The sequence below is a fragment of the Peromyscus maniculatus genome, chromosome 5 (assembly GCF_049852395.1).
Source record: "Peromyscus maniculatus bairdii isolate BWxNUB_F1_BW_parent chromosome 5, HU_Pman_BW_mat_3.1, whole genome shotgun sequence".
In the NCBI taxonomy this organism is placed as follows: domain Eukaryota; kingdom Metazoa; phylum Chordata; class Mammalia; order Rodentia; family Cricetidae; genus Peromyscus; species Peromyscus maniculatus.
This window is the reverse complement of record NC_134856.1, coordinates 22,971,931-23,115,796: the sequence shown is the minus strand read 5'-3', so window position 1 is coordinate 23,115,796 and position 143,866 is coordinate 22,971,931. Positions and strand designations below refer to the sequence as shown.

Below are 143,866 nucleotides of genomic sequence, written 5' to 3'. Positions count from 1 at the left end.
CACCTTTAACACATGCAGATATGGGCAGTATGGATAACACAGCACATATGGGCAGTATGGATAACACATGCAGATATGGACAGTATGGATAACACAGCACATATGGACAGTATGGATAGCACAGCACATATGGACAGTTTGGATAACACATGCAGATATGGACAGTATGGATAACACAGCACATGTGGGCAGTATGGATAACACAGCACATATGGACAGTATGGATAACACATGCAGATATGGGCAGTGTGGATAACACATGCAGATATGGGCAGTATGGATAACACATGCAGATATGGACAGTATGGATAACACACACATGTGGGCAGTATGGATAACACAGCACACATGGGCAGTATGAAAACAAAATCAGCACTTATGCATCCCGCTTCTTACACACGAAGTTTTGTGAACTGCTTTTTAAGCTCAGTGCAGAGACTCAGCATACACCCCCTGCATCTGGTGGACCTCGTGAAGATGGGGTTTAGGGGGGTGACAGCAAGGAGTGCTATTCCCCAAGTGTGAAAAAGGGCAGCAGTGCTCTAGCTATCCAATGCCACCTCGATGATCACTTCATAACATCTCATTTTGTGTTGTTTTGTTTTGTCTGAGACAGAGTTTCTCTGTGTAGCCCGAGCTGTGTTTAAACTCAAGATCCTCCTGCCTCCACTTCCAAAGGACTAGGATTGCAGGTGTGTAGCGTACCCAGCCACATCCCACATGTTGGAGTCAGTAATTCAGGACAAGTTGGGTGGTTACTCTTACTGCAGAGATGGCTTGATGTATTGAACTGAATATCTGAAGGCCCGAGGTGGCTGCACTTGAGTGGTTGGGGCCTTGGTGAGGGACAATGGAAGTCCCCACGTGGGGCCTCTTGAGCATGACATCCACGGGGACATTTGATTTTTTTATATGGATACCCGGGGCTCCAAGTTTCCTAGACCATAACTCTGGGTTTCCTTATGGTTTGTTCCTTGTCACCCCTCTCAACCCCGGGGTACCCATTCCCACGTGAGGCGCTTCTCATCCCTTCACTTCCGCACTGACGACCTCCAAGTACCTCTCAGCTTTGATTCTCTGCAAGTAGCACGAAGTTTCCTATGGGAGCTTTTTATGAAAACAGACACCATTTTCTCCAAATCATTCTAAGATGGAAAGCCGCCATCCTACGAAGGTTATAAAGTCACCTGCCAACTGCCTTGTGACAATCAGGTGGCCTCATCACCAAGACTGCTGCCACTTTCTTCGATGTGGAGTCATATTTGAATGGTGTTTGACTCCACTGTGACCCTTCCTTATGCTGTATTATCTGACTAGATGTGCCACTCATCCGAGTACCTTACGATCTGTCAAGCCCTGGACAAGTGAACACACAGATCCTCAGTCTTTTTTCGTCTTCATACAGACCCCTGACTTGCCTCTGTAGCTCATCACTGCTTTTCTGGGTAAAGCCCAGAAGTCTGTGATGTTGTGACAGCTCCTTAGTTCATACACACTTTTTCCTTTAAGTGTGGTGTCTTACACGCCCGGCCCCACTGCTGGAGACGAGTCTGAGTCTATTCACTCTCCGGGAACCATGCTGCGTAGCATGGATGCTGCGTGAGAATGCAGATAGCACCCCGTGGCTCTTTGGTGTCTCTGCGTGGTCCTGGAAGCTCCAGCCTGCCCTCTTTCTCACATTTCCTTAAACAGTGTTTTAGAAGTTTTTTCAAATAAGTGCATGCTCAAATCAAATCTTTGCTCACAGACAGAAGTAAGGAAACTCCTTTCACGGCCACGAGCCCACATTACAGTGTCTGAACTGTTACTAGAGGTGGCAGGATCTCACATCTGCGACTACATTTGACACAATCACCAGCCAAAGCTGGAGGACTTTCTCAGGGTCACGAAGCTGGTCAGATGGCGGAGTTGCATCTGCAGCCAGGCCAGATGGCCCGGTCCCTCCCAGTACTCCCGCTATCCAAAGGAGCAGGGGCTGTCATTTCCCAGACTGCTGAGATCCACTATAGGCTTCCTAGCATGGCTGTGAGCTCCTTTGACGTCTGCCTGCTAAAGGCGACCACACAAAAACACGTTCTTGTAAACGTTTAGAGTCTTACTAGATTTTGCTTGGATCTCCCACACACACACACACCAGTCTGAAGTTGGCATTTGGAAAGCAATGTGGAGAAAGGAGACTCCGAACTGAAGGAGAAGAAAGGGAAGCCAGGTGCCTGGGACGGCCCAGGACTGCGCTCTAAGCTTTAGCCTCGGGACTTTGCAGGGACACGAGATTCATCAATTAGATCGCTCTTGATCAAGGAAGCCAGCCCTGGTCGAAGCTACAGAGCTGAAGAATGGCAGAGGTACGACGACGTGTGCGGGACGAGGGATGAGGCTCCTCTGTGTGTCCTCAGGGTATCGCCAGGAATTGGTGCCAAACCAGAGGTGCGGGCCAGGGCTGACGCGCGCGACTTGGAGGCTTCCGCACCCCCAGGGCCCGCCCTTGTCGCTTCTCCTAGCCGATCTAGGGAGACCTGGCCCTGCTCAGCCGCTTGCCCTAGCCCCTCCTCCAGCGATCGGGCTATATAGATCACCGCCCCCAGGCCGGGAGGCAGAGGTGCCCGGGAACCTGGGCTTAGCCGGTCCTCCTGGCTCACTTTGAGCTCCGCAGCAGCGCGGGCTCTGCAGTGGCACCACCCGGCCCCGGGTGCCCGTCCCAGAAGTCAGAAGTGCCGGGTTCGGTGCCCGCACCAGGCAGCAGTGCCACTGTTACCTTCAGGGCTGAGTCTTTTTGGTCGTGCCCTCGCACCTCTCCGCCCTCCTAGGCAAGATGGTGAGCCCGACAACTTCCGAAGTGCCTCCTACCATGGGGGTCAAGATCTTCTCAGCCGGCTTGGCCGCCTGTCTGGCAGATATCATCACCTTCCCGCTGGATACAGCCAAAGTCCGGCTTCAGGTAGAGTCCAGGGAAGTTGGCGCGGGTTTTCTGGGCAGAGGGACTACTGTGGGCATCACTGTGATGTCCGCTGTGGTTTAACCACTCCTTCTCAGTGTGGCTCTACCTTGGGACTGGGTGTTGTAGGAGAGGAAATGGGACCCCTTTCCCGGAAGCTGAAAAGCTGCAGGTGATGGGGTGACAGTGACCTCTGCCAAACCCTTCACACGGCTATGGTGTCCCAAGCAGGTAGGGTCCTTAGAGTATACCCTCAGAGTTTACAAGCTTGGCACTTATACCTTTCTTAGATTCTTCAGGGCACTGTCCCATCCTGCGCTTAGGGGCTGTGGAGAGTTCCTGGGTACCTTGTCAGGTATTCAGAGCCTGCACTGTAGTCAATACCACCTCTGAGATAGATAGATGATAAAGAGGTAGATGGATGATAGCTAGATAGATAGACAGACAGACAGATAGATAGATAGGTGATTGACAGGCAGATAGATGGATAGACAGATGATTGATAGATAAGTAGATAGATAGATAGATAAATAGATGATAGACAGAAAAAGGATAGATACATAGGCAGACAGATAGACAGATGACAGATGGGTAAGTATATAGATAGATGATAGGTAAGTAAATAGATAGATAGATAGATAGATAGATAGATAGATAGATAGGTGATTGACAGACAGGCAGATAGATGGATACACAGATGATTGATAGATAAGTAGATAGATAGATAGATAGATAGATAGATAGATAGATAGATAGATGATAGACAGAAAAAGGATAGATAGATAGGCAGACAGACAGATGACAGACAGGTAAGTATATAGATAGATAGATGATAGATAGATAGATAGATAGATAGATAGATAGATAGATAGATAATAGATGATAGGGAGGGCAGTATAGAGAGAGATACAAATATGGAGTTGTATGCAGGAAAGTTTGCTGAGAAAGGCAATTTATAAAAAGCACCTATTGGACAAGCCTTGCCTAGGGCATCTCCATAGTGTTCATGTGCCCGTCTTTAGTCCTCGCCAGGCATGACCCCTTCCTTAATGGACAGCCACTTCTCTCTGACCTGCACCTTTCTCATTTCCAGATCCAAGGTGAAGGCCAGAACTCTAGTACCATTAGGTATAAAGGTGTCCTGGGGACCATCACCACCCTGGCAAAAACAGAAGGGTTGCCGAAACTGTACAGTGGTCTGCCTGCTGGCATTCAGAGGCAAATCAGCTTTGCCTCACTCAGGATCGGCCTCTACGATACTGTCCAAGAGTACTTCTCTTCAGGGAGAGAAAGTAAGGATGGCTGGGGGGTGGGGGGGGGGCTATGCCCAGACTGTGCTCTATTCAAAAACTGAAAAACAAGAGATAGCATATTTGTCCAGCATTGGCTAGGCTCTGGGTTCCATCCCAGCAGCCCCAACTCACCCAAAATAACACAATGTGTGGTGGAATTCATAGTAAATTGGCAAAAAAAAGTCAGTATATTTGCACTGTCTCTCTGCCCATAGAAAGAAAAAGAGATACGCAAATCAATTCTTCACATGCAGGTTTACACTTGTAAAAATCAACCGGCCAGTGAGGGGAGTTTTGTGTCTCTTCTGTGTAGGTAGGCTATGAAACAATGTTCAGTGCAGACTTCCCCAAACGGCAGTCCCAGAAACCTAGAGAGCTCGTGAGAAGTCTAAGAGAGGTCACCATGCTCCCTGAGTCTGCACTAGTGTCTCAGTAACTCACCCACACAGAACTTCCAACGTCCAGGTCTGGACGTTTCTAGATCAACATAGCATTGCCATATTGGTAGACATAGAAAGAGGAGACACACTCAGAGTGGCCCATTTGGCTGGTGTTCTGCAAATGTTTTAATCAATCACTGGGTATGTCGGGCCCTAAACTAACCAGATATGTTCTGGGAGTGTTCTGCATTATGCTTCTTCAGTTGGCCTAGTAAGCTTTGTTGAACTGTCATGGGCGGGAAATTGGCCAGTGATAGTTGCCACTCTAGACAGGAACCCCCAGTTCAGCTGACTACCCAACCATGGCATATGCTGTGTGGTAAGTCACTGCAGAGTGGGCACAGTGAAGAGGCATGATCATGAAGACTCTGGAAGAGTCATGAGAGAGAAGCAGGAGACTTCAGGGGCCGGCTGGAAAGTGGTGAGAAAAGACCTTTCCAGCCAAGTGAAGACTGCACAAAATCCCAGGAAGGAGTTGAGAGGGTGTGCAGGGGAGGGAGGGAAGGTATACTGGTGAGAAGGGGCAGGTGAGGCCAGAGAAGCAGGAACCAGTCACAAAGGGCCTTGGCGTTCACTCTACAGTTTGTATTCTACACATACAGTGATGAAGTCATCGAAAACAAGCTAAGCAGGACATCAGGTGTGGTGGCTCACATCTGGAATCTCAAAACTTGGGAGGCAGAGACCTGGCAATCAAGAGTTCAAGGTCAGCCTGAGTTACCTAGAAAGATTCTGTATCAAAAAAATAAGAAATGAAGATCTAGGGATAGAGTTCAGTGGTAGAACAATTGGCCTTGGGTTCGATTTCCATCACCACAAAAAACAAGTTAAGCAAGTGTCATAAGCACATTTATACTTCAGAAGATTACTTTAGCAGCAGTAGAGAATATGTATATAAAAATTCTAAGTCAGAAATGATTGTGGTGTGCCCTATGGCATACAGGGAAAACCGGGGTACCGATCAGAATGCTTTAAAAATATAATTGATTGCATTTGGTGAAAAACTAGAAGCAAGGCTCAATAGAAAAGTAGGAATGCAAGATAGCCGTCAGGATTCTGAAGGAAGACACCAATTCTTGTGGGAGATAGGGAGACTGTCTTAGGGAGGAGAGGAAGTCCGAGTTGGAAGCACTCTCAGATGAAATCCAGCCCCAGTGAAGGCAATTGCGATCAGATAATAATACCTATTTAAAAATGGTCTGTGACATGCTCAGCTCCTGGCTGAGAACAATGAGGAAAAAGTACAACCATATCACAGCTAAAAGGGCAGCTGCCGAGAGAGCGTTATCAACATGAACTCACACACCCTTTGAGCGTGCTGTTAGCATTATCCCTGTCTTACAGATTGGGGGTAGAAGCAGAAAGACTACTTAATGAGTGGGTGTTCCTGGACTTGGACTGCATATTTCACTGTAGGAGTGAACGTTGGGTTTCAGGATTCATTGAAGTTTTATTAAATGACGTCTGTCTTCAGCAACAGACTTTTTTTTTTCCCAAAAATTTAAGACAAACGCTTCTTTGTCTTATTTTTTAATCCCTTTGAACATTAGCTGATGTCTTATATTAAGGCAGATGCCCCCTGGGTTTTCCCTAGGACCACTAAGTACAATAGTCAACATTGTCATTGATGGGGAAACGTAGCGTCTCTGTTCAGGTGTCTCCAGTTGGGAAATGTTGAATGACAGCTAAACACAGCGAGGAGCAAGGCTTAATTCCAGAAAGGACCAAGCTTCGGTTTAGACAGGCATCGTTTCCCCTGGAAGTCTTCATTTGGTGGGGCCCCAGGCTGCTGAGGTTTTCTAGGCCTGCTGTCTGCTGTGAGGTGGTACAGCTTCCAAACGTGAGCAGCAGCTGACCGAGTACTAGGGAGGAAGGGAAGACACAGGGTGAATACACTGGAGCTCAGAGACGCTCAGGCAGTAATGCGCTTGTCTGGTAAGCACCGAGACCCGAGTTCAATCCCTGGAACTCTCACCACTGCCCCAAATCCAGATGAGATGGCACACACCTGTGACCCCAGCACTCAGGAGGTGAAGGCGGGGCACTAGGGGCATGGTGGCCAGCTAGGCCAGTCTGCTAGGCAAGCTGTCCATTAGTAAGAGTTCCTGTCTTAAAAAACCAAAACAATGGCTTCCTGAAGAAGTATGGGCAGAGGTTGTCCTCTGGCACAGGCACATACACACACACACACACACACACACACACACACACACACTCACAAAGACTGACCACAACATTTAAAAGATATGTGAATGCATGGTGGTGGTGGGGTCTTGATTTCCTTTCCTTAATCCATCTTTTATTCTTTCTGGATAGCGCCCCCCACTTTGATAAACAGGATCTCAGCTGGCTTGATGACTGGAGGTGTGGCAGTATTCATCGGGCAACCTACAGAGGTCGTGAAAGTCAGACTCCAAGCACAGAGCCACCTGCATGGGATCAAACCCCGCTACACTGGGACCTACAATGCTTACAGAATTATAGCTACAACAGAAAGCTTCTCAACACTCTGGAAAGGTAGCTAAGTATCAGGTGGACTTTCATAATAATTAAGGCACATATACCCAACGAGCACATTATCATAAACTTCATTTATTAAATATTGTCTTGTTTTTCTCCAGGGACAACCCCTAATCTGATCAGGAATATCATCATCAATTGTACAGAGCTGGTAACATATGACCTCATGAAGGGGGCCCTTGTGAACAACCAAATTTTGGCAGGTACTTCCCGTACACAATGAACATGTCTGCACCTTCCAATCTCAGTTTGGAGATTCGAAAGCCACAGTGTATTGAATTCCTTAATTCTAGTTGGCTTCTCTTTTTAGAGTTGTGTGTGTGTGTGTGTGAGAGAGAGAGAGAGAGAGAGAGAGAGAGAGAGAGAGAGAGAGAGAGAGAGAGAGAGAGAGAGAGAGAGAGAGAGAGAGAGAGAGAGAGAGACTCAATGTCTGGAAGACCAGGCTGGTCACCAACTTGAAATCCTCCTGCCTCTGCATCTCAAGTGCTGGGTTAAAAGTGTGTCCCACCACACCTGGAAAATGTAATCTAATCTTTTAGGAAGCAAAAAATACCTAAAGTTTAAAACTAGTGTTGGAAACAGTAAAAGTGCAGAGGAATGTTGTGGTGATAGTCTCCACTAACACTAGGAAGGAACTTCCCCTGGGATTCTTCTCTGTGGAGGGCAGAATCAGCAGGCAGTCAAGAGCAGCTTACATTCAGAGTGAATCACTGATTTCATCTAAATCATATCCTAACTGTTTCTATAGACAAGACATTCTCCTTGGATGACTTGAATTCAGCTGGACAGTATTAGATGCTCATGTGTCAGGCATGGCACCAGGTCCAAGGCACAAAGAAAACAGTGTCACCCTAAAATAGCACACCTGAAAGTGGGTATGCAGTCACTATGCCATTTACCACCAGCCACATTTTCCTAGCACAACTATATGTTTGCTTTTTATATGCTAATCTATTTATAAGATACCATATTAACTCCCGTTACTAACAGGTTTCCAAGTGTCTCACAGGTGACTGCCAGGCGACTCCGTCTGGTGCTGACGCGTCTCCCTGGTCCCTTTCAGATGACGTTCCCTGCCACTTACTGTCAGCTCTTGTCGCCGGGTTTTGCACCACACTCCTGGCCTCTCCGGCGGATGTGGTAAAAACAAGATTCATCAACTCTCTGCCGGGACAGTACCCAAGTGTGCCCAGCTGTGCAATGACCATGTTCACCAACGAAGGACCAACAGCTTTCTTCAAAGGGTAGGCTGACCTTCTGTGTCTATGGAGTTGTGTTTCAGGTGCCTGTGTGCATGGGGACACTGTCTCAGCAAAGCAATTGGCATTTAGCCTACCGGGCCTGGTCCATGCAATGGCCTCCATCTCTATCTTGGCCTTGTCACGGATGTCTTCAACCCACCAATCCCGACATGCCAGAAAATAAAAGCTAATTAATTTTTTGTAGTGGTGCTTGAAGAGAATCAAACCCAGAACCTTGCACATCCCAGGCAAGCAATCTATCACTGAGCTATGCCCCCAGCCTACTTTTTAAAATTTCTTTTAAAGCAAAAAACACAGAAAATGTTGCTTGACTATTAAGACATAGATCACATTTTCCAACAAAGTGATTTATATTATATTATATTTATTATATTATATTATATCATATCATATCATTATAATATCATATCATATCATATTATATTATTATATTATATCATATTGGAAGCCACTTTCCTAATAAAATATAGGCATAAAATAATAAAGTATGGCATAGTTTTTAAATATATTCAACAAGTATTACAATAATATAAAATAGTAATATTTTGTAATCTTTTGAATTGTAAAGCCATGCCCTAAGATTTATAAAATAAAATATGTATGTATCATACGTATTATATAAAGTCCTAAGTCCATCTGTTTTTATGATACATTAATACAAATAATCTAAATTATAAAATTAACTTAAAATGGATATATCACTAATAAATTATTAACCATTTAATAATTTAATGTTTTGCAAATTTATTTTTTAAATGTTGTTTTCCAAAATTTTTTAACTTTTTAAAAATGAGATAGTCTTGACAAATGGCGCTAAATCAAGCAAGCTGAGCTGGGTGTAGTGGCTCATGCTTGTAATCCCAGAACATGGAAGGCTAAGGCATGAGGACTGCCATGAGTTCAAGACCAGCCTGGAGTACAGAGTGAGTTGCAGGCTGGCCAGGGCCACATAGCAAGACCCTGTCTCTAAAATGAAAACAAAGGCTAAGGAGATGGCCCCGTTTGTGACACACTCGCCACATGCACATGGGGACGGGAGTTCAGTTCTAGAACCCGTGTCAAAAGCAGAGCATGGTGCCACACACCAGTAATCCCAGTGCTACAGAGGCAGAAATAAGAGGTTCCCTTGTCTTGAAAAAAGGGTGTGGGTAGACGGCCATGCTGAGGAACCCCAAGGTGAACCTTTGACAGGGGAGGTGGTGAGCTAGTGCTTAAGGAGTGAAGAGTCTGAGAAAACGAAAGGCCATGGAGTCTGACACTGGTGTTTACTGCACATTGTACGTGCACTTAATGGCACAGAGGTATACACTGAAAAATGGTTGAAATGTCAAATTTTATGTTACTTATATCTTCACAAGAAAAAAAACAAAAACATGCATCTGGGAGTGAAGCGAACTCTATTAAGAGACCTGGAAGAGGAAATACTCACTGGGGAGGCTGAGTGTGTTGGCATGTGCATGTGGTCCGGCACTGGGGAGACAGGAGAGGAGTGTTGGTCATTAGAAGTCTGAAGCTAGCCTGGGCTGCACAGGCTACCCTGGGCTATACAGCAAGACCCATTCTCAAAACTAAAACAAAACAAATAATAAAAACAAAGCTCATTGAGAGGAAATTGCAGAAAAGGCTTCTTTTAAAAATAATTAATTTTTAAAAAGTCTATTTGGGGCGGAGAGAGCTCAATAATTAAGATGACAGGCTGTTCTTCCAGAAGACCTGGGTTGGATTCCCAGCACCCATATGGTGACTTACAACCATCTACAACTCCAGTTCCAGAGGATCAGATTCCCCTCTGGTCTCCCTGAGCACCAGGCATGCACATGGTACACAGACACACATGCAGGCCAAAACACTGGCACACAAATTTGTTTTTAAAATATCTAATCAAAGCAGATTTAATTGTCAACACATTTGTCTTCTGGAGTAATTCATTGATATAAAAGCCATTCTGTGTAGTTTAGTAAAATTCCCTAAGCCTGGAACTGACTGAGTCACATTCAGGCTCTAAGAATCTCTCAAGAGCTGTGGAGGGGTAGACATCGTGAGGCTCCCCACTTGGACCACTCAGGGCTCCCCACCTGGACCACTCAGGGCTCCCCACCTGGACCACTCAGGGCTCCCCACCTGGACCACTCGGGGCTCCCAACATGGATGTGGTCAGCATGCTGGCTGGCTGCTTTGTCTCTTCCCTCTGCTTCTTCCCTTACTGCTTTCCTACTTCCTGTCTAGGAAGTAAAGTGAAATGAAAATGCCCTCTCCCCACAAAGGGAGGGGAGTGTTGCTGGACACTGCCTTCTCAGGAGATTTGCTCCAGCTCTGTGGGAGGGAGGCGGGTAGGACTGGTCCAAGTGTGACCTTGCTGTGAAGGGTAGATATAGAAGATGCCTAGAGGCAACCTGGTTGTCGATGGAGGGAAGATGAGTGAGTGCTGAGTCCTGTTACCTTATTTTACCTTATCCCATGCGTTGGATGACTCATGGCGCCCAGACTTTATGACTTTCCAACAGCTAACGGACTGTGTCGTGTGCTTTCTCAGGTTTGTGCCCTCTTTCCTGCGACTCGCATCCTGGAATGTCATCATGTTCGTGTGCTTTGAACAGCTGAAGAAAGAACTGATGAAGTCAAGGCAGACAGTGGACTGCTCCACATAACCAGCTTGGAGAAGATGATGAAGTTCAGCAGTGGATCCTTGTGCCTGGAGACCGTGAATAAAAGCAACCAACCAAACCAACCCAACACCTCTGGTCACTCATTTACCTTAAAAGATCATTTCTTGTGGAGATTTTTTTTTTCCATCACAGGCAATTTACTTTGTTCTATTCATTCACAGTTAATACAGAAATTACTTGGAAACATTTCCATATAATGTTTGACACAGAAATCATCAAATAGAAGTATACAATGTTGACAGGAGGCAGTGCATTTATAATTTATAACCCCAAATGTATTTATAAATTAGAAATGGAAAGATCTACAAATGAAATTATGAAGGTTCACCAAAGTCATTTAATCTGTCAGTTTCTCATTCATTTTTATGTCTTAATAATATTCTATTGTATGAATAAGCCACATTTTATTTCTCTCCAGTATTTGATAGCTATTTGAGTTGTTTTAACTTTTTTACTATTAGCAACACACTGCTGTAAACTTTCATGTACATGTTTCATAGGTGCACATTTTCAGTAATTTGAGGATATATTCCTAAGGGTAGAATTGTTGAGTAACAGAGTAACAATGTTTTGCATTTTGACCAACCACCAAACTGTTTTGCCAAAGTGGCACACCATTTTACAATCTCACCAAATCCTTGTTTTTAAGGTTCTGATTTTTGTGTAAAAGCATTCAATCATTCTGTCAGACCAAACCAGGAAAAGTAAGCTATAGTTCAGAGCTGTTCTATTCCATTTACTATGCAAAGCCATTCTCGGCGTTTGCAACTCTCAGCCCTTTTGAATATTCTTGCAGTGTTCACCTTTTCCTCCACCACTTTTTCTTCTTCTTTTTTTCTGGTTTATTTCTATCTATTACAAATGTATAAAAAATCCTCCATCAATGCTGCTGTTAGCAGCAGAACCTTGAGAAATGTACCTTTGGTTTGCCTCAGAAAAGGAACACATATTGCACTGTAAAGTTTATAAAATTGGCGCAAAACATTGTGATAATGTTACAATACCAGTTTTAAGAGTTCAGTGACTAATGGGGAGCCGATGGGATACATGCAGAACTGTGAAAGCGATCTCACTTAGCCAGCTGTCCACATAGACTGTAAATCTACATTCAGATCATTTCTGAACTAAGACTATCATCTCAGTTTATCTGTTGAGGTCAACCAGGAAACCCTAGAATATACCTTGATTTTTGCAAAAAAACTAAATAGGGGGAGGGGTTTCTTCAGAATTTCAGTCCACGAGTAACAGTATCCTAACAGGCAAAGTGTTCTCTCACTGTCAACATAGAATGAACTGCTGCTGGAGGTCAACTTGGGTTTTAATTTGCATTAGCACTTACATGCATAGTAGTCCAAGTTGTTGACCTCATGACTTTAAAAAGTAACTCTAAAAAAGTAAAATGGCCCTTCTTGGAAGACTAAAGAAAGACATCCAGCCACAGTTGTAAAAAGTCTCATCAAAACAATATACCCTTTTATGAATTACGCCTCAATTAAAAAAAAAAAAGTAGCCCCAAATAAGAAGCAGCTCTAAAAAAGAAAATATAACTTAAGATATTTGAAAAAAAACAAGGTGAATACAGGTTCAAAAATAATTAAGATACATTTTCTTAAAGCTACCTAGAATTAGGCTTTAAAGAATTCTACCATTTCAAGTTTACCCCTAGTTACTAGATACCTATTTACAAACAAGATGTTCACTTTTTTTGTTCCTTTATCAAGAGAAAAATCTACCTTCAGACTATGAGGGTGGTGATGGGGAGGGACTAGAAAACAAGATTCAAATAATCCCATGCAAATATCACATTTTTCAAATGGGAGAACTCCAAACTGCACTAGAAGTTCCAATCACTAAGACACTTTCCATTGAAATGATTTAAGTACAACTACATGGCACCAAGGTTTAGGCCTAATATAGGCCTGACAACCAAGTCCTTGTTTTCTGGAAGAAAGGCCTCAAAAGTCCCACTCAATTCCACATAACAATACTTCAAAGATCAACTAGGTTTTCATTTCCTTAATATTTTTGTTTTTGACTTCTAATCTTAAAGACTAGATTCAAACTTAGCTCATTTTCCAGAAGGCATTGCTTCCCTTTGCTCTATGAAAGAGTCCGCCAAGACCTCTTCCTCAAAACCATCTTGCCCCCAGCCTCCAGTCTGTGCTTGTGATGCATCTTTCTCAACATCCTGAAAAGGTAATGTAGGTAAAATATGCTCATAAACATTAAAACTAGTTGTTAGAAAGACATAACTAGCTTTATAATTTAAGTTTTAAAACATAAATACTTGCAGCTTGATCTGCACTGACAATGATTGTCAAAGCCTAGAATTCAACATTTACAAATTCTCATTCACACACACAAAACACACTATTATCACACAACTTGTGTCTTGAGAGAATCTTCTGCTTTTTAAATCTTTGGCCTCCCAGTCAATCCCAAGTTCAACCAACTTTAACTAAAACTTCACTCAGAATTTCACCAAGCTTTTCACCCACACATTAATGCTTGTTGTATCTTTCATCAACTGTCAAAATCTGAAGCCTGCTCAGAGGTCGCCAGGTAAAAGAAAATAAATGAAATACACAGAGGTTATTTCAAAACAGAACATGATCATCATCCAAAAAAAAAAGTCACGATTCCCGATTGGGATCATCTTTTGTTTCCCACGTTGGACTATTTCACACTCTGGCATTGGCCAAAGGACACGAGAGCTGGTTCTGGAGCATACAGTTTCTCACACAGGTGTCCCCTGAGGAACACCAGAGACAAAGTCACGTGAGGCCTCTCCCGTACAGAGACAGTCTCACAGGGGCAGCGAGGGAGGACACCCACTAGTTTGTGGAGATCCCTGAGAGAGTATGATTCTTGAAATCTGGACTGTACATAATTCACATCAGCCCTGTTCAGGTACTTACTGGAAGAAAGATGCAGCTGTTTGCCAGAACTCAGCACTCCACTCTAGATCTCTGCTGCCTTAGTCTCCATCGCGGATTTCCGAGTTCTGGTAGTTACCTGGACCACTGAGGCATTGCCACAGACTTCTCTTTTGAAACATCCTTTTTCTCTAGATATTAGGATAGCTACACCAGCTTGTTTCTTAGGTCCATTTGCATGGAAAGCCTTTTCCCAGCCCTTTACTTGGAGGTAGTGTCTATCTTTGAAGTTAAGGTATGTTTCTTGTATGCAGCAGATGGATGGGTTCTGTTTTCTTATCCATTCTGTTAGCCTATGTCTTTTTATAGGTGAGTTGAGACTATTGATATTGATGGATATTAATGACCAGTGATCGTTAATTCCTGTTATTTTTTGTGGTTGTGTTGTGTTGTCCTTCTGTGGTGTATGTTGGTGTGGGATTATCTATTGCTTGATTTTTCATGGATGTGTTTAGCTTCTTTGGGTTGAATTTTCCCTTCTAGTGCTTTCTGTAGGGCTGGGTTTGTAGACAGGCATTGATTAAATCTGGTTTTATCCTGGAATATTTTGTTTACTCCGCCTATGGTGATTAAGAGTTTTGCTGGGTATAATAGTCTGGGTTGGCATCCGTGGTCTCTTAGTGTCTGCATGAGATTTGTCCATGATCTTCTAGCTTTCATAGTCTCTATTGAGTAGTCTGGTGTTATTCTGATGGGTTTACCTTTATATGTTACTTGGTCTTTTTCCTTTGCGGCTCTTAATATTTTTTCTTTGTTCTGTGTGTTTAGTGTTTTGATTATTATGTGGCAAGGGGACTTTTTTTTTTGGATCCAGCCTATTTGGTGTTCTGTAAGCTTCTTGTATCTTCATAGGTATTTCTTTCTTTAGGTTAGGAAAGTTTTCTTCTATGGTTTTGTTGAATATATTTTCTGTGCCTTTGAGTTGGTATTCTTCTCCTTCTTCTATCCCTATTATTCTTAGGTTTGGTCTTTTCATGGTGTCCCAAATTTCCTGGACGTTTTGTGTTACGACTTTTTTGTCTTTAGTGTTTTCTTTGACTGACAAATCTATTTTTTCTATCGTGTCTTCAGTGTCAGAGATTCTCTGTTCCATCTCTTGCAGTCGGTTGGTTATGCTTGTTTCTGTAGTTCCTGTTTGTTTAGTCAGGATTTCTATTTCCAGCATTCCCTCAGCATGTGTTTTCTTTATTGTCTCAAATTCATTTTTCAGATCTTGGAATGTTTCTTTCATCTGTTTAATTGCTTTTTCTTGGCTTGATTTGATTTCTTCCCATTTTTTGTTCATTTTTTCTTCCATTTCTTTAAGGGAGTTTTTTTAATTTCCTCTTTAATGGACTTTTTCATTTCCTCTTTAAGGGAAGTTTTTATTTCCTCTTTACGAGAGTTTTTCATTTCCTCTTTAAGGAAAGTTTTTATTTCCTCTTTAAGGTAGTTTTTCATTTCCTCTTTAAGGAAAGTTTTTTATTTCCTCATTGAGGGAATGTTTTATTTCTTCTTTAAGGGGCTCTATCATCTTCTTAAAGTCATTTTTAGGGTTGATTTCTTCTGTTTCTTCTGTCATGGTATGTTTAGGTCTTGCAGGTGTAGAATCACTAGGTTCTGATGTTGCCATATAGGTCTTTATGTTGTTGCCTGTATTTTTGCGCTGGCGTCTACTCATCTTTTCCTCTGTGCGGTGCAGGTGGTGTCTGTGTCTGAGAGTGTCTCTCTTGTTCTAATTTTTAGTCTTGGTTTAGTTGGGGTTCTTGGTTAAATTGGTGCTATTGGGCTGTTTCTTCAGGGACAGCTGATTTCAGTCGGTGAATTATATACTTATGATTCTGGTGATCTGGTTTAGTGGCTGGGTAACGCCTTCTTCTGTGTTCCCAGGTCACGTTTTGTTCATTTGTCAACTCCTCAGCTGATCTTGTTTCTTCAGACTTTAAACTGTAGGCATCTGAATCCTCTCCCAGATGGGTTTCAGCTGAGCAGGGTAGTCTCTCCAACACCTCCAAGTTGTTGGGTTTCAGAGGATCAGCAGTTGGGCCCTGGGTTGTCCCTAGACAGAGTGCCCAGACTCGCCCTGGTTCTGACCCATGGAGATAGCCTCTTCCCCAGGTGTTGGGGCTAGGGGTGTCCCCGTTCCAAGCTGCGTCCGCCCCTCTCCTTCCCCTGGCCTGTCCACCCCTGTGGCCCGCCGCCACAGACCCACCTGCGTCCGCTTGTCTCCGCCGCCGGGCCTGTATGTCCCTGTCATCTGCCGCTGGGTCTGTCTGCCTCTGCGGGCCGCCACCGGGCCTGTATGTCTCTGCCGGTTGCCTCTGGGCCTGTATGTCCCTGTCGGCTGCTGCCATCGGGCCTGTCCACCTCCGACCTGCGTCAGTCTGTCTCTGCCACGTGGCCTGTCTACTTCTGTAGGCCGCCGCCGGGTCGGCCGTCACCGCCGGGCCTGAACGTCCCTGTCGGCCGCCGCCGCCTGGCCCATCCACCTCCGTCTGCTTATCTTCGCCACCGGGCCTGTCCACCTCTGTGGGCCGCCGCTGGGCCTGAATGTCTCCGCCAGCTGCCGCTGGGCCTAAATGTCCCTGTCGGCCGCTGCTGCTGGTCCCATCTACCTCCGCCGGCCGTTGCCACAGGCCTACCTGCGTCTGCTTGTCTCCGCCATCTTGAATCTGCTCGCTAAACGACTTTTTTTCTTGTGGAGATTTTTGAAACTCCTTCTAATTTTTTTTTTTTTTTTTTTTTTGGTTTTTCGAGACAGGGTTTCTCTGTGTAGCTTTGCGCCTTTCCTGGAACTCACTTGGTAGCCCAGGCTGGCCTGGAACTCACAGAGATCTGCCTGCCTCTGCTTCCCGAGTGCTGGGATTAAAGGCATGTGCCACCACCGCCCGGCTTCCTTCTAATTTTTTAAAAGGGAAAACTAACACACACAATTTTTATTCTCACTGTCTTAAGGAGAGAAAAGCACACCGTCCAGTACACATGCTGACAAAAACTGCCCACATAAGGTACTATGTTTAACTGGTCTTTTGCGGGTGGGATTGTATGGCTGGGTATAAATAATTTAAATTACATCTCAGACTGGTGGAAAGGAAAACTTTACATCCATAAACACTTAAAAAATGAAGTTATCAAAGAAAACATTGCTGTTTCATTATATTTGTTAACCACAGTTCACAGCTAATATAATCAATAAAGTATTGCTAATTCCATTCAAAATTTGTCATTTAGAGTCTACACCTGGATTTAAGAGTTTAGGCTCGGTTAGAATACAGAATTGTCCCCATAGCAAGGGAAGTTCTTCGGAATCAAGGCACAGACTAACTTGGTTTGTACAGCTGTCTGGAGTCCACACTTGGTGGCATCAGTAACAACTTATAACTGGAGACATGATATTCATTTGGTCACTAATTTTACTGTTGGTGAGTCGTGATTGTGTCTTCCGCACAGCGCCAAGATGGTGAGAAGCAGTGGAGTGAGCTTTTTAGTTTGTTTTTATTTCACTCTTACAAACTGAGTGGAAGAGCAGAAAGCAGACGCCAGATTAAAGTTGAAAGGAAGGACCAGGAAGCCCTCAGCAGTCAGGTGTCCTGCTGCTGTTTTAGGGTTCCAGTGAATTGGCTCTGGTGGCTTTGCTCCTGGGCCTCATGTTGGTTGTGACGGTCTGTTTTGTGCTGTCCTGGGGTCTTTTTGCTCCGCCCACGGAGAAATCATAGGTAAACAGGAGAGATTCTTCAAATGCTGGTCGTTGGTGCCCTCTGTGTCCACCAGTGATGGCAACAGCTGATAGCAGAGGCGCAGGCAGCCGTGGGTGCTCCTTGTGCAGGATGCTTCCTTCTTTGTGTTTCCATTCTTCTGTAGGCCCAGGACGCCGGGCTTCTGCAGCCCTGGGCTGGAAACTGGTGCTGTAGCTTAGGTCACCAAGACAGCAGAGCTCCTCAGCCCTTGACAGCAGATGGTACTGCAACTCCCATGGGTCTAGGAAGACATTGGCCAGTGTCACAGCTAGGGGCCAGGCTCCTGCCATTAGTGTGGTCTGCCAGCTACTGAGCTGGATTGGAGGAAGACAAGACCACTTGAGAGAAACCTCTGACTGAACGTACTGTGGCAAGCCAGAGGAGGCAGGTCAGGTGTTGCTCCCCAGCTGACTCCCTCAGTTATCCCAAGCAGCCAGGGAAGGGATGTTTGCAGCACACACACGCAAATGAAGGAGCATGTCTGCACTCATCCCAGCCTCACTCACCTCTTTGTGCTCATCACAGCAGCTCCTTTGCTAGATCCCTCGGGGACGTGCTCCTTCTCTGGCCTGTGTGCTCATGGCTGGGAAGTTGTCTAGAATTCACCAAAGCTTGTGACAGCCGAAAGTCTGTGCCTCCGGGAACTGGGGCAATCAGTGCCTTTCTTTGGGAAGTTTTGACAAGGCCTTCATGGCATTTGCAAAGCATCTGATATTGTCAGAAGGGTAATCCAGCTGTGTCTGACTGACAGTCCTCTCACTCAAAACAGCTGGGGAAGCAAGGGAGTCCAAAAGGTGCTTACCGGCCAGTTAGCATCGTTGCTTACTTACGGGAAAATCAACACCAGATGGCATGCTCAGGGCAAAGATTTAAAGACCTTAATATTGACACTAATAGTGATTTTAACATTTCACATCTGTCCAGGGCCCCAGGGAGAGCTGAGTTTCCTCTATCTGTCTCAGGGAAAGGACACATTTGTTCTTTTTTATAGTAACCCACCTTCAGGGAAGTCACTCCAGACCAGCATTGATGTGTTCGTAAGTGGGGAGTACCCCAGGACCTGTTATCTCCCTGGGCCTCACACCTTTCATGTTCTGCCGTCTCAACAGTGCGTGCCGGGGCCGGCTCCACTAGCACACGGAACTAGAGGAATACCACACCCAAAGCTGTCACCTCCATTCCTCGTTTGTCACCTGCAGAATTTTGTGGTGGATGTTTTCAGTGTCTTTTCCAGACATACCGTCCAGCAGTTCTTTCTATGACTTCCTACAGTTCTGGGAGCACCTCTCTTCGTCAGGGTCTTCTCATCTGGAGTCATCATTGCCCACCTGTGAGCGGCACCTGAGCTCTGGGTGCAGAACTTTGAGCAGTGAGGGACTGAGATGGTACATCAGTTTCCCATTTCTGTAAACCCTCCGGTAAAATGCCACTGACAGATCAAACTCAAGCTGCATACAGTGGCAACCTGATTAAAACGAAGACCCTTTCTGCCTGATCGGCTTCCTCTCAGTCTCCAGGGCCTGGCCAGTGTCACCTGGGATCACCTTGCATGGGATGCAAAGCCTTTGCTAAGCCTGGTTTCTGAAGGAATCCAAAACCTTAGTGTATCATGTTTCAAGCATAAGGGAGAAAGCATGGAGTTTCATTTCTTTGCCTGTGTCCTGCTTCCCCTGAAGGCAGTAATAAATGAAGGGAACTAAGGTTCTAAACGCTGGGACACAGAACAGTCATTAGAAAATGTGTCTGACATTGTGTACAGAGAGGTAAAATAGGCACAGGTCCTGCATTCACATCCAAAGATAGAAGTAAATTGGTGACAGTGGCCCCTGGCAGCTCACTGAGTGTCATGGTTTAGCAGCCTCATCTGGGAAGAGCCCCTTCAGGGAGGGGGAGGATCTTTTTTTTCACATAGATGGCAATGGTTGTCATCTGAGCCTTCACTGTGTAACAAGGTAAAGGCGGCAACTCCCCTGCTTAGGAATCGCATTAGCTTGGTTTTCTCTTCAAGTTTTAGTAGGGAGTTTTTGATTGGGGAATATAACATGTATATATATATATAAGCACATAAAACAAGCGAATGACTTCAATTATCACAAAGTGAGCAAACAGCCACGGGAGGCTCAAGAGACAGAGTTTCAAGTACCCAGATCCACCTTCATCCTGGCTGGGACTTTACCTCTGTGGCTAATGGTCAGTCTTTTTTAAAATGTGGATTCACAGTGCAGGCATTTACCCTCCAGTTGTCTTATTTGGGAGGCTTTATGTCGATTGAGCCATTTGTTGGGTGTGTAGGATCTTTTGGTTGATATTGTAGATTTAGGGCTACTCATGTAGTTTCTCATAGCTGCAGTTCATAGATGATCAGCAGTACCCAGCAGTTTATTGTAGAAATTATCAGATCTGATCTCCTCCATCTGATAGGCATCTGAGCCTTCTTTTCAGGCTATATGAATTCTTATGACAGAGGTACTCATTTCCTGCTTCAGCTATGACAGATTATCACAAACTAAGTGGCTTCGAACAATACAAAATCTGGTGGTTCTAAAGAGAGATCTCAAATGCATTCATTGAGGTGTGTCCCTCTGCAGGTCCCAGAGGAGAATGCAGTCTCATTGTCAAATCCCCGACTTCTCCACTTCTTTCAATTCGCTTCTCTCATTTAATGTAACAAACTCATTTGCTCATGCTTGGAGGCTGTTTCCATCTGATACACATGCTCTGGTACACATGTGCACGCATTTGTGTAGGACAGCTACGTGAGTCAGGCCTTTCCCAGTGACAGATCAGGCTGTTGTTTCATAAAACACCTCTCTGCTGCACCCAAGTGTGGATTATATTTTCCCACCACTTGTCCTCGGGTTACCTCTACAGCTCTCTGTGTCAAGGGTTAAACAGAAGTGTCATGAGCACAAGCAGAAACCTGTCTGCATGGCTGGCTTGCCCATAAGCACCCCAACAGTCCACTAGGAGTGGGCAATGCCCTGCGGAGTTATTGACATAAAGACTACGGCATTGGAGGCAAGGGTGTCCCTCTCAATACGGACCACGAAGGAGAAAAAAAATGCTTGAATTTATGGATTGCATTCAATCTGTAAGATCAATACGAAGAGAAAGTATTTTCCAATCCATGAATATGGTATGTATCTCCAGTTTTGTTTTTAATGTAGCATGGCATGGTCTCCTCATCAGGGTGTAATACATACAGGATGTAATAATAAATACACCACACTTGGTGTATTTATTCTTAGATGCTTGTCTTAGGATATCTATTGCTTTAATAAACACTATGAACAAAAGAAACTTGAGGAACAAGGGGTTTTGCTGTGGGACGGTCTATATGTCAAATTGCTCTGATTGGTCAATAAATAAAACACTGGTTGGCCAGTGGCCAGGCAGGAAGTAGGTGGGACAAGGAGAGAGGAGAATTGTGGGAAGCAGAAGGCTGAGGGGGAGAGACACTGCAGCCGCCGCCATGACCAGCAGCATGTGAAGATGCCGGTAAGCCACCAGCCACGTGGCAAGGTATAGATTTATGGAAATGGATTAATTTAAGCTATAAGCACAGTTAGCAAGAAGCCTGCCACGGCCATACAGTTTGTATGCAATATAAGTCTCTGTGTTTACTTGGTTGGGTCTGAGCGGCTGTGGGACTGGCAGGTGACAAAGATTTGTGCTGACTGTGGGCAAGGCAGAAAAACTCAAGCAACAAATGGCGCCCAACGAGAGGGCAAGAGTTTCCACCTAAAACCTGAGAAAAGATTCTAAAACGGAGCTAAAAACAGCTTCCTAATTGTCTCTCTCAAATCAGCAGCAGCTGCCGGTTTGAGTTACTGGCGGGTTCCTGGCGTGTGCGCTCGATCTGCAGTATGGCGGGAATGAGGCCTCTGCAAGTGGCACATTAAGCTGCATGGTGGATTTAGCCTTTGCTAGTACAAAGCAAAAAGAGGTTTCTGGGCTACACGCTGCTTTGATAAGAAGCATAGACCCACTATTTCTGAGAGTTGATGGCTCCCAGAGCTGGCGGAAAACGTACCACCGCCATGTTGGGAAGCTGAAGTGGGTGGAGCCAGCAGCCACAGTGCTAAGAAGGCTGCAGTTTAAAGCAATAGGCTCAAGGTAATATAAAACATAAGCCACATAAAGATGGCTACCACACAGAGAATCTGGATTATGTTCTCTTTGATATTCGTAACTGAAGAAAAACATTTGATTACAAAAGCTGTTGAGTTATGCCAAAATATATATTTTAAAGGTACTTTGACTTCAAAATTTGGATATAAGGATATGTTGCTTTGGAAAAGAGGCTCTGCTTTTGTTTCCACAGAAAGCCAGAGGCTATGGATTTGTTCCAGATTAAGATACATCAGGTTTGACCAGCCAAGACCCCCTGAAAGGTCTCCGATGACACCATGGCCCAGATGATCCAACATCCAGAATCGTTTCAAGGCAACTGGCTCAGACGTTACGGTCTCACAGACTATTCCATGATCCTAAAATTTTCTTTGTGTCCCCATAAGATACAGCGCCCCCCTCCAGCAGGAAGTAGTAAGAGAAGCTACGCCCAAATTCCCAAATATACCAAGCTGACTTTGGAGATGTGTAAAAGTTAAAACCTTCCTTTTAAAAAAAAAGAAAGGGGAAGTGCTGTGGGACGGTCTATATGTCAAATTGCTCTGATTGGTCAATAAATAAAACACTGGTTGGCCAGTGGCCAGGCAGGAAGTAGGTGGGACAAGGAGAGAGGAGAATTGTGGGAAGCAGAAGGCTGAGGGGGAGAGACACTGCAGCCGCCGCCATGACCAGCAGCATGTGAAGATGCCGGTAAGCCACCAGCCACGTGGCAAGGTATAGATTTATGGAAATGAATTAATTTAAGCTATAAGCACAGTTAGCAAGAAGCCTGCCACGGCCATACAGTTTGTATGCAATATAAGTCTCTGTGTTTACTTGGTTGGGTCTGAGCGGCTGTGGGACTGGCAGGTGACAAAGATTTGTGCTGACTGTGGGCAAGGCAGAAAAACTCAAGCAACAGGGTTTACTTCATCTTACACTTACTGGTAACTACATCACTGGGGAAAGTCAAGGCGGGAACCTGGACGCTGGAAGTGGAAGAGACAGCACAGAGGAGTGATCTTTACTGGCTTGATCATCCTGACTTTCTCATTTTGTTCTTATACCCACCTGCCCAGGGGTGACATCACCCACAATGCGCTGGGCCCTCCCCATCAATCATCAATCAAGAAAATGACCTGCAGGCCCATCTACAGGCCAATCCTATGGCAGCATTTTCTCAGTTAGGATTCTTTCTTCCCAGCTGACCTACCTTGTGTCCAGTTGACCCAAGGCTAGTCTGCACAGCGCTGGGTATTTTTAGATACTGTAGACATTTTTAAAGATTTTCTAGCTGCGTTTGGATGGCATATTAAAATGTAATTTTTGGGGGCTGGAGAGATGGCTCAGAGGTTAAGAGCACCGACTGCTCTTCCAGAGGTCCTGAGTTCAATTCCCAGCAACCACATGGTGGCTCACAACCATCTGTAATGAGATCTGGTGCCCTCCTCTGTATACATAATAAATAAATAAATCTAAAAAAAAAATGTAATTTTTGAAATCTATTTAAGAGTCATTTCTGCATTTTTATTTGTATGCTTGACAGTCTAATAGATTTAACTATGTTAGATACACAATTTTTTAAATTGGCACAAAAATTGTATAGACATATGGGGTACTGTGTAATTTTTAATACACATTTCACTGTGTAATGTTCACAGTGTATAAAGTGTGTATAAACACCTATAGCTCCTTCCTTATTCTTTGTGGTAAGAATATTCAAATTTCCCTTGTATCCTCTTTGAAATGTGCAGTACATTGTCCTCTAAGGCTATGGAATGTGCTGTTGATTGCACTTTCTGACTTTGATCAGTTTGTTTTGGCATTTTTGCTTGCTTGTTTTTTGAGGTAGAGCCTTATTCTGTAGTCCCAGTAGGCCTCAAACTCTCAGAGCTTTCCAAGTACTCTGGAGTACAAGGGTGAGCCACCAAGCCTGGTTTTCATACTGATTTTATTAGTAACTTTGCCAACTCTTTATAGTTTATATAGCAATTCTTTAAATTTTTTTTTTCTTTGTGGCTGTTGAGATGGCTCAGCTGTTCTTCCAGAGGTCCTTAGTTCAATTCCCAGCAACTACACGGTGGCTCACAACCATCTCTAGTGGGATCTGATGCCCTCTTTTGGCATAAAAGTATACATGCGGAGGTAGACGGGCCCAGCGGCGACAGCCTACAGGGACATTCAGGCCCGGCAGCAGCCGGCAGAGACATTCAGTCCCAGCGGCGGTCCACAGAGGTAGACAGGCCCGGCGGCAGAGACAAGCAGACGCAGGTAGGCCTGCGGCGGGGGCCGGTGGAGGTAGACGGGCCCAGCGGCGGCAGCCGACAGGGATATTCAGACCCAGCGGCAGCCGGCAGAGACATTCAGGCCCAGCGGCGGCCCACAGAGGTAGACAGGCCCGGCGGCAGAGACAAGCAGACGCAGGTAGGCCTGCGGCGGCGGCCCGCGGAGGTAGATGGGCCCAGCAGCAGCCCGCTGAGGTAGACGGGCCCAGCGGCGACAGCCTACAGGGACATTCAGGCCCGGCAGCAGCCGGCAGAGACATTCAGTCCCAGCGGCGGTCCACAGAGGTAGACAGGCCCGGCGGCAGAGACAAGCAGACGCAGGTAGGCCTGCGGCGGGGGCCGGTGGAGGTAGACGGGCCCAGCGGCGGCAGCCGACAGGGATTTTCAGACCCAGCGGCAGCCGGCAGAGACATTCAGGCCCAGCGGCGGCCCACAGAAGTAGACGGGCCCAGCGGTGGCCCGCTGAGGTAAACGGGCCCGGCAGCAGCGGCCGACAGGGACATTCAGGCCCGGTGGCGGCCCCCAGAGGCAGACAGACCCAGCGGCAGCTGACAGGGACATACAGGCCCTGCGGCGGACCGCAGAGGTAAACAGGCCCAGGGACGGAGACAAGCAGACACAGCTTGGAACAGGGACGCCCCTAACCCCAACATCTGGGGAAGAAGCTATCTCCGTGGGTCAGAACCAGAACGAATCTGAACACTCCGTCTGAGGACAACCCAGGGCCCAGCTGCTGATCCTGTGAAACCCAACAACTTGGAGGTGTTGGTGAGACTACCCTGCTCAGCTGAAACCCATCTGGGAGAGGATTCAGATGCCTACAGTTTAAAGTCTGAAGAAACAAGATCAGCTGAGGAGTTGACAAATGAACAAAAAGTGACCTGAGAACACAGAAGAAGGCGCTACCCAGACACCAAACCAGATCACCAGAATCATAAGTATATAATTCACCGATCGAAATCAGCTGCCCCTGAAGAAATAGCCCAAAAGCACCAATTTAACCAAGAACCCCTACTAAACCAAGACTAAAAATTAGAACAAGAGAGGCACTCTCAGACACAGACACCACCTGCACCTCACAGAGGAAGAGATGAGTAGGCGCCAGTGCAAAAATACAGGCAACAACATAAAGACCTATATGGCAACATCAGAACCTAGTGATTCTACACCTGCAAGACCTAAACATACCATGACAGAAGAAACAGAAGAAATCAACCCTAAAAATGACATTAAGAAGATGATAGAGGCCCTTAAAGAAGAAATAAAACATTCCCTCAATGAGGAAATAAAAACTTTCCTTAAAGAGGAATTGAAAAACTACCTTAAAGAGGAAATAAAAACTTTCCTTAAAGAGGAAATAAAAAACTCCCTTAAAGAGGAAATAAAAACTTCCCTTAAAGAGGAAATGAAAAACTCCATTAAAGAGGAAATAAAAAACTCCCTTAAAGAAATGGAAGAAAAAATGAACAAAAAATGGGAAGAAATCAAAGAAAGCCAAGAAAAAGCAATTAAACAGATGAAAGAAACATTCCAAGATCTGAAAAATGAATTTGAGACAATAAAGAAAACACATGCTGAGGGAATGCTGGAAATAGAAATCCTGACAAAACGAACAGGAACTACAGAAACAAGCATAACCAACCGATTGCAAGAGATGGAACAGAGAATCTCTGACACTGAAGACATGATAGAGAAAATAGATTCGTCAGTCAAAGAAAACAATAAAGACAAAAAAGTCCTAACACAAAACGTCCAGGAAATATGGGACACCATGAAAAGACCAAACCTAAGAATAATAGGGATAGAAGAAGGAGAAGAATACCAACTCAAAGGCACAGAAAATATATTCAACAAAATCATAGAAGAAAACTTTCCTAACCTAAAGAAAGAAATACCTATGAAGATACAAGAAGCTTACAGAACACCGAATAGGCTGGATCCAAAAAAAAAGTCCCCTCGCCACATAATAATCAAAACACTAAACACACAGAATAAAGAAAAAATATTAAGAGCTGCAAAGGAAAAGGACCAAGTAACATATAAAGGCAAACCCATCAGAATAACACCAGACTACTCAATAGAGACTATGAAAGATAGAAGATCATGGACAAACCTCATGCAGACACTAAGAGACCATGGATGCCAACCCAGACTATTATACCCAGCAAAACTCTTAATCACCATAGGCGGAGTAAACAAAATATTCCAGGATAAAACCAGATTTAATCAATACCTGTCCACAAACCCAGCCCTACAGAAAGCACTAGAAGGGAAAATTCAACCCAAAGAAGCTAAACACATCCATGAAAAATCAAGCAATAGATAATCCTACACCAACATACACCACAGAAGGACAACACAACACAACCAAAAAAATAACAGGAATTAACAATCACTGGTCATTAATATCCATCAATATCAATGGTCTCAACTCACCTATAAAAAGACACAGACTAACAGAATGGATTAGAAAACAGGACCCATCCATATGCTGCATACAAGAAACACACCTTAACTCCAAAGACAGACACTACCTCCGAGTAAAGGGCTGGGAAAAGGTTTTCCAAGCAAATGGACCTAAGAAACAAGCTGGTGTAGCTATCCTAATATCTAATAAAATAGACTTCAAACTAAAATCAATCAAAAGAGACCAGGATGGACATTACATATTCATCACAGGAAAAATCCACCAAGATGAAGTCTCGATTCTAAACATTTATGCTCCAAATACAAAAGCACCCACATTCATAAAAGAAACACTACTAAAGTTTAAAACGCACATCAAACCCCACACATTAGTAGTGGGAGATTTTAACACACCACTCTCACCAAAAGATAGATCTACCAGACTGAAACTTAACAAAGAAATAAAGGACCTAACAGATGTTATGACTCAAATGGACCTAATAGATATATACAGAATATTCCATCCTAACACAAAAGAATATACCTTCTTCTCAGCACCCCATGGAACCTTCTCAAAAATTGACCACATGCTTGGACACAAAACAAATCTCAACAGATACAAAAAAATTGGAATAACCTCCTGTATTTTATCAGACCACCAAGCCTTAAAGTTAGAACTCAATAACAACAAAAATTATAGAAAACCCACAAACTCATGGAAACTGAATAATACCCACCTGAAACATCAATGGGTCAAGGAAGAAATAAAGACAGAAATTAAAGAGTTCCTAGAATTCAATGAAAATGAAAGTACAACATACCCAAACTTATGGGACACTATGAAAGCAGTGCTAAGAGGAAAATTCATAGCTCTAAATGCACACATAAAGAAGATGGAGCAATCCCATACCAATGAATTAACAGCACAACTGAAAGCTCTAGAACAAAAAGAAACAAACTCACCCAGGAGAAATAGACGCCAGGAAATAATCAAATTGAGGGCTGAAATCAACGAAATAGAAAACAAGAGAACAATACAAAAAATCAATGAAACAAAGAGTTGGTTCTTTGAAAAAATCAACAAGATAGACAAACCACTAGCCAAATTAACCAAAAGGCAAAGAGAGAACACCCAAATTCACAAAATCAGAAATGAAAAGGGAGACATAACAACAGACAATGAGGAAATCCAGAGAATCATCAGATCATACTTCAAAAACCTGTACTCCACAAAAATGGAAAACCAGGAAGAAATGGACAATTTTCTGGATAAATACCAAATACCAAAATTAAATCAAGACCAGATAAACCATTTAAATAGACCAATAACCCCTAAAGAAATAGAAACAGTCATCAAAAGTCTCCCAACTAAAAAAAGCCCAGGACCAGATGGTTTCAGTGCAGAATTCTACCTGACTTTCAAAGAAGAACTAATACCAATCCTCTTCAAAGTGTTCCACACAATAGAAACAGAAGGAACACTACCAAACTCTTTTTATGAGGCTACAATTACCCTGATACCCAAACCACACAAAGATGCAACAAAGAAAGAGAACTACAGACCAATCTCCCTCATGAACATTGATGCAAAAATACTCAACAAAATATTGGCAAACCGAATCCAAGAATACATCAAAACAATCATCCATCACGACCAAGTAGGATTCATCCCAGGGATGCAAGGATGGTTCAACATACGGAAATCAGTCAATGTAATACACCATATAAACAAACTGAAAGAAAAAAACCACATGATCATCTCCCTAGATGCTGAAAAAGCCTTTGACAAAATCCAACACCCCTTCATGATAAAGGTCTTAGAAAGAATAGGAATACAAGGAACATTTCTAAACATAATAAAAGCAATTTATAGCAAGCCAACAGCAAACATCAAATTAAATGGAGAGAAACTCAAAGCAATACCACTAAATTCAGGAACAAGACAAGGCTGTCCACTCTCCCCATATTTATTCAATATAGTACTAGAAGTTCTAGCTAGAGCAATAAGACAACAAAAGGAGATCAAAGGGATACAAATTGGCAAGGAAGAAGTCAAACTTTCACTATTTGCAGATGATATGATAGTATACATAAGTGACCCCAAAAACTCTACCAGGGAACTTCTACAGCTGATAAACTCCTTCAGTAAAGTGGCAGGATACAAGATCAACTCAAAAAAATCAGTAGCCCTCCTATACACAAATGATAAAAGGGCTGAGAAAGAAGTCAGAGAAACATCACCCTTTACAATAGCCACAAATAATATAAAATACCTTGGGATAACACTAACTAAACAAGTGAAAGACCTTTTTGATAAGAACTTTAAATCTCTAAAGAAAGAAATTGAAGAAGATATCAGAAAATGGAAGGATCTCCCATGCTCATGGATAGGTAGGATTAACATAGTAAAAATGGCAATCTTACCAAAAGCAATCTACAGATTCAATGCAATCCCCATCAAAATCCCAACACAATTCTTCACAGACTTGGAAAGAAAAATACTCAACTTTATATGGAAAAACAAAAGACCCAGGATAGCTAAAAGAATCCTATATGATAAAGCAACCCTTGGAGGCATCACCATCCCGGACCTCAAACTCTACTATAGAGCTATAGTAATAAAAACAGCTTGGTACTGGTATAAAAACCGACATACGGACCAATGGAATCGAATTGAAGACCCTGACATTAATCCATGCACATATGAACACCTGGTTTTTGACAAAGGAGCCAAAACTATACAATGGAACAAAGAAAGTATCTTCAACAAATGGTGCTGGCATAACTGGATGTCAATATGTAAAAGATTACAAATAGATCCATATCTGTCACCATGCACAAAACTCAAGTCCAAGTGGATCAAAGACCTAAACATAAATCCAGTTACACTAAACTTTATAGAAAATAAGATAGGAAGCACTCTTGAACGCATTGGCACTGGGGACCATTTCCTAAATAAAACACCGACAGCACAGACCCTGAGCACAACCATTAATAAATGGGACCTCTCAAAACTGAGAAGCTTTTGCAGGGCAAAAGACACAGTCAATAAGACAAAAAGACAACCAACAGATTGGGAAAAGATCTTCACCAACCCCACATCTGACAGAGGATTGATCTCCACAATATATAAAGAACTCAAGAAACTAGACATCAAAGCACTGAACAGTCCAATTAAAAAATGGGCTAAAGAGCTAAACAGAGAATTCACAAAACAAGAACTACAAATGGCTGAAAGACATTTAAAGAAATGCTCAACATCCTTAATCATCAGAGAAATGCAAATCAAAACGACTCTGAGATACCACCTTACACCTGTTAGAATGGCTAAGATCAAAAACACCAATGACAACCAATGTTGGAGAGGATGTGGAGCAAAGGGAACACTCCTCCACTGTTGGTGGGAATGTAAACTTGTACAACCACTATGGAAATCAGTATGGCGGTTTCTCAGAAAATTAGGAATCAAACTACCTCAAGACCCAGCCATCCCACTCTTGGGCATATACCCAAAGAATGCTGATACATACCATAAAGATACATGCTCAGCTATGTTCATAGCAGCACTATTTGTAATAGCCAGAACCTGGAAACAACCTAGATGCCCATCAACGGAAGAATGGATGAAAAAAATGTGGTACATATACACAATGGAGTACTACTCAGCAGAGAAAAACAATGAAAGCATGAAATTTGCAGGCAAATGGATGGAACTAGAAAATATCATCGTGAGTGAGGTAACCCAAACCCAGAAAGACAGTTATGGTATGTACTCACTCATTGGTGGATTCTAGATATAAAATGAACAATCAGACCACAACCCATAGAACCATAGAGGCTATATATATATATATATATATATATAGCATGGAGGTCCGTAGGACGACTGTGGCATATAATAAATTTCAGTTTTACTCAATTATTAAAAAAAAATAGCCAAATGAATGGAAACACATGAACTATGAACCAAAGACTGAGGGGCTCCCAGCTGGATCAGGCCCTCTGAATAGGTGAGACAGTTGATTGGCTTGATCAGTTTGGGAGGCATTTAGGCAGTGGGACCAAGTCCTGTGCTCATTCCATGAGTTGGCTGTTTGAAACCAGGAACTTATGCAGGGACACTTGGCTCAGTCTGGGAGGAAGGGACTGGACCTCCCTGGACTGAGTCTACCAAGTCGATCACAGTCCTCGGGGGAGGACTTGTCCTGGAGGAGATGGGAATGGAGGGTGGGCTGGGGGTAAGGGGAGGGCGTGGGAGGGGGGAGAATAGGGGAACCCATGGCTGATATGTAGAACTGAATGGTATTGTAAAATAAAAAATATATATCAAAAAAAAAAAAAAAAAAAAAAAAAAGAAAGTAAAAAAAAAAAAAAAAAAAAAAGGAAAAAAAAAATAAAAAAAAAAAAAATAAAAAAAAAAAAAAAAAAAAAAAAAAGTATACATGCAGATAGAGCTCTCATATACATAAAGAAATCAATCTTAAAATTTTCTTTGCACATTTGTATCCTTCTGAGCAGTACCTTGTTACTTTCTATCATCGGTTCCTCTGCACTGTCTCCGGCAGCACACAGCACATTCCCACGGGTCCCCATTGACTGCAGGGGACACTTCCTGCTGCATCCACACTAGGCTTGGTCATGTGGTTTGCTGTGCCCAGGGGCACACACTGTGAGAGGCTGGAATGTTTGAGCAATTGAGCTTGCTATTGTGCACCTGAAATCACAGTAAGGATACGCCTGAGATTAGTTCCAGAAGTGGAACCAAAACTGTTCAAAAACTGGCAGCCCTGGACTTAAGTGAAGAATCCTAAAACCATCCTTGCTGATGAGTTAGTCTACTGGCATATGAGTAAATGTGTCTGATGTACCACCACGTAGCTTTGTTTTGTAGTTGATGGCTAGACAACACTGCTGTGACATTAGCTGACTTACACAAATTGTGATAGAAGCAATGCTTTTCATTTATCATACTTGTATGTTTTATAAAATGAAGATGATCACTATTGACGCATTTGCTTAATGACTTAAAAAAACTTCATTACATTTTGTGTTGTGTGTGCTTGTGGATACACCTGAACCAGACCCAGCTTCTGACGTCAATTCTATAACATGCCAATAATCTACCTACTGTTCACATTGGAACTCAGCTACTGATGTCAATTCTATAACATGCCGATAATCTATCCACTGTTCACATTGCCATTTTTAACAGTTTTTTTCCCCTCTATTTTCACTTATTTTGTTCTTTTCTATGAAAGCCTTGAGGTGGATGCACTGTCTTCAATTTTCACCCTTTCCATCTTGCTAGAAGCATTTACAGGCAGAGGAACTTCTGAGGGCTGCTGCAGCTTTATCCAGACTAGTCTATAGAGTTGGTTATTTCAAAATAAAATACAAAACTACATCCTGGAGTGCCATGCAGTTATAAAAATTGAGTCTTGATAGATAAACAGAACCAAGAAACACTGTACAGAAAATGTGCAGGATGGCTCACTTCTGCCCGTGGCGAGAACTAGGTGGGGGAGGAGAATGGTGGCATCTTGTAAAACAAAGCAGATTTTTAGTCTCATAACCACTTACTCTCCTCAGCAACATCTTATAGACTTACAAAGTGAGTTAAAAGTCACAGATCTATGAGTTACCTGTAATTTAAATAAGGAAGAGTTGTTTCATGAACTCAAACGACTTAAACAGGGGAGGGACACAAAGGCGGTCCAAACATCCACAGAAAGGCTTGCAACAGTTTCAGCTGTTTTTATTTTCTCACTTAACATCACAAACAAAAGGACAACACATCTCACACTATTGCTTTTACTTGAAACTCAAATGCTTGATGCAAAATAGACAAATTTTAAGTTGCCAGCCAGTACTTTCCCTCCAGGGAACACTACTGCTTAAATATTTGTCAGTACTTTAACAAAAACATAGACCTACCCTACCAAAGGTAATGTGGTTGTTGGGTACCACCTACACTACATTTGAAACTTTTTTTCTCAACAAAAACTGGAGGCAGAAAAAAACAAAACCACAAGGCATGATATTTCTCACGCATGAACAAGCCCACTCATCTCCATTTAAAAGCTGCTTGTGTGGAGACTCCACACATGAACGTGACACAAAGCCTCACCAGCCACAATATTCTTCATGGGTTAGAAGAGGGCATCTATCCCGAGGACCCAGCTGCTGGTGCTCAGTCACGATCACGAGAATCAAGATTATCACCCTCCAGGCACCGCTCTTCGGTGCCATGACACCTCCCACAGAAACGAGCAGGTGCTTTTCACACCCAAGTAGTGTGGTTTTTCCCTTGAGCAAAGCTTTTAATCAAAGTCTCTTTCACAATGGACAGAACGGCATGAATGGTGGCCAACACTGAAGGAAGAATCATGAGTGCATACATTTTCGTAGAAAAATACATACAAATCCAAGTAGCTACTAAAATAGAAAGAAAAAAAAACAGGGTAGGGATTATTAAGAAAAAGATTCTGATTTCCAAACTGTAAATGGTGCCAGTTGAAATTCATTTTTATACCTAGCTGTACTGTTACATTTATTTACAAGGAGGCGGGTCTGGATTCAGTGACCCCGGTGTCTCCCATTTTTAAAAAGATTGTCTTTGAAAGCATCTGAACTGGAAATGTTGCAGTTATATTTTTATGCTGCTCTTGTCACTGGTAAAATCTCTTCAACCTCGCACATACGAAAATTCATTTCCACATTGATTTGTTTCTACTAAAACGAACATAACTTCCCTGCTACTTTGATGCTGTGACCATCAATTGCTGCGCTGTCATTTCCTAGTTCTAGACACAGATGAAGACCTACCCATGGGTTTTCAAACTACATAATTCTGGCACCTTTGAAACTGTGTCTTCCTCCCTGCATTTGCCTAAACTGTCAGCCAGAGGGTTCGTGCCACAGTCTCATGTACAACCAGTGACGGTCAAATTCTAGAACTCTGAAGCCGTCATTGGCTTATAGATCAGTTCACTGTGTATCTGAAATGGTTAATGATAATTTCAGTAAAAAACAAACAATATCTGTAATGTACAAACAAAGGAGAATTAAGACTGTGACATTAACTAAACTATGACATGTCCTTAATATCACTAGAGGTTTTCTGCTGGGAAATGCTTTATTACTTAAAAATGTCCTCCGTCACCTTTCAAGTACTCTTTTTATTAAATAGGCTGATAAAGAGTTCAATCAGTTCAAGATCTAAGCTGTTGAAAAATTAAAATAAATGGTAACTATTTTTAGTGCAAAAGTTAAAGACTTACACAACTGCTTTCCATGGAAAAGTTAACACTATAATACAATGAATGGTAATGGCGGACATATGCTCCTCGTTAGGGTTTTGTTACAATATATCATAAAACATGGACAACAAAAGATTTTTCAAAAGTGAAATGAATATATTACCAGGGTTGAGAAAGTCCCCTATAAGAAATCAATTATTGGCCGGGCGGTGGTGGCGCACGCCTTTAATCCCAGCACTCGGGAGGCAGAGCCAGGCGGATCTCTGTGAGTTCGAGGCCAGCCTGGACTACCAAGTGAGCTCCAGGAAAGGCGCAAAGCTACACAGAGAAACCCTGTCTCGAAAAACCAAAAAAAAAAAAAAAAAAAGAAATCAATTATTAAGTTCCTATAATACTGAAAAGCTAAATCCTTTCTCGTATTATAAAACAAACCTACTTTTAGAAAAAGTTTCATCTTCCATAAGGAAAAACAATTTTAACCCATGTATTGTAATGCACGTGCTATGCAACACTACAGCTGTGGCTTTCCCGTGGGACATCTGTACCATTCTCTCTTCGACCAGCGTGAAGACAGGAACTTATCAAAAGACACGAACAAACTGTTGGAAAATACCAAATCTTCCTCTATCACATGAGCTAGTCTTTAGATACCTGATATTAAAAGATGTGCAAAATATCACCATGTTTGAGATTAAATTATTATATTGTCAACCGGTTTCCACAGGACATAAAACTGCCTCACAAGCCAATAATCTTTCCTAACTTTAGACTCTTTTAACTTTGCTCTGAGAACAAATCTCCAAAACTTGCCAAGAGGAAACCTCATCATGTATGATCCCCAAAAGTACTTGCTGCCCTCCTGAGATTGGGGGGAGTAAAGCTATACAAACGCACAGTCATGGTCCAGGCTACGGCACCCACAGCCTGTTAATCGGGTCCCCACAACATTACCCAGAAACACCAGAGTCAAGGCAAGGGCAAGCAAAAGTGAAGAGCAAGCCAAACACGCCAGTGATGGAAAACAGACATTCTGAGAAAGCTCTAAGTTTTCTTCCTGTGTAAGCTTCAAAGACAGTTTGATCTTAAAAGAAACCATGTTTCCAAAGTCCGGATTTTCTGAGTAGATGCACCTCCTTACTAATGCAGAGACAGAGGACCTCACAGCTGTGAGGAAGGTTCTCTATACAGCTGATAAAAAGCAAATACTGAGCAAGAGTAAATGCTTAGAAACCTTGAAATAAGACCTCTAAAGTGTGTTATTCATAAATGAAAAGCTAGTCTCCCACACTACCATTCTCTCATTTTCTGTTATGGTCAGCCATCAGAGAAGGAAGCCATGGTTCTTCACCCTCTGACAGAGCCATGCTCCCCCCACTCTACAGAAAGGACATCCTGACAAGTGCTGAGACTCAAAGAAAGCCTTAGGGCTCACCTGGTGCCTGTCTGTCTAGAAATAAAAAAGAGAAGCACACTCAAAACCCACTTCCAGACTGAACAATAATCTTGGAGAGTTCTGAAATTTTGAGAGTGATACCAGCTTGAGAGCTACAACACCTAAAAATGAGGTTCGTGTACATTTTAATCAACTGGCTAAATATAAATATACCTGATTCATACTTTTAAACTAACAGGTTAAGTCCCAAGTTCCAAACTGTAGTTTATGTGACTCCAGAAGGGCTCTTTGGAAGGGTGCGGAACCTGTGGAGAACAGTGTATAAACAACTGTAAACATACACTGATTGTCCACTAGCTTTCTTAAATAGAGTTCTCAAGTATTCTGTAGGAAATTATATATAAGAGTGTAGTTGATCAGATAATTTCTATAACATATAAATTCTGCTGTATGTGCAAAACGTGGTAGAAAGAGAAGACACTATGTATGATGTTTCATGTTTTCAAAGTGAGTACAGCATTGTAATCCATTAAGAGTCCTTTAATCTTCTCATGAAACTTCTCTCTGTACAGGTTGAAGTACATAATGCTTTCTGGTTCTTCTTCAAGCCAAAACTTGTCAAATTCACAGACAAGGTAACCTGCAATTAAAAACCACACAAACACATTTTCCACAGGAATAAAATTGTATTTAGAGCATCTCATCTTCAGAAAGTACACATCCACCTTGCCAGGGATTTGGCTCAGTGGGTAAGGCTGCTTGGCTGGCAAGCCTGGCAATCTTCGCTCAAATATGGAAAGTAAAGTACAAAACGCACTAAGAGATCCATCTCCCATTACTTTCCTGGATTCCATAGATCTTTAACAATAGAAGGATAAGCATACACTCTGTACTTCAGAGGCATTAGGCTAAAAACTAAACATCCTGCCTTGTTGGGAAGTAACGATGCTCTGGTACTGACTCCTTCTAATACTCACAGTAAAACTGGTGGAAGTGCTCCATTGTTGGTATCCCAGGAACGAAGTTGTAGAGATGAAGCTTCAAGGCTTCGCTCTTGAGTAAGCTATAAGCCATCTCTGTGAGGTTGATCCCAACTATTGCATAAGAGTACCTACGTCAGAAACATCACCAGTTACACAGCTAGCTGCCGGCCCGCAACAAGTGTACAGTGCATAAATCACTTACTAATTCACTCCAACGGTTTTGCTGCTGGCCTAACGCAGGACGCACTTTGCCATAACCTCTCTATATTTAGACAGTCAGAAAGATCCAACGCGTTTGTTTTTTGAAGGCTGTTAATTTTCTGAATAGAAGCTAAGAAGTAAAAATAAGAGTTCCTACCATATAACACCTAAAAACAACCCAGAGAGGGAAGTCTCATTTACCAAGCTTCACTGTTCTGATTATTACATATAAAGCAATATAAAGCTAATAACAAGGTCTCAATTTACATTTCCTTTACCATTTTCAAAGCTGACTCTGATTTTCCTATTTCAATTAGTTTCTACTCCTACTCTGAAATAGTTTTTGAAAAAAATATGAGCCCCTCCATCTTTGTTTTATAAACTATATCATATGATAAAATTTACTGGAATACATAGAACATTTATGATCATATTTCTTTAAAATAGTTAATATCATTTCTATAGTTATCACTTATTAACATAACATCATTTTAAGATTTATATAGTCATTTTCATTGCAACAGTCTAGCTTTTTTTAACGTTTGTCCAGCTTACCCTAATTTGGGATGATTAGAACGGGAAAGAATCTGGTGCGCCTCACTGGTGTACTTTTCACTGAAATACCTAAGCAAGTTCAAGGAAAATGAGGAAATGAAAATGTTCCAATCACAAGTAGCATAAAAACTTCAGTGCAAGCAACTCCCACACTCACAACAACAGCCCTCATCCCACACTCACAACAACAGCCCTCATCCCACACTCACAACAACAGCCCTCATCCCACACTCACAACAGCCCTCATCCCACAGCCACTCTGTTCCCCTCTCATGTCACCTCAATGGCTCAATCCTAAGGAGTCAGGCCTGTCAGGGAACACAGGTAGCCTGGCTCTGGGCAAGAGTATTTTACAGAGAACTCACCTACAAAGGGATTTCCAATTCACTGATAAGAGAAAGTCCTAAGTTCCTGTTTGCAAATCTGCTAGTTCTCATCCTACACACTACTCAGAGGGCACCTGCTGGGCCGCCCTTCACTGTCTACTCTCTGCACAAGTGGATGTGTATTTCTACCCCTGCTGACGAGCAGACATTACAGATGGAAGTGAGTCCTGGCCATCTTCACATCAGCCGAGGCCTTAAACACAGTGAAGACAGACCACTGCACTTTGTCAGAGGCAGGAGCAGCCTCTGTGAAATTACTCAGGCCCCGGGCTTCAGTCTACTCGTCTGACGGACACGGGGAAGTGGCTCACATTCCTTGAAGACTATCGTGTGATGTCTCCTTAGGAAGCAGAATTATATAGGACTTTTAAGATTTTAGACATCACCAAAGCATACATGCTTTTATAATGTAAAATAACATATATCTTGAAATCTCATTATGCACATCTTTCCCAACAGTTTTATCCATATTGAACTAAATATTTTTTTCTCAATATTTTCTTAGTTCAATTTCAGATTTTTTTCACAGTAAGAATTATCCAAAGAGTCGGGCAGTGGTGGTGCATGCCTTTAATCACATCACTCAGGAGGCAGAGGCAGGCGGAACTCTGTGAGCTCAAGGCCAGCCTGCTCTACAGAGTGAGTTCCAGGACAGCCGGGACTACACAGAGAGACCCTCTCTAAAAAAAAAAACAAAAAACAAACAAAAAAAAAAAACAAAAAAACAAAAACAAAAAACAGAAAAAAAATATCCAAAGAAATTATTGGCTTCCCATTCTCTACATTATTTGTAGTCTGTAAATCACAGTTCACAGATAAACTGAAACATTGTAGTCTGCACACCTTCATAACTATAGAAGACCTGTATCTCAACCTTCCTAGTGCTGTGATCCACTGATGGTGGTGACCCCAACCATAAAATTATTTTGTTGCTACTTCATAACTGTAATTTTGCTACTGTTATGAATCATAATGTAAATATCTGATATGTGCCCCACACAAATAGGGGTCGTGACCCACAGGTTGAGAACCACTGGTATAAGATCTCACTCTTCTAGTTACTTACTAGAACTGCTGGCTATCAGCTGTGACTCCTAGTGCATATTCTGGGATGTCATGCACACGGCCTGAGTACTAGGGAAAAGGCAAGTGTCACAGCCATGATAGGAGAGGTTCAGGTCACCTGCCAGGGGCAGTGAGGAGCATGTCACCAACCCTGGCTGTCTTCCCAAACGGAATCAGAGCCACCCAGTGGAAACGAGAGGCAGAAACAGAAAGGAGTGTTCATAACATTCTCCAGAGGCAAATGCGTAAGCAGGTGTCAGAAGTGAGGCTGGAAAGAGCAGGGAGGAGGGATGCACTGCACACACTGGTGAGTAGTCACGCAAGTGCACACACACGCGTACACACACGCGTACACACACACACACACACACACACACACACACACACACACACACACACACACACACACACACACATCTAATTGTTACCAGCATCCTAGCAAACATGAGCACTACAGTTATAAAAACTTAGAGTCAATAAGAAACAGCAGGTCAATTTTTACTAGAATTAATAGAAACTGGAAATTACACAGAATTTCTTCAGCCAAGGAAAGGAAACTTGTTTCACTTACACAAGATTGATTAGGCCGAGTATGCCCATGCCTCTGAAGTCTGTTTTGGGATCATCACCTTGGAAACCAATGTCCGCCCACTGCTTAGAGATTCGGGCCTTCAGCTTTTCCGTAGGCATCAGAAGATTCCAGAGCTGTACAAACATGCTTTTGTGTTACAAATAATAGTGGTGTTCTTGGTTTATTGAGACATTTTCCTTTTCTTAGCTTAGATAACTCATAATTGAATACTTTCAGTTCAATAACTTTTAGACAAATTCTAAGACCACAAGGACTGTATTTAAAACATGGTATATCTAGTCCAACCAGAAAGACTGTCATAAAGAATCATTTTTTTTTTAAGTAAAAAACAGGGAAATCTAGAGCAATGTGTTTACTAATCAATGTGTGTGTGTGTGTGTGTGTGTGTGTGTGTGTGTGTGTGTGTGTGTACTAGAATTAAATGGCTTAAGAGCAGTCTTGGGTAAATGGACCCATAATTTGCCTTGACTAGGTTCTACTATAATATTGGGTGGTTAATCTTTAATCCAATAAAATAAAATAAATAGGTCTGAGGGAGGGGACTATGAAGAAGTAATATTAATAAAACTCAAGAGATAAGTGTGTGTGTGTGTGTGTGTATGTGTGGGGGGGGGAGGGAGGGAGAGAGAGAATGAGAGAGAGAGAGACTATTTCATAAAATTTAATTTTTAAAAGAAAAAATGGCTTGGTTGTAACTAAGTAGAATCTTTAACACTAAGTTGTTATCAAGAGTTACTGACTAACAATCTTTCCCTTCATTAGATATGAATATACCAGTCAATGAAAAATAATTAACAAAGAGTGTCCTGTCACCTAATAACCTGTCAAGGCTGTGGCTTTGAGAATCCTGGCCCTGACGCTAAATCCACTTCTTGGACTGGACTTTTTCTCGACCACTCTTACTAGCTCGTTGACACTGATGAGGATGTGACCACAGCAATAAGGCTCTTGATGTGGGCTGCAGTGTAAAGCCACTACTGCTCAGTTTTTAGTTATTTGTTGGCTTGTTTATGGCGATGGTGTCTTGTTAGGTAGCCTAGAGTGATCGTGAACCCCAATCCTCCTGCTTCAATCTTCAAAATTCTGAGGTTATAGTACATGCCATCATATTCAGCTTTTAATACTCAAAATCTAATATCCATAAATACAATTATGGGCTGCCACCTGGAGATTCTGATTTCATAAGGTTAAGGTGGAAGCCTGTATCCCAAAAGTAGACACTGCCAAAAGCAGGTGAACACATACGTCTTTGGATTATACTTAGAACTACTTCATTTCCACAGTTCTCTTCCCAGGATGGCTGAGCAGTGTGGTAAACCTCAGCCAGCCTTGAGGTGGACGAGACCCCCTTTTGTGAATGGATAACTTACATCAGAAGCATTATTTAATTGAATATATTCTAAAAGATACTTATCAAGTAAGTTACTGACCAACAACCTTTGTCTATCAGTGCAGTCTAACACACATCCTCCAAGAGGCAAACAAGTGGGGGGACCACATGAGCTTCCAGAGCCTGCACCACTCTCCCAGCTGAGGCTGACCCCCGCACACCGAGCCAGCACCTACCTTGAGGAGCAGCTTCTCATGCTGCGCATTGCCAGAATCATAGGGTTTTTTCCTCACGTTTTCTACGTCCTGGTAGAGCTGCTTATAGCCAGTTATCTGCAGTAAGCACGTCCTCATGCAGATTTGAAAACTGAAAGGAGAAATTATTAGTTTAAATCAGACCTCTTATCACAATAAAGCAAGGAAAGCCTGTGGGTCATGCTGTGGGATGTTCTGTACGGCAAATGTGTTGCTCTGATTGGTCAATAAATAAAACACTGATTGGCCCGTGGCTAGGCAGGAAGTATAGGCAGGACTAACAGAGAGGAGAAATAAAAGAACAGGAAGGCAGAAAGAGACACTGCCAGCCACCACCAGGACAAGCTGCATGTGAAGATGCCGATAAGCCACGAGCCACGTGGCAAGGTATAGATTTATGGAAATGGATTAATTTAAGCTATAAGAACAGTTAGCAAGAAGCCTGCCACAGCCATACAGTTTGTAAGCAATATAAGTCTCTGTGTTTACTTGGTTGGGTCTGAGCGGCTGTGGGACTGGCGGGTGAGAGAGATTTGTCCTGACTGTGGGCAAGGCATGAAAACTCTAGCTACAGGTTCACACATCCATTTGGAGCAGTTCTCTGACTTTCAAGTTAATACAAGATATACCGAAGGCCACACAGAGCATCACACAGGACTGTGGGAAAACAGGGCTTCGAACACATGCAACGCGTGACTGACTCCATTACTCGCTCACACATTTTCTCTGAGCAGTCCACACATGTCCTAATCTTTACTGCCACAGCCAGAAGAGTATCTGAAATGGATACGAACAACCCACAACACGTTATCCGTTTCCCCAAATACAGGAGCCTACTTTCCCTGGAGCAACATGCTTTCTACAGTAACTCACTCGATAACGGCACACCAAGCTTTAATTCCCGAGAGAGAGCACTTCAAGTTCCAGTCCATCAACATCTAGAAGATCAAGCCTCATCCTGTCTGAAATAACCCTCAGACCAAACTAGAAGGCACTGACTCCCTGCGGGGTTTGTGGCTTTGATGCCTTACCCAGGGGTTCGTTCCCTAACCACTGTCACATGCCCAAAGCCCCTTCAGCTCCCTCACACATCCAGTCCTTCGGTGTGCCGCTGCCCTTTGGTGTGCCCACCACTCTCTGGCTGGCCCCTTGGTGACTCTTGGAGAACCAGGCTACACTGCCCACAGAGGCCACAGTGCAGCCTGTCGATGAAGGACAGGGGGCAGCGCGAGGACTCAGAACAAGTGGCGCACACTGGGGGCTTGAAGAGGACACAGAAACCAAACTCTGAAGGGCAGGAAGGACAGTGGCCAAAGCCATTTAACCTCGGGAGAGTAACAGCACGGGTCTGAGTGGGAGGACTTGGCTCAGTCCTCCTGTGCGGGTGTAGCCCCATGCAGTGAACAGCACACTGGACCTCGGTGCAGTGACCAGCACTCTGGACCTCGGTGCAGTGAGCAGCACACTGGACCTCGGTGCAGTGAGCAGCACACTGGACCTCGGTGCAGTGAGCAGCACATTGGACCTCGGTGCAGTGAGCAGCACACTGGGCCTCAGTGCAATGAACAGCACTCTGGACCTCGGCGCAGCAACCAACACTCTGGACCTCGGCGCAGCGACCAGCACTCTGGACCTCGGTGCAGCGACCAGCACTCTGGACCTCGGTGCAGTGACCATCACTCTGGACCTCGGCACAGTGACCAGCACTCTGGACCTCGGCGCAGTGAGCAGCACACTGAACCTCTGTGCTCATGGGGTGAGAGTGAAAAGCTACATCACCCACAAGCCTTCCCCACCACAGTCCACCTGAGCAGGGCTCTGCATGGCAGGCTACAGAGCACAACACAGTCACAGAAGGAGCACGCACCTGGTGTCTTTCTTGGGGCAGATGTTCTTTTCCTTCATTATGTCTGCTACACATCTGTCCAGTTCACTCTCAGCAACCCGTGTTGCATTCTGGAGGACCTAGTTATGGAGAAACAGCTGAATGAGAGACTTCCCCATGAACGGACACTGAAGTCTGTTTTGATACATAATCAACTTTACAAAAAGAAACCAACCATATTTCCTTCAGATCTCCCAAGAGCTGGAATCATGTACATCTTTGTGGTTTTCTAAAAGCCTCCTACCCACACTCAGAAAAGCAACCCTAATTAAACTCAGTGGGTGAAAAAGAAAGAAGTCATGGAAGTGGGAGGGGCTGCTGGGGAAGACCCGCACGTACAGGAGGTAGACGAGCGCGGGAAGAATATGGCCACGAAACACTGTACATGTTTATGAAATTGTCAAAAACGATGTTAGCATTTTAAAAAGGAGCAGCAGCAGGCTCTAAGAGCTGACTTCCTGTCTCCATCCTGCCCTCCCTTCCCGCATCCAGTTCTCCAGGGCTCCTCGCTGGCAGCTTCTCTTCCCAGAGAACTGTGTCAACAGCTTGAAAAGGTGATCATTCTGTGCGGCCTGCTTCTGGTCTTCCGATAACTTCCTCGATTGTCCAGCTCTCTTAAAAGACCGTTTGAGGCCCTCCCTCCATTTCTGCATAAGTCTCCAGATGAGCGTGTTGGTGGCTCCAGAACGTACTCAATGAGATTCGGATTAAAATTTCACAAACTCATAGGTCAATCTGGAAGTAACATTTTAGTAGTAATGAGTCTTTTCATGGATGAATACCAGGCTTCATTTTATTTCTTTTTTTCTCAACAATTTCTCCACAAGTTTTAGGGCTGAAGACTAAGTATTTCGCTAAAACCCTTGGGCGCTCTGCACTCCCGGCTGCTGTGGTAGGTGGCAATGCTCTTCCGTGGTCCAACAGTTCATTGCTAACACAGACGGCAGTGAGCTACCTGCTGAGACTGTTCAGTTTGCTTCTTAACACACAGCGGGGCCTCGGAGGACTCCAGGACTGTCCACATTCTCAGACTGCACCTCTGTTAAGAGTTCTTTCTGGCCGACTATGTCTTGGGTTTTTCTTTGCTGACTGTGGTTCCCAGGATTTCTAGTGCAATGATGCTGAACACAGCGTATCTGTCATGCTTCCAACTAAATGTGGTAAAACATTCACTACAGAAAAGTTCTCTGTAGTGCCAGCTGCAGGCTGTCTGCGGCCTCCAGTGGACTGAGGGAGCTGTGGCTCTTCTAGTTGGGACAGAGTTTTTAATCACGAGCAGATTTTTCAGTATCTATCAAAACAATCATATTTTCTGACTCTATTAATGTGGTAATAAATTATTCTCACTGATTTTAAACTTCAATCATAATATGTTATCCTCTTAATGTGTTACTAGGATCAATTTGCTGATGTTTTGTAAGGATTCTTGCATCATATTCACAAAGGGTACTGAGTTGTACTTTTTATTTATATGTCTTTATTTGGTTTTAGTCTGTCCTCAAAAAAAAAAAATGCTTATTTCACCTGTATATCCAAGGACTTTCTGTTAACAATGGCACTGTTTCCTCTTCCATAAATGTTTGGTAAGAATTAATTAGGCCAGGTTGGAGAGAAGGGTCAGAGGTTAAGCGCACTGGCTGCTCTTACAGAGGACCTGGGTTCAATACCCAGCATCCACCCGGTGGCTCCCAAGCATCTGTTACTCCAGCTCCAGGAATCTGATGCCTTCCTCTGACCACTGTAGGCCCCAGTGGTACAAAGGTATGCATGTAGGCAAACACTCATAAAAATACAAAGGCTCAGACGTCTTAATAAGAGAATAATCGGGCCAATGCTGGAGATTTTTGAAAACATTTTAAATAAGAAATTTCATTTCTTTTTTTGAATATACGGCCACCTAGATTTTTTGTTTATTTTTATATTAGTTGATAAACAAGATTTACCAGCATGAAGTTGCTCACAGAACTCCAGAATATAGTGACATCTTTTCTACCTTTCTTTACACTGGGAATATTGGTTTTCTCTCATACTTGATCAGTTATTAGAGATTATTGATATTATTAATCTTTTTAAAGAATTAGCTTCTGAGTTTGTTGGTAGTGTCTACTTTTGTCTGTTTCACTATTTCATTGATTTTTTTTTGCCTTATTTTATGAGTTCTTCAACTTACTCTATGCTTAGTTTCTTCTCAGATTTCTGAAGATGTAAATATAGATAATTGGTTTAGGTCTTCTAAATTTGCTTTGATAAGCTAAGCAAATGTTGATATGTTGTGATTTCAGTTCAATTTTCTTTCTCTGTTTCCTACCAAATTCTTTGGGATTACTGCAATATTTATAGTCCAGATATTGAAGATTTTCATATTTTAGCAGCCATAGGATGTAAATTATAAGTAGTCCTAGTCTGTAACTGAGTAAGTAAGACTTAATCTTTAACAATCAAAGAAGTTTCAACTGTCAAACAATTTACAATCCACCACAATCTTCCTTTGAGATTACTGTTGGGGATAGGCCTTAATAGATTGAAATTGCTGTTATTCATAACAAGCACTGGAAATGCAAAGTATTTAAATATGTAAGAGAGTTTCATGGATGCTTTAATCCTCTCAAATTCTTGTAGTGTCCACTGGTTTAATTATACTATCGTCAATATTACCAACATGTATTCTCTTATGCTGATTCATATTAATGTCTCTAGTCCTCAGACATCGCATGGTGCTGATCAGAGGACAAGCAAACGGTACTAAGTCAAACAAGTAGGAAGAAATAATATCAGAATTTTGTTCAGATTTTTTCTCATGTAATAAAATGCAGAGGTAGCCAATGAAAATACCACAAGATCAGAATTAGGTTTTTCTCTTGAAGTAAATGTAATGTGTAAGATGTACACAAATTGCATGTGCAAGCTGACAAGCCTGTCTCCATGCACTAACAAACTTGCTTTTGGGTTCAGGCTTCAAGCCAACAAAACATCTGTGATTTAACTGAGGCCAGGGGCTGTTAGCTGCTCTCTTTACAGTGTCCTACAAAACATCAGGGTTTTACTTTTTTGTTTCTTTTGTTTTCTGAGTCAGGGTTTCTCTGTGTAGCCCTGCCTGTCCTGGGACTCCCTCTGTAGACCAGGCTGTCCTAGAACTCACAGAGAGCCACCTGCCTCCACCTTCCGAGTGCTGGGATTAGAAGTGTGCACTACTACCACCCAGCAGTAGTTAATTTTTTTAATGGTGAGATCAAAGAATACAACTTGAACATTCATATTTCAAGTGAGATTAAAAAAAAACTAGTAAATAAGGTAAAAATTAGCACGTTACTTTCTGTTTATTTAATACACTCCTGTCGAGTCGCGACCACCTTGAGGGTCAAATGACCCTTTCACAGGGGTCGAATATCAGACATCCTGCATATCAGATATTTACATTACGATTCATACCAGTAGTAAAATTACAGCTATGAAGTAGCAATGAAAACAACTGTGTGGTCGGGGCCACCACAGCATGAGGAGCTGTGTTACAGGGTGGCAGCGTCAGAAAGGGGGGCCCGCTGCTCTAAACTGTGTTTATACCTTCCTTCTCTGCATCACTCTTTCCTCCTACTGAGAACTGCTTCTTTATCAATCACTGAAGACCCTGGGAGAATGCGGAAATGCGGTCATCAACTCCTTGCTGAGATTCGCCCGCATCTTATCTCCTATCCTACTTCTACCTAGTTGAATTGGAACAGACATAGAATCTCACTATTAGTGTCTGGACCACAAGACGCTGCTGCAGCTGATCCTCCTTACAGCGCCTCTGCCGCAGCACGGGTGCTGAGTTCAGGTTCTGTACCTTCTCCACTAGAGCTAGCAAAGGCAGCAAATACCACACGTCCGTGTGGAGAAAGCAGAGGCTGCACTTCCAAACCACTCATCTTCGCTTCGTTTGTCTCAGAGCGTGTTACACACCAGGAGCTGGTGCAGACTCGAGGGGCACAGACGTAAACAACCAACACTAGGCTTCGTTTTGTTTCTTTGGGGCAGGAGAAAATGGAGAAATAAAAAAGTAAAGCGCTGCACAAGGAAGGCAGAAGGACGGGGCGGCTGCGGGCCACAATTCCAAGCAGAGTGCTCAGAGTGCTCAGGAGGTCAGAACCGGACGAAACTGGAGATGGCGCAACTTAAGCTTTGAATGGGAGACCCACACTCTGGCTCTCATGGCAGAGGCCCGGCGGCAGGTGGGGCTTTGGTTTGGAGCAGCAGGGGCCCAGACTGGGCAGCGGCAGGTGTCAAACACGAGAGGAACACGCTCCTCAAGAGCTGGGCAAATGCTGGGGCCCAGGGGACGGTGTGAGAACTGTCACACTTTTACAACCTGCTTTCCAGGCCCCAAGGAAGCACCTGCCAGAGGGTGACTCATTCTCAAATACTCCCAGACTTACGGCATCCATTGGTCTTGCTCCGCATCCATTGGTCCGTGTGGAGTACACGGCTTCTTACAGAAAGAATGGAGCAGTCAGGACACAGGGCTGTCCCTCCAAGTAGGGCCCTGGCTTGCAGGACAGTGTCACCAAGGAACCAATACATCAGAAACAGAATCAGGATTTCCACCAAGCTTCCAGAGGGTTGGGGCTGCTGAATTTGAACCTGTTGTAACAGTTTTGAAATATGGTGTGTCCAAGTAGGTCTGCTACAATGCACAGGCTGCTGTGGGACCTGCCTGCTATCTTTCAACGGCAAGAACTCCGTGTCCGTGTCCATGTCCATGTGCGTGTGTGTGTGCGTGCTTGAGAATTAAACAAGAGCTAGAGCAGAAACACTCAAACTTTCAGACGTCACATTCTCATGGGAAAAAAAATCACTTTAGGATACTGAACAAAAGACAACTCTATACTCCTCCCCAGTGTTCATCTACGTGGATATGAGTTGTTTGTTCTCATACATTTAACTCATAAATGAGATCGTACCTAAACGAGCAAGCCCCACTTTAGCGGTAACCCTCCAGAAAGAAGCGCATCGGCTTGCAGAATCCAACACCCTTGTTTCCAGCAGCGACTCTTACCAACACTCGCAGACAGAGTCATGCGCACGTGTTTATTATGATTCACAGTTTACATTACGACCAAGTGTAAGCATATATATGGATATCTAAAACACAGATAGACACATAGCTAACCGAACTAAAAATGTCATAAAATGGTATTTCATCTTATTGTGAACAGTCATTTCTAAGTATTTTCTACCCTTCTGTCACTGTTTAATGCTGGCCATCATATCTGAACACGGTTTCAAACAACGGTCTCCATGGCCTGCGAGTGTGTCTCTGCCACACCAGTAATTCTTACACAGGAAACACTGTGACCTAATGTTAACTCTAGCTGGCTAGTTCTTAGTTTTCCAACTAACACAGCATCAAAAGCTGTGACTAACGTGAGGCAGACTGGCATATTGGTCCTGACTTCCCATCAACCGCAAGTCAGGTATACAACCACTTGCCTGCCTTAGCGTTCGGGGGTGCAGAAGGCATTTGAGGAGTCTCTGCTGTGCACTTGGCCACTCATCTACACCCGTAGGTGCAAACGGAGATGGCACCGCCTGCGGGCCTCTGGGGAGTTACTAGGAGACCATTCCCTCTTGCCCACTGAGTCCCACACCTGGACCTACAGTAAGACAAGTGGGACAGGCGTGAGGAGGAGACACCCGCCTGATGGACGGCCTTTGCAGGGGACCCTCGTGCGCATGAGCACACAGGAACACCGCTTTCCCCTGCAGCTTTGCACTCGTTTCTGACACAGCAAAAGCTGACAGCCACAGGGCGCGAGCTGGGACGCACCTTAGATCAAAAGGTAAACATGCAAGGCCCTCTCCACCCAAAACTGCTTTGCTCTTCTCTCACGACCTACCCTGAGGACACAGTCATGGGGAGGGCTTTCTCCAGCTACTGGTCCACCAAAAGCTACAAACTGCTACTGCAAAATAAACAGGAAAGCCTCAGAATAGGACACAGAGTTGAAATACTCTTCTGTTGTCAAAACACAGAAAGAAAGTATTTTGAAAACATAATTACTACTTCTAAAATGAGAAATTTTTTGTTTGCTTGTTTTTGTTTTTATTTTTCGAGACAGGGTTTCTCTGTGTAGCTTTGTGCCTTTCCTGGAACTCACTCTGTAGCCCAGGCTGGCCTCGAACTCAGAGATCCACCTGCCTCTGCCTCCCGAGTGCTGGGATTAAAGGCGTGCGCCACCACTGCCCGGTGTGTAAAATGAGAAAATTTAACTCACCGTTTCTCATAGCAAAACAGTAAATGTAATCCTAAAGTCAAAGTGTTCTGTTTAAAGAAAAAACATGCTTAGATTAAGTTTTCTACAATCAGCATTTTAATGTGCCCTTACCTTACTCTTGGAATATGTCAAGGAATTTTCTGAAATTAAAAAAAAAAAAAAGTTATCACTTGAATATATTTTCTGAATTAGACCAAAATCAAATAGTAAAAATATAACAGCAATGATAAGTCACTCTCACAGTTTAAAATACAATTTCTACAGGAGCAACCATCTCAAAGTCTTACAGGACAGAGAAGGAGGTGGAATGATTCCCCCAAACACAGTACCAAGCTGGTGTCAATCAATTTCCCCAAATATTCTGTTTCTCTGCAGACCACCAGAATGAGGTGTCTGCCAACAGCTCAGATCTCAGACATCCATCTGGAGACTGCTCGCCACCACCTTCTCTCCAGCGTCAGCCCGAGTGAGTGGCCAGCCACTGAACAGCACAGGAACAAAGGGGCAGAGCCTAAACTGTCTGCCAAGAGCAGACAGCCTCCGCACCCCTGGCGTTTGTTCCAGGACTGACAGGAATATCTGTGGTCGTCTGTTTAAAAAGAAAAAGTTCTGGTACACTGAGAATGCTCTCCTTTTGATAATTTTAAGAAAAATGCTTTTTGCCTCAAAGTAAAGCCTTGAAAATGCTCTTCCACATACTGTAAAAGGCCAACCAGTGCAGCCCTCAGAGACCTGTAGCAAGAGGCACTTGGATCTTCTCAACAGGCAAGAGGGGAAATCAGGGAGTGTGCACTAGCCTCAACCAGCCAGTGGCCACGAAAACACTTCTGCCATTTTTCCAATGCCAGCCTGGGCACAGGGCCCACTGCCTGGGCCTCACTCCCTGGGCCCTAAGGATATTGATTTCTCATTTGAAGCATTCTTGATCAACACAAAATAGGAACTGGTTAATTCTCAATTTTCCACTTAACACAACATCATGAGCTGTGGCTCTGCCCAGGTCTTTCTTACTAGGGCCTAAGGTGACTTCAAGCCACATTTTTCAACCATCTGAGTTTGAAGTCAGAGTAATATTTTTAATTAAACATTGAAAAACTGTCATTTGGCAGAAATAAAATGTAAGCCAAACTGAGCCCATATACCATAAAAATTTCCACGGCTACATTAAATCAAAAAGAAATACATGCAATTTGTATAACTTAACAGATCCAAAATATTATCACTTCAACATAGTACAAATACAATTGTGACATCTTTACACTTTTGTTCATACAAAGACTTTGAGATCCACTGTGTACCTTATGGGTACAGCTCAACCCAGTTGACATCATAAATACTTCAAGTGCTCACTAACCATGTGGTTATCACTGCGAGTCTGGCCCAGGTAGGTTCTAATAATCTTTCCTAGGACCAAGCAGTCTGCCCATTCACGAATAAGAGTCAGAAGGGAGAAGACTGTAAATGAGGCCCCAAAGCAGGAGAAGATACCAATCCTTCCAATCTTTTCATCATATATTTGTGTAAAAATTTCAAATGGAAGAAAGAAGAATAATTTTCTAGTAAACAATTGCCAGTATAATCTGAAGAATAATTGATACTTCTTTGTTTGTTTGTTGTTGTTTTTCGAGATGGGGTTTCTCTGTGTAGCTTCAAAGCCTGTCCTGGAACTAGTTCTATAGATCAGGCTGGCCTCAAACTCAGAGATCTGTCTGTCTCTGCCTCCCGAGTGCTGGGATTAAAGGTGTGCGCCACCACCGCCAGGCCTAACTGATACATTTTTAAGAAACTCCAAAGATTCATTCTTTGGGTAGATATAAAAAGTTTCTTTTTATATACAGCTTTTCAATGTTCAGTAGTCAGTAGTACAGTGAGGATTCAAAGACCACAAAGCTCACGAAACTCAGGTGCAATAACACAAGTACATTACCACTGGATAGACAGAAAGAATTTAATAACATTTTTATTAATCTCCAATTTTTCGATTTTGAATGGCATTACCTATCCTGTATGTCCTCTGTGCGCCTCCATAGGTGTCGAAAATTCGCTGCAATTCACATTTTCCAGTCATCTGTCGTAAGACCCATTTCATCCAAAATCGGAAAAAGTGCCCATAGAAGAACTCCCACAAAGAAATAAACATTTTTCCTGGAAAGTATATAAGAACACAAGCTTAAAGACCTTAAACTGAAATTTTAAAACTGAAAAGCAAATTAAGTTCATCCAACTCCCCAGATCCCAAATTTTTTTTTTTTTTTTTTTTTTTTTTTGGTTTTTTGAGACAGGGTTTCTCTGTGTAGCTTTGCGCCTTTCCTGGGACTCACTTGGTAGCCCAGGCTGGCCTCGAACTCACAGAGATCCACCTGCCTCTGCCTCCCGAGTGCTGGGATTAAAGGCGTGCGCCACCACCGCCCGGCTAGCCCCAGATCCCAAATTATAATAAAATCTATTATTCCATTGTGTCTATTTTGTGACAGTGTTTAATCAGTTAGGCAAGGAAACAATATATAGCATAGATTAAATACTGATTAACCAAATGGTCAATTTATCTCTAGGCCAACTGGTCAAAAAAAAATTTTTTTTTAAATTGTAAAAAAGTAGGAAAAATTGGCCGAATTATTTAATGGCTTAAAAGAACAATAACCACCTTACATGTTTACCAAATAATAATATTTCACATTTGGATTCCTACTACTGTTTTTCATCCCTTAAAACTTGAAACTAAACAGTTCGAGAATAGAAGGACCAATCGAGCAACAATTTCAAATCAACCACACATCTGATGTGGATCCCCAAGAATGAGCTCGCCTTAGCCTTGGTGCAGAGCGTGTCCCAGCTGTCTCAGTCAGCTGACACCAACAAATGAGAACACTACAGCGGCTTACAAACTGCAGCAGACAGATTGAAAACCGAGCAGATGGCATCCTGACGAATTCATGATTTTTCCAGTCAATAGGTGAAGGGCAGAAATACCAAAAAGTTTAAAAAAAAAATCCCGCAAAACCTACACACTCGATACAACTGGATCTTAGACGAAAACTCTTCGGGTGCTAAACGAAGGGGAGGAGGGATGCCGGGGACCAAGAGGAAAACGCTCCTCGCCTGCTTTCCAGCCCTGGGATTTGCAGACACACCCTCTCTGCGCCGGGGCCCGAGGAGCTGTCAAACTCGAAATCCCCGCCGGGCAGGGCACGCGGTGCCGGTGCCAGACGCGCGGATCTGGATCTTTAAAATGAGTCATCCCGTCCGCGCCTGTCGGGACGAAGGCGGCAGAAGTGCCAGGCACCGGCAGGCCGTCCCGGCGGGCGGCCGCGGGCCCCGGGGCCTCGGGAGGTCGTGCGCGAGCCCCTTGGGCACCGCGCCGTCCCGCCCCTCTCGCGCGCGGGAACGCTGCACAAAGCCCCGACGGCCCCGGCACCCTGCGGATTATCCGCAGGACCCCGGCGAGGCTTGCACACCAGCAACGCAGGGTGAGAGAAAATTAAAACAGCAGCCACCTCACAGGAGCGGAAGAACTAGGGGAAGCTGGCGCTGCCTCGGTTTCCCCCAGCTGCAAACACCGGCAACGGAAACGACGCTCTACGCGGAGCACTCCCTGCAAACACCGCGACCCGGAAGTCGGGACAGGAGGCCGGGGCGGGGGGAGCGGGGAGGCGTCGCCGGACTCCGAGCCCCGCCTCTCTGTCCTCTTTCGATTGGTCTGCGCTCCCGCCTATCATCGGTGCGGAAGGAGGGCCTGCGGGCTGGAGCGCCAGACGCCGGGCGGTTCCCCTGGCAACGGGGGCCGGCTGCCACGCCCAGCGCCAACGTGGCCTCGGAGGACGCCGCCTGGAAATTGCTCCGGGCATTCAGCGGCTCTTCCATCGCGGTTAGGACGACAGCACTTTCACCTACATTTCCTAATCTGTGAAATGATTATTTCCCTCTCTTTATGAGGCACAAAGGAAACTTGGCTCGAAGGGACTTTATGGATGACGCAAAGGAATTTGCGTGGCCTGTGTGCAATGAGAAGTTGCGAAGTTTGGACTTTTTCCTCTGAAAATGAACATTGAACGATCAACTCATCAGACGTTCATTTCTTAATTATTAATTATTGTTTCTACTGGAAGAATAATTTGTACACTTTTGTTTCATTTTTTTGCTTTTGTTTTTTTCTTTTGTTTTATTTGCTTTTTTTTTCTCTTCTCTTTGTTATTTTTTCTTGTTTTTCTTCTTTGTGCACATTTTTTAAAGCCCCAAAAGGTATGGTTGATTAGCTAGTATACTGTGCCAGGCTGTCTTCTACAAGGGACTGCACACTAAACCAACTGGCAAAAACATAGTATCAGGTGACGCTGCCTAACAAAGCTATTAGGGAGATTAGTTAAGGGGGATTAGGGAGCAGAGGAAGAGTTACATACAGCGGAGTCAGCAAAGTAAGAATAAGCTTTGCTGGATGAAGTGAAGGAGTATGCCATGACATCGGCCATGTGGACAGTAGGTGTAGAGGTCTCGAATGAGGAGCGTATTGAAAATGCTGATGGAACAGTGAGGGGTCGGAGGGTTGGATAAGAAAGAGCAAAGTGGAAAAAAGGCTAAGTACAGAAGAAACCATACAATAAAAATAAAGTGAAACGTAAGAAATCCCTGAACTGGGCATGGTAGTGCAAGCCTGTAAACCCAGCCAGAGGGCGATGTAGGCAGGAAGATTGGGAGACCAAGGCCAGCCTGGCATCATCAGGTCTTGTCTCAAAAAGTAAATAAAATATCCTCCCACCTAACCAAGATTCCTGGCTCCTTATTCCCCTTGCTCAAAGGCAACCACTGCTGCGTCTGTATACTTCCAGAAACGTGGAGGCCAATGTCTTGTCTGTGCTCCGTTCATTGCCCTGTTAACTTGAATTAAGTGAGCAATGCACACTTTCCCACTACTCAGCCACCATTTCAAAGGCAGATTCTACTTGTAGAACAGAAACCAGTGAAGGACACGGAAGCCGTTATCTTTGCCCAATGGAAGTGAAATGTTTGGTGGAGACCATCTCCCTGCTGTCTCCAATCAAATTTTGTCCAGCCCTCCTCCAAGGATGGAGAAGGCAGGCAGCAAAGAGTACAAACAAGCGGACTTCATTGTCACTCTAGGATTAAAACCTTAACAAGATAAAAAACTAAACACATCACCATGCAGGATTTTCCTGTTCAAATGGAGACATTTGAACTCTCGGGTAGAGCTGTCAGCTCCTGAAAGCACACAGTCTGGCAGGTCACAGCCGGGCAGGTCACTGGACCAGCAGTGGCTACGCCTGGAGGCTTGAAGCTCTGAAGCCTCAAGTCTGGAAGTCTGGAGCGGAGTAGGTCTCAGAAGCAGTGGGTGGAGGCGGCTGGGAGCAGCTGCAGGGATAATAATTCCCTTCTGTGGCCAGATAACGCAGTCCATCAGTTAGTACATCAGATAACGCAGTCCTGTAGCCATCAGTTCCTCTGCCTGCAGCTGCTCGTCATATCCTAGAGGCGGCTCAAGTGAGCTCCCTGCCCAGGGCAGAAGAGAAGGCTCAGGAGCCGAGCCTCCAGTAAATCTATCCCCGGGAGTGTTAAAGGCAGCCTTCCTTCTCTTCTGTAGGCTCCCGCAGTAAGTGGTCCTGTTTCTGCAACCTCGGAGCGTCCAAATTTATAGGTTACCAACCAAGCCCTGAGTGACAAATCTCAAAAATGGGTATACCCAGAGGGTGAAAAGCTAGGATCAATTGAGAAAGAGCTATCAAATGAATGGGGTAGGGGAAGAACCAAGAGCCCACCAAAAGTTCACAGGAAGGTCCACAGCTCTCTGTGTAAAGGTGGGGAGATGTAAAGAAATATCTGTCTGCCCCTGGTTGCCCCTGGATCCTCGCAGGCCAGCTACATCCCTGCCCAGACACTGGCTGCCAGTTTCCTTCCACCAAGGGATTTTCCCTAGCCAGATTTTTGTTTCTTTTTGCAGCAGTGTCTGTGTGTGTGTGTGTGTGTGTGTGTGTGTGTGTGTGTGTGTGTGTGTTCGTATCTATTAAATCCTCACTGTTTCAGGAGAGGATGCTCACTGCATTTATATCCTTTGACTTTATTCTTCTATGGTGCCAGCTAAGAAACAACAAGGTTCTAAGATAGGATTCTGACTCCCAGATGAAAACGGGACCTTCTTCACCTGCTCTCTAGGTCTCTCCATTAAACTATGTGCCCTTTCAGACCTTAACAGATACCTAAAAGAAAGCCAAAGGCTACATTATGATGAAGTCTGGATAGTGTGTGGGTGCGTGCGTGCGTGCGTGCGTGCTTGCGTGCGTGTTAGGTAGAAACCAGAAGTGGACACCACCGGGCTCTCTTCCTCCATTCCTTTCCCACCTTAGTTTTGGAGATGGGATCTCTGATCAAACAGAGAGCTCACCAGTTTAGACAGCCTGGCTGGCCAACATGCTGTAGAGATGTTCACGTCTTCACCTCCCATGCTCTGGGACTTAGAGGTGCGTGAGGCTCCACCAGGATTTTCACATAGTTGCTGGGGTGTAAACTTAGGTAGCCATGCTGCCATGACAAGCACCTACTGACTTATTTTCCCAGCCTTTGGTTATAGTGCTTAGCCACACTGCTGCATCTACATTTCTAACGATTAAAAAACCATAGAATTGTTGGTTTGAAAGACTGCTGAATGGCGAGAACCGCCTGACACAGCCACTAACCATCTACTTGGTACAGCTCAAGCATTTGGTCCACAGAGGACCAAATTAAACAGCGCTGTTTCTTTGTGCATGAACTCGGGGTGCAGAAAACTTTGTCCCAGGATGAAAATGTCATCCCTCAGTATTTATGAGGGATTTTCCTTAGGACCCATCAGACACCAAAGTCTGTGGTACTGTGATACTCAAGCCTTTGATGTAAAATAAGGTAGTGTGATCTACAGACTTCTGCCACCTGCTGACTTAAATACTGTACCACAAGTGACTTTTATATACCTCATTATTCCTAGAATAATGCAAACAGTATGCAAATATTTATAATGTTATTTTAGCAAAAACAAGAGAAAAGTCTATATTGTTCAAATATCATTTTCCCAAAACATTTTCTATCCACACTTTCAAAGCTACAGATGCAGAATTCAGAACAGAGAGAGTCTACTCGTTAGCAAAGGTGAGGCTTTTTAAATTTTCTTTAAGATTTGTATTGTATGTGTATTGGTGTTCCGCCCGAATGTCTTTCTTTGCACCACCTGCGTGCCTGGTGTCCACAGAGGCCAGGAGAGAGCGCCAGATCCTCTGGAATTGTTGTTATGGCCAGTTGTGAGCCACTGTGTGTGCTGGGACTCAAACCCAGGTCCTCTGCAAAAGCAGCTGTTGTTCTTAACTTCTAAGATGTTTCTCCAGCTCCGGTGATTTTAACCCGTCTCTTACATAAGTGCATTCAGAGGAATGTTGTAATTTGAATGTGAAATGTCCCCCACAGGCTCGTGGATTTGTATGCTTGGTGTCCAGCTGATGGCGGTCCTTGGAAAGGTTGTACAACCTTTGGTAGGAGCAGAGCCTGGCTGAAGGAAGTATGTCCCAGGGCGGGCTTTGAGGTTTTTGCTTCCCTGGTCCTGCTTCCTGATTGCCTCATATTCCTGCCTTCTCCACCGAGATGGCCTACCTCCCCTGGGAACTGCAAGCCAGAACAAGCCTTTGTCCTTTAAGTTTCTCTGGTCAGGTGTTTTGTTATTGTAAGGCGTACTGTAAAGTAGCTAAGACAAGAATAAATTATCATTTGACTTGTGTGGAGAGTCCAGGGGTGTATGGCATGGTCAGTGCTGAGCCGGGAAGGATGGTAGGAAACGTACTCAATGGACCATGACGATGGTGGAAGGTATACTCACATCCCAGCAGGACAGGAAACGGGCAGCATTAAGGCATGAGAATGGAAGTTCGGGATATGAAAAAGGCACAATGCATAGCACCAAATCACTATGACAATGCAGAAAAAGAAATAAGATATCTAGCTCTTGATTTTACCAGTCACAAAATTAGAAAGAACATGGTTAAGGTCCTTGTCATTACCATCTTGAATTGGAATGCCTTTATGAGACGGAGAAGGCCCTTCATGTAGTTTCAACAAGACCGTCAGAGTGAAGGGCCTGCGACTTGCTCCAGTGCTCCCTGAGAGTGAATGCCAGGCAATACAAAATTCCTGAGGAACACAGGAATCATCCTCCCTTGTGAAAAAATGGAAGCAGAAGTCCTAATCTCCTCTTCTATTACCTGTTGACCCAGATAGCCCAGGAAAGAGAGTGGCTCTTGCAGGTAACTCTTGACTATCGTGACATCACCATGGTTTAAGGAAGTGACCGCTGTGCCAGGCATCCTGTAGGTGGAACAGGAAGTCCAGCAAACTGAACGGGCTTCGTTTGGGTGACAAATCAGACTGACTCCCTGACCTCACTCAGAGAAAATCTAGCACTGTTGGCTACACAAATGTGTGTTTGTGGCCTTTCCCCGAGGATATCTGGTCTCTTCGATTGCTGTCACAGCTGGTGAGACCATGTCTAAACATGGCTACTATATAAAAATCTAGGGCACTTATCATGTCAATGAAGGCACTGGGGTGATTCGCCCTTCGGTAGGATTTGATAGTTGTGGTAATAAGGCTAGCCAGCTGGATGGTTATCCAGCTAGGAGTCAGAGCCCATTCCTGTGAATTTAACTTTGGCTAACTACCATGGACCTAAAAATAACTTTGGACTCCAGAGATAGTCTACGAACAATAACAAATCGCTCTCCCTACAGGGCCCTGCCAGTGAAAAGAAAGAAAACACACAAGATTCTGTTTGACAAACTGAAAATTATATATAAACAGTGATCCAAGTGTAGTATAGGGACCCAAGGACACCAGCATATTCAAAGGATTTGGGAATTTTCTGATACTAGGACCCATTCAAATACGATTTTTTGTTTTTGTTTTGTTTTTGTTGTTGTTGTTGAAACACAATACTGCCACCTTCTGGCATCCATTGGAATATTTGTGCTTAGAAAGTTCCTAACATAAAACTTCGGTAAACTGGACGCTAGTAGTTTGATATTGTTCTGTGTTACGTTTACAGTAATGCTCATTTTCTGGTTGGTTACCAGTTGAAGAGCCTGCCTGGGCTTTATCACCCCGGAAAAAAAGAGCTACTCAAGCAGGCATGACGGGCGGAAAAACCGTCTTGTTAGTTGAAGAAATGTGGCCCGCAAAGAGTGGATGCTATAGCGGGACACCGCCACAACGTGGGTGTCAGGGCGGGAAAAAACAGATACACGGGTTTAGAAACAAGTTTCTGAGGATTGTAGACATTTTATAAATGATGGGGTGTAAAAACAGTGAAGCCAATTGGTCTAACGCCATTTCATAAAACTGAGGGGCTCTGTAGATGCAGAGCTTGAGGGAGATGCTTGGACACACTGAGGTGAGACATCCGAGCAGAAATGCCATTCTCAAGCAGGTGGGTATCCACATCCTTTTTAGCTCTCAAAGGGGCCAGAACCCAGGCTGCGCTTGCAGAAGAGAGATTGCTTATCACCCCGACACTGCCCGCGAGTCCCAACAGAGTTCAGAGTGGAAAAGCCAAACCGGAAACACGGATGAAGGGGCTCCGCGGGTGTGCCGTGTGTTTCTCACCTGTGAATCGAAATCCGGTGAATTCTCTCAGGAAAATACGCCAAGTCGGTGGTGCCCACAGTTTCTCACGTTTAACCACCCGCAGCCTTAGCCAGAGGGTTATAAAGTGATCTCAAGAAGGGACCGCGATCCGACCGTGCGAAAGCGCTGGAGACCCTGCGACGGCCTTTGTGGAAGGGGGCGCAAGCGCGAGCGGACACAGGCTCCCTGCTCTCCCGGGAGGTGCCGTGCTCATCCGGCCTTGGGGTGCAGCCCCCAGCCTGCCGCGTCGCCGGCGCGATGAAGGCCAAGAACATCAACTTACTGTTCGCCTTCGTTGCGGTCCTGCTCTTTTGCTTCTCCTGCTTCTGCATCTCCAAGATGAACCAAACCAGTAAGCCCGGGGTAGGGGGATGGGGAGTAGTGGGGGACGGGGATGGGGACAGGGACGGGGACTGGGACGGGGACTGGGACGGGGACGCTCGGTCCCCCATCTGCCTCCCTCGGGAGCCACACCGCCGATGTCACAAAGGAAGGGAGAGAAGGGACACCCTGGCGGTCCCCTGCCCCACCCCGGCTGTGAGGATGGAGCTCACAGACCCACGTCCAGTGGCCGTTGGGCGGTAACGGGCCCTGAGAGGCACAGTGGGAAGCACACTGATGGATCTGGTCCTCCGGCCTCCCTGGCTCTGGCCGGTCCCTCCAAAGCATCCCTCTCCTCTCCTGCTCTGCTTTCTTCCAGATCTCCTCTTACACCAACATCTTGCCTCTTTTCTCAATAGCTTTAAAAGTTATCAGTGAGAATTTGGGAACACTTACAGGAAGACTACCAGATCTAGTACCTAATCTTTCCTGCCTTTAAAAATTAGCTGACGCTTGATTTCAGCATCAGGAGGCAGAAGCAGGCAGAGCTCTGTGAGTTCGAGGCCAGCCAGAGTTACATAGGCTCAATAACTAACTAACTAACTAACTAAATAAATAAATAAATAAATAATTTTATGGGCAGATAGCCTTTTTGTTTTTCCTGTAGGTTCGTGGTATTAATAATTGATTTGTTTGAAAATATTTAAACTCAGGAAAGATGAAGATATTTTTGTCTGTTTTGTCCCCTGATGTGAACCTAGTGTCCAGGAAAAAAAGTATGTGGCACAGAGCAAGCATGCCAAATATTTTTTGAAAAAAAGAAAAAGATTGAGTGAATGAATAAATGAGTCTGTAGCTGTTCTGTTGTAAGCAATAGGTCAATGGCTGTGGCGACAGAAATTCCCCTTTCCGTAGACTTTCCACAGTGCTTATGGGAAAAAAAAAAACAACAAATGTAGCTAAAGGATAGGGCTGTGGCATGATCTCAGGTGTTGGCAGGGACAGGAAAGGACAATCCTGCTCTCCAGCCATGTTGTTCTTGTGGAGGCGTCAGAGGGTAAAAATACATAGACTGGTCCCGGTCACTTGGCACACAGAGGGTGAGGTCACATAACAGAAGACCTCTGATGGGAGGCACCACTATGCCACCTTTGGCAAATGCCATCTGCTGCACCTTTCTGGTGCTTCCCTGCCAGAGGAATGCCCAGAGGGCTTGGAGGGGGGTGGCTTTGGTTTCTCCGGATGATGCTTCTGCGGCCAACATCCTGTGTTGGCTCTTTGATGGGGTTACTTATGGCTGCTTTAGGGTCTTGGTGGGGTCTCCTAGCTGGTCACTCATTTCTTGATGTGGCCTATCGGTCTCAATGAGTTGATCCTCTGCCATGGCCCCTTGCAGCCAGGAATCTTTACCAGGCAGATGCATGCTTGTGGTGACCCTGCAATATCGTCTCAGGACCACAGCTAACTAGAGATCTATGCCACTTCAACCTGCCTGCCTGAAAAGCTGCTTTGCAGATGTCCCATCTTGGTTTAGCTGCTTCTCCCCATCCCTGTTCCTCTTCATCTGGCCCAATAGTTTGCAATTTTCAGAGAAACATGCCTGTGCCTGAATTGGAGGAGAAAAGGCTGATCCTGGAGCACCATACTTTATCTCTCCCAGGCTCTCTTTGGAAGGAGGGAAATCTCCCTACATACCTATACAAACAGGAAAGTACATTAAATCCCAGCAAGGTCTGGACTCTGGGAAATACAGCAGACATACACATCATTATTGCCATCCATGGAGCCCATCTGGGGAGAACTCCCATGTCCAAGTGGGAGAGGGAAGTACTCAGGACCATCATGGCAATGCCTGTCAGGATTTAAAATGGGATGACCATTGCATGGGAAGGTAAGAGGGGAATGGAGATAAGCTGTGCTCAGCTTTAGCTGATAGTGAAATGTAGTGGGTAGCTGATAACGCCAAGGTCGCGGGTTGAGGTACCCGCCAGCTAGGGAGGAGACGGCGGGAGCCGCCCAGGCCTTTGGAGTTTGCCCCACGTTGGGCGCCAGATATTGGAGAAATTATTTTGGCCACTCCACGTAGTTAAAAGGATATTTATTTAATGGCGTAACTCACAAATAAAGTAATGGGTAGGTCGCAGGGTCTGGGGAAGGTGTAATGCAGTCCAGCGGTGTTCTCCGGAGCTCTGCACAGTCAATCTCCACCGGTCAGTGTTCCGGCACCGAGAGAGCGCTGACCCATCCAGCTCTCGGGTCCCCTGGCGCCTCCCCTCGCCCCGCCTCGTAGGCGTGACAGTTGCCAGAGTCTCAATGGGGGTTGGAACTTCCAGAACCAAGCTGGAATGGCTACCCACTACAGTGAAAATATAAGAATTCATACTACACTGCCATAAGTCAAGGATTCATGTTGAAGTCTGTTTAACCATAAATCATAGTAAAATAGCATGAAACTGGATCAGCAATTATAGTGAACGCTCCAAATTGAAGTTGAAATACTTTCTGAGTGGGTGTAAAACAACTTCATGATGTTCACAAGAAGCACCTTTAGAAGACAGAAAGAACACACCCCCACAAGCCTGAGACAATGGAAAGCTGATATATCTGTGTTAATATTAGCAAAGAAAATGGAACAGAAATGTTTCACAAGCATGGGAAACTCCAGCAGCCACGAAACTGCTTCCATTGTGCAGCATTTTGATTTCTTAAGGATTGGTATTGTGTGCTGTGTGTGAGTTCCTGAGAAGGCCAGAAAAGGGTGTCAGATGCCCTGGAGCTGGAGTTACATGTGACTGTATCCATCTGATGTAAAATCAAATTTTGTAGAATCAAAATCCACTCTCTGGAAGAACAGCAAAGACTCTTAAACCCTGATCTACCTCTCCATTCCCACCACTTTGATTTTCACTTAGGAAATTGGACATTTGGCAAGAACTTGGAATTTTTGGATTTCTACAAACTTCCCTTGGGGAACTCTCTGTTCAGGCATTTCGGTGAAGCACGGGCACCTTGCTCATCTTAGCAGCTCCACTCTGGTTCCACCAGGGCCAGCCGGCATGCATCAGGACCAATGGTGGATGGTAACTTACATTCTCATGGGCCAATCTCTCTCTCTGTCTCTCCCTCCCTGCCCCGTGTGTGTGTGTGTGTGTGTGTGTGTGTGTGTGTGAGAGAGAGAGAGAGAGAGAGAGAGAGAGAGAGAGAGAGAGAGAGAGAGGGAAAGATCCATATGTATGTCACACATACATTGTTCAGTAGCTTAAATAAAATGCTAGCATCCGATACATTCCAGAGGAGTGCCTGAATACATTTGTTAGAAGACAGAATGAAATGTTCTTGAAACATGATGTCCGTATAAGCATCCTTCACAATGTGAAAGTGTGTCATGATGCACTCTGAGTGAAATATTTTACAGCAGTGCTCACACATGGACTACAGCTTGACCCATTTGCAGGGGGTGAATCTCAGGAGCATAAATTGGGGCTGGCTCAGCAGGTAAATGGGCTTTGCTGACCTGATTTCAATAACCAGAAACCATATAGTAGAAGGAGAGAACCTACTCCCACTAGTCCTTTACCTGCAAACAAGCTGTGGTGTGCTCATAGATGCACATGTGTGACTATGGGCAACACACACACACACACACACACACACACACACACACACACAAATGTTTGAGAAGTATAACAAGCAAAAGAAGCAAATGTAGAAGAATATACATCTTTTTAGTTAGTAATACCTAAAGCTTAAAGTCAGTCAGCTTCCAAAGGTGTTGGGAAAGGGACAGGTGGTCTGGGAACACTTGCATCATACCCAAGGCTTAGGTAGTAGTGGGTGTTCACTCTTACTATCCATCCAGCTGTCCTGTGTGCTCTTTGTCATGTCTGGATGAAGGGCCACTCCTGGGGAATTTAGGAGATCTGACTAGTGTAATTGACCATTGCTGGCAGAGTGGAGGGAACAGTCTGAAATGTATTTTCCTTCTCAGCTTCACCCCTTAACACCTCAGCTATGTTCGGAACAGCATCCGGTTACAAGTGAGTCAACAGGCTGAAAACATGCTGTCAGTTCTTCAACAATGAGTCCTTTGGTCCCTTAATCCCCTAAGTAAGTTACTTCCCTCTAAGAACATCAGGCTGTTTCACCCCAACCATTGACAGCAGTGTTTTCTTAATCTAAATGCCCACCTTTGCCAGTTGCCATACGAGAAAATTTTACATGTTCTTCAAGTTTTCGAATACCTCTTTAGCCCTAAAATCCTTCCTACCTGGTTTCCCAGGCCCCTTCCCAGAATTTATCATTTACCCTCCCTGGTCCTTGGGTGCTTTGGAGATGACTCAATTTTAACAATTATAATCAGTTGATTAAGATTGCTAGTTTAGGAATAACTGTATGTCAGTGTATAGGAGAATGCAAATGGATCCATATCTATCACCCTGCACGAAACTCAAGTCCAAGTGGATCAAAGACCTCAACATAAATCCAGTTACACTGAGCCTGATAGAAGAGAAAGTGAGGAGTAGGCTTGAATGCATTGGCACAAAAGACTACTTTCTGAATAGAACGCCTGTAGCACAGACACTAAGATCAACAATTAATAAATGGGACTTCGTGAAACTGAAAAGCAAAGGACACTCAACAGGACAAAATGGCAGCCTACAGAATGGGAAAAGATCTTCACCAACCCTACATCCAACAGAGGGCTGATCTCTAAAATATATGAAGAACTCAAGAAACTAGACATCAAAAAACCAAAGAATCTAAAAGTGGGATACAGACCTAAACAGAATTCTCAACAGAAGAATCTCAAATGCCAGAGAAACACTTAAATATTCATCATCTTTAGCCATCAGGAAAATGCAAATCAAGATGACTTTGAGATTCCATCTTACATCTGTCAGAATGACTAAGATCAAAATTACAAATGACAGCTTATGCTGGAGAGGATGTGGAGAAAGGGGAACAATCTTCCATTGCTGATGGGAGTGCAAACTTGTACAACCACTTTGGAAATCAATATGGCAGTTGTGATGGCTATTCTTGGTTGTCAACTTGCCTATATATGGAATGAACTATAATTCAGAAATGGAGAGCATACTTGTGATTTGGATCTTGAGACAAGAAGACAATATGCCTTTAATCCAGACCTTGAGTCTGGAAGGCACACCTTTAATCTGGGCCACACCTTCTGCTGGAAGCCTGTGTAAAGACAATGGAAGAAGGAAGGGTTGGTTCTTTGGACCTGTTTGTCCTCATCTTGCCAGCATATCCATTCCTTCACTGGCATTGGAGCCTTCTTCCGGACTCCAGCATATACAAAAGATCAGCTGAGACACCTAGCCTCATGGGCCTGACTACTAGATTCTTGAACTTTCCATTCACAACTACCATTGTTAGACTGCAGCCCATATATATATATATATATATATATATATATATATATATATATATATATAGAGAGAGAGAGAGAGAGAGAGAGAGGGAGGGAGAGAGAGAGAGATTCATAAGTCCCATTACTCTAGAGAACCTTGACTAATCCAGTGGTGTCTCAGAAAATTGGGAATCAATCTACCTCAAGACTCAGCTATACCACTCTTGGGCACATACCCAAAAGATGCTCAACCATACCACAAAAACATTTGCTCAACTATGTTTATAACAGCTTTATTTGTAATAGAAAGAACCTGGAAACAACACAGATGTCCCTCAACTGAAGACTGGATAAAGAAAATGTGGTACATGTACACAATGGAGTATTACTTAGCTGTTAAAAGCAATGGCATCAGAAGTTTACAGACAAATGGATGGAACTAGAGAAAAAAAAAACCATCCCGAGTGAGGTAACCCAGACCCAGAAAGACAAACATGGTATGTACTCACTCATAAGTGGATATTAGCTGTAAAGTAAAGGATAAATATGCTACAATCCACAGACCAAGAGAGGCTAGATAGCAAGGAGAGCCCAAGGTGGGATTCATGGATCTCCCCATGAAGGGGAAATGGAAGAGATCTCCTGAATGGACTGGGGGGGTGGGTGGAGATAGATGGAGGGGGAGAGTACTAAAAGAGATGACTGGAGGAGGGGCATCTCAGGGTCAGGTAGAAACCTGATGCAAGGGAAACTCCCACAAATCTACAAGGATGACCCCAGCTAAGACTCCTTCCTAGCAATAGTGGATAGGTAGCCTGAACTGGCCCTCTCCGGTAATCAGACTGGTGACTAACCCAATTGTCATCAGAGAGCCTTCATTCAGTAACTGATGGAAACAGATACAGAGATCCACAGCCAAACATTAGGCCAAGCTCAGAGAATCCTACTGAAGAAAGGGAAGAATTGTAGGAGCCAAAAGGATCAAGGACATCACAAGGGAACCCACAGACTCATAGGAGCTCACAGAGCCTGAACCACCAACCAGGGAGCCTGCATGGGACCGACTTAAGCCCTCTACATATATGTAATAGTTGTGTAGCTTGGTCTACTTGTGGGTCTCCTAACAGTGGGAGCAAGCCTGTCCCCGACACTTTGGCTGGCTCTGGGGGCCCTATTCCTTGTACTGGATTGCCTTGCCCAGCTTTAATACAAAGGGATGTGTTTAGTCTTACTGTAACTTGATATGCCATGCTTTGTTGATACCCATGGGAGACCTGCCCCTTTCTGAAGAGAAACAGAGGAGTAGATTAGTGGGGGGATGAAGGAAAGGTGCAGGGTTGGGGGAGAATGGGAAAAGAGGAGGGAGGAGAAACTGGTTGGGATGAAAATAAATTAATTAATTAAATTTAAAAAAAAAAAAACGATTGCCAGGGTTGGGGATTTAGCTCAGTGGTAGAGTGCTTGCCTAGCAAGTGCAAGGCCCTGGGTTCGGTCCTCAGCTCCAGGGGGTAAAAAAAAAAAATAAAAATAAAAAAAAGGATTGCCAATTTTTGCTTTTTCGAGACATTGTTTCTCTGTGTAGTTTTGGTGCCTGTCCTGGATCTCGCTCTGTAGACCAGGCTGGCCTCAAACTCACAGAGATCGGCTTGGCTCTGCCTCCAGAGTGCTGGGATTAAAGGCATGCGCCACCACCGCCCAGCCAAGATTGCCAATTTAAACAGAGTAGAAACTAAACTTGACTGGCGTGGTTTTCCTGTGCTTTGTCCCAGTGAGTGGCCCAAGGTACCCTGTGTGTCCAGTGCCTTTCGTCATTCCATGGATGAATGACATCAGGTGGAGTCAGGTCATGGCTACATTGCGTTGGACCTTGTAAACCAAGGCAAACAGTTTAGGCTTTCTTCTAGTCTTTGAGTGGTGTTCTGGAAGACCATGGTGAGTCGGAGAATGGCGAAAGCCCAACCAAGAGGCAAATAGTACAACCCAAGACACTAAAGCCTCGATGATAACAAAGATAAAATGGTGGCAGGCACCTGTGGCAGGGCTTCCGAGTCTCAAGATGACCATCAGCTGGGAGTCTTACTAACATGCCCTTTCTAACTCAGTGAGTCTGGGGTGAAAGCTGCCAGAGACAGCTACTCCAATGAGCTCACAACTGATGGCCGGGGCTCACACCGCCTGACAGTGCAGCCCATGGAGTCATGTGACCTGTGAGCCTGAGAGCCCACCTGTCCTTTAATCTTAAGTAGTTTTAGTTTACATTAGCATCTTAAAAAGTGTGAACTAGTTCTCTGGCAAGTTTTCCTGTTTGGGTGGGGAAGTGTTTCTGTTGATCACTCATCTTCAGCATCTGAATCCTGCTGTGAGGTAGAAGAGTCTCTCTCTCTCTCTCTCTCTCTCTCTCTCTCTCTCTCTCTCTCTCTCTCTCTCTCTCTCTCTCTCTCTCACACACACACACACACACACACACACACACACAAAACAAATATCACTGAAGAAGAATAGATATCACACTGATTATCTTCAAAATGAAATATCATCTAGATATAATGGATTAATTAAAATGTAAAATTACTTTCACTTTTTTGTTTTCTCTTTTAAAATGTGGTTATGAGAAAATTTAAGCATACTGATATGGATTCCTCTCTTTCTTTTTCCCCTTTTTGAGGCAGTCTTGCTAGCCCAGGCTGGCCTGAATCTCAGTCCTCCTGCCTCGGTCTCCTGGTGTAGTTGGATTTTTCTTTGGGCCACCAGTACACAAATAATGACATGGAGATTTATGATTAATTATTAAAGCTTGGCCTTTAGCTTAGCTCTTATAACTTAAATAACCCATTTATATTAATCTATGTTCTGTTGCGTGGCAACCTCTCTTCCATCTTATACCTCCTGCTTCCTGCCCATATCTAGTTGGCAACTCTGTCTTTCTTCTTCCCAGAGTTCTCTCTCTGCCTGGAAGTCTTGCCTTTACCTTGTGCCTAGCTATTGGCCATTCACCTTTCTATTACACCAATCAGAGCAATACATCTTCACACAGTGTACAAATATCCAGCAACATTCTGGGTGCTGGGTGCTGACTGTATGCTTCCACACTTAGTTTTATCATTTTTTAAATCTGAGAGCAATTTGTAGCCCTCTATTTTGAAAAGTGAGAAGCAATGATACTTAGGACCATATCAGGGGCCTTTTATATTTTTTAATTTTTTGGGGGGGCAGCATTTATTCTAGCCAAGAAATCTACCACTGAGCTGTAGTTCCAGCCCTGGAGTCTTTTATTTAAAACTTTTTGTGTTCATCTATTTATTGGGAAGCACAGAGCAGGTGTGGAGGTCAGAGGACAACTTTTGGGAATCAGTTCTCTTCTTCTGCCATGGAGGTTCCAGGGATTGAACTCAGAGCATCAGGTTTGGTGTCAAGTGTCCTTCCTGCCGTCCTGCCCGTCCCTTGGAGTTTTTGTTTATTTGTTTGTACACGCCTTTAATCCAAGTACTCAAGAGACAGAGGCAGGCAGATCTTTGTGGGTTAGAGGTTCCAGGCCAGCCTGGTCTGTAGAATTCTAGGACAGCCAGGGCTATGTAGAGAGAATATGCATCAAAAAAAAGTCACTTTGATCCATCCTGCATATAAACTGGGTTTTGTTTTCACAGCTCCACAATGATGCTCTACAATGATGCTCTACAATGATACTCAGTAGACCAAAGCTTACATTCACTGTTTAACTCAAATTTCCCACATTGATTCCATACCACATTGTCCCTACTCATGGCCTGGGTGAATGTGTAGCACTGTGAGCTTTTGACTATCGTAGGGATACCTTGACTCATCACAGAGATCACAAGAAGCAGGGCTGCCTGTCAGTTATGTCTTTGAACACTTCTTGTGCCTGTTTCTGTGAATAGTGCTCTCCAGAGAAGACTCTCTGTTCATGTGTACCAAATTGGTCCTTAGGGGACTGTCTCAGGTAGATTGCATCACCCGCAATGTAGCAACTCCAACACATGATTCATTTGGCAGAGACAGTTATCCAGGGAACCCGGATGACACAGTGTGCGCTGTGGCCACACCTCAGCAGTACCCAAGAAGTGAACAAGGGCAGTTCTGTCCTCACTGAAGTCAGTTCTTATGTGGTGAATCCATTTGCTGCCTTCATCCAGCTGAGGGACGTCACTGTTTCAGACTCCGGGAATTCAGTAAATGCAAACCCCAAATGTCTTGTTCTCAAGTTTACATTCTAGAGAACTCTATGCTGAGCCATCTTGTTGGAAGAAAGAAAGAGAGAAAGAAAGAAAGAAAGAAAGAAAGAAAGAAAGAAAGAAAGAAAGAAAGAAAGAAAGAAAGAAAGGAAAGAAGGAAGGAAGAGAAAGAAAGAAAGAAAGAAAGGAAGGAAGGAAGGAAGGAAGGAAGGAAGGAAGGAAGGAAGGAAGGAAGGAAGGAAGGAAGGAAGGGAAATTGGGGGTTGTTTATCACAGAAATCCACATTTTCTTATATAAAACAACTCACTCACTGAATTATTTTCCTGTATTTATCTGATATTTATGTGGTAAAATGAGAAACAGAAGCAGGCAAAAGTCTTGGAGCATATAATGTAAGATATTAAGCACTCTGTAGTGGTTGTTTAAGACGGGGCCTCAATGCATAGCCCTGACTGACCCAGAACTCACTATGTGGACGAGGCTAGCTTGGGCTCAGGTCACAAAGATGCCCCTGCCTCTGCATCCTGAGTGCAGGGCTTAAAGGTGTGCACACCATGCCTTGCCCAGTGGAGATTATTTTTTTTTTTAAGTAGAACTATAGTTAATATTTGGCCTTTTGTATGCCTGTAAGAATTTTTGAATCGCTCCCTACTAACATCTGACAATGTTAACAAGAAAGCTATGGTTAGAAGCTGCTCATGTCCCTCATTTACCCTGAACATGTCCTTTAACTGCTTAGAAGGGAACTGTGGACCTGTTAATGTTGAGAAGGATGTGGAACGATGGCACACATGAGGGATGGGCTTCCGTGAGAACCTCTTCTCTGTCTTCACTGGTGGCTCTGCATTCCTTCCAGATTGACACTCTCTTACTCCAGGGCACCGTCTTCACGTGTGACCTAGTGTGAGTCACCCACGTTGACAACAGACCGGAGAGATAGATACAAAGAGGAAGGGAAAGTTTTGGTTCCTGTCTTAAGTGCAGGGTCTAGAAAGAACATGTACCTGTTCATATCGAATCTCTGCCCAGATGACATCCATCTCCTTGTTTTCCAGAATCTATACATGGTGACTGGAAACAACTGGAAGAAAACAAGCCATTATAAAGATGCCTCGGCTTCATGAATCTGACCGTGTTCTAGTTTGCTCTCTGTTGCTGTGCTAATGCACTCTTGCTGAAAGCCACTGGGGGAGGAAAAGCTTGTTTCAGTTCTTGGGTTATGGTCTCTTATTGACAAACAGTCAGGCAGGAAGTTGGAGGGGACTAACTTCCTATTCCATGCAGCATTACTTCAGATCAAGGGATTCACAGCCAAGGAAATGCATCAAGAATCATGGAGGATGCTGCTTGCTGGCTGGGCTATCCTGGACCCGTTCTCAGCTAGCTTTCTTACCCAGCCAGGACCACCTTCCCAGGGAATGATTCCACCCACAGTGAGCTGGGCCCCTTCTGCATCAATTAGTTATAAAAATAAGGTCAGTCTGATCTAGTCCATTCCTCTCTCAGATGGCTTCAGGGTGTCTTCAGCTGACAATAAAAGCAATTAACATAGCCATTGTTTCTTTAAGATCATGTCACATTCCTACCTTTCCACCTTTTTAGAAAATTATTTTCCCCTTCATTCTCTGCTAGCCTCCAGGACCCTCATTCTCAGCCCAGAGCAGGCTTGTTATTTCACTGAGAAGTACAGCAGACGTTAACAGAGAGCCTCCGATGCCCGGTCACTAATGGGAAGCCCATGTGCCAGGCTAAGCGCCTGTCTCCCCTGCGTTATGTCCCATTCAATAGCTGCAACCTCTCCACGTGGACCTAGGCACCACCCCTCTTGTCTGTTTTCACATTGCTTCATCATTTGCCCCATCTGTCCTGGGTCATATCCACCAGAACAAGAAGGCTGGTTTTCGCCCTTTAAAAAAAAAAAGTGAAAAACTACTGTCTTCCCTCCCTCCCCCCATACACACACACTAGCTTCTAATGCTTTCTCTTACAGAAAAATTTCTAGAGCGGGCTATCCAAACTTCCTGTCATATTTTCTCCTTCTGTTATCTTCTGAATCCCCAGCACTGTGTTCACCTACATCTCTTCACAGAGAGCCAGGGCCCACTCCAGCCCATCCAATCACTATGATTGATTCCTAGTGCACTGAATAGTTTTAAGTCAACTTGACACAAGCTTAAGTCATTTGAGAGGAGAGAACCTCAATTAAGGAATTGCATGCATAAGATCTGGCTGCAGAGGGTTTTCTTAATCAGTGATCGAAGCGGGAGGACCCAGCCCATTGCAGGTGGTGCCACCCCTGGGCTGCTGGTCCTGGGTTCTATAAGAAAGCAGGCTGAGCAAGCCATGGGGAGCAAGCCAGTAAGCAGCACCCCTCCATGGCCTCTGCATCAGCTCCTGCCTCTAGGTTCTTGCCCTGCTTGAGTTCCTGTCCTGACTTCCTTTGATGATAAACTGTGATGTGGAAGCATAAGCCAAATAAACCCTTTCCTCCCCCAGGTTGCTTTGGTTATGGTGTTTCCTCACAACTAAAATACCTAATCAATGTGAGGCACCCTCCTCACATGGTGCCTGGGATGATTATGATTCCCTCCTCGATAGCTAAGCCATCCCAGCCTCCCCAGCTGGCTTCTATGCCTGCCTGTGTTGAATATCCTCAGACTTAACCAGTGTGTGTTCCTGGTCACTTTTCATTTTATGGTTTGGTTTGTCTGGTAGTTCTGGGTCTGGAATCCAGAGCCCATCTCGTGCTAGGCAAACCCCACTCAGGAACATCCCCAGCTTTCTGTTCATTTTTCCACAGATAAATTCCTAAGCACCCATTTACAGGAAGGCCAATGAGTTTTCTCTATAATTACAAATTAAATTTATACATAATAAGGAAAATTTGGAAAACATAGAACACAAAATAAAAAAAGAAAATAATCATTGGTAATATCACTTCCCACATATGACTGTTTTTTTTAATTTTGTTCTTCTAGCTATCTCTACATGCTATGTGTATATTACATATATATTCACTTATTTCTAGGTACAACCCCTATATGTAGTACCATATATGTACAAACCCCATATAGAGTGTCATATATGTACAAATCCATATGTAGTGCCATATATGTATAACCTCCATATATATGTACAATATGTATATAGTACTATATACAACACCTTTGTTACTGGAAAATTTCGTTTTGCCCACTGCATGTATAAACTAGATATTTGTTTCCTTTGCAGTCAATCAACTAATTAATTGCAGAAACCATATTTTGGAATTTAAGGAAACTATGCTACGTTTAAAAAACAGAAGTGACAGTCATCACCAAAATCTAGTGCAAGTCTTGAATGAAATGAAGTATGAAATTGCCAAGACAGGAGACGCATCAGGAAACTTAGGTGCGTGTTACTTTTGCCTTTGTGAATGCTCACCTTTTTTACACAAACTTGGAGGTTTAGATTTAGATGCTTCTGATTCTAGACTGCCTCCCCCCACTAATAGTCCAGTTAACACTGGTGTTTCATTGTGAGACATGCAGAGCTCGGGAAAGACACACGGGTGGCACACTTTCCCCATCTCCACCATCACAGTGATTGCTCATGTGGTCTCTGAGGTCTACCACCGTCCATGATCAATTCAACAGAAGCACCAGAAGCCCTGGCGGCATCTCTCACCCCCCTTCTCCTCATCACCATGCATCTGAGGGGCCACCCATCTTCTCCCTCACCATGTCTACTACCCCGGTACTATTCACATGCACCCTACTTTGTTTATCTTTTTCAAAACTGAAGAAGAGATTATTTAGGAACGGTGTGACTAGAGTTGCTGAATGTTAAGGGGCCACACAAAAGTTACGAAGTTGCAAGTTTTAATGAAGAGGACATCCATCAAAGTATCAGGGGTGCTTATCACAGCACTTTTCATCAGTGCTCATCAGGACTGGCAGTTCTGCTGGTTTCTGGGATAGCTCACAGTGCTGGGCTGAAATTAAGCACCGGTTTAAAAATAGATACTCATCAATAACCATTGAACTACACATCATATAGAATTACGATAACAATAATTTGCATATATTTCCTTGAGCACTAAGTCTGTGGATGAATTTACCAGCCCTCATTTTTTTTTTTTAAGATTTATTTATTATGTATATAATCCTCTGCCAGCATGTATGTCTACAGGCCAGAAGAGGGCACCAGATCTCATTATAGATGGTTGTGAGCCACCATGTGGTTGCTGGGAAATGAACTCAGGACCTCTGGAAGAGCAGTCAGTGCTCTTAACCTCTGAGCCATCTCTCCAGCCCCCAGCCCTCATTTTTAAAAAAAGGTTGTATAGGGCTGGAAAGATGGCTCAGCAGTTAGAGTGCCTCTCATCAACCAGAGAACCGCAGCTCTGTTCCCAACACCTGCCTCAGGAGCTGTGACTCCAGCCTCAGGGGATCTTGTGCCACCTTAAGGCCCCAGCAGCCACCTCGCACACGCATGCACGCTAGGGTGTGCAACCCCCCACATCCACCTCACAAATCAAAATTTTAAAAACCTAAAGACGCATCCCCACCAGAGAGGTAACACGCTGTGTGAACTCGGCGGCCCTTCTTTTTCTCTTGCAGTGGAGAGGAAAATGAGCATGCTGAGTGAGAACGGAATACTTCCTAACAGATTTGAAAGCCTCAGGTTCTTCCTCCCTCATCTAAGGATCACAGGGAACATGTACCCAGATGTAGCCACTGGCAGAGGAAAAGCAGGTGGTAAGAACAGTTAGAACTGGGAAACTATGTTCAAGTATTTTGATCTTTGGGAGAATCTATATCTTAAAATTTCAGTTAACATACAAAATAATGGGTTTCAGTGTGAGGGGTGTGTGTGTGTGTGTGTGTGTGTGTGTGTGTGTGTGTGTGTCCACGTGTGTGGTTATCATCTCTTTTTGGCCATATTTGCCCTCCCTCACAACTTTCTCCTGCCCATCCTCCCTCTACTCAGTGGTTCCCATCTTCCCCTTCCTCCAAGAAATCCCTCTAGATTTCATGGTGAAGTTTTTTGGGTTTGAAGTAGTAAGATACTAGTGTGTAGACTTCTAGCCATTAGGTGTGAATTTTGAAGAAAGTAGTCACTCCACTTAGTGTCTTGAATTTAGGTTCAGTTTCATTACAGATGCTTGGAAAATTAATTGACATATGTCCAGTACACATGAAGCATCTTCTAAGTGCCTGGCAAAGGGTTTTTGTTTCGTGAATCCTAAATGGTCTTAATAAAAACCCAGAGCCAGATATCAGGGTGAAAACTGAAAGATCAGAGAAGCAGAGTAAGCCACAGCCACCACCTCTTACCTTACCAACTCCTCAGCCTGAAAAAGAGCTAGTTCCTATCTCCTCCTGCCTTATGTTCCTTTCTCTGTCCAGCCATATCACTTCCTGTCTCAATCTTCCTAGTGCTGGAATTAAAGGTGTGTGCCACCACTGCCTGGCTCTGTTTCTCTTTTAGACTGGATTAATCTCATATAGCCCAGTGTGGCCTTGAACTCATAGAAATCCAGATGGATCTTTGCCTCCCACATGCTAGGATTAGAGGTGTGTGCCACCACTGCCTGACCTCTATGGCTAACTCTGTGGCTAGCTCTGTCCTCTGATCTTCAGGCAAGCTTTATTTGTTCAAAATATCACCATAGTTTTCCTTGTGTGGACAAACAACTTGATACCTGGTGATTGTCCTATTCTTCCCACCGTCTTATGACCAATATCAGCAAAAGATGGTTTCCAAAGAGAGGATGGTTATTTATTTATTTATTTATTTATTTATTTATTTATTTATTTATTTATTTATTTATTTATGTATTTATTTATTTATGTATTTATTTATTCATTTGTGGGTCTTTTCTTTCTAGACAGGGTCTCACTATGTACCCTAGGCTGACCTTGAAATCATAATGCCTTTGTTTCTACCTCCTGAGCACTGGAGTTACAGCCAGGCGTCACTACTCCATGTAGAGGAGGGGCCGTGTGAGACCAGCTTGGAAGCATGAGTTCAGGCTCATCAGCACTGCAGCTCGGACCAGAGACACTGAGCCGAGTCCCAGAATGTCTGACATCCCCCAAGTCTCCTTTGCTTCCGTGAGAGGGTCACCTGGGGTCAGGCTCCCAGGCTGCGGGATTCTCCTAAGGCCTTGCTGGGACAGAGCCATGTTCATGTCTGCTCTTGCACCACAGCGCCAGACAGAGTTGAGTGGCTGGGACAGAGACAGCAGAAAGTCTGTCCTGTCTGACCCTTCACAGAGAAGGTTTGCCAGTCCCCGGATGAGCTAGTTCCTTGGGAATAAGTATGCATCACATGCCTCTGACACACTGCCCAGGCCTGGGGTGTGGAGAGAGTAGGGCTCTGAGACACTGTTTCACATCTACTAAGCTCTTACTGTTTCCCAAACTCAACTCTTGTTTTCCCATTACTTTGCTTTAGTCCCCAGAAGCCAGTGCAAGAGGCCAATCTCTACCTACTCTGTCTTAGACGCACGAAAGAGAGGCTGAGAGACAATAAAGGGATTTTTTTCGAGCTTACATTGTAGATATCTCTAACTCCATCAGAATCCCCCTTCAGAGCCTTCAGAGTATTTTGAAGTGTGTGTGTGTGTGTGTGTGTGTGTGTGTGTGTGTGTGTAAATGATAGTTTATAGTAGAAGTTCAAAGGCAATAGGAGAAATACATAGGCTATAAGATATTAGGCATGAAGAATAAAGGTAGCTTAAACTAAACATAAACAGCGAGGGAACCAGAGCTGAAAAGGCTGGTGTGCACTTGCACACCAGACACTAGGGTGATCAAGACTGCCTGTAGAAGCTCAGCTCCCGTCTAGATCATGCAGGGGCCGTGCTTCTCCATACTTTCTTCATTACGGGTGCTTAAAGCCATTTGAGATACATATTTATCCCATCAAACCATTTAGAAATGACATCACTCAAGGTTTCCACAAATGACAATATTTCAGACTACCTGTCCCACATGGGACTCCAGTGCCTCTTCAGAAAGAAGACGGGAGAACCAGCCATTGTGGGACGATGTATACCGAGGTAGATAGGTAAAAGATGTATTAACAAATGGAAAATGTTTCATTTTATTTTCTCTACAACGAAATTCTCCAGCATGAGAACACTTTGGAGTCTAGTGCACTCACTCACAGTGCAAACGACAGAAAATGAAAAGCAGAACATAAAGTAACACTGTGCAGTGTTTGGTAGTATGGCTCAAAACGCTCTTTTTGGCAAGCACAAGACCAGCTCCCTCACAGGTAGGCGTGATCTGATGGTAAGCACGGCTTGTACCATGTCTGTGCCCGTTTGCAGTTTCTTTCGCACTGGGAATCACCACCATTAACAGAAGGAACCACACCTACCTGAAGCAAACGCTGAATTCTGTTCTGTCCAGAATGACGCCTGAAGAAGAGGAGGACTCTGTGGTGATTGTCTCTGTCGCTGACGTATGTATGGGAACCGAGGTCTTTCATCCCTCTATGTAGCCTCTAAAACCCTCAACAGCAGCCACTATTGCATCAGGATTTTGTTTTTTCACTCGGAGGAAGCACCCCACAGATACCTTTGAGAGTCTAGGTGAAATATTTAGTACTTATTTGCTACCACTGGGAAAGACTGTGTATGGAAACATGAATCTTATATGAGAGCCATAATTTAAAACCAAATTTCATTTAACATAGTATGTTTACATTCAATAAAATACAAAAATTATTCAATTTAATTATAAATTCAATAATTTAATTGTAATTATAAATTTCAAATAGATATTGAAATTATTACTGAAGTGATAAAAATCTGACTAACTCAATAAAAGGTAAATTATTAAGTTCTGGTAACTACTGTTAATTGAAGGCTCCTTCCTAGACTTGAGGAGTTGTGGAGAATTATTCTAGACATCATTTATAACCTGTATAACATCTCTGTAAAGTGTGTGTCACGGCCCTGATTTTATTTATTTATTAAAACACCTGTCTCCTTTTTTATTTTTTATTTAAAACAATTTTTAGATTTAATCATATTTTGATTAAATTCTCCCCCTCCCCGAAGTCCTTCCAGACCCTCCCCCATAGCTACCCTACTTTAAGTTCTTTCTCAAAAACGAACAAAAGTTCAATACAACAACAACCCCCCAAAACCAAGAAAACAAAATAAAACACCACCACCCCAAAACAAACAACACCAAATAAAACCACACACACACATACACACACACACACCAAAAAACAAACCAACCACTGTGGAGTCCATTATAAGTTGGTCAATTACTCCTGAACATGAGGCCTGCCCTGGAGTGGTTGATATACCCAGTGTCACTCCATTGGAGAGAACTGATTTTACTTTCCCAGCAGGTATAAATGACAGTTCAGTTGTTAACATTTACCCTAGTCACTAGGTTTTCATTCATTCATTCATTCATTTAAAAATATAACAAAGTAAAATATAATAAGATAAAACAAAAACTATCACATCAAAGTTGGACAAGACAAACAAACCGAAGAAAAAGGGCCCACGAAAAGGCACAAGGGTCAGAAGACCCGCACAGACCCTGTGCTTGCTGCCTCAGTCTCTGGGAGTTCATGAGCTTTGCTCATGTCGATTTAGAGGACCCTGTTTTCCTGGTGTCCCCCATCCCCTCTGGCTCTTACACTCTTCCTGCCTCCTCTTAGGGGTGGGTGTCCCCGAGCTCTGAGGGGAGTGATGGATGAGAGCATAAAGAAGATATATTGCCCAGGAACTAATAGACTCAGGTGTAGGACTCTCCAATGGCTACATCAGTTTCTTTTTCACCCCAACCCATAAAGTAATCACGATTTCATTTTGAAAATTTGAGTAAAACTATAAAGAATTGTGTATTGGCATCATATACTTTTGTGAGGAGGAGGAGTTGGCAACATGTAACACATTTCAAAATTCAAATTCTGGTAACTTGTTCTTAGGAGATAGGCAAGTGTCTGAGCACAGGGACAGTATGAGGACATAGCAAGCTAACCAGGAACATAGACTGTGCCTGCATGGTCATCCTCCAGTAACACTGCTCTGCTCCCTGTCACATGTCCTTGGCAGTCCAAGGAACTTTTCTGTGCCTCATTTCACTTGATCTTAGCCAAAAGGCCGAGAAGCGATCTCTGTGCCTCATTTCATCTGTAAAATCAGGCTGATAGTATTCTTTATGTCGCAGGTCTTTTGAGGCTGATATTAGCTAATATAAATTCAAATCTGTGCTTGGAGTGGTGCTCAGCTCAGAATGAATGTCAGACACAAAATAATTCTAAGGTGTTTCATTTTAGATACGTAAGAGTGTATATACTAATTTAAGTGTGATTAATGTAACATTCCATACTTGGACGCGTGGAGAAGGGTGCAGTAGGTGTGCAGTAGTTTCTGTATCCAAGTAAGTGTTCTTTAAAATAAATGTGTATATTTTATATTTTCTCCTAGAAAGTGAAAACACTAGAAATTATTAGGGCATGATATTTCACACATAAATTCTATGTAGCAAACAAAAGTGTTGTCTTGATAAAACCATGAGGCATCCTTAATTTCAGTGATTTTTTTTCTTTTTTTTAGACTGATGGTTATTTAAATTCTGTTGTTGACATGGTTAAAACGAAGTAAGTACTTTCTGATAAATTTCAACATCAGCCACTCTTTATTTTTATATTCTACTCTTTCTTGTCCAATTGTGTTAGTATTTATTGATCATATTCTTTTCAGTGACTCTGAACCATGGAAAATGAGCCTGTGGCTTTTCTCAATCTGTGATAAAGTATAGCACAGATTTTTTCCTGGGTCTGCAGACTTCGTACTGGAATTCATATTTCCTTGCTTTATCTGCCCCCCTCCCCCCTGCAGATGGGGGAGGCAGGGATGAGGCAGCTCCAGGGGTGTAAGTAGACTTCCTGGGGCAGAGAAGAGTAGAAAGTCCGTGCCTGGTACAGAGTCCATCGGAAATCAAAAGCCAATGTGCAAGGCTTTTGGAACTTTAAGTGTACTTGGATCATAGATACTTGAGGTTAAGCAGGGAGGTATGATAAGCCATGGAGAGATTCTGTCCGAAGCTAAGGAATTTGCAGTTTTCTATTGATCAGGGGCCTGACCCTGGCCACTGAGCTGAGTCTAGCTAACAGGAATGTAGCCAGCAGTGATGTATTCCGTCTTTGTCTACTCCATTTAGAAGTTGACATGGATAAGACAAAAACAAGTGGGTAGGGATTTGTCAAGATCACAAGTGAAAAGAGAACCATTCTCCGATACATGTGAACACTTGGAGTTTGCTCTATAGGTTCAGAGATAACATCAGTGGGGGCTGCAGAGTTGGCTCAGCCGGTAAAGCACTTGCCTTGCAAGCCCGAGGACCAGAGTTCAGATCCCACACTAAGAAGAAGAAAAAAGCCACGTGGGCATAGTAGTCCCCCTGTAATCCAGTGTGTAGGAGGCAGAGGCGGAACCCCTGAGCAAGCGGGCTGGCCAGACTAGCTGAGTTGGTGAGCTCTCTAAGATGAAGTGGGAGATCCTGCCTCGATACAGAAGGAAGACAACCCACATCTGCTCAGGCCTCTGCACACACGCACAAACATAGGAACATGAATACACACAAGCACAACATACATGTGTAAAAATCGGTGGCTTCAGAAACTGCTGTTTTATAGCTGAAAATGAAGAACATGAGGAAATTTTGTGAGAGATTTTAGAGGCGATTCTAGGGTTGATAATAGTGTTGATGTTAATGCAGGGCACTTTGAATAATTATTCTTAAATTGTGACAATGCAATATTTTTATTTTGTGTGAGTTAATATGTATGTGTATGGATGTGGTGTGTTTGTATGCAGTGGTGTGTGTGTGTGTGTGTGTGTGTGTGTGTACCACCAGTACGCATGCAGAGCCAGGGGAGGATTCAGGCCCCCGTTCTATCACTTTCTACTTTATTCCTTTGAGGGTGTTCAGCTGTACCTGGAACTAGAATGATAGCCAGCCAGCCCGGGAATGTTCCTACCTCTGCCCTCCAACAGCACCAGGGTTACAGGGGTGCACACAGCCATGCCTGGCTTTTCGTGGGTTCTAGGGTCCAAACTCAGTGGTCATGCTTACACAGAAGACCGTTTTACCCCATGAACCATCTCCCCAGCTCAATTCCATCATTTCAGATGAACACATTAATAGAATCAGTAATTTCAAAACTTAGTGATGAGACTTGGGCTATGTTTTGTTGGCAATCCTGAGTTCAATCCCTAACCCGACATTTTTCTAAGTGATTGTTTCTCAGTTGTTATATGTCAGTTAATGTGAATATATAAATTTCAATTTGTGTTTAATTTCATACTGTTCAGGATCTTGTCCAGATCTTTCAAAGTAACATTAGATTTGATTGATCATTAATTTTTAAAACATTAATGATGTTATATACATAAAACTTTATTGAGACTGAACATAACTGTATTTTATACAAAAGCATGTTACTGCAAGTTTTCCCCTTACACATCACTATGAAGAAGGCTATTCATTTATAGTGGTGACTGTCAATTCTGGAACTCACCTCAAGCACTGTATGTAACAGAAACCAACAACCCCGAAATGTTTCAGAGAATCCTAGAAAACTATCACCACCCAGGATTGCAAGAGACAAAATCTCTCTCCATCAGTAAGGGGAAATTATGCCACCCAATGAGAAGTTATTTGACCTTTAGTGCCTTAGGATTTGGGGTGATGTTGTCTGCGGTGCAAACTTTTTTTTTCTTTTATAATTTAATTTTACATATCAGCCAAAAATTCCCTTGTTCTCCCCCCTCCTGCCCTCCTCCTCCCAGCCCACCCCCCAATTCCCATCTCCTCCATGGCAAAGACTCCCCTGAGTTCAACTTGGTAGATTCAGTCCAGGCAGGTCCAGTCCCCTCCTCCCAGGCTGAGCCAAGTGTCCCTGTATAAGCCCCAGGTTCCAAACAGCCAGCTCATGCCCTGAGGACAGGTCCCGGTCCCACTGCCTGGATGCCTCCCAAACAGATCAAGCTAATCAACTGTCTCACTTATCCAGAGGGCCTGATCCAGTTGGGGGCCCCTCAGCCATTGGTTCATAGTTCATGTGTTTCCATTTGTTTGGCTATTTGTTCCTGTACTTTTTCCAACCTTGGTCTCAACAGTTCTCGCTCATATAAACCCTCCTCTTTCTCTCCAATTGGACTCCTGGAGCTCCACCTGGGGTCTGGCCATGAATCTCTGCATCCAGATCCCTCAGTCGTTGGATGGAGTTTCTAGCACGACAATTAGGGTGTTTGGCCATCCTATCACCAGAGTAGGTCAGTCCCGGCTGTCTCTCGACCATTGCCAGCAGTCTATTGTGGAGGTATCTTTGTGGATTTCTGGGGACCTCTCTAGCACTTTGTTTCTTCCTATTTTCATGTGGTCTTCATTTATCATGGTCTCTTATTCCTTGTTCTCCTTCTCTGTTCTTGATCCAGCTGGGATCTCCTGCTCCCCTAAGCTCTCTTTCCCTTGACCTTTGCCCTTCATTACCCCCACTCATGTCCAGGCTGTTCATGTAGATCTCATCCATTTCTCCATCATTGGGCAATCCCCATGTCTTTCTTGGGGTCCTGTTTTCTAGGTAGCCTCCCTAGAGTTGTGATTAGCAGTCTAATCATATTTGTTTTACGTCTAGTATCCTCCTATGAGTCAGTACATGCCATGTTTGTCTTTCTGAGTCTGGGTTACCTCACTCAGGATGATTTTTTTCTAGATCCGTCCATTCGCCTGCAAACCTCATGATGTCATTGTTTTTCTCTGCTGAGTAGTACTCCATTGTGTATATGTACCACATTTTATATTAACCTCCACAGTCCAAGCTTCCCCGGGAGTGTGGACACTTAAATTTCGTGTGATCTTCATTCTCCTCTACTGTACGCGACTCCTATATCTGCCTCAAAGTCACATAATTTCATTTTAAAATTGGATGCTCCATCTCTCACTTTCACTCCCCTTTTCTCCCACACCAGTAGTTTCCACTCTCTGAGGAAATATTAGAATTAATTCTCTTAAGTTTTACATTAGAAGACGGGCAGAGCAGCAGACCTAATCATCCTGGTACTTGGGAGGCAGAGGCAGGAGGACCAGCCATAGTCATGTTAAAACATCCACGCAGTCTAGTGGGCAGTAGAGGTGAGTCTACTAGCCATGTAGACTAACTTCAGAAACTGCACTGCTGTTGAGCGGGGCTCTTAGCAGACGGAGGAGATGTATCTATTTGGAGAGTGATCTGACCCAGCTGCGTTCTTATTGTAGCCTAATCTCTCTCCTCCTGACTGTCGAAGGATGCCTTTGACCATCTTAAGAAAATTCACAGTATCTATAATCCCGTGGGACATTTGTTTTATATTTTGCATTCCATTTTTAAATGTTTTATCAATTTTTCTGTGTTCATGGTATGGGGGGCATGCATGCCACAGTTTGGGCACAGAGGGCAGTAAACAACTCTGTAGTAATTGGTTCTCTCATTTACTTTATGTGGGTTCCAGAGATGGAACTTGGGTCACTGGCCTTGTGGGACAAGTGTCTCTATCCACTGAACCATCTTGCTGGCCCCATATGTTTTAGTCTTTTTTTTTTTTTTTTTTTTTTTTTTTTTTTGGTATACCTTTCATTAGTTTATAAATATTTTGGCTAGGAAATAGTACTTACATGTTATTGGTAGCAGGTAGCAACCTGTGAGATAATCCAAATCAATGTTATGTGGACATGCATAGAGAACGTATTTTGAAGTATCTGCATTAGTTTGTTAAGACATTCAGCTATATCGGTATTCAGCCTCCTGTACTTCTATTTCTAGATTCAAAAGGCAGGTGAAGTCCGGGTCCTTGGAAGTCATTTCAATACCCACCTTCTTTTATCCGAGTACACTGCTGGACACGGCAAGGGTGGACTCAGAAAGGTAGGTCAAAGAACAGACCTGAAAGAGCTGACGTCCTGAGGATGCCCTAGAATGGGGACCTGAGAGATAATAACTCCAGTATAGTGACATGCGGAAGCCACCCCTTACTGACTCACAAGGATTGTCTGTGAATCACATTCTGAGTCCTAGTTCAATGACATTTAGTTGGTAGCATGAAATCAGCCATAGTATTATTCCAAGAAAATGGGCAAAAGGTACACAGGAGGAGGCACTGCCCTCCCATTCTGACTTGGTTGGCAACACTTGCTGGCACACCGCTGAGGATGCTTTGCTCATGTTTCTAGACGCTGGTTCGTAGAGACACAGTGAAGGAGGCAGGGGAAGGAGGCAGGGGGTGCTCATTGCTCTTGGAAGCTACTCCCAGCTTCCCTATGCATTTCCTAGTCATGTTAGAAAGGTAAATCGGCCTTTCCCCCTAATTTCCTTCACTTTGTCAATACATTCAATGAAATAGTATAGATACACAGTGTTTAACAGACAAACCAGATCACTTGGAAGTTACAAGAATAAAACACCACAGTATTTATGAAAGAATATTAGAAAGTTGAAGCCTTTGTATGCACACAAATGATTATATATTTCTGGTAATAAATATGGTATTGTGAGAAATATATTGAGTTGATTTCTCAAAAAAAAAATTCTGGTGCCCATGGGAGGCCTGCCCCTTTCTGCCTGGATACAGAGGAGGGGTGGGTTGAGGGGGGCAGGGGGCGGAAGGAGAGCAGGAGGATTGGAGGGAAGGGATACAAAATAAATAAATTGATTAATTTAAAAAATAAAGAGAAAGGCTTTCCAAAAATCTCAGGGGAAATCCCTTCCCCAAGAACTATTACATATTGTATGGCATTATGTCCTATGTGGTGTGTTTGACTCTCAACTACATAGGGCTCTTGCTTATCGCTGCTTGGTCCCAGACCTTTGCTGGCCTGCGGCCTGTCGTCTCTGTCCTCTCCCTTGACAGCCTGGGCCCCATCCTCCTCAGACCACTCCGCTGCCGCGGGCTGGCTCAGGCCTGCCCTGGCACAGGCATGTTCTGTCTGCCTTCTCTTAGACTCCCTCTCCATGGTCAGAGGACTCTGTCTTTCATCTGAGATCAAGTCCAGTGCTTCCCCTAGGTCATAAGACACCCTTCATGCTGTGGATGGTCTCCAGCATCCCTGCTTCCCCAGGGGCCCCAAACCCTCCCTGCTCTGTAGCTGATTGGCTAGCTCCTCCATGCTTCAGGCCTGGGCACTGTATTTCAGCTACATGCTGTACCCTGGTTCTTTCTGTTCCACTTTTCTGCTCTTCCCATTGATGACTTTACCTAACACGATCTAATTGCTCTAATTTTCCCATTTCTGTTTTAATAGTCAGTGAGACCCCAGGGCAAGAAGTGTCCTGTTCTGTGTATCTCCAGGACATGGCCTAGTGTCCTATTTGCTAATAAAGTACAATCAGATTTCCAAATACTTTTATGTGATATTTAGTTTGCTGTTTGTTGTTGTGATAAAGCACTAACAAAAAGCACCTTCGAGGAGGAAAGGGTTTCTTTTGCTGACAGTTCCACATGACAGTCCAGCACTAAGGGACGCCAAGGCGGGAGCTCAGAGCAGAAGCGTGAAGCAGTAACAATGGAGAAACGCTGCTGATGGGCTTCATCTCCAGCGCTTGCTCAGCGGCCTTCTTATGCAGCCTAGGACCGCCTGCCCAGGGGTGGCACCGCCCACAGTGGGCTGGGCTCTCCAGCAGCAGTTATTAATGAAGACAGTACCCCCACAGCTGCCCACAGGCCAATTTGATGGAGACAATTCCTCAGTTGAGGGTCCCTCTTCCTAAGTGACTCCAGTTTTTGTCAAGCTGACAGTAAACTAACTGCATAGATAGTAATTTATTATTTAAATAAAAATTTAGCTAAAATGCAAAAGATATAGTCCATGCTTGTTCTAGTTAAGCAGAGCCAGGTACTGCTCACTCAGTAGAGACGCTTTTTAGTATAATTTTAGTATAAATATATTCATTCTTATTTACTGTCTTTATGGTTATGTCAGAAAATGAAAAAGTGTTATTTAATTACTGAAATATGCCTATAAATTAATCTGCTATAATGAACATTAACAGATTTTATTATTTATTTTTAGTTGGCAAATAAAACAAGCATTGGATTATTGTATTTTGATGCTGTATGCCCAACCCAAGGCCACATATTATTTACAGGTGAAAACTTGGTAGACTTGAATTTTAAATTAGAATATTACTTTTTCAATGCTTCTTTTAATTCCTTTCTCCATGTGTTTCTCTGCCTTAGTCTGTAGCCAAGCAAATAGGAAATATTTCTGAAATCAGCGTGCCCGAAGGAAGCTTAAGATTGCGGTGTTTCCTGTAGCAGAGAGAATTAAAGTTAGAGGCCACAAACTGGAAAGGAAATCTAAGGCTCCTGGGAGGACACAGAACTGCCCTGTGTCCAGGGCTAAGCCTTACTGTAGCTCGTGCTGTGGTCCTGCCCAGAAGGCCACCCAGCCTTCCTCCCACCCTGTGTGGGGCACTGTTCTATACTGCCTTAGGGTAACCGGAAAAGCGAGTCCTTCATGAGCATCCATCTCCTCTCGTCACTTCAGACCGCCCGACAGTGGCACGGCTCCCACCATAAGCACATACCTCACTACAAAGAAAATTGTGCCCTTGTGAAGTTTTCAGAATTATCAGTAGAGGGCAGAGGGGAGGCTGAAGGAAAAACAACTCCTTTCCCTCAGTGGAGGAGTAAAGGAACATCAGCTGCAGCCTGAGTTCTTTTCACTCTGGGACAAGGGTTCTGGTTTGTGCCCTCCTGATGGGGCTGATGTGGGAAGCTCCTTGCACATAAAATCAAGAAAGACAGCTTTCACCCTCACCCCGTTTCCTAGGGCGGCCTCCTTCTAAGGATCCTGGCAGCATGCTTCTGACCAGCGGGGTGTGGGTGGGAATGGCCAGCTCCTTCCTGCCACCTCTCAGCAAAGGACCATAGCAGCTACAGATAGAAGCTGGCAGCATTACTTCAGACGCAGAGCATGTCTGTGTCCACTGTTCTCTGGATGTTTGTGCGTCTGCCCTAAATTACTGTGCTGAAGTCCTAGTTCTCAGATGTGTGGAATTTATAAAGCTGTAGGACCCTTGGGGTCTAATTTGGTCCCGAGGATAGAATCCTAATGATTGGGATTAGTGTTTTTATACAAAAGGCCTCTTCTCTCTGCCAGAGAACACAGTAAGACCTCCATGAAGACTGGGCGTCGGCAGGCACCTCGTCTCCTAGCACCTGGGTCCTGGCCTCCCCTGAGTCCAGAACAGCTAGAATGAACAACTTTACTGTTGTGTATGAACCAGTCTATGGAATCTTGTTAGAACAACCAGAATGGACTAGAGTCATCTTAATTAGAAGCTGAAATGTTAATGAGAATTAAATTGAATTCAAACGAGTCTCAAAGAGGGCTTAAGGAGAATGTTCTGGGTTAGCATTTAGGAGAGAAAAGGACACTTTTAGATCTGATTACTCTCATAATCACAGAATGAAATTTGACTAACTGAAAATAGCCTTAATGAATTGAACTAAATATTATCATCTCATCAAAGACATTTCCAGTGTGTTCGATTGAAAGTATTTTTTGTCTTTGAGATATTATTAATTTAAGGAGTCATTTGTGGTATTAATGCTGTTTTTGTATTTGGCTTTTTTTCTCTAGCTAGAAGATGATATCATAGCGAAACAGATGTATTTTACAAAAATGAAAAATTTTGTAAATAGTCTCACTTCAAAAAACTGGTTGTATATTGAGTTTTCAGTACTTGGATTTATAGGTAAGCCATAGTCTATTGTGTTGAATCATGTTGGATTAAGCTCGCTTGCTTTCTCTTCCTTCCTTCCTTCCTTCCTTCCTTCCTTCCTTCCTTCCTTCCTTCCTTCCTTCCTTCCTTCCTTCCTTCCTTCCTTTCCTCCCTCCCTCCCTCCCTCCCTCCCTCCCTCCCTCCCTCCCTCCCTCCCTCCCTCCCTCCCTCCCTCTCTCTCTCTCTCTCTTTCTTTCTTTCTTTCTTTCTTTTCTTTCTCTTTCTTTCTAAGCTCTTGTTATGTAGCTAAGGTTGACCTTGAACTCTCAATCAGGGTGGACCTCAAAATCTTAATCCTTCTGCCTTGTCCTCAGTGCTGGGATTATGGGTGTGTACCAACACTCTCTGCTTATAGTAAGGGTTTGCTTTTCTGTCTGTCTGTTACTTAGCACAAAATAGTTTTAAAACTTTTTTTTTTTTTTTTGGTTTTTTTCGAGACAGGGTTTCTCTGTGTAGTTTTGGTGCCTGTCCTGGATCTCGCTTTGTAGACCAGGCTGGCCTTGAACTCACAGAGATCTGCCTGCCTCTGCCTCCTGAGTGCTAGGATTAAAGGCGTGCGCCACCACAAACTTTTAAAGAACATATCAAATAGTTTGTTATCATACTAAGTGGAAAGGCATGGCCTGATTCCTGTATGGATAATATGACTTTAATGGTAAAGCCGGATTGGTACACCTGAACTATAAGTAACATAATATTCTGATCATTTTTTAGGTAGAGAATATAAATGAGCAAATTAACATATATACACATATTGTAAAAACATAAAATTCGGAGCTATGAGTACGCACATGTTCAGTGACAAGTATGTCCTATCACTTTTTTGTGTAGAAGAATACTAAGGGACCAGGGTTATACCCTAGTTGGACAGTATATGCTCAGCACATGCTAGACTCCAAGTCCTATCCTGATACCTCAATCAACACACTGACCAATTAAAAACTCCAACTGATTCTCAGAGAAGTGAAGTTGCAGGGAGAGGAACTCAGGGCTGTGGCATAAGTGTCTAACTTCCGATATGTCAAGGTTGCTACTCTTAACGTAGAAATGATTTGGTGGCCCAGCGACGGCTCAGTTGGTAAAGAGACTGCTGTGTAAGCACAGGGGCCCAAGTTTGGGTCCCAGCGCCTGCATAAACATCAGCCATGGTGGAGGAGACTGGAGAGAGGCAGATCCTGGAGCTCACTGGCCAGCCAACCTAGCTGAACGGGTGTCAGGTTCTGTGAGAGACACTCCCTCAAAACATAAGGTGGAGGATGGTCAAGGCAGACACCCAAATAGTGGCCTTGGTCCTCCTTGCGCATGCATTCCTGCGTACACGTGGGAACACACCACACACATACACAATACACAAAAAGAAATAATGTGTGGATTATACTGACCACAGGAAAGTTCCTGTGACGGTGCTCATGGTGATTCCAGTTTCTACAGTCATTATTAGATTTCTTTTTCGGTCCTTCCTCTCAGCCTCTCCCTTGTTTCTTTGAGCTCCGTGGTCTCAGGTGGATTATTGGGCCCCTCATTTCCTGGTCTCAGATGGGTTCCTGTGCCCTTATTTCCTGGTCTCAGGTGAGTTCCTGCCCCTCATTTCCTGGTCTCAGGTTCCTGCCCCCCATTTCCTGGTCTCAGGTGGGTTCCTGTGCCCTTATTTCCTGGTCTCAGGTGAGTTCCTGCCCCTCATTTCCTGGTCTCAGGTGGGTTCCTGCACCCTCATTTCCTAGTCTCAGGTGGGTTATTGCACCCTCATTTCCTAGTCTCAGGTGGGTTATTGCACCCTCATTTCCTGGTCTCAGGTTCCTGCATCCTCATTTCCTGGTCTCAGGTGGGTTATTGCACCCTCATTTCCTGGTCTCAGGTGGGTTCCTGCCCCTTATTTCCTGGTCTCAGGTTCCTGTGCCCCTCATTTCCTGGTCTCAGGTGGGTTCCTGAGCCCCACATTTCCAGGAACCTGATATTAATTAATCTGATGGACACTCTCTTATTTTACTCTTTTAAAGAAAAAAACATACCAGCTTCCTACTTTCACTTTGACCCACTGTCTAAGTAGTTTTAAATTCTAGCAAGTTCAAAATTGACTTAGAAACAGAAACATATCCAAGTGAAGGCATCTGCTGTTTCCCACGCTGGCACCTGCTTTACATCTATATAAACAGTAGGTAGTGTGATACAGGTAGTGTGATAAACCTTTTTTTGGGTTCCTTACATTTTTTACCTTCAAAGCTATGCTTCAAACTCTCAGGGTCTTGATGAATGTCCATCTCTAATCAGCTTCTTACTGTTGCCAGCTTTCTGCTACAGCAGGAGGAAAGAGGGCAGGTGGGTTTGCCGCCGCCGCCCGCCGCTGCCCGCCACCGCCCCCCCCAACCCCCACCCGGGACCGGGGAGGAGGAACAGCTCTGTCCCTCTGTGCTGTCAGCACGTCCCATAGAAAAGCTGAGTGCATTTGGCTTCAGGCGCCTCTACCACCCTTTTTTTTTTTTTTTTTTGGTTTGGTTTTTTGAGACAGGGTTTCTCTGTGTAGCTTTGCGCCTTTCCTGGAACTCATTTGGTAGACCAGGCTGGCCTCGAACTCACAGAGATCCGCCTGGCTCTGCCTCCCGAGAGCTGGGATTAAAGGCGTGCGCCACCACCGCCCGGCTCTCTACCACCCTTTTGCCTTTGCTCCTTTCAGTTTCTCTGGCACCCACCCACCCTCTCATGGGCATTCAGGAGTCTGTGTAATTTCCTCTGAATGATAAGAAAGCCCATCTGTTCTTCAGATGTGCACTCAATCACATTTCTTTCCCAAATTTCCTGTCACATTTTAAGAGCTCAAATGTGTTTCACTCAGCCTTGGTGAAAATAAGAAAAAGTACAAATAACCACAACACCCAGTGGGAAACCTGGAGGAGAAATGGTCCTGTAGCTGCATTATTCTGAGAACTTGAAATTCTCAAAGAACTTCACTGTCAGCAGTTAGGAGAGGGAGAGAGACAGAGACAGGGAGAGAGACGAAGAGGGAGGGAGAGAGAGGAGAGAGAGGGAGGGAGAGAGAAGGAGGGAGAGAGGGGGAAGAGGAGAGAGAGAGAGGAGAATTTGCGTTCTCATCACTGTGAGAACACACTGAACAAGGAGCACTCACACTTGTGACTCTAAAGACCTGTTTTAGTTTTATTTCACACAGCCTTAATTTTTGTTACTCTGGAAGCCAGAAACAAAATAGGACTTTGCAGTTTGCTGATAACAGAAGGGAACATAAATTAACCATTTTCATCATTCAATTCAACATCAGCTAACAGCTGAAACACAATTGTACATTTCATGTTAAATGTTTCACATAGCCTCAAAATTAAAAAAAAAAAAGCGTAGTATGTGTCATCCAACTTACTAAATGGAGCAAGTTATTTTATGCTACATACCTTAAAACAAGTGTCCAAGTGAATCTTTTCAGTTTCACCTTAAAGTTCAGGACTCAGAGTAATGGAGGGAAAAAACTAACTGGACCTAACTGATCATATTTTTAAAATATGGTGTATCTTTAAGAACCATAAATCTAAAATAGTATTCTACTTTATAAATACCTGATTAAACAATTTTCAAATTTTGAAATATACAGTATTTTAGTAAAAAATTAGGACTAAAAGTTACTATGTAGTAGGTTCATTGAGTGTTACCAAGGTCAGGTGAAGAGGCTTTGTACAGAGCTGAGAGACAGTGGCCTTCTCACATTTCCTGCTCTACTGCCTTCCGTGTGGTTGAGACAAATGGTTTACGTGAGATCAAAATGGGTTTCCTGGGAGAACAGCCAGATGTGAAGTTTCTCACAGACCTGTCCCTTTAGAACTGCTAGTCCTTGGTACATTCTGAAGCAAATGTGAGGCTTTGTCTTATTGTCTCCCAAGCTCAGTGGCATGTTAAAGTTCATTGCTAAATATAAACAAGGTGTTCTCAGAACACTTGCTCCTTTGAAGGGAACAGACAGTGCTCATATTGTACACATGTTCACGAGTTTGCTCTTCTCCACAGGAAAACTCTTTCAATCGAAGGACCTACTTGACTTTGTACACTTTTTCTTGATGTTCTACAAAGTGAAGCCCATAGATCTGCTCTTAAATGACATTTTCCTGGTGAGGATGTGCAACTTGGGAGAGGATCTTGTAAGTGTCCTTGGTGAGGGTGTGCAACTGAACTGGGGAGACCCTGTGTGAGTGTTTCCAGTGAGGGTGTACAACTGGGGAGACCCTGTGTGAGTGTCCCTACAGAAACGCCAAACAGACTGAGAAAATACCATCATGTCACACAATCACTGCAATGTTTTTATTACCAAAATAATGATGGGTGCAGCAGAACGTTAAGCTTCCGTGCCCTAAATTTTGCTGATATCTCCATAATGTTAAATGAAATGAAAAGGATCCAAAATAATGCTGAGAAAAATCACAACACAGGGACAAGAAACAAAGAATAACAACAACAACAACAAAAACCCAAGTCCCTAAAACAAAAAAAAAAGAACAGAGGTAAATAGCAGAAAACAAAATAAGACATAAATCCAAGCATTTCAATATTTGTGTTAAGTGTAAATTGTCCAAATGCACAAAGATTATCAGAATGTTTTCTTAAATGACAGTGTGTGTGTGTGTGTGTGTGTGTGTGTGTGTGTGTGTGTGTGTTAGTTCAGTCCAAATGTAGGGTGCAGATTAAAGGATCTACATGGAAAAAGTAGACCATACGTAGTGTAAGACATCCAGAAAAGTCAGGGGAGTGCCAGCAAGGGTTCCATAGTGGACCGCAGAGCGGCAGGAAACAGAGCAGAGCTGCTGCTGCTCCAGACAGCCGCGTAGCCTGGTGGTTCCACAGCTGTTCCACTGGGGACCGCTAGACTTCAGTTTGAAAAGAGAACTGATCTTGATAAGTCACTAACAACTCTGATAAATTGAAAAAGAAGACAAAAGGCACCAGTCTTAGAATGAGAAAATACAGTGACAGAATTCGCAGGCCTTAATAGGATAATGAATGCTACAATTACATATATGTAACTTCAACTTAAGTAGGATAACGAACGCTACAATTGTATACATGTAACCCCAACGTTAGTAGGATAACGAACGCTACAATTGTATACATGTAACCCCAACGTTAGTAGGATAACGAATGCTACAACTGTATACATGTAACCTCAAGGTAGAAAGGAAATGGCTGCTTAGCAAGCTTCACACACTGTGGAAACTTATCTGTGATGGAACAGATGACCTGAAAAAGTCTATGTGTAAGACAGAAATTCAGTCAATAAATAGAAGCTCACTGAGAAAGAAGTATCCAAGTCCTGTTCATAAGTGAGTTCTATCTAAACATTTAAAGAACAAATAATAATGTTCAGATGAGCTTTACATTTTTCTGCTTTTTCTAAAAACAGATCTTGCCTCGAGTTTCTTTGTAAAAACACCATACAGCACTGTTTGCAAACAGTGTGTAGATGTGTCACATCAGTCCATCTGTCTTCACACTGGCAGACAGAAGCCTTTTCTAAGGGTTCCCAGGAACCCAGGCACCTTTGGGAGCCTGAGCTGGAGCTGCAGCCTCACCCTTGGTTTGATAATGCTGCATGTGGGGAACCAGCCCCAAGGCGGCACAGGGTTTGAGAGAAATCCAGGGTGTTGGCGGAAACTAGGACTTTTCTATCTGAGGGGTTTTAGGGAGAGAAGACACTCATGCACTCTCCTGATGGATTCTTTCTTTATTCTCTCCTGTTCCCCTCCCCCCACCACTTAAATACCCTAACAGAGTCTTTCAGGGAATACAGAAGTCATAAAGAGGTTACATACCATTTCTCTTTTTTTTTTTTTTTTTTTTTTGGTTTTTCGAGACAGGGTTTCTCTTGTGTAGCTTTGCGCCTCTCCTGGAACTCACTTGGTAGACCAGGCTGGCCTCGAACTCACAGAGATCCGCCTGCCTCTGCCTCCCGAGTGCTGGGATTAAAGGCGTGCGCCACCACCGCCCGGCGACATACCATTTCTCAAGTGAATGATTATTAGTAAAAATATGTCCCAGGCAGGGTAAAGACAAGTCAAACTAACCCATGACTATGTAAACATTTTGAACTAACACTCTATAATTAGAAGTCATACATTCTGAGTTCTCCTAGATCTCAGAGTTGGCTGGTGAGTGCCAGGTTTCAGACAAAGAGACACTAGGGGTGTCATAGAGTCTCTAGTTCTGGTTCAAGTCAATCTCCTTGAGCTACCATATTTCTTTTAGTATCAGCTCAGCCAGCACTTTCCACAGTACTATGACCATAACACTTAAATCTTAAAATGTACTTTCTGCCCTGTGTGTGTGTAACTCCTGACTATCCAAGAAAACCTGTAACCCTTGTTTTGGGGCTACAGAGTCAAATTATTCTCTGAAGCCCTGACTAATCAAAATTTATTTTCACAAATTGAGGCCATGAATGGGTACAAGGAATTAATTATTTTCCAGGTAGCAATAGTTGAGCTGTCTTGTATTTATGACCTAGCTAGTCAGCTCAGCTATGTGTCCTTGTGAACTACAGATTGCTTTTCTGGGATGTTTATCTTTAGAACCATTAGCAAGGTATCTGGTCTCATCTAAAGCTATCTTGAAGCTTTGTTTTACCTAATGGTGCGTACGAAGCCATGACTGCGTTTCCCAGCAGTGAGATCAAGGAAATCTGGGCCAGCTTTGCTCCTGGATGCAAATGTTTTCTAAATCATAAATCTGGTCTGTGTCTAAAGCAGCTCCTAAGTGAGACTCACAGACCTCACGGAACTCACAGGCCTTAGCTACAAAACATATCCTAGTATTTGTTTTTATTCATCAAAACTCTGTATGAATTGGAGGAATCATCTTCCTGACGATCCATATATATAAATACCCAGTAGATTGGGATGTTTTCAAGAGATAAACACACTACAATACAGGCGGTGGGTGATTCACCACATCCCTATACATCATATCAGATATCAGGAAAAGATTATAACAGCAAACATGTGAAGGTAGAGCAGAAACAAAAGATATTCTGGAGTCTGTAGCCTCATGGCCTTGCCTGATAAGGTTATACCCATCAGAGAGTTTTTCTTCTGGTGGGCTGACACCTGAAACCTCAGTTGTCACCTGGTGTTCCTGTGACAGAGCCTGAAAACCTTGGCCATGTAGCCTGAAATCTGCTTCTCAAGCTTGGGATGAACAATGAGACCAGGATGGCTGAGTCTGTGTTGGGGCCCTTTAGCATCTTGGGCTTAACTGGTTGCCTTGACTCTACAAGGTCTTCAATGGCCTCTGCACATGCACAGATTGCCTTGTGTTGTTTGCCTGCCCCATCTTCAGGCCCTAATTACTATGCTTCTTGGTAAAGCGCATGTTCCACAGGAACTTGGGGTCTACCTCCTTAAGGGATTCCTATCTTTGTGACTGGGGTTTCTTGATGCTATTTCTGTGCTGTTTGGGGGATTGATTATGTGTGGTGTGTTTCTTGGCCATGTCTGCACAGTAGTTTGTGGGTCCTGGAGCACCTGGGAGTTTTTTGTTGTTGTTGTTCTTGTTTTTTTTTTTTGTTTTTTTTTTTTTGTTGTTTTGTTTTGTTTTGTTTTGGTTTGATTTGGTTTGGTTTGGTTTTTGGCTTTTAGAGACAGGGTAGTTTTGGGGCCTGTCCTGGATCTCACTCTGTAGACCAGGCTGGGCTTGAACTCACAGAAATCCGCCTGGCTCTGCCTCCCAAGTGCTGGGATTAAAGGCGTGCGCCACGGTGCCGCCACCGCTGCCAGCAACACCCAGCACCACCTGGGACTTTTTTAATCGTATACTGAGTGCTGGACCTGGGGCCTTACCTGTGCTCAGCAAGCGCTCAGCTTGACAACACATCAGCCCGGGAATTTAAAAAAACTGAATAAGAGGAGGCGTCTCCAGCGTGAGCTTGACATGAAAACCAAAGGGGAAACAAGAAAGAAAGCCAGGGCGCAGTGCCTGGAGGGTCAAGGCAGGAGGATCCTGACTTGGAGGAAAACTTGGGCTACAGAATGAGGTTGAGATCAACCTGAGCTGTACAGTCAGAGTCTCAGTCTCTCTCTCTCTCTCTCTCTCTCTCTCTCTCTCTCTCTCTCTCTCTCTCTCTCTCTCTTTCACACACACACACACACACACACACACACACACACACACACGAACATAGCTACAAAAATCCCCAATTAAACAGTGAATTAAAACAAAATAGTGACTTAAAATTTAATTTAAATTTAACTTAAATTAAAATTACATGCAATATAATCTATTCATTTACATTTTTATGGAAAGGCTACCAAAATAATTCAGTGATGGAGCATTTGCCCAGCATATATGACTCCCTAGGTTCCTTACAAACCCTGCCATAAAACACAACAAAATCTGAAAATTCCCACCCAAACAAAAGCAGTCTTAAGGAACAAAGCTACGTGTTAATGTCAGTCAAGGTGCAGAAATCATGTGACAACAGTCGCGATTAAGTTTTAGACAAATGGGAATAGAACAGAGCTTGGGCTTCAGCCAAAATGAGACACTCTGGAAAGGAGCTCTAGAGGAGGGCGGGGCTGGGCACGGTCTGCAAGCGGAAAGCCTTGCCTTGTGTCACAATGTGTTAAGAATTCATGAAAGTTAATAACAGGGTCCTCTTCTGATCTCCACAGGCACTGCTTGCATATGAATCTAAATAAAATAAATCTTTGCAAGCGTGGACAAGCCCAAGTTAGCCAAGACATTTAATCTCCCTTACTACCTTGTGTAACGGATTCGGCCATGATTATCAGCAGGCTGTGTTGGGGATTAGGGGCCGGGTCGGGGAGGGGAGCAGGAAGGTTTCATTGCTTTCCTACTGGAAAATCTCTAAGACTATGTCAAATATTTCATATTTGTTAACATATTTAACTATTTGAGCAATTTTATTCCATGTTAATTTAGTTTAAAGCTGAAGTAACAGAAACATTTAACTACTTTTCTCTTATTATAAAATTCCTTAATAAATTTTTTTTTTATACTTTAGTATTGGGTAGGAACACATTCAAATAAATTTTCTGGATTTTTTTAACCTGTATGTGAAAATTTGAGATTTACTTTTCTGAATTCAAATGATAAATGATTCTCAAATAGTGGTCAAAAAATAAAAAATAAAAAAATAAAGGTATGCACCAAATAGTGGTCATGATCATTTGGGATGTTTTTGTTTGTTTTTTAGGATGCTGGGATAGAACCCAGGGCCTGGCACATGCTAACCCCATCCTCTACCTCTTGGCCATGTCTTATTTCTGATTTGTTTTGAATAGCAGTGGTGACATGATTTCCCATTTTTATATTTCCATGGAGATAATTCAAACACTTTTCCATTTAGTATAGTATAGACTTTGTACTGTAATCAAATTCTTTTTCCACTTAAGAAGAGATTTTAAAGGATATAGTTTGATGCAAAATTAATGAATACAGGAAAACAAAGACGTGATCATGTACTCTGACAGCATTGTATAGACAGGAAAATACCCCCCAAAATCATCTAAGCTACTGAAAAGAGAGAAGAGCAGTTGTGTGGCTCACACCTGTAACTCCAGACAGTACAGTAGGCTGACATTGGAGGACTGTCTTGACCTCAAAGTCAGTGTGTGCTATCTAATAAGTTCTTGGGCAGCCTGGGCTACAGAGTAGTGAGATCTTGTCTCAAAAACTCAGACCACAACTACAACAAAATCTACTTTAAAAAGAGTGAGAATGAGGAAATGAAAATCGGTGGAATGTAGCCTGACTTTGTGTGAGTCCATGGAACCACACACCTCCACATAGCTCCCCCATGCCCTTCTCTTCTCCTGGGCTACTATGTAGGAAGACCCCAGAACTGAATGTTTTGTGGCAAATTTTAAATACAAATATAGAACTCTGAACAAAACTAATCTAAAACGATCCTATGGGCAGTAAATGTCGTAGAGAGTTAGTACTGGACTCTGTGAAGGTGGCCGCTTGCTCTTTCCCCAGGGGAGCTGTATACAACGCCAGAAAGAAGTTCGAATTCAATACAGACCATCTCTGTTCCAGCACGTGGGCACCCACTCATCATTTCCAGGACGAAAACAGTACCTCAAGGTAAAATTCTGAAATGGAATTTCAGTAACATAGCCTCGATGAACTTAGAAACCTTAAGAAAAGAAGAAGTGAGGATTGTGATAATATGCCTGTCATTGAAAATTTATGCATTTATATTGCTATAATTAACAAGGCAATTCCACATAGTTTATTTGGTAATTAAAAGAGGTTTATTTCAGGGGTAATTTACCACCAATAAGAGGTCGATTACAGGATCCAGGAGAGATGAGGTACAGTCCAGTGTAGTTCTCTGGGGAACCCTGACGTGGTCTGCACATCCAGCCTCCAGGACCATGAGGAGCTAAGAGAGCAAACACATGCATCTCAGATCCTAAAGGGTCTCTCCTTTTGGCCACACCCCAGGGGCAGGTCACAGGCAGGGGTGGTAGTTACCTGCTGCCACACTGGGGCAGTGTTTTAAGGTCAAAGCTATTTATCTTCCAAGAACCCAAGTCATCTACCATGGTAAAAAGAATTTGGTCTGCACAAATTTATTCTTATTAGCTGTGCAATCCAAATAAGACTTAAAAAGTGTTTTGAAAAAGAAAAACACAGCAGCTGTCACTATTTTGGTCTAAAATAAAAGTTGTTAGCAAGAATATTTCAGAAATGGAAAGCCCTTATAAATATAATTAGTATGTTTATTTAAATAACTATTGACCAAAATTTAAAAAATCAGCATTATGTCATGTTCAGTCACTCTCAAATTTCACATCAGTTTTGGAAAGAGTGTTACTGTCGCTGAGAAGAGTACCTGAGACAACCAACTTAACACAAGGTAAGGTTTGTCTTGGCTCACAGTTCAAGTAGGGTCAACCAGGCTTGTTCAGCCCTTTTGCTTTGGGTCCATGGTACAAACATGTCATAAGGCAAACACAGGGCAGAGAAACTGAGCATAAAAAGAAGGGCCTGGGTCACAAGTACACACCTCCAGGAGCCAAAATCTTCCCCTTGGCTTCCATCTCTTAAAGCTTTTACCGCTCTCCAGCTGCCAGAGCCTGCTGATCAAAACTCCACACGTGTGCCTTTGGGCTGTTGACCCAAACCATAGTGGCATCTAGATGGTTAAGAGGAAACAGTCCAGGTTCCAAATGGCACGAGTTTGTTGTGGTGATACAGAGTGGATCAGCAGTTAAAGAGTAAGAACTGCTCTCCCAGGGGAGCCCCACACTCTGCTTCCTCCATCTCTAAAACCAAGAGTTTAAATCATCCAGAAGACGTCATCTACCACTGAGAGCCTCGGCATCTCTGCCGTCCGTGTCTTCACAACCAAGGGAAGTAATGGCAGAGATTCTTTGTCAACTGAAACAGCCGTGATTCAGGCCCGCCCTTCTCTCTCTGGAACTGTCACTGTGAACTGCACGACACTCAGTGTAGGGAGTGGGTGCTGTCAGTGTTGGGCCCCAGCTGGCAGGAAATCTAAGGCAAAGATCGGAGCAGACAAAGAAGGCCCCGGAACAGCAAAAATGATCTTCTGTGAGCCCATGTGCAACTGTAACAGCATCCACCACATAAAGGAGGCAGCAGGTGCACTGAGACCCCCGTCTGGGTGTGGTTGTAATGGAATGCTTTTCTCATGTTATGTATTTTGCCTAGTAAAATAGTTGAATCTAGCTGAGCAATGGTGGCACACGCCTTTAATCCCAGCAGAGGCAGGTGAATCTCTTGAGTTCATCAACATCCTGGTCTACAGAGTGAGTTCTAGGACAGCCAGGGCTACACAGAGAAACTCTATCTTGGAAAAAGAAAGAAAGAAAGAAAGAAAGAAAGAAAGAAAGAAAGAAAGAAAGAAAGAAAGAAAGAAAGAAAGAAAGAAAGAAAGAAAGAAAGAAAGAAAGAAAGAAAGAAAGAAAAGAAAGAAAAAGAAAGGAAGGAAGGAAGGAAGGAAGGAAGGAAGGAAGGAAGGAAGGAAGGAAGGAAGGAAGAAATATCTTAATCTAACCTTGTTAATTCATGATGGGTTAAAATGAGTGAGTATATAATACCTTATATTTAGATATCATAATCTTGGTACTTTTCATCTTAACCTTCACAGCACATAAGACAGATATAAGTAACAATTTACCAAATGTGAGTATACTAATTTTTTTTTTTTTTTACATTTCTAACAGGACCATTTTTACTAGGATTTCCCTAAATCTCACAATTTCTTTAAAAATTGTCAGACTCATTTTTGGGGAAAAGGGCACAAGAATCAGATTTTTTCAGATTACACTGGATAAGAGACTACATTATACTGTTTAATATTAAGCCTTCAGTAATAAAGTGAGTATACAAATTCAATCTGTCTGTACAGTTATCAGGTGGCTGTTCATCTCACAACATAGAAAAATCTTGCACCTCATATGGGTTCAAATTTGTTACTAGACTTCCCTTGATGTTCATTACTTAAGTGTTTCAAAAACACTTGTATGAAGTAAGTTCCCAAACCATATTATGTGTGACACTTACCATAAAACTTTTAAATGTACAATAGAGCTACATTGTAGATTTATTAAGAAATTATTTCATCTCTGGTCACTAGCTTATAGCAAAAAAAAACCCAGCATTATCATATCCTTTTAATGATGAACCTTAGTTTTGAAATTTCACTAGATCTTCAACTTTAATAAATGTTCTATAATACATTTATAACAAAAACTTTCTTTTGTGTTAGTGGAAAGGTAATCTCTTCAAATGACTACAAATGCTCCAAAGGGGGTGTGCCTTTTGGTTGGCAGGCAAGTGAGAGCTTCACTATAACTTGTTAAAGTTGCGTTTGTGTGAAACCATTCCCGTTCTTGTGTGGTGTGCTGCACATGGCCACACTGCTCCACTGACTCTGAATTTCAGTTAAGCGATGGTTTTATTGTTGTTTGAGACAAGGCCTCACTATGTAGCCCAGGCTGACCTCAAACTCCAATGCCTCTGTCTCATCTCCAGAGTGCTGGGATTGCAGTAAGCATCATCATGAGCTGCTGGCAGCACTGACTCTACCTTTCAATTTTCTTTACGTTTACTTATGTGTATTGTGGGGAAGAGAGGATATGTGCATGTGAGTGTGGGTGCCTGAGGACTCTCCAGAGCTGGCACTACAGGGGATTGGAATTGTGAGTCATATGATGTGGGTGCTGGGAATTGAACTCAGGTCCCCTGGGAGAGCAGTTCTTACTCTTAACTACTGAACCATCTCTCCAGACCAACAATAACTTTTTCAAAGAAGTGTACTGTGTGCATTGTTGTGTGCATTGCTGTGTGCATTGCTGCGTATATTGTTGTGTGCATTGCTGCGCACATTGCTGCACACATTGCTGCGTGCATTGCTGTGACTGCTGCTGCGTCTGACAGGCAACAAGTAATAGAATGGAGGGATTTACCATGAAAATGCATTAGCTGAACAATTATTTAAGGCTCATCCTTGACTTTTTTTTTTTTTTTTTTTTTTTTGAAGCTGAGGACCAAACCCAGGGCCTTGTGCCTGCTAGGCAAGCGCTCTGCCACTGAGCTAAATCCCCAAGCCCAGCTTCTTTTTCTTCTGAGGGGCTTTTTAGTTAACATGCAAAGTGACGGGTTTTATTATGGAATTTTCATGCATATTTTGTTGTCCCTGTTCCCCTCCCCCTCCCCCCCAAGCCCTGCCTGGTCCTGCTGTCCCCCTCCCCATTCCTCCTGTCCCCTCTCTTGCTTTCATGTCACCTGCATCCATAATCTTCTTTTCTCTCTTCCCATCACTCCTGCCCCCCTCATGGTCTCTTCAAAGTGACTTCCATGGGACCTATAGTGTTTCTTTAGCTGCAATGATCTTTTATATACATGCTTTCTCAGGAGCCCTACAGATGAAGTCTACATTTGGTAATTTAACAGTACAACCACACTGAGATTGGTGTTACCTATCAGTGCAAGTGATGAATTGATAAACTATAGCTTTTGTTGATGCTTCAAGGAGATGGCGTGATAATATTGAGGTGAACACAATAACTGAGTAATATCAGGAAATTACTACAGAAATGGTTATATCTTTACTGATTAAAAAGTTCTTTCTGAATATTACAGATTTCTTGTTTTTATTTCAGGAATATTGAAGATAATAAACATACAAGAAGAAACTTTGTCATACCCGATCCTCTGACATGTTGGTTTCTAACGGTATCTTTCAGAAACAAGAAGTGTGGGAAGATAAATTACCTAGAAGAGGACAAATCAGTGAACACAGTACTTGAAGGCATTAAATGACTTCTTATGTCAAGACAAAAATAGAGCTTTTGTCAGGAATATTTTTAGCCTAAAGAGTTGAATTTTAAAACAGTACAATTAGAGACATTACTAACATTTAAAAACTATATTTTATTGATGTAGACAGCAAGGCCGTTACACAGAAATACCTAACAGCTCAGAAGTGTGCTGCTGTCATGGACAGGCTCTGTGGGAACTGATCTGTATGCTGTGATCATTTTGCAAAGATCTCTAAAGAATTAGAAAGCGTAGATCCAGCCTGGGCTTGTTTGTACCACCATGTCTTACAGCCTACCTTTTAATAAACATGTTTCAGCTATAAACACACCTGAGTACCATAGGAACCTATCATCAGATACCTTGGTATGTGACATATTTTTGATAGTCATTCATTTCTAAAAATGTCACAGTTGGGTCCATGAATCGTTTGGGAACAAGTTATCTTTCCATCTGTTCTTTATTGATTTCTGACTGCATTGCTGTTAGGATGAGTTTATCTGTGTGATAATATCTGAGGACTCTTGTGAATTCTAGCGCTCCGTAGCTTAGACAAGAATGTGTGGTCCATGAACGTGCCTTTTCAAATGTTGCATTTACTTGTTTCTGTGGATGTTGATTTTATAAATTAAAAATGCCTTTTTAAAGTATTCTGAATTGTTGGATACAGAATCCCCTGGTATTTAAGTTTTTTTAGTCCAGTTTTTTTTATAGGCATCTCTTAAGGCAGTTATTCAATAGTGAAATATTTCATTTACTTTATATAATTTAAACAATAAAAGATAATTCTTTTTTCTTATATTTTAGCCAAATGCTCTGACTTAATTTTGTGTGTATATATTATACACAGGTAAATGTTCATGCTCTTGTGTGGGCAGATGTTCATAAATGTGCAGGTGTGCATGCTCATGTATGTGCATTTGTGTGGAGGTCAGAGGTCAACTTTGGGTGGCATTCCTCAGTAGCCATCTGCCTTGTTTTTTTGAAACAAGTCTCACCAGGACATGGGGTTCATCAGTTTAGTCAGGTGACTAAGCTTTCTCGCCAGTCCACACACATTTGACTCAGCATGACCTGTGGCACATGAAAGTGAACTGTTGCATCCATTTTCTCCTCTCCTGTGAGAAGAACAGCGGCACAGATGCCTTCCAAAGAGTTTAAACTTAACTGAAAATTTCACCTTTTGGAGTGTCTTAATTAAATATTTTACTTTGTATTCATAAATGCATATGGTATGTTAGGATCTAAATTGTCTAAGCAAATACAAAAAGTCAAAGGTCCCTCCAAGTGCAGTTCTTCTCAAGAGGCAATAATCCTCAAACACTGCTTACGTGGACCTGTAAGCCAGTCAGTCATCCAAGCCAGGAGCAGAAGGACCGGAAGGCTAGGACCTTATGCTGGGGCAGGCACTGAAAGACTGTCAGCCCAGTGCAAGGCAGAAGGCAGATGCCCTGATACTCGGGGGCCATTCGAACCACAGCTGGATCCTGGGAACAGGCAGGAGCTGGAAGGAAGTAGAAAACAGACAAACAAACAAAAAACAGTTACCCTGTCTGTAAAGAAATGATTTGCAAAGTTGGGGAGGCCGGCACACAGCATTTCTAGGAACTTTGTCTGATGTACTCAGTAGAGTGCCCATCTCTGCTGCTCACAAATGGAGGGGGGCGGTGGGGGGGGGGCGGGGGTCATGGACCTGGCTTACCACTCAGGATCTTAGACTCAGGTGTATCAGGAGGAGACTGAAATATCTGGTGTCGATTTGGGGGCATAAAGAATTGCTTCATTGGTGGCTTGGGCATTTACTTTATAGCAATAACATTGAGTCTGTTATTGAGATCACCTCTCTACAAGGCACAAGCGTAGGCGCTGAGTACTGCAGCAAGTCTGTAGAAACTGGATTTTCTAGGTGTTTAATGAACCTTCTTCCTTAAGCTCTGCAGACCGTGGGAGTGGGAGTGCCGGTCTCTGTTGCCCAACCTTCTCTCAAGTATTGATATAAAAAGCCACCAACTGCACTTTGTGCTACTGAACATGTTAGTCTTTTCCATCCCTGCTATGGGATGGTTGCTGCAAGTTGCAAAAATATATGAAGTAGGATTTCAGCTGATTATGACAAGCTAAGACCTGAAAGAAGCCAAGGGCCTTCCAGAGGCCAAGCCGAGACTCAAGGAGTCTTGGTGATATTGACTTTTGATTATTAGCGATGTCCTACTATGGATTTCTCATGTGCTATTGTAGCTTTTCCATTATTCTTTGAACACAATTTCTCCTCTACTAAAGGAATATTTAGATAACCTTCTGAGCAGTAATGCAGCCAGGATCCCTAATTTCAGGCCTTTCTGTAATTATTGTCATTAGCAGCATCCGGCCACGACCATCCCCAGAGGGACAAAAGTATCTTATCAGAGATACCACTGTACTTTCTTTTTTTTAAATTTATTATATATACAGTGTTCTGCCTGCATGTATACCTGCAGGCCAGAAGAGAACACCAGATATCATTACAGATGGTTATAAACCATCATGTGGCTGCTGGGAATTGAACTCAGGACCTCTGGAAGAACAGCCAGTGGTCTTAACTGCTGAGCCATCTCTCCAGCCCCAACCTCTGTACTCTCTAAGAACAGACTTAAGCATCCAGACTACCTGTTTGAGAAGGCCTGGCAGATGTGCTAATTAAGCTTAACTTTCTCCTTTCCAAAGTCTTATCTCTAGTTTTAGATCCACCCTTAACAATTAACTCAGAACTAAAGGGTTCCTATTTACAGGTACATCTAACTGTGATGGAAGGTGCCTAGTCAAGTTGCCTAGTGACCGAGCACACTTCCCCTCACCCTGCCAGAAACTGTGGAAGCAGAGATAGCTTGGAGGATAAGGGATAAAGGGATAAAAGGCAGTTTCATTTTCAGAGTAAGGACTAGACAGAGAAAAGAGAATGGAAGAACTAGATGGGTAAGAACTGAAGAGGAACATACTAGATGGGGAAGAACTAGATTGAAGGGCTAGAAGAGAGGACTAGAGGAACAAGATGGAAGATGAGGAAGAGCCAGATGGGGAAGAACAAGATGAGAGAGAAGGAGATGGGAGAGGAGCTAAGATGGGAACAAACGAGATGGATGAGAACCCAGATGAGGCAGAACTAAGATGAGAGAATTAAGATAGAACTTAGGACAGCAGATAAATGTAGAGAGAAATCAGGCAGGAAAGGAGCTAGGTGTGAGAGCAGAACTGAAGCTGTGTAGACAGGATTTTTATCCCAGAGGAATAAAGTAGATGGACTCAGAGAATGGTGTACATAGATTCTTTCCCTAAAAATAATTCTTACCATCCGTAGCCTCTCTTCTGGGCCTCTGGGAAGAAGATTATTAAGGCTGGTCCTTAATAACATTTGAGAGATGGTCTTTTTGTATGCTGTGCATATGTGTTGCTACCACTGGTTAATAAAGAAGCTGCTCTGGCCTATGGCCAGGCAGGAAATCCAAGCAAAGAGACAAAGAGAAGAAAGGCGGAGTCAAGTGGACTCCACAAGCCAGCCCACCGCGCAAGGAGTAGCATGCCAACAGACTGGTAATGCCATGGCAAAGTGACAAAGCATAGATTAATAGAAATGGTTAATTTAAGCTGAAAGAGCTAGCTAGCAAGAAGCCTGAGCCATAGACCAGTTTGTAATTAATATCAAGCCTCTGATTGGTTATTCAGGAACAGGCGGGGGTTGGGGGGATTCATTCATTTACACATCCTTGCCACAAATACCTAAGGCAATCAACTTACAACATGGTTGCTGCAGCTCATAGCTGTGGAGGTTCTTATCCATGGTTGTCTGGCACTGTTGCTTTTTGGGGGACCGTGGCAAGGCAGTGAATCACTGTGTGAGTGTATACAGAGCAGCTCATCAGCACAGGGCCAGGGAGAGAGGGAGGAAGGGAAAGGGCCCCACTGTCTCCTTTACAGGCAGGTCCCCAGTGAGGTGAAGACTTCCCACTGGGTCCCAACTCCACCACCCTCCACACACCAAGCTTGGGTCCACGCTGGCAGAGGGCACAAAGGCCTCACACTCACAGAGAAGCACTAAAAGAACCGAGAACATTAGTCATGCAGGGGTGTCTCCTCCATGAGGGTGATGAAATCAAATGCCTGCATTCCATCAGAGAGCTGAGAGCAGAGGCTGCTAACGACCTGGTGACATTTTTGCTGTCTGAAGGGACAGACCTAACTAACCCTAATTCCCCAGAATGATTATTCCAGATTCTTTCCTCTTAGTGCTTTTCTGCGAGTACAAGACACTCGTGCCCTCTACATCTCTCCAATTCTGTTTTTAAAGAAAAATTAGTGGCCATGATTGAGGGCATGGCAGAATGCATTGTCTCCATGGTTTGTCTAACTAATATAGGCAATCATAAGAGAATTATGAGACAAATCCACAAAATGAGATATCCCAAGAGAGAGAGAGAGTAAGATAGCTTGGGGAGACTTTGGGGAAATGACAGTTAACCCCAAAATGATACTGTCACATTTAATGACTGTGTTGCATGTTCATTTTTGTCCATGCAGAATCCAAATGCCTTTTGTCACAGGGGATAAAGGACACACCTGTTATAGGAGACACATGATACTGTTTTGTCATGCTAGTGATTGTTTATAAAGGTTTATGTAGAATTGGCATATTACACCCATTTGCTCACAGCAGAAGTATCAGCAGGAATTAAGAGATGGGTGAATGGAGAATGGCTTTCCCCTTTTCTTGGTCCTCTGTTAGCTATTATAATTCTCTCTCTCTCTCTCTCTCTCTCTCTCTCTCTCTCTTTCTCTCTCTAATTTTTTAAGACTTACTTATTTATTATTTATATAGTGTTCTGCCTGCAGACCAGAAGAGAGCACCAGATCTCATTAACAGATGGTTGTGAACCACCATGTGGTTGCTGGGAATTGAACTCAGGACCTCTGGAAGAGCAGCCTGTGCTCTTAACCTCTGAGCCATCTCTCCAGCCCTATTATAATTCTCTTATGCTTGCCTATTTTATTGAACACCTGGAAATTGAATGATTATGGGAGTTATTGTTGCCTGGAGACCCTTTTCCAAATTCTAGTGTGTTCAAATATGCCTACTATGAACTGTCTGGCATTAGAACCCCAAAATCTGATCCAGGTTGATGAAGTCAATCTGCACCAGGTTTTCATTCTCATCTCTGTCTGTGGTTTGTTTCCCTGTATGACACCTGCATGGATCCCCTCACACACCTGCAACACATGGACCTTTAGGGGAACATTCCAGATTTAAGCTTTAGCAGAGTCTGAAGTACCTAGCAATGTAGTAATATTTACATATTAATAGTGATGATAAACATCTCTTCATTCTTGGGTAGAGGAGATGGAGACACGGGCTGTTAATATAGGAATGGAAAGCTGTCATGAGGTTGTGTACTTAAACACCTCCCACTGTGAAGGAACTGTGAAAAGTGTGAACAGATGATGGGTGTTCAAGTCTGGGCAGCTATTTCTCCTGAGAACATGATTTTTGTTTTTCAAATATTTTAGAAATACCATTGGCATCCATTTACAGATGCTTTGTGGATTTTAGTAGACACTTCTACCATTTAATGATGAAGTCTTTTGCATGCGTTATTTTATTTTGGTGATGTTAGATTTTTCTCTATAAGCCCAGATAAAATGTGTAATTTTTTTTAAAAAAGATACAGTTCATCAAAATGGATGCTAGACATATAGCTTAAGCCAGACAGTTTCATAGAAAAACAGAAAAAGCTGAGGGGAAGTAAAATTCACAAAGCACTACCAACCCCAGGTGATCACATGTTTGTATAAGGGAATTCAACTCAATATATATTTCTTGGCACTGGGTATTGAACCCAGGGCTCTCCACAATGAAGGCAAAGTTTCAAAACCCCAAATAGTTATAGTCCACTATTTCTAAATTGCTTCAGATCAAAGCAAATTTCCAAATTCTTTAATGGTGTAAATGTAATAATACTATCTGGATAATGATCACAGGCACACACTACATAACAACAAATACTAACCGGCCCAAACTTTCTCAGTGCAGTATTAGCTGTCCATATACACCCAACCACGGCCTGTCCTGGTATTTACATCCAGGGTGTATGAACCTTAGGGGCCTGTTAGAAAACTTGTTATTACATTGAATAAGCAAGTTTTTGTTTTTCTTTCTTTCTTTTTCTTTTTCTTTCTTTCTTTTTTTTTTTTTTGGTTTTTTGAGACAGGGTTTCTCTGTGTAGCTTTGTGCCTTTTCCTGGAACTCACTTGGTAGCCCAGGCTGGCCTCGAACTCACAGAGATCCACCTGCCTCTGCCTCCCGAGTGCTGGGATTAAAGGCGTGCGCCACTACCACCCGGCTGAATAAGCAAGTTTTTAAAAGATCATTTTATTACTTTCACAGAAGCTGGAAAGCTATTTGAAATAATTCAACATGTCTTCCATACACACATGAAAGAGGCTGGAGCTGAAGTTTTGGGGCAGAGCCTCAGAAAAAGTCCATGACTCTGAAGGAAAAAAATGTGATGTTGCAGGGATTGGGTGCACGGATATCTCTTTGGCATGTACTTTCTCTCCTACACTGCTTGTGAGAATACAGGACAACTTGACTGACAGAACAGACTTAGTACTGTATGAGACAACCACATAGTGCTTAAACAGTTATGAGACCCTGTTAACCGGCTGCCCCAAAGGCTCAGATTAAAGACGTCCAGGTTCAACAGTGGAGGAGCAACAAGAACTCTAGGATATTGCCGGTGGGAACTTAAGATGGCACAGCCACATTGTAACAAGTAGCTAAGCATCTTCCTACCCAGACCCTCCAGCATCTCACCCATTCTGCTGCTAGTCGCTGCTGAAGAGGAGACTTGTCTAGGAACACCCACAGCATCTTTATTCACAGTAGCTCTGAATTGGAAGCTATCCAAACATCCATTTAAAAGGAGATCTGTAAACAGTTGTATGTCAGCACAGTGGGAAGCCATGCAGCAGTGAGGAGGAGCAAACACTGGATCCAGACACACAGATGAATCTCAGCACGCTGGCTGGAGGGAGCCAGAAAAAGAAGTGCTGGTTAAGCTCCATTTCTGTCAGATTCCACAAGAAGTCTGTGGTTGCTAGGGATGGGGTCAAGAAAGCTTTTGGAAGTGACATGTTCCTTATTGTGTTGCTAGGGTGTTTGCATATCCCCAAAGTCAGCAAATTGTATACAAAACATATTCCAAAGAACCAATTAAGAAAGGATAGGATCGCCAGGCGGTGGTGGCGCGCGCGCACACACACACAAAGGATAGGATCATGCCCAAAGACTACCAGAACTGACTTGAAGACAACTCCTTCAGTTAACCTAGGGCACTTTGGGTACTGCAGTAACTGAGCGAGTGACTGGATAAAACAGACTCTATGAACCTATGCTTAGACAGGATGGGTTCATGAGTGAAGATGTATTTATATTCATTTATATTTGTGTCTAATAATGAAAATGTGTTAAGTTACTGTAATGAAACCACAGTAAAATTGATTCAAGCAAAGATGATTGACACATCCTAAATCAAGGAGACAGTCTGAGCATAGATGGACAGAAAACAAGACATTTACACAGATTCAAAGTTTGGTCACACACAGAATTGACAGCATACAGAAGGGAAAAAAGTAAGTAACACCTTCAAGCAGTGTTCAAGATAATAAAGCAATTATGTGTCTCTGTAAAATTATTAATAATATTGATAGAATGAAAAATATATAGTTTCATTTATAATGTTAGCATTTAACATGTCACAACACACATGAAATAGGAAGTTTCCTGACTGGTAATCATGAGCACTCAGCTGTTAAAATACAGAAATATAGAAAAAAATATCTACCATATGAAATTTGGCATGCCTATCCTGACAATCCTCTAAAACCGTGACTAAGATAAAATTCAGGGGACAAGGGATGTGAGATGTGGCGCAGCCGATAGAGCTCGTTTAGTGCCCACCAACAGGGCTTCGATCCCAAGTGCTGCATTAACAGTACTGTGGTCCGAAGTTCAGAAAGCAGAGAAAAGAGGATCAGAAACTTAAGGTCATCGTTGGCTCCACAATTAGTTTCAGGCCAGCCTGGACCCGTCACAGAACAAAATAACCACAAAGAAAAAAAGAAAAACTAAACTAAACTAAATTAGATCCGTCCGTCCGTCTGTCCGTCCATCCAGGAGCCAATTAAGACGCGACGCGTAGAACCGAGCAGTCTGCAGAGCGGGCAGCTTGAGCTCCAGAGAGCTCCTGACGTTGGGATCACCGCATCCCCAGGGTCGCCGCGCGGCCGCTGGGTCCCGAGCGGCGGTTGAGCCGGCGGCTCGCGCACCCGGGCGGCTACAGCATCCTCCGGCGCGGCCGCTCGCGCATGCGCAGTTAGCAGTCGCTGCTGGGCGGCTGCCGGCGGGATCGGTCTGGGGAGACGCAGGGGACCGAGTAGCAGCCAGTCGGACACCTGAGCTGCCGCTGCCGGACACAAGCCCGCAGGACAGGTGTGTGGACCGCGGGGCCGGGGTGAGGAATCGGGTCCGGATGCCCGGGCTGCACCCGATTCTGAGTCCAGAAGGTTCAGCTGGGTGCGGCCAGGTGAGGCTGGAGGTTGAGTTCAAGGATGGAGGTGCAGCAGCTAGACGCTTGGGGAGTGGGCTCTGCCAGCCTCGGGTAGAGAGATCAGCCCTGGGTGGAGGGAGACGCCACTTCGAGCGCTCCACCTGCTGCGCTGGCGCTGGGGAAGGCCGGGTGCCCTGCTCAGCCCGGAGCCCCTGGAGTCCGTTATCCCAGCGGTTGCCATTGTGGCCCCGTTCCACGGAGCCCTGGCCACGCTCCCAGGGGAGTTCTTCGCATCTTTCTAAAAAAGGTAAACAAAACCAACTTGGGCTCCTCATAAGCAGCCCACCTCTGTGCAATCCACCTCTGCGAAGCCAAAAGGACCCCACCACCACCACCACCACCACCACCACCCGGTGAAGGTGGCCCGAGAGTCCTGGCCACTCCCTAGACACTTGGGTGGAGCCTAGCGGGCGCCTCTAGGGAGCGAAGCAAAGTGTGTTGAGTTCAGCTAAACCTTAATGACTAGAGACTCATTATCTAAAGCCTGTTTACTATCAATCAGATACTTTAGCTGAACTTAAGTGGCATCTGCCGCACCCAGGAGGAAGAGGCTCTGCAGGCGTTCGTTCAGGGTTAAAAGATAAATGGCTAGGAAGTTGGGAACTGGAGACGGAAGGTACAGAAACGAACAAATTAGGCAAAAACAATACAGTCAATGGGAAGATATTTGGAACATGTTTAATTTGTGTTGAAACTTTGTGATGCATGAAATAGTAAACTGCGCATTTTTGGTTTGCTTGCTTGCTTGCACTAACATTTTTACATCTCTCTAGATAGCCCTCTTCTTGGTCATTCTAATTTTGACGACTTTATAGTCCACATTTTGTTGGTGTGGTCATCCAGTCACATTGACCTTGTTCCTCAAATTCTTAGAACAAGATATTCTTCTTTTGTCCTGTTTTTCTGGTTGGTTGGGATGGTTTACCGTATGTAGATGGTGGCATGTGTTGATGGATATGCACTGGTGGGTGCTGTAAATTAGCTTCAGGGTTTGTTTTGGTGTCTAATAAATTTTCCTTCTTAATTGTGTAATTAGAAAATTGGAACTGTCAGCACTGATGGGACTTGGCTCATGCCACTCAACCCTCTCACTTCATGGGTGAGAAGAGGCCCAGAGCACATGCCCAGTTCCGGTGCCCTCTGGACAACAGCGCTAGCCACTTAGAAGGCAGCAAGGTCAGGAAGCTTTCGACCTCTGTCATTCTGTAGTTACACTTCTGAAGCCACAGGAAAGAGCCACAGTCTCCAACCTCCACTCCTGAGGTGCGTCAATGACGTCTGACACCTCAGTCTGCCTTAGACCTGAGCACAGGCAAAAATCCTCAGTTATTAGAGGAGCTATTTACACGAGTGTGTGTTAAAAAGGAAAGGACTGGGGCTGGAGAGCTTTCTCAGAAGTTAAGAACACACACTGCTCTTGCACAGGCTCTGGATTCAGTTCCCAGCACCCACATCAAATACTGACAACCACCTGTAACTCCAGTTCCAGGGCATCAATGCCCTTTTCTGGCTTCCTCTGGCACCCCCCCCCCCATACACACACATTACATAGCCCTACAGGAGAAACACACATATACATAATTAAAGTCTTAAAAAATATGTAAGGCAAATACCCAGAATAAAAGAATGAGTCTTGGAGGAAGCAATCTATAAGAACTACTGAAAATGTTTTAAGTAGAGTCCAAGTTAAGAATTGTAGCTAGAGTTTTCCGGCCTTGCCCACAGTCAGGACAAATCTCTGTCACCCGCCAGTCCCACAGCCACTCAGACCCAACCAAGTAAACACAGAGACTTATATTGCTTACAAACTGTATGGCCGTGGCAGGCTTCTTGTTAACTGTTCTTATATCTTAAAGTAACGCATTTCTACAAATCTATACCTTGCCACGTGGCTCGTGGCTTACCAGCATCTTCACATGCTGCTTGTCCTGGCAGTGGCTGGCAGCGTCTCCTTCTGCCTTCCTGTTCTTTTATATCTCCTCTCTGTTAGTCCCGCCTATACTTCCTGCCTAGCCACGACCAATCAGGTTTTATTTATTAACCAATCAGAGCAACTTGACATACAGACCATCCCCCAATACAGCCAAGTGCAGACCATCTCAGACACCTGCACTCAGGCCCATGGTCCTAATCATCCTCTATGCAAACCTGCTGGGTAACGCCACAAGGAACCCAAGAAGGGCTCCCACAGGACATACATTAACATCCCACAGCAAAGAATTGTTGTTAGAAAACATCAGGCTTGCAAGAAGGCAGGGTTTGGTTATGAAGGTTAACCAGAGTATAAATGACACAGTGACAATTAGTGATATCTGTCAGGAGGTCATGTCCCTAATGAAGGCTGAGGGGTGAAAATGTGTTCATTTCACAAATGCCCTAATGAGATTAGTTACCAGAGACCCCAGGGGACCCATGGTGCAATCTAGTCCTGCTTTGTTTTCTGTGGAACCCAGGGCCTTGGGCATGCCAGGCTAGTGCTGTGCAGTGAGCTCATTCCCAGACCAAGTCCATCCACTTAGGACCACTTTGGTTGACTAGAGGGGATGGTAATAGAAAGGGGAAATAATCCAGGCACAGTGGCACACATCTCTACTCCCAGCACTTTGGAGGCAGAGGTAGGTGGATGTCTTGTGATTTTGAGGCCAGCTTTGTCTACATAGTAAGTTCCAGGATGGCAAGAACGAAACAGAGATCCTGTCTCAAAAATCAAACTAAAAAGTACATTTATTTATTTATTTATTTATTTATTTATTTATTTATGGGTGGGGTGGTCTAACACTATGGCCCACGTGTGGAGGTCAGAGCCTTTGGAAATCAGTTCTCTTTGGTATGGGTCCTAGGGATTAAGCTAGTTCCTCAGGCCATCTTAATGGGCACAATGTTTCAATTCAGAGGAAAGAACAAGTTCAAATTAATGAAGATGTTGGGTCATCTTTGAGACTGAATAATTCTTCAAACTGAAGAGTGACCTCTGAACTGTGGGGTTTGGGAATCCTCAGATAGCTTTTGTAGGAAGAAGCAAAAAGTATCTCTAGAAAGATGACAGGGTGTGGTGGTGTGCACTTGCAATCCAGTGCTGCGGAGACAGAAAAGCCATTATGGAAAACACTGTGGAGGCTTCTCAGAAATTAAAAACAGAATCGTCGTCGTATGATCAAGTGATCAGGTATATGCCCTCTTTATTAATTCTTTTGTTGCTGAGACATAACACTGGATAAAAGCCACTTGAGGAGAGAAGGCTTCTTCTGGCTTACAGTCTGAGGGGATACAGTCCATGTGGCCAGGAAGGCATGACAACAGGAAGAGGAGTCTGCAGTCAGGAAGCAGCAAGAGATGAACGCTGGTGCTCAGCTTCAGTTCAGGGCTCCAGCCCAGGGTTGATGCTGCCTTCATGAAGAATGAGTCTTCATACCTGGACTAACACAAATTAGAAACCTCTATGAACAGGCCTGCCCAGAAAGCTTTCTCCAGGGGATTCTAGATTCTGTCAAGTTGACAGTATTAACCATCCAAGAACTTAAACTAAAATTTATTTTGAAACAGAAAACATGGTTCTAAAGTGATATTGATATTCTTTTAAATTTTTTTTACATTAATTTATTTACTCTGCGTGTGTGTGTGTGTGTGTGTGTGTGTGTGTGTGTGTGTGTGTGTGTTGTCTCTGTCCATAAAGATGGCAGTACCTGAATATAGAAAGCTCCCATCAAGGTAGATTTCTACTTAGTGGTTTTGAAAACATACATTTTCAAAGTAAACACAGGAGTGGTAGCCAGCAGCCTTCAGAAGAAATTGAAGTCTCTGGCCCAGACATTCATCTAAAGTTTTGATTTAAAAAGGGGTTGTGTCAGTTGAACTAGTTTGGTAGAATAATGCTTTTATGTGATGTTATATAAACTGCTTTAATGATATATTATTTGTGTACTATCAAGTTCAACTGCTTAATATGTGTTGGGTAACTATTACCAAATAGTTGGGTAACTATTACCAAATTCCAATATTGGACATTTCATCCCCTACATGCCCACTAGCTATCCCCAATCCTGATGTCTTATCTAGTCTCCAGTTCTTGTTTTCTTGGGTTTCTTCTTTCTCTAAAGAGAAATGGTACATTTATGATTTTCCCATGGCTTTTCCCTGGGCTCAGTAGTTTTGAGTTCATGCATTCTTGTATGGGTGTTCTCTCTTTTGCTGTTGCTGGGTACTTTCCCATGGTATGAGTGCTTCAACTTACGTCTGTACACTCTTGAATTGAAGGGCATTTGAATCGGTCCACATTTGAGTTGATACAAGAACTGCATTTCGTGGCTTGTATCTAAGAATTTGTGAGGATATAAGTTTGGGTTTTATTTGGCTATCCTTGAGTGGAATCACTGGGGCATGTTGAAACCTGCCACACTATTTCCCACCTCCGTTGGTGTGGTACCTTGACGCACCTCAGCAGTGGGTGAGAGTTCCGGTTTCTCCAATCTCTGTGATTATCAATTGTCATTTTTGATGATAGCAATTCTGGTGACTGTAGTGCCATCTTTCTTAAGTAGGCCCAGATATGTCCATAGCTATCTATGGTCTGAAAAGCTTTAGAGTTCTAAGAATCTACTTTAAAAATGTCCCCGTGTTGATGTTAGCTTTGGGGAAAAGAATAGCATACATGATGATGATGTGTTATTGTATGACTGCTTTTGAATCAATGACACTGAACTGTTTCGGTGCCCAACAGTACTCGAAAGTCTGTTAGCACCAAGGGAGAGATCTTGAATTATTTATGCTAATGATCGTGGGTGAGAACATAACTGCATAAATCAAGCGCTTCTGCTAAGTGGATGACAGGTTGCATTTGGCATTTCTTCTAACACAAGGAACAGCAGTTATGCAGTGTTTGAAGGCACATGTGGTCAGATAACTATGTGATGATCATGGAATTATAGGAACAATGAGTTCAAAAGAACGTGGTCCCCAGCAGACAGCTTTATACAACATGGGATTTGATTTTAGCAAAACACTATTATGTTAAATGTATGATTAAAAACCCTTGGTTTTGGGTGTTTAGATGTAAGTGGACTCAAGCTTTATAATTATAAAATGTCTAATTTTGCATATACTTAAGCTACATTATTTGAAATAATATAAGTGAAAATTTAGGGATCATGATAGCTTTTTTTCTTTTCAATGAATTAACATTATTTGCATTTGATTGATGATGTTGCTGATATCTTTATATTTTTATACCATTAGCTCTTTGGTTCTGGAAGACTTAGAATTGCAAATGTGAAGTTGGTGTTTTACTTGTTCAAGGCTTAATTTAAATAATGTTGCTGGTGATGAAACCATCACAGAATAAAGGAGAAATTATTTCTTCCGATGGTTCTTACCACGTGGCATCCATGTCTGACTTTTCGCTGGCTGCTTTAATTTTACAGATGGTCAATATGCATTTCCAAGGTGTTGGACTATGCTTGAGTCTTCTGTTCATCACTGTCAATGCAGAATTTATGAATGATGGTGTTGAAGTAGAAGACTTCAATGAAAATTCAGGAGAGAGTAATATTAAAGAAGATGAAACTTCCTCAGGGGTAAGACAGCTGTAAGAAATGTTATAAGTTATTCTTCCCATGGTCATAGGAGTGACCGGTCCCTTCTGACAGGGCTAGTCTTCCCGGTGCATGGGAAAGTGTCGCTTTTCCCACTGTGTTCCTTAGCGTCCTACAGCTGATTGATGACACCTCTGCCAGTTGTGCTCAATGAGCATGTGGGGAGTTTTCGCTACCAAGGCAAGAGTTCGCTGGTTAAAGAGGATCGAGTTCTTTAGTAAAGACAAATGCCTTCAGTTCTAGTTCTGATGATATCAGACTTTGCCAGACACAATGGAAGGCACTGTAACTTGTGGTTCTTCAAGAAGTAAAGGAAGTGGCTTTGTTTATTTCTCCATGTGTAGAAAATGCACACGAGGAGGGCGGGTTTGAAAGGGAAGGCGCGTCCTAGGCAAACACCTTATTACAGAGGGGTCTTTAAAAGTTCACACTCTAAAAAACTGGCACGCATGCTCACCACTCAAGTGTATTTGTGGGATGGCAAGTGGGGGAAAACACTTACAATTTTATCACCAGACATCAGTTGTACAAAACAACAGGTTTCATTATGACATTACTAAGAGGTGAGTTTTGCAACCAGAGCCCATGCCGCCTGAATCTCTACTGCCCATGCGCACTGCGTACTAGGTTCTGAACTATCAGGATGACTTCAGATATTTGCAGAAATGAATAACTTTGGCTTTAAAACAATCTCTTTTCTAGACTATTAAATATAAGACACCTCAGCCTATAGGAGAAGTGTATTTTACAGAAACATTTGACAGTGGAAAGCTGGCTGGGTGAGTGCTCCTGAAAGACAGCATTTTCTTCCATTTGATGGGTTTTCTGAAGCTATTGGTCTGTGAAAATCAGCTCTCATGTGACTTTGTGGAATAATTTAAAGCTATGTGTTTATACAGAGAGACACACAAATTAGGAATGCAAAGAATACACAGAGCATTTCCTAGTTCTCTAGGGCAGATGTTGACAGTGGAGATTCACAAGACTACTCTGCATTACTGTTGCAGCCACAGTGACAGCATGCCTCGCTGTAACGTAACTACTGACTAGTATGCTCCAGAGCCTCTGCTAGGAGATATTGTAGTCCACCCCAGTCCCCACTGAGAAACTGAGACCTGGTGTGCGAGCTTACTCCCGCACCGATACTGAAGAGCAGATGCCAAGCCTCCTGGAATTGTTCAAAGGCTAGATTAACTTATTAACTTCTTGGCACTAATTTATTTTGAATGAAAAATGATTATGTTAGGTAACCTCTTGTATTTTTACATTTGTTTTATCTGTAAGTTGCATATCTTATTTTAATGGCAAATATCTGTCTTCACCTTTATTTACAGGTGGGTCTTATCAAAAGCAACGAAGGATGATATGGATTCAAAAATTTCCATATATGATGGTAAAATACTTACTTAAATATTAGATAACAATAACCCATGTTCACTAGCCTTTGAGATTGTATTTTTGTTAAATTATGTTGGCCAGAAGTGCCAACCAGACCTCACAATTAAATGTTCAATTTTTCATCCTGTTCCTCAGTGTTTCAGGGATTGCCGGATTGAACCAGTTTTCTGATTCTTAAACCGTAGTTGGATTTTGACCCCAGGGGGTTAGCTTGCACTGTGATGTTCTGGATGTTTCCCTCAAGCCTGGGCACTCATAGATCAAGAGCAGAGGTGTCTTAATGAGCACTCTAAGATCATGGCCACCACTACAGCCCACAGCTTCAGGCCATGCCCAACATCCACAGGATCCCTGATGGCGCTGTCTTCAGGTTGGCTGTGGAAGTATCTTTCAGGGTCATATGAAAGACCACCTTGGAGAATGACAAAAGAATGTCCCCCTCCTGCTCTAAAGCAGCCTCCTCAAGCATTCTATATTCTCTGCTGCAGGGGACCAGGAGGGGAAGTCCCCTGTCTGGGCGGTCCTTACACCCTTCAGCACATGGCCTAGAACTCAGACTCGGCAGGCAGCCCCATCAGAGCAAGTGCTAGACTTCAGCTCTCAGTTCCCTCCCACAGCTTCTGAATTGTGTAAGATAAAGACATGCCTGCCTGCCTGCCTTCCTCTACACGAAATGTTCGCCATCCCAGCAAATCACTCCTGCCACCATGTGTGTGCAATCCCCGTGAGCACATGTGCGGACCAAGCTAAAGCCATTGACGGAGTTCTTCCCCTCAAAGAAACAATGGGTCCAGGGGATACATTGCTAAAATTGATCCAAATAAACCCAGTATCACTAAAAAACAGAATGCTTGATTTAAGCAACTGTTTTTTTTTTTTTTTTTTAAAGAAAAACCAAGTAAAATGTTCTCTCTAGAAAAATGTAAGACAGAGTGTGCTTGAGGGAAACCCGAATTTATTTTGTTTTTAAGATGGGTCTTGCTATGTGACCCAGGTTGCCCTCACACATGCAATCCTCCTGCCTGAGCTATTTGAGTGGTGATGTGATTACAGTGATTACAGGCACATACAACAAGGTGCTGCTCTTGAAAATCCTTGAGATTCCTTTTAAAATCCCAATAGTGTATACAAAGTGACACCAAAACTCAAGTTGATTTGATCTTAAGACTAGTGGTAGTGGTATTGTTCTTTAGAGAGAAAAAAAAAAGCAGTCTAGAGCATTAGTAATTTAAATGTGCCCATAAAAATAATTGTGAGTTCAAACATTATAACAAAATAACCATCTTTTGCTGAATTGAGTTTAGTTGGAACAAACACATATAATTTTCAAACATATAATTTTGAAATTAACATAAGTTGATTTTGATTTTTTTCTATTTTAACGGAGCAAAAGAGTGCCAACACAGAACTTTGGGGCTACAGTTAGCCCGCCTGGCTCACGGCCATGCGGTTTAATCAGAGAAGAAAGAGTTTGTGTGCTGAGATAGTTTTCAAATGCAACTTCAGTACCTACAGCACCTGCTGTGCAGACTGCTCACTTCCCGTTAAGGATGCACTTTGTCTTGTATACTTTTTTAAATATGTCATTTTTTTAAATTTCATTTTATTCTAAGTGTCCAGACAAGGCAAACTTTTCTCTTGATCAAGAAGATGTACCTGGGAGAAGGAACTCACAGACAGGAAGGGCACTTGCTCTTATAGCTCATTTTTTAAAGTCGGCATTCATAGACCTTATGAGATAAAGCATATTTATCATTTATTTCATTGAGAGTAGGTCAAGAAGTTCTAAGCATTCATTTTAGAAGTGTACCTGCCATGTTATTTGTTAGTCTTCCGAGTTTGGACTACAGAAATGAAACCAGTTCCTGACAAATGACAAGAAGAGGAAGAGAGAGGAAAGAAAGGAAGAGAAAGGATGTGGAGATGGGGGAGGGGAAGATGAAAAGGAAGAATGAGAGGGGGAGGAAGGAGGGGGAGGGGGAGGAGGGGAGATACTGGCTGCAGATATGATTTCCTGATGTGCTATTTGGTTTTATTTTTCCATAATCAGTTTTCACGGGAAAGATCACTGCTAACAGCTGCTGAGATGTGACTTTCTGTGTGTCTTCTGTTTCAGCTCACTGCTTTGCTTTCTCTTTTAGGAAGATGGGAAATAGAAGAGCTGAAGGAAGACCAGGTACCTGGCGACCGAGGACTGGTTCTGAAGTCTAAAGCCAAGCACCATGCAATATCTGCCGTCCTCGCCAAACCCTTTGTTTTCTCCGATAAACCTTTGGTAGTTCAGTAAGTTTTAGGACTTTTCAATTTGTGTTAGTTTGGTGTAGTTTGGCATCTGAATGTATGTTAGGTCTTGGTGCTGTGTATAACAAGAAAAATTCCCACATTTCCCTTTCAAGGTTCATATACAAATGTCCATATATATAACCACACCCTGGGCTTTGAGGGGGCAAACAGTTTAGTGATAAACTACACATCACATGTCTTGTATGCACAATTCTGTCACTGTAAAGAATGGTACACTGAAGCCACCACTTTTATCTTAGTTTTTCTAGTTCCTTGCTGATAACAGTCACTTCAGGACACAGAACAGAACCATAAGCCTGGCCAGCTTACCGTCCTGTTCATGCCGAGCCACTCAAGGCAGCAGATTAATTCTAATAGGAAATTGTCCGCAGGTCAGTGTTTTTCGAGCATGGAACTCTTTCGAAAGCTCCATGCTGAAAAGACTTTCTCTTCCCCCTGCACCGACATCAGCCATGTGGTCTGCATGTGCACTGGCCCAAGGTCAGGCTAAAGGCCCAGCCTTCTCTCACCGGTAGGCTGTGAAGCCGCAAGGAAGCTCTGAAAACCCTTCCCTATTCGGACCATATAAGACAGGAATGTGGCAATTGGCATGGTGTCTGAAACCATCCCAAGTGTGTATGTCCTGCAGAAATAGCGGTAGACCCTGGTCTCCAGACCCCCAGTTCCCCGCTGACGCAGTGAACAGCTCCTTCTTGGGATTTGCTGCAGTCTAGATAAATCCATGTCAGTGGCTATTCACTACTAAGTGAGGACAAGTACCTGAACTAATTAAAATAACATTACAAACACTAAGTGGGACCAGTATCCACATTGGTATTATTTATAACTAATTAGGATTTGGTCTGATTTTTATTTTGCTGATAATTTTTTTTCCTTATTTTCTTCTCTGTAGTGTGTGTGGAGGTGGCGGGGCAGGGGAGGGGGTGCATCGAGTGTGTGTGTGTGTGTGTGTGTGTGTGTGTGTGTGTGTGTGCGCGCGCGCACCATGGAAGCCTGAGACTGATGCTGGGATCATCCTTGATGCAATCCTACCCCGTTCACTGAGACAGAGTCTCTCAATCTGCAGCATGTCTCCCTAGCCAGCTTGCGCTGTGAATCCCCTGCCTCCACCTTCTGAGGCTGGAATTACAGGCTGGCCTCCATGTTCACCCAGCGTTTTACATGCATTCCAGGGATCTGAACTCTGTCCTAATGCTTGGGTGTCAGGTGCTTTAACTACTGAGCCATCTCTCCAGCCCTTCCTTGAGACTGTAAGGTAGTCCCACTCTCATTCTCTTAGAAGTTAGATGTATAGAGCATCACTCTATGAATGTACTATTCATTTGAAAAGGGTTGTACAGGAAACCAATACAAAATTCAAGTTGTCAGGGATAAAATGAATGGAGTGTTTTCTGTGCCAATCACTGACAGGAAAATGATCCCTTGCCAGATAGGAAGCAAACAGAAAAACACATCTAAAAATTTCCCAAACAACTGTGAAATGATTGTTTTGAAAAAAAAAATAAAGAGGATCAAGAACTGAACAGCAGTCAGATGGGCTGAAATGAAAATATTGTATGTTAAGTGCTGTGATTGGCACATGAATCTGCTGACTTTTGGTTCTTTTCCAGTGTGTGCACATGTCAACACATGTCAAGCGCACCTAGCCTGAGATCTGAAATGCTTTGAAATTTAAAACATGTTTCCAACCTTTGTGATCACTTCTTCATATAATAGCAGCTCTGTACTACTGTTTTTGCTCAATATTTGTTCAAATCTTAATTTTACACATGCTATCTGTGTGGTGTTTGATATTTAAATAGATATGTTATGGTCAGTATGTAATGGAAATTGACATTTCTGTCTCTTTAAACGCTCATCACATCTTTGTGTTGAGACCCTCCCTTCTGGCTCTTTCTAGAACATAAATTATTGTAGTCACCTGCTGCTGCAGAGGGCACCAGAACTTCTTCATCCTCCCTGAGTGTGTTTTGGTCCCTGATCTTTAGCTTCCTTTTTTCCTTCTTCTCTCTTTCAATTCAAAACCTCTAATGACTCCTTTCACTCCTATAAAACCAATGTTTTACCTCCCAAAAGAGTGAGACCGTGTAGTAAATGTCAAGTTTTTTGTTGGAATTATTTTACTTAATGTGATGCTCCATGGTCCCAGCCATGTCTCTGTGAATAAAAGTTTAATCTTTTTAAGTGGCTGAGCAGTATTCCATTGGGCATATGGACCACCTTTCCCTTACCCAACATCAGTGGTCACCTCAGTTAATCCTGCATCATGGCGATCGATACTAATGCTGAGTAAATGTTGCAAGTGCAGGCATCTCACGGACTGATTACACTTCCTGTGACTATGTTCCCAGTTCTGGGAGAGCTGATAAATGGCTCAGAATGTAGTTCTGGTTTTCATTTGAGAAATCTCGTGCCATTTTTCATAGTGGCTGTATTAATTCATAGTCCCACCATCAATGTATAAGAATTACCCTCTTTGACATCCTAAGCAGTTTTGCATGTTTATTTGTTCTGGGGTGGTTTTTTGGTTTTTGTGTGTTTGTTTTGTTTTGTGTTTTTCTTCATTAAAGCCATTCCAGCTGGGTAAGGTTTGGTTTGTATTTTCCTGATTCACGATAGTACATGTCCTTTAATATACTTTTGCTCATGTGTTTCTTCTTTTGAGAAATGCCTTATAAGCCTATTGCATCTCTTGGTTTTTGAGACAGGGTTTCTCTGTGTCATCCTGCCTGTCCTAGAACTCACTCTACACCAGGCTGGCCTCGAACTCAGAGATCCATCAGCCTCTGCCTCCCCAGTGCTGGGCTTAAAGGCGTGCATATATTTTTAATAGGATTTTTGAGATTTTTTTCATTTTGCTCTTGAGTGTTTCATATAGTTTGAATATTAACAAATTATTTCTAATTTGTACACCTTGTTTTATACTAGCATGTGTTTTTTCCTGGAGAAAGCTCTGGGTCCTACTGGGTAGTCAGTGCTTTTGCAGTTGTTGGTTGACCTGGAATAATTTAAATCCAGTGATGCTTTGCTCAAATGGTCTGTTCCCTGTTAAATTGGGGGTGTTGGAGTTCCCTGCAATTGCTGGTTCTTCTCCTAAGTCTATTTGCATTTACTTGACACACACGCTCCAGTCTCAAGTTCACACCTGTACTGGTTGGGATTTTGTCCTCTTTAACTGACCCCTTTATCATTAGAGTGACTTGTCTCCCTTTACCATTTTTTTTTTGGTTGTTTTTCAAGACAAGGTTTCTCTGTAGCGTTGGTACCTGTCCTGGATATCACTCTGTAGACCGGGCTGGCCTCGAACTCACAGAGATCCGCCTGCCTCTGCCTCCCGAGTGCTGGGATTAAAGGTGTGCCACCACCACCTGGCTTCCCCTTACCATTTTTGACCAAGTCTGTTCTACCTATTTGAGGAGAGTTGTATTCTTCAATTTGAATGGCAGATCTTTTTCTGTCACTTCACATTCCACCTCTGTGAATCTTTTAGTATGCAGAAAACAGTTGGCTCCTCTTCTTGTATTGTTCAGATTTTGTTGTTGTTGTTTGTTTAGTTCATTTTTCTTAAATTTACTCAGCAAGTCTCACTTTTATTGAAGAGTTTGAAATGTTAGTATTCAAGGCTATTGTTACAGGAGATTCTCTAATTTTGTCAATACGTTGTTGTTTTGTAAGTTTTTTATTGTTTGGTTTCTCTCTTACTGTTCATCTCTGATGGTTTAAGGTGTGTGTGTGTGTGTGTGTGTGTGTGTGTGTGTGTGTGTGTGTGTGTGTGTGTGTTTGTGTGTGTGTGTGTGGTCTGTTATGAGTTTTATGCTTTAATGTGCTTCTGTGTTGGCAGCTACTGTCCTTTTGTCTCCAAAGTAGGACCCTGTTACGGATTTCTCGTAAGGCTGGTTTGTGGTGCTGAGCTGACAGAGGTTTGGCTTGCCTTAGGAAGTAATACCTTTCCTGGTTTAAAAGGCCAGCTTTGCCAGCTAAGGTGTTCTTGATTGCCAGCCTTTAGTTTTTATTTTTGTAACCTCTGTGAGTTCACAGTCCCAAACTGTGAGTTCAGTTTGTTTTCTGAACCTGTAGTGTTTCCTACAGTTTCTGCTTCCCAGCCTAGACAGTACTTTTCTCTCATGGTTTTATGAACTTCCTCTTCACATGTTTCAGAATTCAAGTATCATGTGTTTCGGACCCAGTTCCCTTTGGTTGGATTTTCCTGGAGTCCTTTGAACATTCTAGAACTCAGATCAGCTGCCTCTATCATCTTTATATTGTGACTTTGATAGTAACTTACACCTTCCCGGCAGTGAATCCCAGGATGCTGGCTGGGTGGGCCACACTGCCGTTAGTTCCACGTGGACACAGTAACGTGGTGTCATGTAGATCTTTAACCATAAAACCGGTGGTTGCAGGGGTCTCGATGACTTAGGTGGGCAGGGCTTGTGAGGTCACGCTGTCAGCTTGGACGCAGGTGGAGCGTGTTTGGCAGGGCCTGCAGCTACAGGTACCTGCCACATGTGTTTTTTGTGGGCGTGGAGATGCTGCAGTGGGTCTGGGGTGGCATGGTGTAGCACTCTCAGCAGTAGGGAACACATTGATTTCTGGGGGCTTAGCATGGGTCGTGCTTGGGTAGCTGGCAGTCATACAGAGTCCCTAGTCTAGGGACTAGGAGGACGTAGTGGGACATTCTTGCCTACGCTGCAGGATGCTCAGCTGTGTCTAGACTTGTCCATCGCCTCTGAAGGACCTTGGTAGACTGAGGTGGGTGCTCCAGGAGGTTTTGGATGCCTAGATCCTTCTAAGATCTGAGGATTATTGGTTTGACTCAGCTTCTTGTTTGGAGCCTTGGGGGGCCAATCCGTTTAAGCCAAGCTTCTTTCTGTTTTCCAGGATGAGGGTGGGTGGGTAGAATTGCTCACCTGCTTTGTGGGACCACAGGTGGGCAAGTTCTAGGATGGAGCATCTGGGCTGGGCCTGGCGCTGTGAGCTGGCATTTTTTAGGGTAATCCAGTGGTGTGGGTTTCTTGTCAGTTCTCTAAGCTGAGCTGGGGTTGTGAAGGCTGCATTTGGGCTTCTTCTGTAGCAAATAGGCCAGTGCCCACAGCATTAGCTGGCATTGTTGGAAGGCCCATTCTCCACTTTGTGAAGCCCCTTTGGACTCAAAAGTTAGCCTTGGCTCGAGAGAGATGGGATGCTAGACGCCGTGTGCTTCAACCCTTCCTGAGACTGTCCCAGGTCTCCATTTTGCATTTCTATTGTGTCTCTAGTATGCTCCACACTCTCCCTCAAAAGCTCCAATAAATTAGCAATTTTTTCTGTTGTTTTTTTGTTTGTTTGTTTTAAATTTCTCTCAGTTCTCAAAGCACCTAGAACTATCTACTGCTCTGAAGTTTGAAATAGTTTGGGTAACCAAGTGTCTCTCAAAGTGTTTTGGATTTGAAAGCATTTCAGATTTCAGACTGGGGATACCCAGAAGGTAAAGTTCATGCATGGGTCTCAAAGAAACATCCAGCATGTATGTGCTATGTGATCATACAGCTTTTGAAAATTAGAGATGGTCTAGTGTAAGAAGAAAGCACATTAGCCCATGAAAGATATTGAAAAGTTCTACATATAAAAAAATCTGTAGCTTTAATATTATTTCCCCCAAGTATGCTTGACCAGGTAAGTTAGTTTTCTCCTTTAACTGTTTCATATAATGTTTTGGTAGATGATACTCCTGAGAAATCTGAGTTACCAGTCTCAGTTTCCTGCTGGCTTGACGCTTAGCAGCAGTTTCCATATGTGACAAGCGACGTTTTGCTGACCCTCCAGTCCACTGCATATGATTTACACTAGCAAATTAATGTTCACTTTGTTTGTGGGCTTATTTCTAATGGTGCTGGGGATTGAAGGAGGCCTTAGCGTGCGCTGGGCAAATGATCCCCAGCCCTGTTTGTACTTTTTATTTTGTGACAAAATCTCACCACGTTGCACCGGCTGGACTGAACTTTGGGGTCCTCCTGTCTCAGCTTCCCAAGTATCTGAGATTAGAGCCTTTGCAGGTAGGCCTGCAGAGCTGATGTCCAGAAACAGAAAGTTTGCAGGATGAGAAACGAACAGAGTGACTGAGCCTCGGTGTGACGGGACAGCAAGGCCGTGTCCCTGTCTGTAGAGCCAGTTTGTGCTGGAGGACCCTCACCCTTGAGTCACCTGGAATACAGCAATGTCTTTTCTATTGTTGTTTTCCTGGAAACGACAACCTTGAAATCACACCAGGCGTGATTTCTTCTGTTTTGTTCTTCAAAGATATGAGCCCCATGAAGAGACTGTCAAGTTGTGTTTTAAGTAAAACTTAGGCTTTAGGGGAAACAAATCAATTTTTGTTTCTTTATAAACTGTTTTTTAAATTGTTTTTGCTAAGTTCCATAACAGAATGTGACATTTTTAAGCCTTTGTTTCCCTCAAGTTCTTTAGGCGGGTGAGGGCCACACCCTGCATCATAGGTGAGCAGATGGAATCAGAGCTTATTAAAGGATCTGTGCTCACACAGGATGCCAGTGGGGCAGGCGGAAGACTCAAGAAGCAGAGAGTCTGTGCCCAGAGCCCTCTTATGGACAGCTGAGGAAAGAGCCAAGGCAGGGCCTGCCCACGGGCTTGCAAGTTAGACAGAATCACTCAGTCTTTTTTTCTTTTTTCTCTCTTCCTCTCTTTTTGATTCAAATGAGTACATCAATGGGTTTAAGCTGGCAGGTTGTATATGCTTTTTTATTTTTATTTTTGTCTTGTCCCTGAAGTTGCTAGGAAGCATTTAAAACTATAGTCATTCATTAAATAATCAGCACTGCACATAGTTTCTTAATTTTTTCATCTTTTTGTTTCACTTCATATAACAAAACCTTTTCCCCATTATTTTTACTGTTTTTCACTTTGGGAACTACTTTATAGATTTTTTTCACATATGATTCATTAATTTATCAGACACTTAAGCTTTTGCCTTATCATTTTAGCAATACTATTTCTTTAAAAACAACCTAAAACAGAAAAAAAAATTAGCTGAGACTTCTAGTATGTTGTAGATCTGTGAGAGATTTAGGTATTTAGCTGTTACACTAGACAGTGGAAGTTGGCTATTTTTGTGTGAAATACCCCAAGTTTTTTTAATGAAAATCTGAAACTTCTTTGGAGAAATTTATTTCGATAAATTCAAACTATTGAGCATGGTTTAGATGTAGTTGAATTGAAATAAAAATTAGTGGTGGGTTCTGAATCTCCAATGTTATCATCAATTTCTGAGAAAGCTGTTGTAGCTCAGAACATCCAGAATAGAGAGGCCAGGGATTGGCTCAGTAGTAGAGTGCTTACCCAGCTTGTGTGAGGCCCTGGGTTTGATACCCAGCTCCATCAAGAAGGAGACTATAGGGAGAACTTGCCTCATCAGAATGTGAGGTTTCCAGTTGCTGTTCCTGTTAGTTAAAAATCTCTTTATCCTACTGGGCGGTGGTGGTGCATGCCTTTAATCCCAGCACTCGGGAGGCAGAGCCAGACAGATCTCTGTGAGTTCGAGGCCATCCTGGTCTACAGAGATCCAGGACAGGCACCAAAACAACACAGAGAAACCCTGTCTCAAAAAAAAATAAAATAAAAATAAAAAATTTTACCCTTACCTTAATATTTTGGCTGGGAAAATTATATCACTGGGGTGGTTGGTTTTTCTCTAGTTGGTTGTAATTATTTTAAAATACTTTCATATTTTAACATCATGACTTGAAGCATTAGGTGAGCATTTCTGCTCACCTCCTGTAAGTTGCGGGTATTCTTTCTATGAATGAGCTTGGTAGTAACATAAAATAATTTTGCTTAAAGGAATTGAGAGTGATTCATTATACTTTACAGAACAACAAGTAACTTTTACTTATCAGCAGTGTGGTTCTTTTTCCTCCATTTAGATATGAAGTCAATTTCCAAGATGGTATTGACTGTGGAGGTGCATACATTAAACTGCTAGCAGACACTGATGATTTGATTCTGGTATGACATTTTACTATCTAAGAACACCTTATTAAAGTCAATAAGTATTTTAAGGAGTGGTTGACAACAACTGAAAAGTTCGTTTTCAATTGAAAAAAGTAACTATGTCTTTTTCCAACATGAGTCTACATGGTCTTTACAGTTTGCCTTCAAGATTCATCACACAGCTGCATTACTTGGTGAAGACGTCAGTTCTGTGCTCATTAGTTACATAGACAACTGTGCCCCATCTGCGAATAGAAAAGACGGGTGCTTAGAGATACCGATGAGATGTCAAATTGGAGCTCTTCACAGGCTTCTTCAGAGAAGCACAAAGCAGAAGCGTCCCAAAGCCCACATTAAAAACTGGGCTGTTTCAAGTGTTGGCAAAACACAGAAAAAACTATAGTGGCTGTCCAGTTCTGATAGGCTGGGGGCGTGTCTACAGCTGTCTGCAAAAGAAAAGGCCGCAGTGGGAGCTCTGCCAGGGGTCTGGCTAGAACCGAAGTAAGGAGACCCTGGGTCTTGTTGAGACGGCTTTGCCGTGGGCAAGCTGCAAGGAGCGCATCACAGATTGCTTTCTGAACGGCTGGCTTTAAGGTCAGGCAAAAGAGAGGCATTTGTAGGATGGAGTTAGTGAAGCTCTTGTTCTAGGTCTTGTAGGTCATGGTCTCAGTGGAAGGGTGGCTTGAATCCCTTTACTGCTTTATTGGACTCAGCAAATCCTCAGAGAGCCCTTCTAAGGTAGGAACTGTCATCTCCACATTTGAGATGTGGTAACATGGGGATTCGGAGGGCTCAGAAACTCACTCAGCCACACGCACTTGGTCACGTGGCAGTGGCAACATTGGAGCTACAGTATCTGAGTACAGAATAATGTGCCAGAAGAGCAGGCCCCACAAGGAATGAGATCGAGTTCCTCTCTGTGTCTGAGCACATTTTACTAAGGCTATTTGCTGGGATCTTCCTGAATAATGGCAATGAATAATCCATCACTTTAGTCTGAGGTCATAAATGTGCTTAATTTCCTATGAACTGTTAATGCATATTTGCATAAAGTGTTGAAGCTTTGTTCTGATGCTAAGGCACCAGCTCCTCCCTGCACCTTCAGGAGGGAAGTAGTGTGTGCTTGTCTAAAGGAACACATTACTTTGAAGCAGAAGTTTTCACTTTGCTGTATCCTTTATTGTCATTTGTATTAATTCTTCAACAAGTTGGCTTTTAATATAGTTTATAAACTCCACCCACTGGACAGAATAGAATCACTGACTGCACTATGACTCTGGGCTAATCTGGACCATCATCTCTCTTTGAAGGAAAACTTTTATGATAAAACATCCTATACCATCATGTTTGGACCAGATAAATGTGGAGAAGATTATAAACTTCATCTTATCTTCAGACACAAACATCCCAAAACTGGAGCTTTTGAAGAAAAGCATGCCAAACCTCCAGATGTTGATCTGAAAGAGTTCTTCACAGACAGGAAGACTCACCTCTATACCCTTGGTACACCTTTAATTCATTCATTCATTCATTCAAAAGTACTCTCTGACCACAGAGTTGCTGACGGCTTGTCCTTTTGGGAGAAAACAAACGTCTCTACCTTTAAGAAGTTTATCTTTAGGGGAGACAGTTGTGTCAAATAATAAAACAGGGGAGAAAAGAAAGCCCCCAGCAGAGGTAAGGGGAGTTCAGAAGAGATACCTGAGTGGAAGTCACGTAGTATGCAACTTTCCTGACAATGTTTTGCTGAGTAGGGTTTACATAGGAGAATGTCTGTAGGACAAATGCATTTTTAGGGGTGATATATACTGGGCCAGGAACTCTCACAGTTCGAGTTCTTTGTAATATACTTGCAGCCTTTTTAAGTTTGAGGGTTTTGTTTTAATATGAGGAAGATTGGGTTATATTCTGTAGCTGTAAAAGAGGGACACTTTGTGGCCATGAGTCTCCACCAGGATTAGCTAGATGTTGAGTAGTTTTACCTGTGGAAATCATGGAAATTTTTATTATTTAAAAATGAGTTTAAAACAAATTTTGTCTTTATTTTAGAAAATACTAAGTAGCTAGTGAAAATACAATAATAGCTAGTGATTTCAGCAAGTTTTGATTCAACACACTGGTTTTTCTTGGTTAGGAGAAAATTATATCCATAAAGTTCAGGCCATTTTCGTATTTAGAAGTATCTTTGCAATGTCTGTCTGAATAATAACTATAAAGTATTAAAATTGTTCTCCAGTGATGAATCCGGATGATACATTTGAAATCTTCATTGATCAGAAAGTTGTGAACCAAGGGAGCTTGCTAGAGGATGTGGTCCCACCCATCAACCCACCCAGAGAAATTGACGATCCCAACGATAAGAAACCAGATGAGTGGGATGACAGAGCCAAAATCCCCGACCCCAGCGCAGTCAAGCCGGAGGACTGGTAAGGGGGAGCTCAGCTACCACGTGGTGTCCAGCCTGAACTGGCCCAGGATGGGTGAAGCCTGATCCTAATCAGTCTTAACAACAAAAACCTGGAGTCAGATACAGATGGTAAAAGCTGAAAGATCAGAGAAGCAGAGCAGCAGCCACTAGAGACTTCTTACCTCTAAGAAATCTCAGACCAAATGGGGCGGAGATCTTGTTTCCACCTGCTTTATATTCCTGTCTCCACCTCCCTAGTGCTGGGATTAAGTGTGCGCCATCATGGCCTGGCCTCTACGATTAACTAGTGGCTAGCTCTGTCCTATGATCTCCAGGCAAGCTTTATTTATCAGAACACAAACAAAATATCACAACAAATGGGTCGGTGACATTTATAGCCAATGAAACTCTTTTAACAGCAATACTGTTTGCTTTGATAATTTTGTATGAAATAATTTTCAGAAATGGATGTTGCATTTCCTTATCTTTTTAACTTAAAACTTACTTTAATATTTTTACTTTGTTGCCTTTTTTCATCATGTGTTCATTTTTTTATTATATCAATTCTATGGGAAGATCCATGAGTTTGACATGTCAAGCCTTTCATTTTAATTCCTGGCTTGTTCTTCTTCATATGTGTGTGGTATTCTCTATAGGTGACTATAGAGAACTGGGATTTTGTTTGTTTGGTTGTTTGGTTGGTTAGTTGGTAGGTTGATTGGTTGGTTGGTTTTTTGGTTTTGGTTGGTTGGTTGGTTGGTTTGGGTTTTGGGTTTGGTTTTGGTTTTGGTTGGTTGGTTGGTTTTGGGTTTGGTTTTGGTTTTGGTTAGTTGGTTGGTTGGTTTTGGTTTTAGTTGGTTGGTTGGTTGGTTGGTTGGTTTTGGTTGGTTGATTGGTTGGTTTTGGTTTTGGTTGGTTGATTGGTTGGTTTGGGTTTTGGTTGGTTGGTTGCTTGCTTGCTTTCGGTTTTGGTTGGTTGGCTGGTTGGTTGTTTTTTATTTTGGTTGGTTGGTTGGTTGGTTGGTTGCTTTTGGTTTTGGTTGGTTGGTTGGTGGTTGGTTGCTTTTGGTTTGGGTTTTGGTTGGTTGGTTGGGTTTTGGTTTTGGTTGGTTGGTTGGTTGGTTTTGGTTTTGGTTTTGGTTGGTTGGTTTTGGTTTTGGTTTTGGTTGGTTGGTTGGTTGGTTGATTGCTTGGTTTTGGTTTTGGTTTGTTAGTTTTGGTTTTGGTTTTGGCTGGTTGGTTGGTTTTGGTTGGTTGGTTTTGGTTGGTTGATTGGTCGTTTTTGGTTTTGGTTGGTTGGTTGGTTGGTTGGGTTTTGTTTGTTTGATTGTTTGACTTGGCTTTAGGTTACCATACTGTCAGCAGTTTACAAAGCCATTGTGGGACTCATCACATCATCATGCCAAAGCACTGTTTCCCTTTACCAGCCCTGTATGTGTGTTATTTCTATTTTGGGGGACTGAAGGTTTTCCTTAACTGAAATGCATTCAGTTGATGAGTCCCCATAGCTTGAGGTTGGATGGTGAGGGATGCCAGCATATCTCTTTCTACCAAGCTAGTCTTTGTCCTTGAGATATGGTTTGTGATTTTCGCATGAAGACCGTGTTCTTTTATTCCTAAGAACCATAGTTTTTTTTTTTTTTTTTTCCTGCTGGCTACATAACTCTTAATTAAGGTTTGCTAAATAGATTATATTTCTTTTTGTATTTAACCACTGTGTTAGGTTGTACTGTGTAACAAATATCCCCAAACATACCAGGCAAAGACAATGCATGCTGATTACTACCTCAGTGGGTTAAGGCAGAGATGTGGAGGAGGCCTGGCTGAGGGTGTCTGCCTCTGGCTTTGAAATGCTGCCACTTCCTAACCAGCTCAAGTGGCCCATTCCCAGGAGGTGTCTGTCCTTCCTTACCTAGCCCTCCCCTTAGGTATGTTCATGGAAGTTTAGATCACACTTCAGAAGCAGTGATCTAAGACAGGAAGACAGCACCCTTGAAATTGCTGCCATATTTTATAACTGGGTCTAGAAATAGCAGGCTGCCGCCTGCTATCCCAGTTGGAAGGAGAATTCACAAAGGTGTAAATACAGATTCCTCAAGTTAAAAAAAAATGTTCCTTGACTCCTATGAGACTATAACATGATTTTACACACTTGTTGAAATGACTGTCCTCTCTGTTTTCTTAGCACAGTGAATTATAGTGACTGGTTGTCTAATGCTGAATAACAGCCCACTTGCTCAGCACTATTATTATCTTTTTTATGTCTTTTGTTGGGCATTTTTTCAGATTCATTGAAGTATAAATTTTGTATTGCCAAATTCATTTGCAGTGCGTGGTTCTATGGGTTCTGATGGACATACCGATGTCTACGGCATTTTCATCTTCCCAGGAGGACCTCACATCCTGCACCACATGAGACTTCCTTCTCTGTAGCTTGGCAAAGCACTGTGTAAAATGGACTCTTCTAGAATCTCTGCCTGTCCCCTGAGCCTGCCCTGTGCTGGCTCCTGCATCTGCAGCAGCTGCCCTGCGCGGGGAATATGTCGTCATCGGTCCATCCGTTCACAAATTGATGGAAAATTGCAGGATTTTCCAGTTTAGTGTAATTACAAGTAAATGTGTGGTCGACATTTACAGACAGAATTTCGGACGGACATAAATTTCTCTTATCAAGGATAAATGCCTAGGAATGGATTTGCTGGACCATTCAGGAAGTGTGTGTGTGTGTGTGTGTGTGTGTGTGTGTGTGTGTGTGTGTGTGTACTGGTGAGAAGCTGTGAGCCTTTCCTGAGGCCTTGTTATTTTGCACCCCACCAGCCTCACACAAGGTTTTCAGCCGCTTTACATTTACAGAGTTCTATTTCTGTTTTTCTTTTGGCCATTCTGAAAAGTCTGCAGTGGAATTCTGTCTGAACTCACATTTCCCTAATCTTGCTCAGTGTGTGGCTTTTACTGCCATTTATATCACTTCTTTGCTGAAATACCGTTTTAGGTTTGTCAAATGTTTTTAGAAATTTCTTATTACTTTATTTTGTGTGCTTGTGTGTATGTGGTGCCTGCCCCACAATGACTGTGTGAAAGTTAGGACAACCCGAGGTAGTTGGTTCTCTCCTTCTATCATGCAGGTCTTGGGGGTTGAACTCAGGTCCACTGTTTGGCCGCAAGCACCTTTACCCACTGAGACATCTGGCTAGCCCTAAAGTGGGTTTCTTGCAGGCAACATGCACTTGGTTCATTCTTCTCTGCTTTCAATGAGTTCTCCCAGCTGTTTTGTGTCTGAAACGTATTTGTATCAGCATAGTTTTTGAAGGGTATTTTCACTAACAACTAAGCACCGCTGGGTGCTGTCTCTGAGAATGCATCCATTTTTGTTTTTGTTTTTGTTTTGAGGCCAGCAGTTCATAATGGCGGGTGGATGATCCCTGCCTAGTGGGCCACTGTTTTCAATTTTAAGGTATTTTCCCACACTACCAGTTTTCAGCGGTGCAGTTTTGCTGTGTTCTGATGTGGATTTCTTTGTCCTCGTGATTGTATTTCTCCAGTTCAGTTCTTTGCTCGTCTTAGAATGTGGACGCGCCATTTGTGTGTCGTGCAGATTGGCTGCTGCTTCACCGAGCATCCTGATCGCTCCCTACATGTATGTTCCACTGCTTGTGTTGTCTCGTGTTTTTTTCTGGGTCTTTGAAAAGTCATTCCCATTTCCTCCAGTCACTTGTTTGTAAACATTGGTGTGACCACCTGTCCAGAACACGGCATGTTGTTCTTAAGAAAACCCAACACGTCAATCCTGCTGATTCAGAGAGATACTGACGGTAGCGGGGCCTTTCCTCTCAGGCAAACTGCTTTACAGAGGGTAGGAGCAGCAGGCTGCGCTAATGGAATCATGTGATGTGTTCGGACTGCCAGAAACAGCAGTGCACCTCCATGCGAACCCACTCCAACTCAGATTTCTGTGCCCAGAAAGAGGACGTTACCCTCAAACTCAAGAAGCTGTAGATGACAGCTTCATGTTTGGTGAAATGTGTGAGACTTGTCTTAGGAGGCGCTAAAAGAAAGGCTGTCGAATGCCAGGATCCGGTTGCTGTGTGTGTTCAGAGACTGACTCTGAGGTCGGGTCAGCTGAGTTTGCGCATCAGCAGAATTGGGTTTAGTCTGTTTTGCAGCTTGAGGTGCATGTGGGAAGCCATGAATGAGCTGATGACGTCAAGATGTCCGCTTTTCCACAGAGGTGGTGTCTCTGTCATTCTCCTGTTCACCATGCTCATGCTCCTCAGGGTTTTCTTCCTAAGTCTGTGTTTCTTTTTAAATTAAAATACTAAAATTAAATATGGAGAGTTTATAATTTTTTTTTAAAATGGCATAGGAGGAATCTTTTTAAGTCTGACATAAATTAGAAAAATCATAAAATGTTAATAAATGCAGCCGCCTGAAAACATATGGTGTGTAAATGGAAAAAGGAACAGCAGCAGACATGTGTTAAAGGCCAGGCATCAAGTTAGAAACCTGTGGCGCAGCACTGGGAAAATATGAGTGGGGCGTCGGGGTGTCATAGCCTTGGCTACATAGAAAGTTCCAGGCTAGCATGGGTGACGTGAGACCCTGCCTAAATAAATAATAACCATATATTTAACAACCAATGCGGACTGGTGAGATGGCTCATCGGGTAACGGTGCCTGCCACTGGACCTGACTGATGGCCAGAATTCCACCCTGGAGCCCATGCAGAAGAGAGAACCAATTCTGCAGGTTAGCCTCTGACCTCCTGTGTGGTCGCAGGAAACACACACACACACACACAGAGACAGAGAGAGAGAGACAGAGACAGAGAGACAGAGAGACAGAGAGAGACAGAGAGAGACAGAGACAGAGAGACAGAGAGAGAAATAATAAATAAATAAATGTGAATTTTTTTTTTAACCTGAGAAAGTAGAAAGTGGAAAGATTATATTTTTATAGTACATAGCCAGCAAAGGGCCAGTTTCCTAATGTAAAAGAAACAGGCGTCCTAACGAAATAAGAATGGTTTGGAAAGGCACTGGCGCTGCCCTGTGCGCCTGGTTTGGGTGGAGATCCCTAACTCCTGGCTGTCGGGCAGGCTCTTCTGGCTGCATTTCTCGAGCAGCTCCTGTCTGACTTGACTCCCGCCAGGCTTGCCCTCTGAGCTCTGCTTCCAGCTTTCCAAGCTCTTTCCAGACCGAGTCTCCAGACTTTCCCAAGCCCTTCCCACATATGAACAACTTCCAAAGGCCTCTGAACCACACGGTCAGGGTTAGTCATGGAAATGACCGCATTCCTGGGTGCCGGGTTAGTCATGGAAATGACCTCATTCCTGGGTGCCGGGTTAGTCATGGAAATGACCGCATTCCTGGGTGCCAGTTTCTGTGTTAAATTTCCTTCACTGTGACAGAAAACACCCAGGAGTCAACACATAGGAAGAAAGACTTGGGCTCAGTTTCAGCATTTCATGCAAGGTGCCTGGCTCCATTGCTCCTGGGTGTGTTGTCAGGACACCTTGCAAAGGGCCATGTTAGAAACAAAGTTTCCCACATTGTAGCAGCCAGGAAGCAGAGAGGAATCACTTTATAACAAAATCCATTAAATTTGAAATCCATTAAGCTAGGAATCGGAAAACAGATTGATTCATTCATGAAACCAACGCCCTTATGATCCAGTCACCTCCTCAAGACCTCACTCTGAACTTGGCTGCACTGAGAACCAAACCTTCAACACATAAAATCCAAACCATATCAGCAGACATCTAGTACGTAATTTTTGCTGACTGAGCTTGAATGATAAAAGCAAGATTCAGCGTTCTATGTATGCAATGCTATCATTTATATTTAAAAAAAAAAGTGTGCATGGAACACAAGACCACATATGACAAGCAAATGAAGTGTGTGTGTGTGTGTGTGTGTGTGTGTGTGTGTGTGTGTGTGTTGGGGGTGTATGGTGTCATTAGTAGGCACACAAACCAAATGATAGGACAGGACATACTGCTGCAGAACCCTCTGGACATTTTGACCTGTGTATTTAAGAGCTTCCTAAAACAGTGAATACATTGTCATAATGTATTTACAGGGATGAAAATGAACCTGCCCAAATAGAAGACTCAAGTGCTGTTAAACCTGATGGCTGGCTTGATGATGAACCAAAGTTTATCCCCAATCCTAGTGCCAAGAAGCCTGATGATTGGTAAGCATTCTTCAATTCCAGGAAAGGTGTCAAGTGAATCCTGATTATCTACTAATTGTCACTACTGGAGGCTAATAGATTCCCTCTGCTCTAATAACTTCAGGAGTGATGACATGGATGGAGAATGGGAGGCACCACATATGCCCAATCCAGCCTGTCAGATTGGATGTGGCGAGTGGAAACCTCCTATGATAGATAACCCAAAATACAAAGGAGTCTGGAAACCGCCAATGATCAATAATCCTAGCTACCAGGTAATGACCACTGTCTCAGTTCTGTAATCAGGCGATCCTCACCAATGTTCTGTTAGCTTTTAGAAGTTTGATTTGTAGCTTATGAAGTCAAAGAAAGTCAACTAATTTAGGGTAGGTAAAGAAGAGGGGACACATGGATCTCCCTGGGATGGGGAAATGGATTTTACAGATGGACTGGGGGTGGGTGGGGACAGGAGTGGAGTGGTCAGGAGGGAGAAGGTGGTGTATAGGGAGAGAGTGCGGGGAGAGACTGCTGGAATTGGGGGACATTTGGGGTGATGTGGAAACCTAGTGTAGTGGAAACTTCCTGGAATTAATGAAGGCGATCCTATTAAGGACCCCTAGTAATGGGGATACGGAGTCTTAAATAGACATCTCTTGTCACCAGTGAGGCCTCCAGTGACAGGACTGAGTTGCATTCAATTGAATTGTTGGCCAAGGGGACCATGGAAATCCTTAAACAACCCCAACTGTTGCTAAGACAAATGGTTGCTCTCCAAAGACTGACAAGGGGGGGGGCATATTGCTAAAGACAACACCCACACAACTCATTGAACATGGAGAAGTCATCTTTTTGGTGCTGGTGGGGAGATGTACTTTGCTGGCTACTAAAAGAAAATCAAAGATACCAACCTAGCCACAAAACCTTTGACCTACAACCTGTCTTCCTGCAAAATATGCTGGGGCAATGGTGGCACAGAGCTTGTGGGAGTGGCCAGTCAATGTCTGACTTGACTTAAGGCCTGCTCCATGAGAAGGAACCCATACCCAGCACTGCTTGGGTAACCAAGAACCAGAGACTAGATAGTCCAGAGGCCTAGGGTATAACCAAACACTACTGGCCTTAAAAATAAAGTATCAATTTAAAAAAAAGAAAGAAAGAAAATGTAGCAGCCAGGTGGTGGTGCATGCCTTTAATCCCAGCACTTGAGAAGCAGAGAAAGGTGGATCTCTGAGAGTTCGAGCTTGGTCTACATGGTGAGTTCCAGGACAGCCAAGCAGCCAGGCTATATAGAGAAACCCTGTCTCATTCACAGCATTTATCACAAAGTGTGTGTGTGCGCGAGCGCGCGTGTGTGTGTGTGTGTGTGTGTGTGTGTGTGTGTGTGTGTGTGTGTGTGTGAGATGCCCTTCATCTTATTGTTTTTGAAAAAGTGTCTGTGATTGAACCTGGAGCTTTCTGATTCAAATAGACAGGCTGCCAGCAAACCCCAGGGTTGCCCTGGCCCGTCTCCTCAGGTCTTTGATTACAGGCCTCTCCTACAGTACCTACTTCCTAAATGGGGCTGAAGACTGACCTCGAACCCTCCTGCCTCACACAGGGGCAAGCACTTTACCAACTGAGCCGTCTCCCGTCCCTTAGGAAAGGTTTCTTCTGTTCCTTTTTGTTTGTTTAATGGCGTCACTTTAACATTGTCTTCATATGTTGTTCCTTCCAGGGAATCTGGAGTCCTCAGAAGATCCCTAACCCCGATTATTTTGAGGATGACCACCCATTCCTTCTGACTTCTTTCAGTGCTCTGGGCTTAGAGCTTTGGTCCATGACTCCCAACATCTACTTTGATAATTTTATCATCTGTTCAGAAAAGGAGGTGGCAGACCGCTGGGCCGAAGACGGCTGGGAACCGAAGATAATGGTGGCGAATGCTAACGAGGTACGGTGGTGACCGCGGGGTGCGCCCAGAGGCAGCGGCCACCCAGTGCCAAGGAGACGGACTTGCACACATTCTGCAGACAGACTCAGCTTTTCTGTGTAGACTATGGGGTAAACTCAGCGTGCACCTGAGTCCTATGTCCTTGTTTCATTTGTTAAATTACAGAAGCTCTAATGAGATTCAAAGCCTACTTGTGGCTTATAGCAATAGGAAATACTCCTTTGTGTTTTGATGATGGCAGTGCAAGCCTAAGGTTTAGCACTAAACTAAATGCATTTCAAGTGTTTTCACTAGAGAAATCCCGAGAACTCTAAAGCCCCCATGATTATTCATCTCTGCTGCAGTGTTGTACACTCCAGATAGCTGGCCTGTGAGCCTCCAGAAACTGTCTCCACCTCCCACCACACCATGGGGGCTCTGGTCATTGATGCAGGCCACTGCATCCAGCATTTTCTGCCTGTGCCAGGAACGGACCTGCGTGTTAGGCATCTTTATCTGCCAAACCATTCACCTACCCCCATTTGGTTTCTTTAGACACCTGATTGTCACAAGTAAAATATATTGTGACCTCAGATTTTATGTTACAAAAATAATATTCATGCACAAGGGCCACTTGTGGAATTGTTCATATAAAAAGAAAAAGAAAAAAACAATAATCCCCGGGTGATTTTATTAGTAAATTCTTTAAATAACAGAATGTCTTATCAAAGGGATCTTTTTCTTCTTTTTCATTTTTGGTGTGGATGTGTAGTATAGTGGTGTGTGGGGGTGGGGTGGGGTGGGGGGGTGGTATCAAATCTGTATTTCCCAGTGGAAGTTTGTAAAGGTTCTGTGCTGATCTCTCCCACAGCCCGGTATGCTCAAACAGCTAACCACAGCAGCAGAGGAGCACCCGTGGCTCTGGCTCATGTACCTTGTGATGGCTGGGTTGCCCATAGCATTAGTTACTTCGTTTTTTTGGCCAAGAAAAGTAAAGGTAAAGAAAACACACTTTTTCAACTTGGTTTTTCAGACTTGCTTGTGTTCCAGAGTTGTATAAATCAGGCAGTGTAATGAATCCAATATAGATGCAATGAATTCAGTTTCCTGTAAGATTTAATGAAAGTTTATTATGTACCTTGACAGTTAGTGCAAAAAATTGGTAGATAAATGGCATGATGAAGAGGACGCACATTGTCCATTTCAGTAATTGGTGTCTGTGCACTAAGAAAATAAAATAAAAATAGTGCTTTGCTTTTAGTAAAAACAGTTTTTGTTAAACTACCACAGAAAAAATATGAAGACACGGGTCCTAAGACAACTGACATATGTAAACCACAGACCAAGGCAGCTCTGGAACAAGGGGCAGAGGAGGAGAAGGCCCCAGAGAAGCCAGAAGATTTGGAAGAGGAAAAGCAGCCCAGTGACGGTGACATGGTCATTGTTGAAAAGGGTGAGGCTGTGCTGTGACTTGTGACAGACACTGTCCTGCTGGCGCTGACACATTTGAACCGCCAAGAGCAGGTGCCTGGCAGTGGGGATCGGCAGTCCTCTGAGAGGACAGCCCTTGAGCAGACAGTCTCCACTGCCTGTCCACAGCCACAGCCTCCTGGGCTTCGGAGACTCCTTGACTCTGAGAGTAGAGATGAGCTGCTGTTTACACACAATTGCTGTGTGACCAGACATACCCTCACCCCAGCTGGGGCACCCACAGTACCACAAGGTTCCCCCAAATCGAGCTAGTGCGTACCTGGGGTTCCTAACAGGCACACGGGTGACTCAAAGGCAGTGTGCATGTGTGCGCACATGTATGTCATGGACCACACATGGAAGTCAGAGGACAACTTGCAGGACTAAGTTCTTTAAAAAAAGAATGTGTGTGTCTGTGTGTATCTGAGTGTGTGTGTGTGTGTGTGTGTGTGTGTGTGTGTGTGTGTGTGTGTGAATTCTTTAGGTTGTAGGTTCTCAGCGCCTTTGTAACTTACTAGTGCTTTATGTTGGTGTGTCTGTCTAGAGGGTATTCACAAATAACTAATTTGTGAATACTTCAATATCAATGGGGCCTTATTTTAGAAGGCAGTTTCGCCTTTCCCCACTGTCCCACACTATGCATGTGGAAATACGTGTAGAAGGCAGAGGTGACATGTATCACCTTTCATTTCCTCAAACCTAATTTTTGGTAAAGTGAGTTTTTACTTTGTACTCTCTCAAGACATGCTCTCTATTCTGTGTGTGGAGGCCTTCTCCTCCTCTGCCTCTCTGTCCTTCTCCTCCTCTGCCTCTCTGTCCTCCTCCTCCTCTGCCTCTCTGTCCTTCTCCCCTGCCGCGCTCCCCACTTCCTCCCTGTCTTTTCATAATGACGGTGACAAAGTTGGAGATTTGGCTAAAGAGAATCCATAGGAGAATCAGTGGAGAAAAGGCAGATGGCAAGGCCCGCAGGGTACAAGATAATTCAGACAGCAAGCTGGGGACACAGGGGTCACCTCAGTGAAGACATGTCACTGAGTCATGCCTACCAGACAGCTGAGAATTATTTGGACTTTGTATATTGTATAATAATAATTTTAGAAATATGCCCTTTGCTTCAAAAAGATGGTTTTTTATAAGTGTAAAATAATAAGTATTTACAATTAGCTGGTTTTTTTTTTCTTTTCAGTTTTGAAGGGTAGAAGTTGCTTTTTAATTGTGGAATTTAAATTAATCTCCCTTAATTTTTCTTAAAACTTTTCAGTAGCAAAATCCTAACTCATGGGTCTCTGCCTTTAATAAAATCTGTATTCTAGTAGAGAAAGTTGGTGAACCGGAAGAGAAGAGAGAAGAACAGGAAACCATAGAAGGGCAGGAGGAAATGAACAAACTGAATAAATCTGGATCAGAGGACGAGGTAAGCCTCGTGACAGGAACAAGCTTCCACCATGCTTCCCCCGTTTTCTTGACTAAGTGCCTCCTGACATTTGAAAACAAACTGATAGAGAAGGCAGAAAAGCACTGTGACATGTTGTCATCCTGACATGTGATGGAGGCGCACTCCACCTGAGCTGCACACAATGGAAAAGCAGACCGCACTGGAAAAAATGACCGTAACTCTCTCGGTAAAGACAGACGAGGTCACGAGCGTTTAAAAGGCAGTCCTCCCGCTGAAAAGACTGTTGTCTCAACCCACCCTCTAGTCTTTTCACGTGTATATTTGTCAGTAAGCTAAACTATTTTTGAATCGCATAATTTGGAGAAATAACTTGGTGTGCTGCTGGGAGAACTGTGAAGTGACTTCAGCGGCGTCCTATCTCCATGCATGCATTTTGTTCTTAAAGTTTGCTGTTAGGTACAAACACATTCCGAAAGGTAAAGAAAGGAGAGAAAACTGTGAAGACATTATGTTTTCTTCCTCTCCTAATTTTTCTGGAAGCTTTTATTCCAGAAGTTCTGATCTCTGTAAAACGAGCTCAGGGTTCATTACTCACAGAAACAGTGTGTGAGCAGTTTAATCCCTCAGCAGGAATCACACAACTATTTCCTATGAGATCGAGACCATGTTCTGAGTCATAAATAAAACTTGCTGCAGGAGCAGGCAGTAGAGGTCTTTGCCACATGCTTATCTGATAAGCAGGGTTCTTTTGAAAATGTCATCAGGCCAGCTGTAAATGAATAAGACATCAAGGCAGCTTCATGAAGTACAGGAGCCTGTGTAACACAGCGTTGGGTGGCCAGAGCACACATTCGAAAGGACGAGAAAAAAGCATACTGCTGCCCACTAGTTAAGGTTATGTGAAAGGAACGTTTCCTCGTTCATTGTTTTCCAGATGAAAGAAGCCGACGAGAGCACAGGGTCTGGGGACGCACCAGTGAAGTCATTACGCAAGAGGAGGGTACGGAAGGACTGATGTGTGTCAAGTGTTTCAAATCCCCGAGACAGAGCTGGCATTCTGCAGTTAGCGTGCCCAAAAGGACAGTGAATCCACCTGCACAAACTCTTTCTAAATATCTAGCAATGTTACTTTTTCAGATACTTCTTTCTTTCTTTCTTTTTGTGGGGGGAAAGTAACTTTGAAGTTAACTGGTCTTTGAATTTAGAATAAAAGAAAAGTGGCACATTACATGAGATCCAAGAGATTAATATCCTTAGAAGTTACAGTTTTAATAGTTGGAAGATAGGTTTGGTTTTGTAGATCAAAATCACATGTAGCCATCACACCTGCTATTGGAAATGTCAACTATTGGACTTTCCATTTAAATGGCTATGGAAGAAGATACAGGTTAGTTTTATAATAAAATTCAAGTATGCTCTGTCGTACAGACTGAAGGTAACGGAGTTCCTGTGTGATCGTTTGATGCTGTTGGATGGGACCCACACTTACTTTGCCTATGTCACACTATGGTTAGGGTCAGTTCACGTAGAGATTCCTTGACGAGGTGCTGTGTTGACAGGCATGTCAACTGAACAAATGTTTAAGGGTCACTCATGCAATCACTGGGTAATATGCAAGCATATTCTATACGTGAACACAGATAACGGGCTTGTCAAAACCAAATAATGTACAGATTTTTGTTCAAGCTTTTGTAGCCACTTCATGCCCAAATGGCTTATCTCATTCATAAAACTGTGTGCACACACTGCTCTTGAAAATAAAATTTAAATATTTTTCTCATTTAATTTTTTTTTCAAGATAGGGTTTTTCTGTGTAGCTCTGACCATCCTGAAACTTGCTCCGTAGACCAGGCTGGCCTCAAATTCACACAGATCCGCCTGCCTCTGCCTCCTGAGTGCTGGGATTAAAGGCGTGCACCACTGCTCGACATTATTTTTCTCATTTAAATTATGACCCTCTCTATGAGTTATTACTGGAGAGGCTTCATTTATTATTGTAGGATTCTAATGGTTAAATCCAATTCTTTAGCTCTGTCCTTCTGCCATGATTTTCTGCTAACGAGGTCACATGTATTCTGAGTCTGTTGTCTGAAGTGGGTGCCCAGACAAGTCCCTTTTCCACAGTATTCCACCTACAATGTTTTATTGAAGAACATTTACACTTAAGTAACATGTGTCAGTCCTTTGAAGGGCCACTCAAGTCTACACAAGGACTAGAGGGTGACTTTAATACTGAGTCCCTGTGGAACTTTGATGAGTTGGGGTTTGTTTTGTAGACATGCACACCCCACCTTTCGGCAGCTCCTTTGGATAGGTTATGTTCAGAACTCACACACTGGAAATCCCCTTAGATGAGGAATTCCACCTCATCTCCCTAAAGGAGACTGAGCAGAGCCGGTGAGACTGTTTGCATCTTTCGGAGAGTTGTGGAGGTAGAGCGATTTTCCCCATGGCCGTGTTCTAACATTCATAAACTCTTGGGTGGATTTTTAACATGTATGCAGGTCCCCTGGAGACCCAGAGAAGGCATTGGATGTCTTGGAACTGGAGTTACAGAAGGTTGTGAGCTTCCATGTTGGTCCTGGGAACTAAACTTGGGTCCTCTGCAAGAGCAGCTCATGCTTAATGGCTGAGCCAGCTCTCCAGCCTCTGCTTCTTTTCCTTGAAAATACTCTTCAGCAAGGCTCACTTCCATTGGCCATTTCTCTAGGATGACATCAGTGTTGTTAGGATCAGTGTCAGTCTCCTTTGGAGGGACACAGTGGAAGTATTAGTGTGGGATGAGCCGCTGTGGTGGATTCAGTGTACCAGAGAATCTAGAATTCTCAAAACGGCTTCACTGGGCCAAGGGGTGGCACTGGGGGGTAAAAGTGCATGCCATGTGGGCAGGTGACTTGAGTCCAATCCAAGGATCTAAAAGTGGAAAGAGAAGGAGAGATCTGAGTTCCAAAGTGTCCTCTGAAGAGGCACACTCGTGAATGTGCGTGCATGCACACATGAGTGTAAAATTATTTTGTATACAGTAGAAACTGTTCAGAACAGTCAACACATAACTCACACTCTGGACACCCACCTGTGAGGTTCTTGTTCAGATTTTCGTTGTATGTTTTACCTTTAGCAAGATGTAAAGATGAGATATCAGCTGACAGACAATTTCTCTAAATCTGTTATATAAATAATTTATATAAAAATATTTCAAACCATCTCATTTATTCCCAAATCATATAGGTCCCATACTTTCCTATAGTATGAAGAGGTTAGGAAATGAAGCTGACTTCATTTTTTCCTACTGCTGTGATAAGACATGACCAAGGAAATTTACAAAAGAGTTTAATTTGGGTTTAGGGTTTCCGAGGATCACAGGCTATGATTTCAGGGCAAAGGCATGGCACCAGGATCAGCTGAAGTAGGAGGCAGAGAGCACACTGGGAATGGCACGTGTCTCAGGGTTTCTATTGCTGTGACGAAACACCACGACCAAACAGCAAGTTGGGGAGGAAAGGGTTTATTTGGCTTACACTTCAGCATTGCTGTTCATCACTGAAGCAAGTCAGGACAGGAACTCAAACAGGGCAGGATCCTGGATTCAGAAGCTGATTCGGAGGCCATGGAGGGGTGCTGCTTACTGGCTTGCTTCCCCTTGCTTGCTCAGCATGCTTTCTTGTAGAACCCAGAACCAGCAGCCCAGGGATGGCACCACCCACCGTGGGCAGGCCTTCCCTCATTGATCACTAACTGAAAAAATTCCTTACAGCTGGATCTCATGGAAACATTTCCTCAGCAGAGGCTCCTTCTCTGATGGCTCTAGCTTGTGTCAAGTTGACACACAAAACCAGCCAGTGCAGCACAAGTCTTTTGAAAACTCAAAGCCCACTTCCTAGTGATACAACCTCCTCCAACAAGATCATACCTCCCAATCCTTCCCAAACAGTTCCACCATCTGAGGACCAAGTATTCAAATATGAATGCTTATGGGAGTCATTCTCACTCACACCACCACAGAAACCATCTCCTCTTGCCAGGTTAGACGAGGCAAGCTGATGGGAGAAAACATAAACCTGGGAACTCCCTAGAGCTGTGGCTACAGGAGGTTGTGAGATCCCATGCAAGTAAGTGCTGGGAACTTTGCAAGAATGGTGTGAGCTTAACCACTAAGCCTTCTCTCCACCCCCTTTGGAAACATTTAGTCTGTCTCTAAGACCCCAGTACACAGAACAGTAAGGGAAGTCCTGAAAATGATAGGCACTAGGACAACTAGAAA

At 43.4% G+C, this 143,866-nt stretch overlaps 3 protein-coding genes and 1 long non-coding RNA gene across 17 annotated transcripts; 2 read left to right on the top strand and 2 right to left on the bottom strand.

The window, feature by feature from the left end:
• Nucleotides 1-2,593: 2,593 nt before the first annotated feature.
• On the top strand, nt 2,594-11,177 carry Ucp1 (uncoupling protein 1). Its single transcript, XM_006995737.4, has 6 exons — nt 2,594-2,938; nt 4,029-4,227; nt 6,984-7,184; nt 7,289-7,390; nt 8,251-8,431; nt 10,983-11,177. Exons 1-6 carry the CDS (start codon nt 2,813-2,815, stop codon nt 11,095-11,097), a joined length of 924 nt encoding a protein of 307 aa, XP_006995799.2. The 5' UTR covers nt 2,594-2,812; the 3' UTR covers nt 11,098-11,177.
• Nucleotides 11,178-32,307: 21,130 nt separating this feature from the next.
• Nucleotides 32,308-58,474, bottom strand: Elmod2 (ELMO domain containing 2). 4 transcript variants are annotated; one of them, XM_042277471.2, is made up of 9 exons: nt 58,350-58,474; nt 50,721-50,867; nt 48,834-48,862; nt 42,454-42,551; nt 40,569-40,698; nt 38,982-39,115; nt 36,960-37,028; nt 36,198-36,331; nt 32,308-35,860 (listed from the first exon to the last, which is right to left on the bottom strand). In XM_042277471.2, the coding sequence occupies exons 2-9, from the start codon at nt 50,860-50,862 to the stop codon at nt 35,715-35,717; spliced, it is 882 nt and encodes a 293-aa protein (XP_042133405.1). In that variant the 5' UTR covers nt 50,863-50,867; nt 58,350-58,474; the 3' UTR covers nt 32,308-35,714. The 4 variants fall into 4 exon arrangements, with proteins under 4 accessions (XP_042133405.1, XP_006995800.1, XP_015844640.1 ...); XM_006995738.4 differs by lacking the exon at nt 58,350-58,474 and adding an exon at nt 52,217-52,347; XM_015989154.3 differs by lacking the exon at nt 58,350-58,474 and adding an exon at nt 51,854-51,891.
• LOC102917836 (calmegin) lies at nt 57,744-140,833 on the top strand. 11 transcript variants are annotated; one of them, XM_076571912.1, is made up of 24 exons: nt 58,321-58,722; nt 71,485-71,643; nt 72,855-72,992; nt 75,575-75,708; nt 77,831-77,874; nt 82,081-82,182; nt 84,324-84,399; nt 85,899-86,013; nt 90,046-90,176; nt 96,025-96,132; nt 114,395-114,547; nt 115,268-115,344; nt 115,900-115,958; nt 118,105-118,246; nt 126,187-126,268; nt 127,564-127,756; nt 128,490-128,679; nt 134,738-134,851; nt 134,955-135,105; nt 136,545-136,760; nt 137,611-137,736; nt 138,030-138,192; nt 139,526-139,623; nt 140,540-140,833. In XM_076571912.1, exons 1-24 carry the CDS (start codon nt 58,629-58,631, stop codon nt 140,618-140,620), a joined length of 2,946 nt encoding a protein of 981 aa, XP_076428027.1. In that variant the 5' UTR covers nt 58,321-58,628; the 3' UTR covers nt 140,621-140,833. The 11 variants fall into 11 exon arrangements, 8 of the variants coding, with proteins under 8 accessions (XP_076428032.1, XP_076428031.1, XP_076428027.1 ...); XM_076571911.1 differs by having other exon boundaries at nt 139,523-139,623; XM_076571914.1 differs by lacking the exons at nt 58,321-58,722; nt 71,485-71,643; nt 72,855-72,992; ... (5 more) ...; nt 90,046-90,176; nt 96,025-96,132 and adding an exon at nt 108,583-108,859.
• On the bottom strand, nt 100,437-108,652 carry LOC143273284 (uncharacterized). Its single transcript, XR_013051223.1, has 3 exons — nt 108,507-108,652; nt 107,183-107,393; nt 100,437-101,845 (listed from the first exon to the last, which is right to left on the bottom strand). It is a non-coding gene; the product is annotated as an uncharacterized LOC143273284 (long non-coding RNA).
• Nucleotides 140,834-143,866: the final 3,033 nt, after the last annotated feature.

What these genes read in the sequence shown, in the direction of transcription:
- LOC102917836 (XM_076571911.1), top strand. Translation starts at nt 58,629, where the DNA reads ATGAAGGCCAAGAACATCAACTTACTGTTCGCCTTCGTTGCGGTCCTG. An exon ending in CTCCAAGATGAACCAAACCA is followed by an intron (nt 58,723 to 71,484) that starts GTAAGCCCGGGG and finishes TTTCCTTTGCAG; the next exon opens with TCAATCAACTAATTAATTGC. An exon ending in TGGTGGCGAATGCTAACGAG is followed by an intron (nt 136,761 to 137,610) that starts GTACGGTGGTGA and finishes TCTCTCCCACAG; the next exon opens with CCCGGTATGCTCAAACAGCT.
- Elmod2 (XM_042277471.2), bottom strand. Translation starts at nt 50,862, where the DNA reads ATGTTTATTTCTTTGTGGGAGTTCTTCTATGGGCACTTTTTCCGATTT. An exon ending in TGCCCCAAGAAAGACACCAG is followed by an intron (nt 40,699 to 42,453) that starts GTGCGTGCTCCT and finishes TTCTCCTTTCAG; the next exon opens with TTTTCAAATCTGCATGAGGA. An exon ending in TCTAATCATCCCAAATTAGG is followed by an intron (nt 36,332 to 36,959) that starts GTAAGCTGGACA and finishes TTTCTGACGTAG; the next exon opens with GTACTCTTATGCAATAGTTG.
- Ucp1 (XM_006995737.4), top strand. Translation starts at nt 2,813, where the DNA reads ATGGTGAGCCCGACAACTTCCGAAGTGCCTCCTACCATGGGGGTCAAG. An exon ending in CTTCTCTTCAGGGAGAGAAA is followed by an intron (nt 4,228 to 6,983) that starts GTAAGGATGGCT and finishes CTTTCTGGATAG; the next exon opens with CGCCCCCCACTTTGATAAAC. An exon ending in CTTCTCAACACTCTGGAAAG is followed by an intron (nt 7,185 to 7,288) that starts GTAGCTAAGTAT and finishes GTTTTTCTCCAG; the next exon opens with GGACAACCCCTAATCTGATC.